Source organism: Cheilinus undulatus, linkage group 14 (genome assembly GCF_018320785.1).
Source record: "Cheilinus undulatus linkage group 14, ASM1832078v1, whole genome shotgun sequence".
Taxonomy (NCBI): Eukaryota; Metazoa; Chordata; class Actinopteri; order Labriformes; family Labridae; genus Cheilinus; species Cheilinus undulatus.
Window position 1 is genome coordinate 36189087 of NC_054878.1, and position 144179 is coordinate 36333265.

The 144179-nt window shown below is 39.8% G+C and overlaps 5 protein-coding genes across 9 annotated transcripts; 3 read left to right on the forward strand and 2 right to left on the reverse strand.

The window, feature by feature from the left end:
• The first annotated feature begins 241 nt into the window (after positions 1-241).
• On the forward strand, positions 242-14371 carry slc10a1 (solute carrier family 10 member 1). Of its 2 annotated transcripts, none has more exons than XM_041805202.1 (8): positions 242-277; positions 2941-3158; positions 4231-4317; positions 5417-5529; positions 7520-7724; positions 10663-10841; positions 10947-11146; positions 13683-14371. In XM_041805202.1, exons 2-8 carry the CDS (start codon positions 2949-2951, stop codon positions 13763-13765), a joined length of 1077 nt encoding a protein of 358 aa, XP_041661136.1. In that variant the 5' UTR covers positions 242-277; positions 2941-2948; the 3' UTR covers positions 13766-14371. The 2 variants fall into 2 exon arrangements, with proteins under 2 accessions (XP_041661136.1, XP_041661137.1); XM_041805203.1 differs by lacking the exon at positions 242-277 and adding an exon at positions 283-414.
• Positions 13912-22857, reverse strand: srsf5b (serine and arginine rich splicing factor 5b). The gene is made up of 8 exons (XM_041805204.1): positions 22727-22857; positions 22310-22463; positions 20930-21000; positions 20726-20839; positions 20459-20531; positions 19057-19130; positions 18824-18931; positions 13912-15455 (listed from the first exon to the last, which is right to left on the reverse strand). Exons 2-8 carry the CDS (start codon positions 22433-22435, stop codon positions 15134-15136), a joined length of 888 nt encoding a protein of 295 aa, XP_041661138.1. The 5' UTR covers positions 22436-22463; positions 22727-22857; the 3' UTR covers positions 13912-15133.
• Positions 22858-24248: 1391 nt separating this feature from the next.
• susd6 (sushi domain containing 6) lies at positions 24249-69826 on the reverse strand. The gene is made up of 7 exons (XM_041805349.1): positions 69582-69826; positions 61639-61809; positions 35110-35304; positions 32526-32720; positions 32255-32393; positions 30354-30832; positions 24249-26635 (listed from the first exon to the last, which is right to left on the reverse strand). The coding sequence occupies exons 2-7, from the start codon at positions 61766-61768 to the stop codon at positions 26610-26612; spliced, it is 1164 nt and encodes a 387-aa protein (XP_041661283.1). The 5' UTR covers positions 61769-61809; positions 69582-69826; the 3' UTR covers positions 24249-26609.
• Positions 69827-74480: 4654 nt separating this feature from the next.
• acot20 (acyl-CoA thioesterase 20) lies at positions 74481-80898 on the forward strand. Of its 4 annotated transcripts, none has more exons than XM_041806006.1 (4): positions 74481-74608; positions 76497-77029; positions 77109-77311; positions 79763-80898. In XM_041806006.1, exons 2-4 carry the CDS (start codon positions 76573-76575, stop codon positions 80351-80353), a joined length of 1251 nt encoding a protein of 416 aa, XP_041661940.1. In that variant the 5' UTR covers positions 74481-74608; positions 76497-76572; the 3' UTR covers positions 80354-80898. The 4 variants fall into 4 exon arrangements, with proteins under 4 accessions (XP_041661940.1, XP_041661939.1, XP_041661942.1 ...); XM_041806005.1 differs by having other exon boundaries at positions 74595-74980; XM_041806008.1 differs by lacking the exon at positions 74481-74608 and adding an exon at positions 75096-75184.
• Positions 80899-88247: 7349 nt separating this feature from the next.
• gpr176 (G protein-coupled receptor 176) lies at positions 88248-113553 on the forward strand. The gene is made up of 3 exons (XM_041806046.1): positions 88248-88482; positions 106210-106462; positions 111731-113553. The coding sequence occupies exons 1-3, from the start codon at positions 88248-88250 to the stop codon at positions 112965-112967; spliced, it is 1725 nt and encodes a 574-aa protein (XP_041661980.1). The 3' UTR covers positions 112968-113553.
• The last annotated feature ends 30626 nt before the right edge of the window (positions 113554-144179 follow it).

Consider the following 144179-nt stretch of genomic DNA (forward strand, 5'->3'; position numbering starts at 1 on the left):
GACATCCTCCAAAAAACTGAAAATAAAAAAACAGAAATTGAAAGATGCTTGGGTTCAGTTTGAATCATCAAGATTAATTCCTATTGTAAGGTGCAGATTACAGATTATGTGGCAGCTCATGTGCTGCACACCTTCAAGCCAGACCTGTGAGCACTAGATGGCAGCTGTGCTCAACCATCTGCCTGCATGTGTCTTATGAGTGACATGAAAAGAGAGTGCAGACACATGAGGAGAAGATTTACAGAAGAGGAGAGGAGAGGAACCTTCAGCCCAACAGGTAACACGACACATGAAATATAGCTGCAAACAAATCTGTCAGCTCTCTGCTTCAGGCTGATACAACTGTTGGTTTCTTGGGAGTCCAATCAGGGAAGCTTTGTCTTCTGACTTCTCCAAACTTACCTGCTAGAACAGGTGGGTAATTCTCACCTCAGAACCGTCAAAAGTTCAGCTGCTCTTGACTGACATGTTTGTAAAGCTTTTTAAATTTATTCTGTGTGTCTGTGTGTGTATGAGAGATCCTGTGAAGGTAATGTGTGTGCAGCATGAGCGTACCTGTAGGGAGGATGTGGTTGTTGAATCTGGAGATGGAGGTTAGAAGAGTGTGGAGGCACTAAGGAAAAGAGAAAATAGTGTTTTTTCCCTTTAAATGCAGATTTAGGAGACTTCCTGCTAATATGAGCATCTACAGTGTTGCTGAAAAGTCGACTATACCAACAAACTATTGGTACCAAACAGAAAAACTGAGTTCAGGAATGTTTCTGGCTTATACTTGAGTGGAAAAAGAAAAAATGCATTTATAAAGGCTTATATTATATTATATAGGATACAGCATGATGCACCTTGCATGTATAATAAATGTCTTTATCTAAACTGCTGTCCCACTTATGTCACTTTTATGGAAACATTCTGCAGGACAGCCTGGCCATGTTTATTTTATTTCCCTCCTGATTTTTTCTCCACTTTAATGTTGCAAACCTAACTTTTTTTTTTTTTTGCATTTTTGTCCTGCATTCCCTAGTAATTTAAAATATCTGCAATACTGTGAAAGCGCATGTACTCAGCATTAATGAGCTATATGCAAACATGTAATAAATGCTTAATTACACATTATAACAGCTGTAAAAGCAGATAATAACACTCATTAACATATTTGTAATAACTATTATACTTTCTGTGCAGTCATGCAAGGAGAAACTGTTTAATAAGGGTGTTATAGAGCATTTATTACATGGTTGTACACTGATTATTAATGCTAAATAGAAGCAAATTATAAAGCCAACTATGCTAGTGGCCTACAGTGTCTTGGGCACTACTTGTGCTACAGCATCTTTGCATCGCTCTACAATACTCGGCATAAACACTTGTCACCAGAGTGTAGAAGATATTAGAGGTGATAAACTGCTAAATCAGCTGAAGCAGAGGATGAGGGAATTTCAGATTTTCAGATATCAGCAGATGGATTAGAGGAATTTGTTCAGCACCTGCAGACATTATAGGCTTGCAAAGCACATGGATTGTCCAGATTCCTATCTTGCAAAGCTTCAGTCTCAAACTTTTTTTTTTCAGTCTGGGAATAAATGGACCAATCAGTGTCATTTAAGGAGATGAAAGCCGTCGCTACAGGCAGATTAATGTGAAATGGTAAACAGTGGCTGCAGGTGAAGCGGTTTGCATGGCTGTGGCTAAAGCTGCAGTTTATCAGAATTGGACAAAATAATTAAAATCTTTATTTATCTTGTTTCTCTTTTTCAGAAAAAAATAAATGTAGGAGATTTTATTTTTACCTTCAGAAGTTTCCACTGTCATCTGCACTCCTCCTCACCTGACCACTGTGATGTGTCTGTATCAGGCGTGGTCAGTCTGACAGACCTGACAGGTCTTAAAAGTTAACTTAAAACTTAACTTAAAACACAGGCTGCGAACAAACATATAGTGTGTTTTCTGGTGCTGTTGCGTAATTTAGTGATTGAGGATGTTGGAAATACCTCAAACAATGGTGTAAACATCTCATAAAGGTTTGCAATGCTTCAGACAATCACAAACAAGCCCCATGACTATGAAGATGAAGGACCACTGTGGTCATATAGCGTGCTCTATGAAGTCATATTGTTCAATGATTAAAGCAAAGCTTATCAGTATGGAAACACTGAATTCTTCTATGAATAAAGCAAGCTCATTTATTTGGACAGTTGAGGGTTAGAAAGTTTAAGATTAAGACTTCTGCATGCCAATATTTCCTCTAATTCTTCATTTTTTTACTTCTGAATTAACCAGCCTGTGGATTTGAGTTAAACAATAACACAGTGTCTCTATGGGGAAGAGATTTCTCTGCAAACTGTGGAGTCCAGTAGTAGTCTCAGGTTTTCTGAAAGAAGGGGGGCCACACTTAAATAATCTCGCTTTACTGTTTTAAATGTGGCTCAGATTTAAAGAACTGCAACACCGCTTTAATCAAAGCACACAGAAGACAGAGTTATGTTAAACTGTCTAATAGAAACAACTTTTATAGCATGCTGGGCATCAGAAACTCATTATGCAACATTATCTTCACTAGCTGGTATACGAGTGATCAAGCGCGCATGTGTTCATATGATTGAGTCACATGTGGCTGGGCCCCTACTGGGCTTTTCAGGGGCCTGGCTGTTATGGGCTTGGCCCTGAGGGCCTCCTGATGGGCAATGTTTGTCATCTCTTTGCACAGCAGTCAAATATCTGACTGGATCTGCTAACTACAAACCTCCTTTATTCCTCATGCACAGAAAGTGACACATTTCAGCCTGTAACTAAAAAAGTGTTGGGAAAATCTACCCTGGATGCATAACTCATTTCATGTGTTCTACAGAACTGAATCTGTGAAACCTGAGGAATCATTTCATCTTATTTGCACCACTTATTTAATTTGTAAATCTGCCTCTGTCTGTCTTTGTATCCTTGCAGCTCCCAACATGGAACCCACCATCGACTACACCGATCTGTTCTTGGATTATAATTTGTGGGGAAATGAAAGCTTCCTCTTCAACATGTCAGCTGGTAACAGCACTTTTGTTCCTGTCATGCCGCCGGCGATCAACAAAGCCATCAACCTGCTTTTGGTTGTCGTCCTAACCATCACAATGGTGTCAATGGGATGCACCATGGAGGTGGCCAAGATCAAGGTGACTTCAGGTGATATCTAAGAGTTTGGAAGACATGATCTGTGTTAATTTTACAGCCAACTGATTTCAGTTTTGAAATGAGAAATCTAAAATCGAGAAACAAAATGTTTTCCAATTACTGTTTGATAAAGAAAACATAAACATTTCTTGTAGCTCTTTCAGGCAGTTTGATATCATATTGAGAATAATGAAGAAGAAAACTGAAAATAAAAAACAAAAAACAAACCATTTTTTGATTTCTGATTGTAGTTTTCTCATTTTTCATTTTTTTGGTTTGTTTTTCAAAAAACAAACAAAAAACAAAAACCAAAATAATTTTAAAACAGTTCTATTTTCACTAAATTGTCTTTGTGCTTGGATCAAAAGAGGGATATTAAAGAATGAATCATTGGGGTCGTAACAATTGGTAACACTATTTAATTCAAACAAGAAAACAAAATTACAAAATTGAAAAAAAAAAATTTTAAAAAATGTGTTATGTGTTTTTTGGCTCATTCTTACATTTTTTCCACTTTCTGTCAAAAAAAAAAAAAAAAAAAAGAAAAGAAAAAAAAAGAAAAAATGAGAGTTTCTCCCAATTTTTGAGTCTGGTTTCAAACAGGAAATGGATCTCCCAGAAAACATACTGACCCCCATAATATTCTTTTCCTCCACATTTGTGTGTCCTGATTCAGGTGTGGAAAATAATGTCATGGCCCCAGTGTTCTGTTCTTTCATTTTTTAAATCCTTACATAAAAACAATAAAATGTAAAACAAACCGTTGTTTTTATTTTATCCTTTCCTTTTGGGAAACAAACACTGAAAAACAGAAAATGAAAACTGGAAAAGCATTTGCGTTTATTTCTTCTGTTTTAGTTGTCTTTTTTTTCATTAGATACTGAACAGCCTGGAAGCATCCAGGACTATTATTTTTCATGTTTTGTTTTCTGATCTTTAAATAGTAGTTGGGAAAACACTTGTTTCTTGATTTTGGTTTTCTCATTTCAAAAAAGAAATCTGTAAAATACACAGACCATTAATTAAGAATAAAAATAGTTCATATCATACTTAAATGTCTCTGTTTCTTCTCAGGATCACATATTGAACCCTAAGGGGGTTCTCATTGCAGCGACAGCCCAGTACGGGATCATGCCTCTGACAGCATTTAGCCTGGCCAAGGTCAGTATTACTGAACCTTTAAGTACTCTATAGATCATTAAGAAGAAGGATGAAATCCACTGAAGTCAGTTCAGTCTCCGTAGCTATACGTTAACAAGTGTTTGATCATTTTCAACCAATAGAATCAACATCCTAACACCAGGTTAAATTCGTACCAAGACAAGTGAACCTGGTGTCATTTTAGAGCTTAAGTTTGGTTGATTTTTAACTCAGTGATGTGAAGTGAGCAGGGGGCATGTGAGGATACCTGCCACTTAAAACAATGTTCCTGACTGAGTGTTTTAAACAAAGTCAGGGATTTTAAATGCAAATGCACAATGCAACAATACTGAAACATACTTTATGTTATGGATGTTCTTTTTTAAGAAGCGTTCTTCGTGGAAGGCTTTCACATTTTGGAGTGTTTCTGTGGGATTTTGTGCCCATTGATTCTGTAGAGCATTTACAAGGTCAGGTACTGATGTTGGACAAGAAGGCCTGACTCACAATCTCCATTCTAGTTCATCCCAAAAGTGCTCAGTGGGGTTGAGGTCAGGGCTCTGGGCAAGCCAGTCAAGTTCTTCCACTTAAACTCATAAAAATGTCTTTATAGTCCTTCTTTGTATACTGGGGTACAGTCACGTTGGAATAGAAAAGGGCCTTCTCCGAACTGTCGCCACAAAGTTGGAAGCATAGCATCGTCCAAAATATCTTGGTATGATGAAGCATTAAGATTGGCCTTCACTGGGGCCCAAACCCTGGAAAACAGCCCCATACTGTATCCCTCCTCCACCATACAGTTGGCAGAATGCAGTCAGGCAGGTAACATTCGCCCAACATCTGCCATATGACTGGCAAACAGAAAGGCGTGATTTGTCACTCCATTGCACACGTTTCCATAGCTCCACTGGCTCCAAAGCCTCTCCATCTGAGGTTTGGCTTTGGACTTGGTGACGTGAGGCTTGCTAGTACCTGCTTGGCAATGGAATCCCATTCCATGAAGCTCCCAATGCGCAGTTTTTGTGCTAAAACAGAAGAACATATTAGACACTTTATTTAGACATTGTTGTCACTAGAAGATGCTGGCTGTTCTCTGTACGATTAATGTTTGGTGTTTCAGGCATTCCAGCTGAGTGATATCCCAGCAGTGGTTGTTCTGATCTGTGGCTGCTGTCCTGGAGGAACCATGTCCAACATCCTGGCCCTCGCTCTGCATGGAGACATGAACCTCAGGTACAAAGACAGACACACTGATTGCTGATGGTATAGACAAGGTGACTAACTGGTTAAGAGTCAGGACCCACCAGCAAAAAAATATTCAATCATGCTAAATGTTTTTAATGAAAAATGGGGCATGAGTTATAGAAAAAGACAAAACAACACAACACAAGGAGATAGAGACATTTCCTTCAGAATAAAAGCACACCCTAAACTTCATGCCCCCTATTTTTTCCATGTACTCATCCATGACCCTCTGAAAATGGATTTGCATCCCACCAGTTGAGAGCCAAGGATATAGACTGTAAAATCTGAATTCTCAACTTTGCTCAGGTGTCGTTCCAAAAGTTTTAAAAAGATATATTCCAGGTAGGGATGATCTAAACATTCAAATCAGTCACATCTATATTTCCTGCAGTTGTCTTTTAGTTATTTACTAGTGTTTTTCTTTCTTTGTCATCCAAAATGCCACTGTCTGTGCATTTCATTCTCCTTTTTCGTTACCATATCTCTCCGCTTCCCGTTTAGTGTAAAAGTGAAAGATTTTCTTGACTCATACACTTACTATTCATTTTATTAGGTACACTCTCTAATGCCAAGACCTAATCAGCCAATCATGTGACCTCCAAACCAAAAACAACCATGGCAGTGACTTAAATCCCCTTCCTCCCCATTCTAATGCTCTTCTTGACCGTGCCTACATGCCTACATGAATAGTTTGCTGCCGTGCGAGTGGCTGATTAGATATTTGCATTCATGAGCAGGTGAACAGGTGTACCTAATAAAGTGATCATTAAGTTTAATGGTTATTCCACAATTTCTTTGAGTAATAGCATTAATGGATTCAAAATGACTTAAAAAATAAGGATCCAAGGCTTATGTAAGCCTGTAATTTAAAGGCTTATTTATTTTGCAATGTTTTTGCATTTTTAAAAGAACAGTCCACATTTTAAAATCCACAACTTCAGTTATCTGTGCACAACATCATATTTTGCAGGACTGATGTGAACTGTATGTTTAAAGCAAATTCATCAGCCTGAGCCCTCATGTCCTCACACTGCAGCAGCAGGTGAAGCAACGCCAATCAGAGCACGTCCTGATTGGACAGAGCCTTGATAAGCAGCGGCACATTTTTCTGTTAAGGTTGAACTATGTGCAGGATTTCACTCACGTGTCCATAAAACTACTACAAAGGGTTTCCTTTTTTACTACCTGGTCTTTCATCTCAGTTAATGTATTGTTCTGTAGGATCAGCTGTTTTGGTTTTAGTGTCACGTTGACGAGACATTCTTTTATTATCTGACGTCCTACAATCTTATCTGGCTTATGCCTTTATTGCACAGCTTTAAGAGGCTTTAACGGAGGCAATAATATAGAGAACATCAATGATGTAACAGACATCTTTACATAATGAAACATTCATCAGCTGGTTGAGCTTCGCACCACATGAATCAACCAAATATTTGTTGTGTTGATGATCTGATGCAGACATTTATGCATACAGTCAAAAATTTTACAAAACTTTTGTCACTGAATTCAAAGAAACATTTAAATGATTGGTCTGCTTTAAAGTACACATGGTACAGGATGATGTTGACTACATAACAGCTTGTTACACAGCTGATTATATAAAAAGCAATAAATGTAGTAAAGCATTTATAGAAAATATGAAATCAGCAAGTTTAACACCTCAACTGCACCCTCTGGAGGATATATTGAGTATTACATCTCACTGATTGGAGCAACATGCTGTCAAAGGAACACAAAAATACTGCAGTGACAGTACATTTCTCCTAACCTTAGACTCAATTATCCAAAAAGGATAATTATAAAAGACAAATGAAATGCTAAAAGGTTATGTTTCACCAAAATGAGGCATCCTCCTACTACTTTATTTTGGTAGTACTTTCCAACACTTTTACAGGAATATGGCCAACTTTACAGTGACTGAAATATCAAAAATCCAGTCAGAGTTATGTTTATAATTTCATGTCTTTGTCATCAGCATAGTGATGACATCCTGCTCCACCATGCTGGCTCTGGGGATGATGCCTCTGCTGCTCTACCTCTACTGTCAGGGCTTCGCTAACATACAAGACTTTGTGCCGTACGGGGACATCATGAAGTCTCTGGTCATGATCCTCGTTCCCTGTGGCATCGGGATCCTCCTCAACTACTACAGGCCACAGTACTCCAAGACCATCACGAGGGTTAGTGCAAGACCACGGGGGTCAGAGGGGATCTTTGTAGGTGAAAGGTTTGAAGAATGAATGAGTATGAACATTAATGATGTTTGAGGGAAATGATGAGAATAATTATTTTCAAAAATAATGCAAAGGGTAGCTGCTGCAGATGGTGGGGCACTGGCAGACAAAATATTATCATATGTTTATAGTGAAATAGTTCAGATTTTTTGTGTGTCATTACACCTACAAAACCTCTGCTATAAAACAGATAAGGAAAAATAATTATTTAACCATTTGTTTTGCAAAGATAAACAAGTGAGGATGTGAATATGGGGTTACAAAACTGAGAGGGCGACCCAGAAAACACTTTATCATGTTTTGTCCACTTGAAGGACGCCCAGGAGGGCAACTTATTCTGTTTATCTATGAGAAGGACAGTCCAAAGGGCACTTTATCATAGTTTGTGCACTTTATGGGCACCCAAGAGGGCACTTAAATAATAATAATAATAATAATAACAATAGTAATAATAATAATATCTTGAATTTATATAGCGCCTTTCAAGAAACCCAAGGACACTTTACAGGAACACACAGACATGGACAAACTATCTGAGGGGTAGGATGAGTGTAAGGGGTGGTTTACTTTATCATTGTTTGTCCACTGGAGGCATCCAGAGGCACTCTATGACACTTTTCACTAGAAGGGGATTTTAAAGGGCACTTTTTACATGCTATTTCCTCTGGGAGGACAGCCAGGAAGCTCCTTTATAATATTCATATACATCGAGGGACACCCTGGAGCACACTTTATCATGTTTATCTACTTGGGGGGGACACCCTGGAGCGCACTTTATCATGTTTTTTACACTTGAAGGACGCTCAGTAGGGCACTCTATCATATTTATCTACTGGAGGGACATCCCGGAGGGCACTTTACCATGGTTTGTCCTTTAGGAGGACAGGCAGGAGGATACTTTTTAATATTTATCTACATGGAGGGACACCTGGAGGGCACTTTATCATGTTTTGTCCACTTAAAGGACCCTAAGAATGGCTTTTTATCATATTTATTACTGGAGGGGCACCCTGGAGAGCACTCTATCATGTTTTGTCTGCTTGAAAGATACTCAGGAGGACACTTTGTTATGTTTATCTCCTGGAGGGCACTTAATCATGTTTTGTTCACTCAAAGGGCACTCAGGAGGGCACTCTATCATAGTTATCCACTGGAGGGACACCCTGGAGAACTTTTTTTTACCATGGTTTGTCCTTTGGGAGGACAGCCAGAAGGATACTTTATCATGTTTTGTCCACTTACAGAACACCCTGGGGAGCACTTTATCATGTTTTGCTTAAAGGACACTCAGGAGTGAGCTTTGTCATGTTTATCTCCTAGATGGACATCCTCGAGGGCACTTTGCCATTTTTAGTCCGTCCAAAGGGCATTTTACCATGTTATGTAGACTTGAAGCACACTTAGAAGGGGCACTTTATCGTGTTTTCTCTAAAAAAGGACACTTCATGTGGTGCTTTTCCACATTTTATCCACTTGAAGGACACTCAAGAGGGCACTTTGTCATATTTATTTAGTAAAAGGACAATCCAAAGGGCACTTTCCATATTTTGTCAACTTTAAGGACACCCAGTGGGACAACTTATCATGTTTTGTCCACTTGAAGGAAACCCAGAGCACCTTACCATGTTTTTCTTTACTAGATGGACACTCCATATTGCACTTTACCATGATAAGTCCACTTGAAGGAAACCCAGGAGTGCACCTTACCATGTTTTTCTTTACTAGATGGACACTCCATATTGCACTTTACCATGATAAGTCCACTTGAAGGAAACCCGGGAGTGCACCTTACCATGTTTTTCTTTACTAGATGGACACTCCATATTGCACTTTACCATGTTAAGTCCACTTGAAGGACACCCCCTGAGGACACTTTATCATATTTATTTGCTAAAAATGCAGTCCTAAGGGCACTTTTTGATGTTTTGTCCACTTTAATGTCACCCAATAGGGCAATCACCGTGTTTTGTCTGGGGGACCAGCTCCCCAGAGGCACTCTATCCCATTTGTCCACTACAAAGGGCATCTTGGCATCATGTTTTGTCTACTTGAAAGGCACCCAGAGCATTCTTTATCAGATTTTGTCCCTTTGAGGGGCACCTTAGGAGGCACTTCTTATGTTTTGACTGCTTAAAGGGCATTCTCAAGGGCACTACTATGATTTGTCTCCTGGGAGGGCACCTTGAAAGGCCATTTACTGTGTAATATTTATCAAAGAGGCATCCAGGGGGCACTTGTTTAAGGGTACCAGTGGAGGCAACAACCCCTCCTGAGTCCACCTGTGGAAAATGCTAACAAATGTTTGTTATATTCACTTTTAAACCAAATAGTCTACGTCTGCCTGAGTTGTTAGATTTTTTTCTGTTTCATTTTAAAGTAAATGATTTATTGGTTGGACAAAAACAAAGCATTTGCTGACATTTATTTGACCTTTCTTACAAATTTTGAATCTTTTTTTTTAACTTTTGACATTTAGAATGGTAAACTAGTGGTTTTGTTGTAAACAGCCAACTTCTCTGCTCTCTATCTGTAGACAGGGATTATCAAAAAGGTCACAAAAGTGCAATTTCATTATAAAGAAAAATGCAGAATGATTTATTTTTCATTTTGTTACTTCTAAGTATAACCAAATGTGAGACAAAATAATATTTTTTTGACCACTTATTGTCACATTTATACATGCATTTGATGCTCATTTGATCCTTTTCATCATGGCAGTAGTGTTTTTCCTAGATTAGCATGACGTCAGGCTTTGGAAACACAGACAACACTTACACATAAGGAAAAACATGCAACATGTCTAGACTTATTTTTTAAATTTAAATAGAAAACAAATAAAAATACCACATTTGTCCAACTTTGTTACTCCTGTCCTGTTTCTCAGACTGGGATCAGTATATTGTTGCTGGCTGTTGTGGTGGTCTGCACTCTGGTCACTATTGGGGTCGGGGGCTCCATCCTGAACGTGCTGGCTCCTCGCCTCATGGCTGTCGGCTCCCTCATGCCCCTCATTGGATACTCCTTTGGTTACATCATCTCCTCGCTCTTCAAACTCAAACATAAGTGAGTCAGATGCAGTTATAATGTGACATTTGAGCTGTGATGGTACATCCTAAACCAGGGTATGAAAGCCAGACCTTTATATGTGCAAATATTTACCATCCACAGAGAGAGGAGGACAGTTGCTATGGAAACGGGCTGTCAGAACATCCAGCTGTGCACCACCATATTGAAGCTGGCCTTTCCTCAGGAGCTGATTGGCACTCTGTTTCTGTTCCCCTTCGTCTACGGGGTCCTGCAGCTGATCGAAGCTGTCGTACTCATCGTGGTGTTCAGGACTCACCAGTACTTCACACGAGAAAAGAAAGGTAAGTTTCATACGAAGCTTTGAAGGAAAATGTGTGGATAGAAAAGGGTACAGGACATAAAGAAAGGTGAAACTCATACCAGGTAGTCTAAGGATTAGTGTCGGCATTAAAGAACATACAATATAAAAGAAGTTCATACCATGTTTTTAAAGGATTCCTGTGTCATGGAAATATAATACAGGGTTACCACTATTAGCAGACAAGCAAGTGGAGTTGTTCTACAGGTTACTGTAGTTCAGCAGTAATCAGAAATAATGCTGAAATAGAGCAATGCATGAATAACTCCTAAAACACAGAAATGAATAAGCTCATTAGTATTCAACGTTTAATTGTCTAGAAGTCCGAGGGATTTTGGGAAAAATAAATAGATAAACAAATAAAATATAAAATATTCTTTAAGCATTTCAGTATTACTCCAAATCAGGAGAAACTTTTGTTATGCTGTTTTTTGTTTTTCGTTTCTTCATTTTGGTCCCAAAAATGAAAAAAATTGACAAAATGTTATAAAAGGGGTCCAATTTTAGTTTTTTTTCAATTTCATTAATTTGTTCTCTTGTTTAATGAAATACTTGAGGAAAAGGAAATCATGTGACCCATTGGGAAAGGTGGACATTTCAAAATAAAAGCCCCCATGTCTCATAAGCTTATATAACCATCCACTGTGTTTTGCAGAATAATAATAGGCCTATTTGCTCTAAACAATGTTTTTTAACGCTGTCCTTGTCAGGACTCAGAATTTCGCTAAAACTTTAAAAATAAAATTGCATTACATTTCCGTTCAGGGTTTTGGTAAGCTCTGGTATACCAAAAGTTTAAAACCTGACCTGTAAAACCTAATTACAAATGTGTAATACAGCAAAGTAGCCAGTCTGCCAATGCAGCAAATGTAGCTCCGTTAGCTGCATAAGCTATGTAGATAAGGTGGCTAAAGCTAAGCTCACAAAGCAGCTGTGCTATTTTCTTAGCTACACTAGCTTTAGCTACATTTGCTATAGCTCCCATTGCTATAGCTAACTTAGCCACACTGGTTTAAGTAATAATGTTAATTATGTAGCTATGAAAAGCTAACAAAGCTAAAGAGAGCCACAGTTCATGTAACTGCTTCTAAATCAGGCTGATATATTGTTTAATCCTGGATTAGACCTCTGACCTTGCTCTGATATAAATAAAATAGTTTAAAACTAAAAATGTTATTTTTTTTTTGGTAATAACAAACTAAAACAACTTAAAAGTCCTCTTTCACAAATAATAACTGAAAAACATAATATTTAATATGGACTCCTTTGGCATTGATAACAGCTGGCGTTCTTGCTGGCCTTGTTTTAATGGATTTTCCCAGTCTCTTTTGTTATCAAGTTCCAGATAGTTTCCAGCTGTTCCCAAAGACTTGCTTTAGATAAAACTTTTGTGCGATCAATCTTTGACTCGAAGAAAATCCCAAATTTGTTCAATAGGATTCAAATCCAGACTTTAACTTGGCCTGTCTATCAGTTCCAGTACTCCAGCTTCCTTTTTCTTGGTCAGATAGTCTACACAGCTTTGAAATCTGCTTGGGGTCATCGTCTTGTTGGTACATGAACCCACGGCCAATCAGATTCAGTCCCCATATTATAAAGAAGTGGTTTCCAAGCATTTTTCCCTGGAGCCCCTCCTACTCTTTTCAAAGACAAGCTAAGCCCCCCAAGACCCTAACAAGAAATGTATATCCTCATGTTGTTGGTGTTTCATACTAAAAGACCACTGTAAAAACTGTCTAGTAGGTGCTTTACCACAATTTTACTTAATATTTGCCCATTTGATTTTGACAACCTCAGAGCAGACAGAGCCTCGTGCCCCCCCAAACGGATCTCCCCGTGTTTCACTGGCATCAAAGCCTTCTCCAGCTTTTCTGCTGACATAAACACGATAATGCTGACTGAAGACTTCAAGCTTGGACTGATCCATCCAGAGTGCCTTCATCAAGTCATCAGCTGGCCACATGGCAAATCTGAGGTGTTTCTAGATGTTTTCAGGCCTTAATAATGGCTTCTTAGCAGCTGTTCTCCCCTTTAAGCCTCATTCCATGGACTTCTGTCTGTTTATGGTGGTTCTGAGACTTTCTCTGATCTAGAAGCATTCATCTCTGTCTGGAGATCAGCAGTAGTCTTCCTTCTGCCTCTAGTTCTTAAATTCTTGAGGTGTCTGACATCTGCCTCAGTTAAGAGGAAAAAGACTGGGAACCACGGATTTAGACCACAAGTGGCTGTTTAAGGTGGGAAAGGGGTATGATATGACACACAGACGCTTTGTTGATTAATTAACCTTTTGTTATGTCCTTTTTTTTTGTCTCGTGTGAAACTTTCCTGGCCTGGCCAGGACTCTCTTGTAAAACAGGTTTTTGTATCTCACTGGGTAAATAAAAATAAAACCCTAACATTTAATCTATCTTCTTAATTGTAGTTCAGTCAAGTATTCTCCCACTGATAGTGACATTTGTATGTAAAAATAAATCATTATTGTCTTATATTTCATCCTGCAAACCTATTTGTATTTACAGAGAAGTACCAGTCAACACCGATGGAAGAAAAGCCAACACTGATGGAGGAAAAGCCTGAAAAATCCCCTGAGGGCACCGTGTGATGGACTGATGTCAGACTAAGCTTGATTTCTTTACCAGTTTAAACTGTTGCTGACCAAAGAAAGAGCCCTCTGTGCGAGAGCTCCTGCACTACTTGAAACTAACAAAATATCTAATAAGAAGGCACTGATGAAGGAGAAATTTATGATCGAGTTAAAATTGTTTTTTATTGTTTACGTCCGTTGTCTTCCTACACCATACAAACATCCATGTGTTTTTCACTGAAAATAAAATCCTTATGTACAAAAATGTCCTCCAAACTCTTGTCTACATGTTCATCTGAAGCACAGAAACATCACAGCACCAACAAGTTCTCCTGGAATTACAATTTACACTTATGTAAAACAAAAAGTCTGCAATGCTGTACACAAAACCCTTCAAACAAAAGAACAAGGCTAGAATAAACTGCATTTCAGAAGTGACACCATTAAAGTGTTGACCTTTACCCAAATAGTTTTTTACATCTCCTAACAAAGTAAAAATCCAACAGTCAGCTGCAAGAAAATGTAAGATTAGTGAAATTTACAGTGTTATTCTATAGCTGTTTGACCGCAGTACTAATGTGCATTATTGTACAGTGCCCTTTATACCGAAGCTGCCAATGCCAGTAATAATGGGTGTTTGAGCTTTATGCACAGTTAGATATTTTCAATAATTGTCTAAATAAAAGCACATGCAAGCATCCAAAGGTAAAGATATGATGTACACTAGTTGTGGCAGATCTAATCAATCAGAAAAATACAAAGAAAGATGCTAAAAGACATGGAAAATGTGAGCGATAGGGACAAGAATCTCAAGAGTTAAAGACAAATTTTCTATTAAGAGGCAAAAATAAGAAAAATTATCACATAAAGAGGTCAAGTAAGTGGTCATTATGAGCTTATAACAAGCATCCCACTGCTGCTGAAAAATGCAGATTACCTCCCCAGTTACAGTGAGACTGGTTCACCTGGGTGTTTCAGTGACTGAGGAAGTGATTGTGCAGAACTGAACCAATAACAGATTTAAATGAACAGACTCAAAGGAGAGGAGTCACAAGGTGTAAGCACATGTAAGGGTCAAAACTTAATGGAAAAATGAACAGACGTGTCAAACATGTCTTCTGTTTCAAAGTTCTTTACTTAAGAAATGCCCTAAAATACTTGAAAGTATATAATACCGATTGGCTCTACATGACTGTGTGGCTATATCAAAAATGTGAAAATCTTGATGATAGTTATTGTGGCGATCCACGGAGAGAAAAAAAAATCAAATCTTGATTAAAACTGATGACAGAAGAGGTGGTGGAGCTCTATTGTGCTAACTCCTCCAAACTGGTTCTATTTCTGAAAATGGTTCCTGCTGTGTATTCTCATTTAACCTGAAAAGTTTTAGCGTTGGCTGTCAGTGGATGGTGATCGAGAGCGGGAACGTGAGCGAGAGCGGGAACGTGAACGAGAGACTGAGGCCCTCTGAGCGGGCAGAGGGGAGGGTGGGGTGGCTGACTTGCTGGTCTTGGAGGACCGTTTTGCCGGCTCCTTTGATTTGGGGGTTGGGGAGGAGGCTCCTCCGGCAGGGGAGCGGCTGCGAGAGCGGGAACGATTGCTGGCCTTGGCGGGGCTGCGGGAGCGTCGAGGGGAGCGGGATGGAGAGCGACCACGAGATCGAGACCGGGAGCGAGAGGAGCTCTCCGAGCGGGAACGACTCCTTGACCTGTGAAAAGAGGAAGAAAAGAGAATTCATCAGGAATGAGCCCAACTGTCAACCTCCAAAGTATCAAGCATTAATTATGGCTGATGGCGTGGCAGTATGTGAATGTTATCATACAATCAAGTTCGAAAGTTCACACCATGGTGTAGTTGGGAACCTTTTTATAATTGACATTTCGAAATCGTGATCTAAAGCAGAATTGTCCCTCAATTTCCACTGCATGAACACATTAATAAGAAAGCACAGTGGTTGAACAGTGTCATTTGGAAGAGCTGAATGCTGCTTCATCTTTAAAGCTGAAGTGTGTTTTGTTCTGTTGCATCTATTATTTCCATAACACTGCTAAACAACAATCAGAGACACCACTATGACAGCACAGTGTAGCTCATTGTAAAGTATAAAAGGGTTGTAATTGCTGCACGTCTTTGTAGCGCTGGTGAGGAATCCCTGAGGAAGAGACTGAATATATTATTGATTCTGCTTTTAGTTTTTGAAATGTGTCTTCTTTGTTACTCTTCTTTCCATTATTCACAATGCCTTGCAGAAAAAAACAATGAACATCCTCTCAGCCAACCTATACTGTCAAAATAGAGGTTGTATAAATAATCAACCGAAACAACTACAGCACTGAAACACCACCATCATCAGGAGAGGGCTTTCTTCCTCTCTGATGGGACTTTAATGGTTCAGAAAGGACTGAAGTGCTCTTCTGAAAAGTGGTTCTGAAGCACAGTAATGATTAATCAATACAGTTTCACACATTTAAACATTACACATTTTCCAGCAGCAGAGCTCAGCAGACTAACAGATACATTATGAGTCTTATTATGTCCATTTTCTATTTAATCTGTAAAGTGTTGCAAAGAGTTCTGTACTGGGTGGACTATTGATTTATACGTTTTGAAGAAAAGCTGGAGTATCCAGTAAAGTGCAGTTAGTTTGCAGCTTTGTAGGACTTTTAGTAACATCTTATTTCATCATGCAGAGATTTCCCTCCTATTAGTTAACAGAATGCTAGTCCAGCTCTCAGTCTATGATGATAGTTGTGAAGTACTGACCCATGCCCACAAGTTGCACTGCCCACCTCCACTGGTCACTCTTTACTTTTCAGAGTCTTTCCTATCAAACCAGCCCTCTACAAGGTTTCTTTAACTTAACAGCATACCACGCTGTAAAGCAGGCCATACACTGCAACATAATCAATAATCATGATTGTCAGGTGAATAAAAGTCAACAAAGCCCTGTTTATCAGATGGTTCACAAGATTATCTTTCCAGATTATCCTGTGGTGTAGGGTGTGAAAAGAGTGATCGGAAGCGCAAAACCATTAATAGCAAACATGTTCAATATTTATGACAAGAAATCCTGTTGTGTGTGGTGGGCACTGAGAACAGCTGAGTAGACACAAGCATCGGATTGGAGCGATAGCCAGTCAGGAGGCAAGCTGACTGAAGGAGGAAAAAAAAAACAAAAACACAGCCGTGGCAATGATAGTTAAAGGAGAGCATATAGTCAGAGAGACATCATAAATGATGGGGAAACTTGTTGATTTGTGGCAAGAGAACAAGTTTTTTACAACATGTACCATGAAACATACCACAGACAAACTCAAAAGGGAGGGAGCTGGACTGAAGTGGCAACCGTAATCAACTTAGCATGTAGCTAACAGCTTACCACAGTAGCTTCTCTCTAAAGTCACGTTTGACAATGTAAGAGTTGGCATTTTTAAAGACAAGACCATGAACAGAATCTGTCAGTGTTTGGTGTGCTAAGTTTATCTCTTTGTTCAACACCATATAAACTACAAGAACAAAACAGCAAAATCAGTAATTACTTTTCATCATGTGTAGGGACTATAACAATGAAAAAATTGGCTGGGATTTTAAAAATCTTTATGTGAGGCAGACTTCAGTATGCCTATCTAAATCTAAAAAGTTTTGAAACAAGCCTTTCGTTAATACATAGAGAAGGTCCCACTCTAGGACTCTCAGAGTCTGTTTCATGTTTCGACAGTACCGCAGATGGCAACAAATAACAGGTATGCATTTTTTAAAAATATCCCTGGTTGCCTTAGTTACCAACAGAGGTAAACAATGCAGTCTAGAATCTCACAATTGGATGTCGCTATCTGAAACACTCTACCTTTCAGTAGGGGGTTACTGAGAGAAAAAAAGTTTAAAAATTGGGATGCTCAATGTTGGATTTTTTTTGGTATCTGATAGGCCTTTAAAAAAATAATAATAGATGATACCAATACGAACACTGTCTCTTTCTTGTATTAGAATAGATCTGTTATTGAAAGTAATTCTCCTAATTTATCAACAGGGTTACAGGGTGGGTCCTTGTGTCATTCTGACAAAAAGCTAAAAATGTTACTAGTTGTGGTTCAGACCTATAACCCTGTCCTTGGAACACACTTTAAAGTTTTACAAGAAAAACAATGAAAAAAATCAGCTGAGTTAAGTCCATTTATTCTACTTTAAACTCCACAAACTTAGGGCCTTATCTTGGTCCCTCCCCTCAGTTTTGTGCATTTACATCAGGTGAAGGGGTGTCCCAATTCTCTTTTGAATCGAGGGCTAAGGCCAAGGGCTATGGGCACACTTGAAACCAAGGGGTATGATGAATGTCCCACCATGCACTGCGTTCACTTGTGAAATGGCACAACGGACTACGGAGGAGGCGCTTACATGTAAATATTTTGGGCATTTGTAAATGATCATAGACAATACAACAGTTGTGCTTTCTCATATATTCAATCTTTAGCTAGTGGGGAATGGGGGTTTATGTATTTTCGGTATGTACACGTGTAAACGTGGGCTATTAACAGTATAAATATATGGAGAAGATCAACACATGAACGAGAAGGTCGAAGCTTTACTGTTAACTCTGATGAGGTATGTGAATATTGGCGATGGGTGATGATGATCAGCAATCAAGTGGCGTCTCGTTTCTTAAGGGAAGATTTTCACCAGTTCCCCTTACTACCCTGTTTTGAGGGACAAGGGGAAGATGAAGGAGGAGGTCTAAGGGGTAAAAATGGGATTGGGCCTTTTTCTTACATCCTTCTGATATAATAACTTTATTTTTTTTCTGACACTAACCACTGTCCTATGTTAGTGTGTAACTGTCTATGTAATCGCACAAGATCTACTTTAGAGGGAAAGTGGTGACGGCTGCACTTGCTTGTAGAGTGTGTAATACATTGGATTTAATGGTACGTGCATATTATAATGAGTGAAATTATTATATTGGTGAAAATTTAACTACCCATCAAATAGTAGCCACTTATTAATCATAGCATAAGCCAGCTGACTTGTCTAATATACAGTCTTTATTTTAACGAATGGAGGCTCCAGCAGATTACTCACCTTTTCTTTGCTGCCTCAATGAGCTTAATTTTCCTCCCATTGATTTCCTTTCCAGACAGTTTCTCAAGAGCATTTTTCAGATCACTGTAAGCAGCAAACTCAACGACCCTATAAAAATCAACAGGAGAGGATTTAAGTTACATCTTAGTTGGACTTCCTCAAATGATGAATCCACACATCTCACTGCATTATGGCCATTCGTGCATTAATGCTAACACAGATAATAGTCTTACCCTTCGTTGAGCTTGGGGCGATGTGCGTCTGCAAATGTCACCTCTCCAGCTTGTCTCATGAAATCTTTCAGGTCCTACACATATAAACATCAGTTATCTTATGGAGAGACTCAGGACACAAGCACAGGCTGAGACATTAACAGGACTGATTTACCCAAAAAGAGAGAGGGGTTAGATTGTCTGAGAGGACTACAAAGGCTACTGCAGATAAGAAGGATGAGTCCAAGATGCTCTGACTCTGTCTCATCAGCCTGTCAGTCCACAAGAAAATGTTCGATAAAAGACACAAAACCTAAGAAATGATTGCCAATTTAGGTATTCTCTGTTAATCTGTACCATGACAGGACAGGCTGAGTGTTTCTAACAGTTCTGAGATTCTTGGACCCACTTCTCATTACAACTACAGAGACATGAACACCAGCTGCATGAACTGAGCTGCAGTGGCGCCTCCTGGGCAGCGTTTGACACTGAGAGCCCCATGGCAACCTCCCTGGCAAGGAGAGCACAGGGCTCAGCGCCGGGACCGCCCCTGTCTCGGCACCCCGCCTCAGTAAAGAGAGTGAACAGGGTGGAAGAGAGGAAACTACTACCTGAGAGCGAAACCCTTTGGGACGGGCCCACCATAACAGCAGATTATATCCACGGGCACCTGGGAGGCATTCACACTCTCTCTCTCTCGCTCGCGATGTGCGGGAACACCAGAAGGGGGGAAGGGAGGGGGGATATCGATCGATCGAAGCCCCTCAAATTAACGAACCATCGATCAATACGCCATCACCATCGACTCTCGCTCTCTCCTCTGCTTTCTCTCTGCCAACTCTCTGTTTCCTCTCTCTCGCTCTCTGCCACACACCAGGCGCCCCCCTGCTTTCGACAGGGGGCGTTGCGAGCGAGCGTAGAAGCCGCCAGCGCCTCTACTGTGGAGCGAGCGCTCACAAGACCAGCAGGCATCAACTAGGAGTAGGACAGACTGGCTGACAGCACAGGCTCAACCCAGACAGAAGGACCCAGAAGGGGTTAACTCCACCATAAGCGAGTTCTTCCACATGACACAACAGTCAGGCTGGCAAATAAAGGGGTGAAGAATTGGTTAAAATTTGAAAAATCAACAAATTCAGTGTTTTGTTGTTATTGCGCTTGAGTCATTATTTAGCTGCATCAAATGCAGATTTAAAAGAGCTGTGCTTTTCAAATACAATTTGGGACTCATCACATTAAAATTATTTAGACTGTTAATACATATTAGCAATTTAGCAAATTTGAGTCTTGACTTTATTTCTTTTTAGCTGCATGGATATAATACAACTGCATGTGTAAATTGCTGGAGGAAGACTGCTGGATGTGATAACATTTGATGCTTCAGAGGCTTTCTGTGCATGAAATAACATGTAGCAACACTCACCTGCCAGCTAACACGAGAGGACAAGTTCTCTACAATCAGGCGGTTCTCAGTGCGCATTGGAGGAGGGTTACGACTGTGAAAAAAAAGGAACATGTTGGAAAAAATTAAGAGAAAGACATAAAGTAAAGGCCAAATCATATCAAGATCTTTGGTTGACTGTCAACCAAATAACTGTTTAAAGAACACACGTAATTACCTAGTGTGCTTGTTGATCTTTCATTCACATACATTTACTCCTACTTTAAATAAGTTATTCCCAAATTTTACCTCCGACTGTTCTGGGAGCCTCTGCCGTAGCGATCAGAGAAACGTCCTCCCCCACCGCCGCCTCCTCTGCCACGGCCACCACGCAGACGCACGCGAGCATGTTCAATGGTCACCCTTAAATTAAAGAAAGGGGGTTAAAAATTAAGACAAGAGGGAAAATGCACACAAATTCAGCTTAAACATTTCTGACACAAGATATCTTACCTTTCATTGCACAACTCTTTGCCATCGAGCTCATAAACTGCATCCTCAGCATCTCTGGGATCATCAAACTCCTACACAAACAGAATTAACAACAGTTTGATCTACACCGCTTAACATTTGTGCTTTTTACAACATCTGCTATGTATTCTTCTTGTATCTATAAAGAGTCCTGTACTAAATTCTGAGAAATATATTGCAGTCTGAATTTCTTTACCAAATTTAAGGATGCACAATATTATTGCCATGATATCAGTATAGGCAGATATCAGCTTAAAAAGTGAAACATTGGTATTGGCAGATATGCTCATCATCATCATCATCATCTTTATTAGCAGACACAGAAGTCCATAAAAAACCACAAATACATAAAAAAACAAGATTAAAAACAGTATTAAAAACAAACAAACAAAAAATAGAAACAATCAACAGACAAACAGCATACCTCCCTATTTATAAAAGACAGAGATATGAAAATGTACAACTGATCTTTTGGTAGGGGACCGGCATTTTTTTTTTTTTTTTTTTTGCTTATGCTGCTTCATTATTTTTATACATGTTTATATATTTTGTGTCTGTGTCTACTTACCCATCCACTCCAATGGTGACAGGTGATATTCATACATAGAATTAGTCTTATTATATCCTATATTTTTAGGGAATCAAATTTGGCATCTGGCATCAGATGGAAACTAGCTTTTAGGCTATCTCTAGCAGAAATGTTGATAAAAATGCACTGTCCCTGTATAGATAAACAAATAAATGGACTATTCAGATGAACGCACTGAGCACTTTTCAACATACTTGTCCACTAGGTCTAAATATGTGTCTACAAAGATGGCACAACTGCAACTAGATTGGCTGAGACAAAATTTCACACAGTTCCTGTCATTAATATATATTACTATAAAAGTGGGTCTGACAGTGACTTTGTGCTCCTAAAGGCCTAAATGCATATTAATAGCTAACTAATATTTACAAGACAATCCATGCAAACAGGGTGCACTGCAACAGCAAGGAGTCTTACTTACGTTAGGAGAGACAGATATAAACAGGCCGGCTCTTTATTGTAATTATAAGCAAGAATAAAAATAAAATGTAATGTAACACTACTGCACAACACAGTGTTCAAGGGGGTATAGGTTTTGAATACCTGCAGAAATGTGTCTATTAAGTAAATTATCTTTAATAATATTATGTTTTGGTGAACCCTAACTATAAATTTGGCACAGGGTCACACGCATTTCCGGGGTAATTTTTCCTACGCGGGTGTGACCACCACAACGACAGAATATAAGCCTTTTCTTGAAGGACCTTTATGTTCACTGAAGAAAGTACCGACCAAGTCTCTGCCTGCGGCCTAGATCTTTGTATTTTACTCACCACAAAGCCGAAGCCCCTCTTCAGGTCGATATCTCGGATGCGGCCGTACCCCTTGAAGAACCTCTCCACATCTTTCTCTCTAGCCGACGGGCTCAGGCGTCCGATGAAAATACGACATCCACTCATTTTTGTGATGTCAGCGACGCTGTTCAATCTGAAAACACAATTTAAAACGTGAACGACAACGTCCTAAATACTATAAACCCGCCACCACCCACTGAAAAAAAAACAAACGGTCATGCAACGGTCAAAATGCTACATTTTTAGAACAAGCTAGCCAGACAGCTACAAGGCCTAGCGTGCAAATACACCGAAGACTTGTTTCGAGCTAACGGACGTTAATATTGCAAACACGACGAACTACGTTTTATGCAAACGAAACCAGACCTGCTGGTTAATTCTTATCACGGTACACACCTTTTTACTGTAGTATTCGTGAGGAATATATCCTTGCCAGCTATCTACAGTGACCGCAAACTCCAAAATCAAACAAAATGGAGCCTCTGCTATTCAGGGAGGGGCGAGGAAGACGGGTCACGTCACGTTACGTATGACGGAGGGGACGTTTTCTTCTCGAGGTTGACGCCAGCTGGCGCTTTGACCGTTGCCGCTGATGCAATGGTTCGTTACTTGAAGATTGGCTTATTGTTCAAAATAGTTGCATATATGTCATCTTAACGACACGAAATAAACGTTTTAAGTTAAATCTCCGTCGCCACCATTACTCACATTATTCATAATCTTGAAAAAAAGTTTATCAGTTTAACGGTTTATTACAGGATGGTGGGTTTTTTTGGTGGTAAATTAAAACACACATTGGTTTAAATAAATATAAACCCATTTCTTTATTTAAATATATTTTACAGAGGCATTGACTACTATAGTAATGATTGCAAAGCACAAAATGTTTGTTTAAATGTTGAAATTTTTAATAGCACTATAAGGCCAAGTCGTCTTCTTCAAAAGACAATGCAGAATAAAGATAAATGAAAAAAAGAAGTGTAAAAGCACTCATTTTGAGCGAGTTTTACATCAAATTACACTTCCCTTCTCCATTCTTCCTTGAACTGGATGACGCCTCAAACGATCGGTAACGAAAAAACACGAAGTGTTCTTGTCGGGCTTCCGATCATGACGTCACTCCTCCACCGAGTACTGGCCTCTATATTTGCTGTTCATACTTCTACCTCTAGACGTCAATCTAACACAGTAAGAATGCAAAGAAAGGGCGAACAGGACAGACGATGAAGACTTGGACACATAAGAACATGAAATAAAAATGAAGTCCAAGTTCAACCAGAAATAACGATATTCTTAGAATTGCAATTATGTAAAACGTGCAAGGTAGTAATTTAAGACACTACAGCTTTATAGTTAATCTCCCCCAGGAAGGTTATACAAGTTTAAATAGCATAGCCGCACAGTTGTGGACACCTGTGAAGCAGTTATATAAAGGATGAACTGCAGCCTTGATTACACATACTTTAAACTTCAATTGGTCTGGCTGATGTTAAAGCTACCTATATAACAGTTATGGTGATCTTGTAGCTTAGAAGAGCATCATGAGGCACTACAACATGATGAATGCACTATCATAAACCTTAGTCTCACTACAAATAGCTTGAATTATTGTTGCACTGAATACTGGTTACACAGTGACAGGACCAAGGCGACTGTACTCATTCAAGCTGACATTAAAGAGGAACAGGATGTCCAGCTCCAAACACAGCTCAGATCTTTCCAGGAATTAATCCAAAGGAAAAATGAGTCACATTCTTTTGTCTAAAATAAATATTTACACCATAAATGTCATAATATTGAAGTAAAACTAATTTTATATCTGGAAAAGTGTATGTCATATTAGCTAGAAGAACATTTTTCCGTGATTTACGTGGGAGACACTGGTACCCGTGTAAATAATTAGACAAAATCTTCCACATTCAAAAGAAAGCTTTAATTAGAAAGTTATATACACACTGTAAAATTAAATTAAACTTTATACAAATATTAAATTACTATCTTTACACCCACTGCCATGTACAGAGGAAAAACCAAAGCTGAAAGCATTGAAACTAAGAATCAAGATGTGTACTTTTTTAACCAGTTATTTTTCTGGGAAGCAACACCGTACAACAGTGCTTCTGAACAAAATTTTTCTCTTCTTTTCAATCCCATATTTTAATGCCTTGTAGAAAAAAGAAGCAAAAGAAAAGTGAAATTATAGGTGCTTATAGGTTCATCATCCTCATCATCATCTTTGTCATCATCATCACAGTAGCTGGAGAGGGGAGGACAGAAAAGGACTGGACATTCATTTAGCTGTGTCCACAACAGAAGTAAACTCATTGATAAATACACAAAGACAGTTTTATGCATAGAATAGAAAAGAACAGAGTAAGGCCATTGGGAAAACAGAACATGTTGCAATACTGTAAAGCAACCAATGCAGAGGCTTCAGATTATACATCCACAAAGAAAAAATAAAGAAAATGTACAAGTCTAAGGCAACATTGTTTGCATTAATAATGCAGCCGTTGACATTAACACACAGCCACAAATGCCAAATAAAACTGGAAGCAGAATTTCAGATGGGTTGTTCCATTTTTCTTTTTTCTTTGAGCAGCAAAGCTTGAAGAGTAATTCTGGGGGTCCTCCAGAGTCATGCTGTTTCCACAGTGACCAGCTCAACCACTGAAACGTTTCAAGTGGCGATGGATGATTTCTAACAAAATAACACGATTCTCTTAAACCTGGACTTGGCGTCAGGAGGGTGAGTGTATGTAGCGGGGGTGGGGTGCTATATAACAAAACTTTTTTATTGTTTCACTGCAACCAGTTGCAGTCGTGTCAATAAAGCACAAAAGTGGAGAGTCTTCGGTACAGTGTGAAGGTGGGCGAGAGCCAGTTTCTCTGAAGGGACGTGTGTTTTCCAGCCATTCAGCAGAAATGATAAATATTCGAGCTGGAGAGGAGATAAATAATACACACACTGTGCAATGGACCAGTTGCCTGAAGTGACGCTGGTTTGTTCATGTGACTTATTCAGTGCTGGGAGGGACATTTTTCCTGTGGTGTAAGACGGGGACATTGTGAGGCCAGTCTCTGATCTGAAGACAGGCGAAATCGGAAAATGGCTCACACATAAAGATGCACACGCACGCACACACATGCACTCAGATTCAACTGAGCCAAACACCAAACAATAAATAGAGAGGGAGGGAAATGAAGCCACCTTAAATTTCAGTCACGTGCCCTATCACCATGTAGAAAGACAACCCTCTCCTCAGCTCGCACTCAGAATGTGACACTACGTCTCCCTGGGCTTATTCAGGTAGGATGAATTGCACAATCCTGGAACCGAAACACCAATCAATCCCACTCATGCGACAGAAGAAGCACCTTCCAGAGTCAAGGTGCAGCTGGCAACAGAAAAGAGAAAGGAACAGCTCTTTTTATAGTTGTGACACGGTGCTCTGTCAAACGCTGCATCCTGCTTTTAGCTCTTGTGAAGTGGTTCTCAATCCCGCTAATCCATATGCTTGACGCCACCCCGGAAACACAGACAGCAAGAGGGAAGGATATAGAGAGAGAGAGGGAGTCAGAGATGGAGGAGGCTTCATGCTTCATTCAGAGTGGGTCCACCGTGCTGTGACAGCAATAACTAAAAACAACATGCAGCATTCACGAAAAAGAAAAAAAGAAGGGAAAAAAAGAAAGAAAAACCCAGCCGCCACTCACAACTTTTCAAGTACAGCGGGAAGACGATTCGGATTCTGAGCGCTGCAGCTTCAGGAGTGAACATCACAAGTTATTTCATATTTCTTTTTTCCATATCCGCAGTAATCCCAGACAGAGTTGACGTGTCTTGGTTGCTATAGCCTTCTCCCATGAAGTGATGTAAATATTGAGAATTAGATTTGGGAGGAGGCAAGTATACGGTAGTACATAGCCTATGGTACACAACCTTGTCTCGGTGTGTGTTTTACTCATATACATAGGATCTACAGGATAATGTTGAGCTGGCACCATTTTGTCTGCAGTTTGAACCAGCAGCTGGGTCCAGTGGTGCTCCATCATTGCTTGTGATGCAGTGAATATTGGTTGTTGGTTTTGCTCTGCATGGGCAGCGATGGCAGAAGAGGCTGCATGGGAAGGGGAATGAGCATAGTTCTGGTCTTTTCTCTGCTGAAGGGAGTCAGAAGGGAAGTGGGTTGACAGCCACAGTCAGTCCTGGTCAGCAGTAAGACATGGGGAAATGGGGGGGCCTCTGCTGCTGATGCTGATAGCGGGCTGGCAGGCTTCATGCTTCCTTCAGCAGGGGAATATCTGCGGGGAGACAGAACAGACGGATTAGACCAGAGCTGAGGTTCAGGGGTCAGATAGCTAACCATCGCACAGTCATGCAACCATTACATCACTGAAAACATTTCAGTATGATTGGATTTATTTTTTTTAATCAGGAGAACTCATTGCTCCTGCCAGCTCTAAAATTCTGCCCCTGATGCCTACTGCCTTAATGCACAGGCTCTTAATTGGCTATTGGCTTTAGCATTCAAAAACAACAGGGAACATTTCCTACTATTTCATCTCATCTTGTAGGGTGAATTAAAACAGTATGGTGTTTATCAGCACAAAAATTACTCCCATCGTGCATTTTTTTGCCTTCACATGTCTTTGCCAACTGAGTAAAATGGTTGTAAACAACTCTGTGTCTTTTTTTTTAGCGCTACAAGGCTAAATTAGTAGATGCTCACTTATCGCTAAATATGTCAGCAAGTACAATTCAAGCTCCTGTCTGTAACTTTCAGTTTGTGTCTCATTTTCTGCTTTCGGAGGACACAGCAGTACATTTAACTGTGTCTTGTCAAAAAAATCTAAATCTGTAGTCTTTAAACAGTCAAATGTTTGTCTCACTGTGTGAATCTTTGCCTCAGAATGCAAACAAATGCTGTTTTTGCAGCTTAGTGTAAATCCCCTCATCTCTCTCTGCCTTACACTGCAGCACATTCGCAGACATTAAAAATCTAAATATATAGAAACAATATTGTCACTGATGATCTTGTTTGCGTTTGCAGCTCAGCATTATCTTAGTCTGTTTTATGAACTGCTAAAACTGAAACTGCTTATCTAGGTTATATCTACGAAAACATTCAAAGGGCTGATGTCTGTGTAGGTTCTCAATCATTCAGGTCATGGTTATTCAAATCTTGGTCCAAAGGGGTTGTTGAACATGTTTCACCTCTCCCCCAAAAGGCCTTTACTAATCTAAAAGTGGCTGGGACTAGAAATATATTTGTATGCTAATGGTCACCTGAGAGTCGTTGGCAGAGTTGAACAAGGGCTGCACATTAACTCACAATTTTATTGTCACCGCAGTATAAGTTTGGACAACAAACACAGGGCAAAGGTTAGCTACCCTTGGAGTAACTGTTGCAAATGCTTCATTAACTCTGTATTTAAGGCAAACATGCTGCAAATAGCTATGGCTGTGGAGAAATGGGAAATAGTATTGTGCATACATTGTTTTCTTATTAATGTGAGCCTAAATCAAAATAGATCTTAAGTCCAAAAATAATTCAAATGCAAACTGCTTGTAATCTTAAATCTAAAGACCACATCTATAAATAACTTCCTGTTTCTTTCATATTGCAACATATACAGTAAAATGAAAAGATACTGGCCAGTAACCTTCAACCTTAATACAAAGTTGAAAGTACAGTTTGCAGAACTGGGCACATAAGTGTCATCTAATGATTACATTCTAGATTTTGATGCTCGCTTCTGATGGTAACTTTGTCAATCAGTTATAAAACCTATATATACAGTGCTGAACAAATTTATTAGACCACCTGTCATATTTGTCTCAAAGACCATCCAGCATCTTGAAATGCCTTAATGCGGACTCTTTCATTTCATTTAATTCAGTGAGCTCTCAACGTTTTACCATTTTGAACTGGAATGAGGGATTTCAAACTGAATTTACCCAAATTTGGGCCGGCTCACTGGGCTTCTCTGAGAAGTCAGAAATTAATCAAGCATAACATTCAACCACTGAAACTCATTTTTCTGTTCAGGAATGCAAGTAAATAGCTATAATTTGACATATTAATCAAGAAATATTAATGTGCTTTACTATTTTGTTCATTTTTTTTGAAAATCAGTAAATTTGAAAATTCATGGATAACAATAATAATGATATTTTAACATTAAAAATATCATTTCGGTTAAAGAGCTTCTACATATTGGTGTATTAACCATTGCAGAAACATAAAAAATAATTTTGGTAATTACCGAAGCTGTTAATTTAGGGCAGCTGTGGCATAAACCTTACTTTGGTTAGGGTTAGGGTGGTCTAATAAATTTGTTAAGCAATGTATATATATATATCCCATGTGGGCTGGGCATATGATTGCATGTATGACAAAATAATAAAATAAAAACTTCAAACTTCAAACTAAATATATATATATATATATACACATATATATATACACACACACACACACACACACACACACACATATATATATATATAAAATTTCTAGAATATATATATGTTATTTGATTAATTTTCTGTGAACTATAAAAAGATGCAAGATGCAAAAATAGAAAGTCAGAGAACAGAACCCTGATTTAACAAGCATTTAACCTTAGCCCTCTTCAGTGTAAAATATCTTGCACTGTCTCTTACTGCTTTACTGTATCTTAAATACTGGAAGACGCTCACTGTGGTAAAAGCCTCACTTCAGGCAAATAGCATGAATTAATCTATTAACTTTACCTTACATTACTGCTGTAAAATGCCTCACCTCATATGCATATTTGCAGTAATTAATCAATTTACCTCACCAATTCATATTTCAATCGATTTATCATACTCAAATGGTGTAAATAATTATTCCATTCACTGTAGCTAAAATACTGTTAGAAGGCTCTCTGTGGTAAAATGCCTCACCTCAAATGCACACTTGGCATCTTATCTACCTCATGTAAATCTGCATATTTTTTCTGATCATGTCTAGTCAGCATTCTTGCAACTTTTGCACATCCTGCAACCATAATATCAATGCACACAGACTTGTATATACTAGAAAAATACCTAACAAGAGCGTGTGCAAATTTAGATCTTATTTTCAAATACTTTTTCCATTTTTTTTAAATGTTTATTTCCTGTACATTGAGAACAAAGCTAACCAGTCAATTTTTTTGTGACATGAACATACTTCTGAAAATCCAAGGAGGCCAAGTCCATGGAGGGGACCCTCCTTATGTATGAATAAAAGCCTTATTCATAGTAAAAAACTTTTAAATATATATTTAGGTGATTAAATACTAACTTAAAATGGTCTACTTATAAGTATTATGTTTCATCTTTACCAGGTTTGTTACACTTCATGCTACTGGGTGAAATATTACACACTGCATCTTTAAAGGTTTCATACTAACAATGATATATGCTCCTTATTTAAATATAAAAGTAAAGAAAATTGATTACAGCAACTACCCAATAGGAGCATAAAGATTTGTATCTCTAATACAAGAATGTTCAGTGTACTGCCATATAAGGTTATTATTACTAATACTACCAATAATGTTATCATTTTTGCTGGCACTGTAGCCATACAAAAAGAAATAATTTTAAGATGGATTTATGGTCAGAACAGCCATATATCAATATTATTCATTGTTGTTTCCTTGTATTTTGTGCCCACCTGCCTCTCTTATGCATCTCTTTCTATCCACTCACACCCAACACACTTTCAGCAAACGACTGTCAAACATGAGTCTGGTTCTGCTTCAGGTGTCTGCCTGGTAGAGAGAAGCTCTTCCTGCCACTGTAACTTTGCTCAGTGTTGCTCAGTGCTCAGCTTGTGGTTGATTAATTTTAGGTCTTCAAAAATAAAGAATACAGTCTACACCTGCAGTCTTTGCAAAATGTCTTGAGATAACAATGGCTCAAAGTTGGCTCTATACAAATACATATTGATAAACTGATTGTCATACAGACAGCAAATCTATGGAATACATTGATTTTTTCTCTCACCGTCAGAAAACTCGTCTGTAGAGGTGACAGAAAGCAGACTGTGCTGGTCGCTGCTCTCAGAGTCTCTACGAAGAGGTAGGGGGCCTGCACATGCACCCCCAGGGTGCTCTCTAGCCCATGATGATGAAGAAGAGGAGGAAGAGGAGGAGGGGGCCTGATGTACCAGCACCGTCTCAGCGTGACGGCGGGAGGAGTAGGATGATGAAGAGGACGTGGATGGGAGACAGAAGTCTAAGTCTCTGTGGTGGCGGTTTCTGCTGGGGCCTTGGCCTCCCATGGCTCCCTGAGGAAGACCCTCAGAGAGCACGATGGGGACTCGAGACTCTGGAGGGGCAGGAGGAGGTGGTGGTGAAGGAGGAGGACCTGAGGGGCCACAGGGTCCACCGCTTCCATATACGGCCTCTTCGTAGGAGGGAAGTGTCACCTGGACGCCCTCCACCATGATGGAGCTGGACTGGCCTGAGATTCCCTGCTCCCTCCTGGAGAGACACATGAGAGAAGAGTGAGACTTATTTGGACAAGGTGAATCAGGACTGCAGGTCCAGGTTTGTAGTCACTGTGCAGTCATGTGTGTGGCGTGCCGCAACATAACCTCTGAGAGGAAGTGATTAGCGTTCACTGTACCCTTAATAGCCAGCTGCACTAAGCCCTCAGACCCGCCACGCAATCAGCAAGAGTGCCAATGAGTATTAGATTAGATCATTGTATCTTTTTTATCTCAGAACCACAGCAAAGGCAGCGAGTCAATCCTCCTGTTTTACTTTTACTTTCATTTCTCAAGAATTGAAAAAAGCTAACTTGTTAAACTTTTGACGTATGTTTTTTCTCTTATGTGGACAGCTTGTTTATAAAACTTGTTTCAACAGAAACAGATCTGAGGTGTGTACAAGCTAAGAATTTATAGCAGATTCTGCGGTGTCACTTTGTGACAAACAGGGAGGTGGTTTTACGGCATGGAATATAAAGGGCAGTGTTCCTCCAAAGAATGCAGAACAAAAGCTTTCAAGAGTTTCTGCCAACCATAGTTTCTGTGAGAAACAAAAGGCTTATATAAAATTCCTTTTCAATGTTCACCCTGTTAAGTACAGCTAAGAACAAAAGAAAATGCAATCAGAACAGCAGAGAACTTGAATTGTATTCACATCTTTATGACAACAGCTAAGGGGAAATGTGGTTGCTCAGACTGTGACAGTATTCTGTGGCCTGTTTTATTTTCTATGTCATCTGGGGAAGTGACAACTTCCCTAGAAACAACTTCACAATGGAGCCTGTTAGGGCAAGTAATACAGGAGTTCAGGGGATCAGAGATATATCACAGGGAGAATTCCTACTCAGTTTTCCCCCAGTCTCGTTGAAAAGATATTTCAATTTAAACTATACAATTGTGTAGGCCAGAGCAGTCCTTTAAATGGTTGAGTTTCAGCACCGCAATGCAAGTCAAAGCTTTTCACTCTTCAAATATATAGCAGACATCATGAGTTTGTTTGTGCTAAAGTAGACAGTTGATCAAATTCTCTGCTCATAGTATCTCACAGCACTTCCTGCTCCTTTAGCTTAGCCTCTAGCTTACCTTTTTCCTTTTTACACTACAGCAAACCGCTGATTTATAGCAGAAATAACAGATGTCAAACTGCTCACCCCCTCCTGTCATTTGCATTATACAGACAACTTTGATTTGCATGCAGGAAAAAAAAGAAATGTTTATGCTACGAGAACTCTCTAAAGCAGGCAGTATAAGGTCTGTGATGTAAATAAACTCAACACTGCCTTTAATTTTCATAAACTGCAGGGCTGAAAACTGCTGGTAAAAGACAGAGAACAATTTTATGACTATTGCTGACACTGGTTAGTCATTATGTTACCAACTGACTGTGAGTTCACTCACTGTGTGTGTATCTTACCTGCTGTGGTGGAAGGACTTGAGTTTGGGCTGCACAAGAACAAACAGCACCACTAAAAGCAGGATGAGAGCCACAGAACTAGCTGTGGATGCCACGATAGACAGAGCTGGTATACCCAGCGGAGAGCTCGGCTCCTTGTCTGAGGGACACAAAGAAGAAAGCGAAGAGGACGTGAAAATGTGGTTCACAGACTGTGATTTCCATTTCCTGTCTGAAATCGTGTGTGCTCACAGAGATTTAGGTCAGAAAATTAAAAGTGAGCCGTAGTGACCTTGTGTAAGTCTGCAGCTTATCTGCATTGGGCCATCCCACTCTCCGTTCTGGCAGGTGAGGAACTTGTAGTCTCCCTTCAGAGCATAGCCCTCATCACAGAAGTACTCGATGACAGTGTTGTGGATGAGGCGATGGCAGGGAGATGGGTGACAGCGGTAGCCCCCGTTCTCTGGTTCAGTGGGAGGTGAACACACTGGGAAGAGGAAAAAGATTTTTCTTTAATTCGGCTGTTGTTGTGTTAAGAAAATGTGTAACTATTTCTGCTCAGGTTTGATTCCTAAGGTCCTATTTTGGATGCCACTTTATTTGTAGTTTCCAAAAATTTAAGGAAAGACATTTGTTGACACTCTTAATAATCACGAATAATCGTGGGAAATCATTTTATTTAGAAATTAACTGAAATAAAATGTCATAGAATTAAATAAATAGTAACAAAAAAGATGCGCCTGATGTCTGACAACATACTTTAGGACTGAGTTTAAATGCTTAAGATTGTTAAGACCAGTTCTTCTAGGTAATTTGCCCAAATGGTGCCAGCCCTGCCCCTTTTTTAGGTGAAAACATTCCATCTAAATGAATGGCCATAAATGGGACAGTTGGGATCTTAAGGGATTGAAACACTTAAAACACATAAACTGTACAGTTCTTAACACTTATTAACAGCTCAAATCCAGGGGGCAGTGAGTGAAACATAAAAATGATGAGTGCCTAGACTCTCTCTGTCAAACTGGACAAACAAGCCAGACTTGTGATCAGAGATCTCATGAAATGACATACTTTATGCATGTTTTTTTTACCATGATTAAATGAGTTGAATCTTAACTCTTAAAATGCCATAATATGTTAGTGAATTTGTAATGATTCTGTTAACAGGCAGGCAGACTGCAGCCCCTGCTGTAACAAAGCAATCGCTGGCCAGAGATAGAAAAAGTACAAGACTACTGCACTCAAGAGAAAGTAAAGTTACTCTGGTAAAACTTACAAAAGCAGGAGTAAAAGTACTGGTCTAAAAACTGAAAGCAATTAATTTAAAATTTACTCAAAATACTGAGTACTGAGTAGCTACTTTTGACACCTGAGGGGATCGTACTGTGGAATATGATTTTTCCTTAATTGCCAACAGCATCAATGAATCTCCAGCCAGGTTGTTTAGGTAACGTCAAAACTTTATAATAAAGTGAAATGCAACAGCTGTTTTTCATCATAATGTGGAATCATTCTCTCACTATATGCTACACACTACTCAGTTTTAAGCCCAGTTTGAGGCCAGATTTCCCAGACGAGTATGGGGGCAAATCCTGAGTTGAAGCTTGTTGCAAACGATTATTTGTCTGAATAATCTTTGAGTTTGTGGCATAAACACAATTATTTTACTACTCCAAATTACGTTGTGTCCTCTCAGACCTCGCACTGTAACAATCAAACGCATTTGATATTTGACAGAATACCTACAACAACCAATGAGAAAGGGCAGACCAGGTAGCGCCACCAGCCAAATGTTAAGTACATCACATTTCACCTTATAACACCTTCATTCCTGCCAGGATTTCATCTGGATTCTTTTTCTTATTTTATATATTTTTTTCATCCTTTTGTCCTGTAACACATGCAAGGACAGCCTGTTGAGAAGGGACAGCAAGCTGAGAATATTCATAACCATCCCAGTTTATTTTCATTTATGCGAGATTGGTGAAATCTTGTGTGAATAATCTTCACTGTGAGGTCATTGGCAGGTTGGCAGGTGTGTGGTCTCCAGTGGTCTGATGGTCTGGCTAAATTGTCTAGTGTATGTACTCGAAAGATTTAGCATCAATGGTTTGAATTTCTCTTTTTGTCTGTGGTGGCCTCCCATATTTTAAAATATTTAAAGATGTAGTTCGTGGTCAGCCTTAACTGAAAGTAAAATAACCAGTTTTAAAACTCACTCAGAAACTTCAAGTACACAAAAAAGCTACTCAATTACTGTAACTTGAGTAATGTAATAAGTTACTTTTCAAACCTTGGTAGAAATGTAACACCGGCCCCACATTTTATGACTTTACTCATCCACAGAGCTCTTCTTTAACATTCTTTTGTCATTTGATGATGAAAAACATAATCATGAATGATGCTTTCAAATTGTTTGAAGCAAAAAATGCAACACAATAGTGTCTGACTGTATTGCTATGACTGTTTTCTAATCTACCACTGGTCAGTCTCAGGGCTTGTTTTCACCCGATGGGGGCGTGGCCACTGTGGTAAGCGAGAAGTGATGTTGGACTTCTCTTATCAATGGGAAAATCCTGACTTTTGCTCTACTGATGCAGTCTGATATTAATCTAATGCAATGTTTCAGTTTTTATGTGGCTAGTTCACACATTTAAACACAGAAGTTTACAAAGTTGACTTTCTGAGGAAGTGAGAAAAAATGATTTATGATATAGCACTGACGTGACTATGAAATGTTTATGCAACGAATGGTGAGGAAAATGACTAATTTCAGTTGTAAAGAACAAAATATCCTCTAAATCATAATGCAACCAAAAAGGAGAAACATGTTTATTTGTTCTACATCCTTGTATGCTTTGTTGTGTGACACTCACCGCTGCTTCTGATGCAGCTTGGAGGTTGATGGGACCAGGCTCCAGAGCTGGTGCAAATGATGCTTGTGGGTCCATCTGCAGTGTAGCCTGGCTCGCAGCCGTAAGTCAGAAGGGTGCCGGGGGGAAAAGAGCCCCGGTTGGCTTCGGTCTGGTTCAGCAGGTCTCCGTGCTGCACGCCAGGTGGCCTCGCACAACCTGCAGACACAGAGACAAGTGAAGAGAATGAGAATTAGTTATTTGCCTTAAGGTTTTAGTGTCTGAGCAGGGTAAAAGAAAGATATAAAGCTTCTCCTCGGGCTGCAGCCTGAACTTATGATCCGTTTCTGCTTATGTAAGAAAGAAACAGCAGCCAAACTGGTTCTCTGAACCGTGTTTGAAAAATAAAAGGCATTAGGCTTACTTACATGATGAGAAATGTAAGTAAATATAGCTGCATTAGAAACTGCTTGTAGATGGATTATGTAGACTCTTAATTTCAATTTATGAAAGCATTTGCACGTGTTGCAGGCCCGCTGGGGAAACAAGAACAATCTGTCTCACATGCAGCCTGACCCTTTGTTCCATTACTATGCCAAATAAACAGAGTATTTACAACGAATAATGGCACTTTTTATGCCTCAATCACAGTACTGCACTGTGCTATTGTAATACTTTTCCCGTGACTGTTTAGTTTTATTATTACATTAATGTAGTGCTGCTGCAATATTGTGCTGTTCTATCATTACACTGACATAAACTGCCGGCTGGTTTCCTCTGCAGGCGGCTGCCGCTGGGTCAAACAACTTTTCACAGTGAGACTCTGTCAAGTTGACAGGTTGAGCTGATAATTAAAGCTCAGAGGTATTGTTACTTGAAACTAGGCTGCATTTTACACAGGCACTGGTGAAGCAGTGTATCAACATGACAAGTTAGTTTGATACAACCATGCTGAGCAGTACAGGGGATACCTGAGGTGTCTGCAGTGGATTAAAATAACTCAGGGAGCTTCATATAGATATTTTTTTCCATTATCTCCCGCTCGTTAATCTGTCTACATCCAGTGGTGGGTCCATCTGTCTCTTGGTTAGAAAGGATCTGAAGGGAGACTCATTTACTTGGCTCTAATGACAGACTTGGAAACCCTTAGCAGGCCAATAAGGACAGGGTGAAGCAGAAGACCTAATGTTAATTGTGCTTTGATCCACCTTTCCATGCTCGGTCCATAATGTTGCAGTGGCACTCCAGCTCCTTTGAGTTGGACTGTGCTTTATCACAGCAGGAGGATAAATTATCTAAAGTTGAGTGACACTCCCACAGCTCTGAAAACTGGGCACTAAAACTCACAGACGCTCATGTTTAAAAAAAACCCCACTCATTTGAACAGCAATCTGGCTCGTGTGGAGGATCTAAATCCAGCAGGTCTGACAGCACCTGTGTAAACGCAGACATGACAGCAGGAAGAGAGCTTTATTTTTACTGATCTCCAACATTAGCCCTTGGAAACCATTGATATAGACACGCCAACTTTATAAGTACTGATCTGGCTCATCTGTGAAGTGGTTATGCAAGAATTTCAGGCTTTGCTTCTGTGGAAATGTTTCTAACACAATCAACACTTAGCTAAAACCCATCTGGGCCATTAAATATAATTTAATCTGCCATAATAAGAAGAGGATTTTCAGTGTTTTATCTTTACATCTTATCGTTGATCATTATATGGAATTAAACAAAGTGCAGCGATTTTCTCTGTAACAAGACTCAGACATAAGTACATTTAAACGCCCCCATGAAACATTAATAATGCCATCATCAAAACTAATGACCACATGGCTCATTATTTAATCCTTGGTCTGAGTGTTTATAAAACATATTAGCCATGGTCTATTGCAGGGTCTTATCACTTGCTTGACACAAACAAACACTCCGACACTGCAAACAGCCACTTTGTCTCGCCTGTGTGTGTGTTTAGAGATTGAAAGGGAGACTATTTCCACAGCAGCGCCTCTAACATCCTCTAATCTCCGGGGAGAAACGTCGCTCTAAGCTGGCAGCACAAGATTAAATGCAAACGCACAAATGTGCAAGCGCCTACTCACCCAAACACACAGGAACAAAGTCAACACCCACAAACAAAGACACTCCCAGGACTAAGTCGAGTGATACCAAAGGGTGGGTTATTGAATCCAGCTGGGGACAGATCTGGAAAGTGTGCTTAAGAAGTGTGAACACTGCTGCTTATTGCTGCCGATGCTTCCTCACCTAATTGGTTTCACAACATCTGGCCAGAGGTAGGCTGCTGAAAATATGCCAGCTGGCACTTTGACAGAAATGTTGATTAATGTGTGTTGTCCTTATAAATAAACAAAATGACATGAAGATGAACTCTAGATATTGGTGTTTTTACACTTGCATAAAAGCCTAAAAACTTTCAGAAGTTTTTAAGTTAGGCTACATGTGTGAAAGCAAACAATTTTCACCTGGACTTTTGACCTTATTATTGCCCAAGGTTGCTCAATCTCTACCTAAGATTAATAGTGTTGCACTGTGAGGCGCGTACATGCAACTCACAAAGATTTCAGGGGGCAGTCTGACTGGAATTTCTTGAATTTTCAGGAATACATATGTAAAAATGGCTTGCCCTAATTATAGTTGGTGATATTAAAGCCTGTTTTTAGCCTAATCAAAGTCTACATTTCTTCATTGACCTTGATTCTAAAGCACAAAAGAACAAAGATTTTCATTCTTATTAAGCTGCAGATTATCTTCTGGATAAATCATTTTACCCTTTGGACACAAAATATCGAAAATCCCCAGAGCCCAAGGTGACGCCATCCTCTCAGTCCAAATCAGAAAAGAACTGAACTGACTGTGTTTTCAGAGAAAGTAAACAGTGTGCAAAAGGAGAAACTGGAGCACAAGTACACCTGAGATTTTTGTTTAAAAATCCCTAGAACAATCCCTCTAAGGGCTGCTGGGTTGCCAGACTAATCATTACAGCTTTATTTAACACTTGCATGATCTTTTCAGAAGAATTTAATAAGGAATCTTGATCCTCTATCATTAAATCTAAAAAAAATAAGCTTTGTAAGCACTGTTTTTAACATTGTATTAAAAGAATGCCAGCAATTAGTATGCACATGATTCAGTGTCTTAGCCATGAAGTGCTGAGAACTACATTTGAATACACCATTGATCAAAGATTCAGTTATGACAAACAGCCTGGCTTGATGTCCTCAACAGAGTCTGAAGGTTTGTGTACAACGATACAACATTAGCAAGATATGTGTTCTGACTAAAACACACGCCCTACTACATCTCACACATGCAGAAACACTATCTGCACACATGCATTTCTGAATGACATCTGACACCGTGACCTGAGCAGTTGTTTGGCAAGTTGCTTCAGGGCGAGTAAAGGCTCTCTGAGGAGGAGATGGTGCTAATGGAGGTGGTAAAGGTGATGAATTGACGACCACTGACTGGGAGGCAGCAGGGGACAAAAAAGGCCTTAGGGGGCAGTTTAGGAAAATAGCCTCAACAACCTAACAGTCACTGTGATGATCTTTTGTGGTGCAAAAAGCCATCAATACAACTTCAGAACACAGATGCTTTCAATTCTATAGGATTTTCTCAGAACATAGGCTTGTGCATGTTAAAAAAATGTATTCATATTAAATTTTAACATTATTTTAATGAGCTATAATGAGGTCCACATCAACTAGCTTAATAGACAGTAGTATTTCTACATCCTGTTTTTGCAATAAGGCCTCGCAAATACTTGAAAATTTCGGTTTCAACAATCTGTTCAAAGCCAATATCTACAGGGAGCTGATCAGAGTGCAAACGGTTTGTAAACTGCTGGATATAAATAACACTGGGTGGACATACAAAAAAGCAAGCTCAAATAAGAAGGAAATGCAATATCATATTGTTTTAAACAAAGAGTTCTGAAACAGCTAATGATGTTCTTTGGATACAATTAGACAGTCTGGCTCTGCTTGAAGCTTTAAACAAAGCCAGTGCTGTTAATGTTGGTAAATCTACAAGGAACAGCCTTGCATTAGCATAGGGTAAGTTGATAAAGCTTTACAAATGGTTACAGTGTGAGGCTTAACCTCGCCTGGGGTTAATTCTTAGCAGAGAGATCCGGTCACAGAGGTTATTGAAGTAAGGTCAGACTAAATGAAGAACAAGGCCAGTAAAAATCCGTTTTATACTCATGGTCCTTTCAGAAGTGCAGCACACTAAGATCTCATGCCCAGAAAGCCTTGCGGTGTCCATAGCTAACCAGCCATTACCATCATCTGAGGGGTCCAAACGTCTTTTCAGTAACTACTGCAGAAGGTAACGGAGCACATATACCAGCCTTAAAATTATTGATAGTTCTGCTGTATTTGCTAAGATATCAACGATAAGAAAAAAATGCCACTTCACATGTAGTAGCAATATGATATGACTTTCAAAAGCTTTCACTGGCAGAGAAAGGGGAAATCTTTTGTTATTGCCAACTATTCCAACTTTTTTCAGCATTAACTCAGTTTCTTATATTATTGAACATTATTTGTCACATACTGTGCCAACATATGTAAGAAACTGAAGATTTATGGGGTCCTTTACCGCTGGTTGGAGGAGAGAAGAAATAATGATAGTATTTAAGGGACTTGAACTTGAACTTTTACACTATTAAATGGAATTCTGCCTGTGTTAACATTTTACAACCCCAATTCCAAAAAAGTTGGGGCACTGTGTAAAACAGAATGCAATGACATGCAGATCTCATAAACCCATATTTTTTACAGCTGGAAACAATAGCAACACATCTCAAAAAAGTAGGGTCAGGGCAACAAAAGGCTAGAAAAGTAAATAGTGCTAAGGTCAATATTGGATGCTCTTGATTGTTGGGCACTCATGTGGCACTATATTGAAAACTGGCATGATTCTGTACTGGAAATCACTGCATGGACTCAGCAACACTTATAGAATCATCTTCTGTCAGCACAGTTTGCTGTACCATCCACAAATGCAAGTGAAAGTTGTATCATGCAAAGAGAAAGCCATATGTGAACATGATCCAGAAACGCCACCATCTTCTCTTGGTCAAAGCTAATTTAAAATGGGCTTAGGCAAATGAAAAACTGTTCTGTGGTAAGATGAATCAAAACTTAATTTTCCTGTGAACTAAAGAAGAGAGGTACTATGCAGCTTGTAATCAGCGCAGAGTCTAGAAGCCTGCATCTCTGATGGTATAGGGTTGCTTTTGTGCCTATGGTGTGGGCAGCTTACACATCTGGAAAAACACTATCAATGCTGAAAAGTAAAATAGAGATTTTAGAGCAACACTCCCACTCAGACAATGTCTCTTTTGGGGATGGCCTTGCATATTTCAGCAAGACAATACCAAATCAAATACTGCATCCATCACAACAGCATGGCTTCAGTAGAACGGGGCGCTGAACTGGCTAGAATCCAAAATGAGACAAGAATGGGACGACAATTCTTCCTCAAAACTCCAGCAACTGGTCTCCTCACTTCCCAGATGTTTGTTAAAAAAAAAGAGGAGGTTGATACACTATGGTAAACATGGCTCTGAGCTACTTTTTTTTAAATGTGTTGCTCCCATTACATTCATAATGAGCTAATATTTTTCATGAAATAGTAAAATGTCTTAGTTTCAACATCTGATATGTTGTTTATGTTCTATTGTGAATAAAATATGGGTTTGTGAGATTTAAAAATCACTGCATTCTGTTTCTATTTATGTTTTACACAGCGCCACAGCTTTTTTGGAATTGGGGTTTAATTGATAAAATTAGCAGCAGTCATTTGCAGGCCTTTATGCTCCTTTGGATTAAAATCACTATCTAACATGGAAGTGAGACATAGTCAAGATATGTTTAAGTATGCCCACATCTTGCTGAAACAAGAACTCCTCTGGGAATAGAACATCTCACACTCATGTCATCTTGAAAAGGAAATGAAGATTAAATAAATGAAGACAAAGAAATGTCATAAAGTGCCTGTCAAATTTAGGAGTAAAAAATGTTGCCTTAAAGTCAGCCTCCCCCTGGGATTACACTTGTCAAAAGAAGCCAGAGCCCACCATAAAAATAAAATAATATTTTAAACATCAAAAAAGTGAACTACTTTTCTACATTACCAGGAAAGATAAGGATGAGGTTAAAAAATAGCAAGCAGAGTTTCTGAATAAGAAAAAAGAAAAAACACACTGAAGGGAAAAGGTATTCATCATTAGATAAAGGAGCAGAGAGAGAGGAAGGGGGAGGGAGAGAGAAATGAAGAGAGCTCAGAAAAACATCAGTATTGCAGAGCGCTGTGGCCCTGAGCGATTACAAGCCAAAAAGAGACATGTCGTGGCAGGTCGTCCAATAGTTTTGTGTGCTAGGGAGAGGCTCTGTACGGCAACAATGGGACGAGGAGGCAGCCGACAGCCACAGTACATACCACAGTGTGGGCTGGGCTCGCACAACTCAAGAGACATTGTCAAAGGAAAGAACAAACACTGGTTCAGTATCCAGAGATGGGAGAGTGCTTCAGATATATAACCTTGCTGTCTTTCCCTTTTCCAGTGTCGCCCTCTCAGCCAAGCTTGAATATTGGCTTTGAAAACACACACAGAGGGGAAAAAACCTGATTTAAGCACGAGCAATGCCAGAGTGGATGTCAGCACGCCATGTTTTGTGCTTATGAGGAAGGGAATGAGTCACTGTTAAACACAAGCTGTTCTCCCACTGGTCTGATGTTAAGAGTTCGCTCAAGAGAACAGGGTTTTTGAGGTATGGCGAAAACAATAATGACTAAAGCAGAGTCACAAGTGAAAACTAGTGGAAAGAGGGGGTGAGAAAAACATACTTGTTTGAATTACTTAATTGTCTGGGACATGTAAGTTTCATGATGCATCACTGTTTGATTGCTGAGGATATGAACAGTGCTTAAGCTTTGTTATTTAACATAAGGAGTTAAAGTGGTCATATGAAAAGGTTAAACCATGAGAAATCTTCTGGGCACACGTCTGTAAGCTGATCAAAGAGCTTAATTGCTAAAAGGTCGGAGGAACACTTGGTGTAGTGGGAGGACTGGGCCAGGATGGAGCACCCATGAGGCTGATTGCTAATCCCAACATCCGTCGCCTTAAGGCTGTGCCGGAGGAGACTCGGGCCATGGGGGGCGTCAAAATCCCCTGCCTTGCTCTGAAGTGCCTGCCTGGCTGTGAATATCTCCCTTTCCCCATCTGTTACTGACGGTGCAGCTAAGAGGGGGGTGGATTGAGGATAACACTGGTGGTGGGGAGGGAAAAACAAGGGGTTTTAGCCGCCTTTGCCCAGGCAAATTAAAATTCTAATTATCCTCTATTACAAGCTGGGAGCGCTCTAAAGCAGATCAGATACTGATGACTTCTGCAGCCAGCTGTTTGGTCGCTCTACAGTGCAGAACAATAGGCTATAAAAGAGGGTGTGTTTTCCACTGTGAGTGTTTGTCTGCTCAACTGTGTCAAGGAGCGGGGGGAATTTATGTGGGTGAATGTATGCTAAGGGGGGTTGTGTGTTGGATTAAGCTAAAGACCAAGGGGATGATGATGCTCTCTTTGGCCTGGTAAATATGTTTTTGTTCCTCTGTTGGTCCCCTTCATATCCTGTTGTTGTTGTTGTGTTTGATGATGTTTCTGTCATTTTTGGGAAGACTGTGTTGTTTTTTTGCCACGCTCCCACATGCCCCCTGCTAATCCATTGTATTCTTTTTAGACAAGCTGTTGTTATTGAAGTCCTTCACAGAGCAAGATATCCTAAAGGGAGCTTTACTGGAAAGCCCTGGACCTTATTTCTGCTTTTAAGGACATTTTTTCTTAGGGATACAAAACATTAATTTTATTAATGGGATAATAAAATATGAACCAATAAAGATCACCAACAATAAATACTTCCTTATGACGCGACCATTTTCAAAACAGTAGGTGGGGTGGCAATATGTGACCCTCCATAACACACAGAGAAGAAGCAACAGTGTGCAGCTGCAACAATAACAGATTAAACATGAGGCCCTTCTCAAAGTCCAGGATCCTTCCTCTGTAAGAAGAATCCTTCTGAGTCTGAGTCGAGGCTAGAGTCCTTCCTGATTACGTGGTTCAAACGGTTGCGCCCATATACCCTGGGGTACTGACAAGAGTACTGCACAACTTTTACCCAGAGCCACCATATCATCATATAATCCTATTATGTATAATTTTAATAATTTAATCATATTCATCTTTTCATATAACATAAGCATATAATATAATCATATTCTAAGGCTCTGCTTTTACCCATCCAGCTTTGTTTTAATCCCAAAAAGTTATGATAACTTGTTGGCAGTAGAAACGGGACAATACTTGAATTTAAAAGTGTATTGAGGACCCTGCTTCTGTCTGATATTCTGCTTTTTCATTTTTGAAGAGAAGGAAAACTATGTGCACTGGATTGTGGGTTATTCCTGCAAACAGAGGATACACGTGCATTCTTGGAAACTCTTATGTGATGTAGTATCTTTCAAGAACTGACGTTCCAGGGTTACTAGTACAGGTATTTTTAGGTGCATCAGAGGAGAATAATATGATTGTGTCCATAAAACATACACTACAAAACTCCAGAAAGGAGGCAGGAAGTCCTTGAGTTTCAACACAACAGATCTTATAAGTCACATAAGAGTTGTCATTCCAATGATGAACTGTTAACTGAACTGTAACCACTAGCATTAGCACCAAACCGAAGACTAATGCTAGTAAAGTGCCAGTTCAACAAGCATTTGACTACGGCAGAAAGTTTGCAAGAAAGCCAAAAGGCAAATCTACTGAAGATAGAAGATAGTCTCAGTCTCTTGATCCGCTGCTACTTCTTAAACGTATTCATGCCTGCTCTGTTTGATGTGGTATCCACACATTCACAGTCTGATTGACTACATCAGTAACAGAAGTTCCAACATGGACAACACCATTAGCTTAGATTAAGGGTGTATTTTAATATGACTTATGTCAATGCATATTTTTAATTCTTGTGAAAGTTCTTACTTGTGCACTCAAACTAGTACAGCTGTCACCCAAACCTCTCCATTTATTAAGCATGACAACACCTTGTCATGTACCTTTGGATGTGTTCTTATCTCCAACTTATTCGCAACAGGCTTTTAGTTCCTTAAATTTCTTTTGAGGAATGCACACGACTTTCAATAGGGAAATATGTCTGATTCGATATATGTCAGCTGACTTCTTGTTCAGTTGACTTAAATATCAGAATAAACAGTTTGTCAGGAAATAAAAATTCAAATAATGGTAAAAGGGAAAAAGAAAGATCTTTGAAACCAGAGTTTGTGGGTTGTTAGTTTATGTTGTACTTTGTTTATAGAAATGTACTAATTAAAGAAAAAAAAAAAGAGAGAGAAAAGCTAAAACAGTTGGAAAATCAGAGCAGTTCCTTGTTTTTCTGCATAAACACCAGTGACATTAAGTTATAACTGATTATTCATATCTTTGCTCACTTAATAATAGCCCCTCTTACTCTCAGATGTGCATATAAAGCATCTTTTTAAAATCAACAAGAAAAAAGTTGTTGGTAAAAATATTGCACAGTTGAAGGCAGAGCTGAAGACAAAACACACTTGAGGAAATGGATAGCCAGGGAATGTTATACAACAAAAGTCCCCGGACAGGACACCCTGTATGTGAAATCCTAAACCCTGGGACACTGGACACCTCTGACAGAGCTTGTTCAGCATATAGCAAGCCTGATGAACCCTAGTGTGCTGCACCTCAGATACCAGCAAATTAATCTATTTTAAAAAAGCTTTTTTATGTTAAGTAGTTGACAGGGAATTAAAGCAGTACAGCTATCTCTTCATTATTCAGTAAAATTGCATTCAGAAACTTCTAAACTTCAAAACTTCTAGTCTTTAAAATCAAATATAAAGAAAGTGAAACTTTTTCAAACATCTTTCAGTAACCTTATCTATCAACTATGTTTTACAAACGTCATAGTGCAACTGCAAAATGTGATACTGTGTGTGTATGTGTAAAGAGTGAGCCTCCTGCTCTTACTTTCATCCTCTCACACGTTCACTGAAAGCTCATCTGTAATGTTAGTGTGAGACGATTCACACAGTATGAGGTGACACAACTCTGCACGCTGACCCGGGTGGGTGACAAGAGAGCGAAATATAGGACGCTTGATGTCGGGGCGAGCGATACTCCCGGGGTCATGTTTTAGTGTAAGCAGGTGAAAAGTCGTCATGCTGTAACACTGTCACACAGACACTATTTTTTGCCTCACTTCTGCTTTTATATTCTTGTGACAGCTGAGCAGTGAATGAAAGAGAACTGAAACTGATTTTTTAATTAAGGGAAAGGTTATGGGATGGAATATGTGGGAAGGCTTAAAAAGGCTTAAAAAGGTGGACTTGTATTACTGTGGGGCAGAGAGACAGCAGATCAAAGCTGAAACCTTAACTCATAAAACCCATTTTTCATTAAAAAGGAGAAAGAAAGCACTGTTGTCAGATCCACATGGCCTCTGGGGGGAGGTGGAAGGACCTAACTAAGGTGAAATAGAGGTAGGAGGGGGAGGAGGATGAAGAGGAGGAAGGAAAAGTGAGGGAGGTGCAGACGCATTTATACATAAGCCTGAGTACACACAGATAGAGGGTGACAGTTTACTCACTATACTAGTGTAGGTTGCAGTGTCTAAAGTAGTTTTGTTTTCTGAATGCTGAATGGTAAATCTGATTGGTGAGCATTTATTTTGTTACCATTCATTAAGGCTTTAACTGATTTAGAAGTGGTCAGTTGAATCAGATCTGGCTGTTCAAAACAACGTTCGACTTTTGTTCTTTATTTTGCATGTGAACACCACAACAAACTCTTGCATTGGCCTGCAGAGATTTCCATAACCATGGGCTTCTGGGAGGGATATAACTTTTTTCAGGCAACTACTTTTTCAGTATTTAAAGTTGCTTCAACAGTAAAAAACTATTCAACCAGATGAAGGGTTTTTCCATCTAGTAAGAGACCCCATAGCCACCTGAAAAGCGTATTAGATGTCTTTAATTCTGTGATCATGCTTTCTTTTGTATTATCTTGTCCATCTGATTGGAAAACCTGAGACAGTAAATAACTGCAGTGAAAAACCCTGAGAATTATTAACATCAAAGCGTCATTTGGAGACTATTTACGGCTTGGCACACCATACTGTACTCAATGCATTTACATACACAGTTAGGTCAGGCTATAGCTCTGTTAGGCCATTTAACTGGACAAGCATCCAGGGAGAATCCCTTTATTGGTAGAGGTAAGTCTGCCTCCACTATAATAGGTGGCCCCCTTTCTGCAGGTTGCTATCGACTGTCTTCCTGCTGATCTTGCAAACACATTAGGAAGCAATACACTGGTTGTATGTCGAATAATGTACTCATGGGCAAACTTAACAGCTTTTTGCTCTCGGGTTGCTTGATTAAGATTAAGATCATGATTATCAAACACAATTGCTCAATGATTTTACAACATGCATAATATGCATTTATTAAATGTAAATACGCTACACCGTGTCCTTAAAGCATACAAACATTCGACATTGTGTCCCATTGTGTGGCATCAGACGCTGCACTGTGTCCATTAAGTAGTTAATTCTCTGCCCTTTTTATTTCAGTTTTTCCTTTGTAAAAAAAAAAGTCATCTATAGCTTTACTTTGAATTCAGAGAAATGGAAGAGGTGCTTTGTACTGTAAATGCAAGAGCTAATCGCTGCCTAACCACATTATCTAGGTGTGTTGGTGGGACTTAGAGAAATTTAGCTGAGCACACTTTCATTCAGACTAAGACATTTAGATTTTTTTCAAAAGTCCAGTTTTAGTCAGACAAACACAGACATTCAACTTTTTCTTAACACATATGAACCTACTGAGTCATGCAGCTTAAAACCAAAAGTAATCTGGATTGTACTTGCTTCTAATAGTAAGCCTAGACAAGGGAACCCTACTACACACTCCTTAAAAGGCCAATCAGTGTCAATACTATACACTCCTGCCAAAATCAGCCATGTTATTCCCTCAATAAACAGGAAATTCAGCAGAAGACAAGACTCAACTGTGGGTTTTGAAAAGGAGAATTTCCGAAGAACTAAGTCGACCACTCATCATATCTTTTCCTGCAGCTGCAATACACACAAAGACTCATGCTGTACACACACTCGGGGTGAGGGAAGTATCCAAACAGACTGATACATGCTCAGTCTCCCCCAACCATTCCTCCCCTGCTGTTGAAATGCATTTAGCAAGCCACGTGTGCTGCCATTACACTCCATTGTCTGCTCTCAGTGAGGGAGGGGGCTCTGTGGCAGATTTAAGCAGCGTGCCTCAGAATAGGACAACAGACAACTTTGCATTTGAAGGGTTAAATATGCATGGGAGGCCTAAATGGGTGAGGGCAAGGGGGAGCCCCATTGTGTGACCCTCTCCCTAACCCCCTGATGCACACATGCACACACATCCACACACACTCTGGCCCAGTGTAACAGATGGATGGATGTTAGCGAAGGCGAACAGTGGGCTCCCCCTACTCTGCTATCACTGCTGAGGACAGCTGGAAGGCAGACATTCCTGCTCCTCAGCTTTCAGATGAAAACAAAAGAGTGTGTGGGACCCCTCCTACACACACGTGCATGTGTTCAGACGTACAAACACAACCCCCTCACTGAAAAACTGTCAATGCATCTGTGGGCTGATCATATTTCAGCAGCCTGGACTTGTAAGCCAGCAGAGGTATGGGAGCTGAGCTCGGGACATTTGTTGAAGGTGAAAGTCAGAGAGATAATCCCAACACTGCTTACCAGGGGCTCCCACACTGATATGTTGTGAAGTGAAGGCAGTTAAAGTCTGGTCAGAGCTGTAAAACTGCAGTAATACAAAGCCCTACCAAATGCTTGATACTCCTTTCTTAGCTTTAAACTGGCAGTTTGAGTTATTTGATGTCCAGGCTCACTGCTAAAGCACAGAACGTCCTGTACTTCAGACAACACAACAGCTTGGAGGAAATTAACTTTAGATGAAGCAGTCATGATAAAAAAAAATCAGGAAGACGTGTTCCAAAATTATCGTCTATTTCTGTCCCATGGGATACCCTATTATTTTGATGGATCCCTGCTAGAAAAGAAATATTAAAGGCTGAAATTCCCACAGTTACATCTTAAGTAATTCAACAAAGCAGTCGCTGTCAAGGCCCTAGTACATATTGCCACCCTAATGATGTCCAGCTGACCTTTGATGAAGCAACTGCTCTTGCAAGTGGGTGACCAAATGGCACCAAGTACATAACACACAAGCAGACTTCACACAAGCTGATGAGAGAGTGGAATGCCGTTTGTTCAATCAGTGAATCATACTGCATTGTATAGGACTTTTAATACACCCACATGGTACAGAAAACACTTCACACAGCTCAATCTCACAAGTGGGTTCAAATTATAAAAGACTATTTTTAGCACAGCCTGGGCTACTGCAGATTTATGTCATATGAATATATACTTTGCCAGAAGCAAGTATAGGTTGATGTTGAAACTACCATCAGTCTGCAAAAAGGATTTACCAAAAGTATCATGAAAGCCACTGCATGTTAAAAACTTTAAATATCTAATTTTTTCATCTGAAAAAGCTGGCTGCATCCTACAAAGTGGTATGAGCAATATAATGTAAAATGCTCAGGCCACTGATGGTCATAGGCAAGTACTTCACATCCAATTGAATGCGAATCAAAACTGCATTTAGCCAGCTAGACGAAGGTCATGAAAACAACAAGAAACAGTCAACCATACTCCATTTTCTGGATCGAGACAGTGCAAAATCATGTTCCTACAAGATGCTATCAGAGCTATCAGTTCATTGTTGTTTGCAATGGGCTGAAGAGCAGCATTAAGCAATCCATCATTTCTTTATTGTATCCCCAAAAACCTTTGCTGATCCTCTATGAAAAGTTCATTCCAAAAATAAGTAAACATCAGACAGCTATTCACTTGTGCATCATTATGCATTAGAAACAGTGGACTGTGTTTGGTGTGCAAGTTGTTAAATGTCTAAAGGGCTTGGAAGTGGATTATGCTGAAAAAAAAAAAAACAGACCACTCAACTCCCTGATATCTCTGTGGAACCAAACAAATGCATTAGTTGACTGTAAAAGGCCTTTAACAGATCTATGATGTGTAAAGCTTTTATTTAAGAGCATGTCTGTTCTACTGAAAAGGATAAAAGATAAGCAACACCCATAATGCATTTTGCAAAGAAAGTAAAAATTCCCAAAAGAAAAAATATTCAAATCCCAGGCATGAATCCATTAAGTCCGAACAAAAGGCAGGTACAGTATTTCAAGACAAGTAGGTTTAATCGCCAAGTCTGATGAGCTAAAATCCTTTATGATGGTCACAGCTGTAGTCACAGCTCAAACTGTTACGTGAGAATTTAAAAGTTAAATTCGGACAATAAAAGATGTAGTGCTGAGAAAGTGCTAAATATCAGGTAGACAGAAGCCACAAATACTAGATTATCATGGAAAGTCCAGGGACAGAGATATCAAAGAAACTGCTGTTATCACCATGAGAAAGATACAAAGTACTGTTTATACTGCTGGCTGGACCTCCAGCACAGCAGACAGCTTGTAGACGCAAACACAGATATGAAACTCTGTCATCATCTAACGCTTTGTTGGACCCGCTGCCAGCTCTCACAGTAAGGTAATATCACCTACATTCATCAGAATGTTGTTGCTGAGTGAGAATTAAGAAGAATACATTGAAAATGAGCATTATCATTTACACATACAAAGACAAATTCTGTAACTGAGAGCTAGTCACATCTGGACTGAAGTCACACTATTTTTGTAGTTATACAAATTCAAGTTTGTGCCCCAACCCAAGCCGACAACTACCGGTAATGAATCTGATGTTGAATTCATCCCACACATACAAACACAAGCTGTTACATATAACAAAGCAACCGATAAGTGTAAGAACAGATTGGGAATCAATTCTAGTTCTAATTATACAACATACAGTGTGCAGCTGTGTAGAAGCTAAGAGCTGTTCACATTTCATAATTTCTTTTTGATTATTTGAGCAATCTGGTTGTTCTGCAGAACAGGCCTGCATGTAAAGATGTCTTTTTGAGTCTGATTGCTTGTGCTATCCATTTGTTATTATTTCTAAATTGAATATAAATTCAAAAATCAATTTATAAGAGTAAAGAGTTGAATTTAAATACACATAATGATATGGTTAAGACGGAGAGAGATGCACGCCTCTCATAAATCCTGACACAATTATCCAAATGGATCCTCTATAGCTGCACAAAGACCTCTGCCGTTTGGCTGCTGTTTGCTACAGAGAGCTGTTTACCATCTATGATGTAATAAGGACAGAGGGCATTAGAATGGAGCTAAGCCAACTGGCCAGTGAACATCAACACTCCATCTAATGGACTGGTTACGCTCTGAGAGGTGGGACCAGACGGAGCTAAACAACAACAGGAAATAATCAGAAGCAGACAGGAAATATTCAATGTTAATTAGAACATCCTGCAGGCAAAATGAGAATGAAGGATGCCGCTTCAGTAAAATATAGCTGAGTCAAGAAACTAGGGACACAACGCTTTAAGCTGGATCCAGGCTTAAGAGTCAGCAACTATGCACTACACTTAAATCTCTTAAAGCTACAAATTTAACTCCTACCAGCTGAAAAGGTGTTGCTTGAATTGATTTCTTCTCTGACCTCACTTTAAAAGGAGATGGGCACAGATCTATTGGTAGAGGATAACCCCCCCCCATCACCACCACCCTGTCTTGTTTACAATCCCTCTAAAACATCCATGGAGGCAGAAAAGCCTGAAATAAATAAATAAGACAGCACTGATGGAGCCATTTCTTCTGAAATGCTCACAGCTAAGGAGAAACAGCTGTACACCTCCTCCACCCACCACAACAAGCACCACTCATACTGCAGGATAGCACATGTACAGCCCTGCCCTTCCCCTCAGCTCAATATATGCAAGTCACTCAGATCAAGTGGTTATTACTTTACTGCCTGAGAATGACTCAGTACGATTGGTCTGCATGCTTTGAGTAGGCTACATTATTCAGGTGAATATTAGAGTTCTGCATTAGATAAAGTTAGACTTGAACTGAAGTTACATGCTGAATCAGCTGATTAACAACTTCAGCTCTGTGCACTGCAGCATTGGCTAATAGCCACTTCATACCACAACTCAGACTAGTTGATGCATGACAACTGCTCTTCAACTGTGCTCTCAAGTCTCAATGCCCAGCAGGTGATAACCACATTTAATGCAGATATTTTGGTCTTAACGTGACCGTTCAACAAAACTTTTGAGGTAAAATGATGGTCACAAAGGCCGTTAAATTTCAGCTGTGAGTACTTAAGTAGCTGCTGACTGTAAGAATTTCTGTGGCTTGGTGCTGTAATTACTGTTTGAAGATAGCGCGCAAATGCAAACCAAATATTTACTGCTGCTGCTTCACATTTAGAGCCAAGACACCGCTACAAAACTGTATTGTGAAACCACTACAGGAAGAGTAGCCTTATTAGTCACCAATGTTAGCAAATATTTGCCATCTCCTTGTTCTACAAGCAAGATTTTGAGGTTTTTGTGTGTTTTTTTGTCAGTGGATAAGTTACAGTTTAACATTCTCCAATGACCTAAAAGGAAAATGTTAAAAGCCACAGAAAAGTGGCTACATGTATAAACCTCAAGACTTCAACTTGTCAGGAAGATTTCATCTTTTCCCCTTCCAAGAACCATTCATGCTGTACCCGCGTCATCAGCTCTGACACGGTTGCTCACAGTCTGTCATGGCATGGATGTCTCAACTATTGGCAAATTCAGCATCAGTGTGTAGGATGCTAAATGCCTTATGTGTAAGCTGCTGAACTTGTTAGAACAGGATGCTGCCGTTGACTAACGGTATAATGAAAAAAAAGAACATCCCACACTGTTTCAGTGGGCCTGAAAGCATACATCAAAGAGGAGCTGGGGGAAGACAAAACAGACAAAAGAAGGTTTGAGACAACAGAGGTGAAAAAGAAAGATTAGTAAGAATATATACTTTGGAGAGCTTTAAAAGATTTAGCTTGACAATGTGAGACCAACAAAAACACAGAGATGAGAAACAGAAATTTACAAAAAGTGAGCAAAAGCTAAGTACAAAAAGAGAAGGAATGAATTAAAGAGTAAAGGAAAAAACAGAAGCAAAAGGCAACAGAAGACAGGAGAGACTGGGGGATATATTTAGCAGCTCATTAGTCAGAGATGTCCTCTACTCAGCAGGCTGGTCCCTCAGATGAGGCCCTTTGGAAATCATTATGACTGCCTGCTGCTTCAGACAACCACACACATTTCACTGGAAAACAATTTGCCTCCTCTCTTCCCAGCCTTAATGTAGCTTCAAAATAATCCTCAAGTTCTGGAGAGACGCCCAAAAACAAAGCTTTGAACAATGCAGTTACACAATGTTTTTAATAATGTCGGCATAGTTGTTAACATTACATCTACAGCACTGGCATAAACCATAATCAGGAGGAATTTGTTGATGAAGAACCAGCTCCATGTTTCTTAACCTACTTTGCACATTATCATATTTGACATTTAGTGTGTCTGGTGCTGCAACTGCCACCACTCCTTGTTTTAGATATTCATTAACCTTTATAACATCACCCGTCAACCCTAGACCAGTAACTTCAAATGTTTGAAGAACTTTTATCCTTCCTGATACTGATCTAGATACCTTGATTTCAGCATTTGAAAATACAGATTATCCTCCCAAAGCCAGTATAATGAAGATGAATACATTCCCCCACGTCTCTTAAATCTCTTCTCTTTATGGGTAGGATATGATTGCTATTATTTTGTGCTGTCAAGCTCAGCACACTGAAGGAATCCTGGACTATAAAAAGAAGTGCTCTAAGAGAAAAGATGAGCTAATGTTGGCAGCAGCATGGCTCCCTGTCCATATTGCACACCTGTGACCACTAAACATAGCTTATAAATATCAAACAGCTTTACTCTGTGTCTTTTTTTCCACAAAAATACAGCCTAAAATGTGTGATGTGCAAAAAATAGAAAATTTGTGGATTGCCTTGAAAATATTACAGGTCATGAAAAATTCTGATTCGTTTTGACACTACTTTTTAAAATGAAACAAAATCTCTGTTTTTTAAATGTTAGTAAAGGTTGTTTGCAGTTACATGATCTCAGTGAAATGTGAGGACTGGGGGGCAAAAAGTAAAGAACACAAGGAATCGGTGGGAATAGAGGAAAGTTAGATTAATGCCCTGGGTGAATATGCACACAGCAGTTATCAGAAAATTTCTACATACACTGAGTATGATCCCCACACTTAACAAAAGTGGGGTTTATTCAGTTTTTTACCTGATGTCGCGTCCGTCAATATCACAAATAGTCAGTCCTGCAGACCTCCTAGGGTCTAGCGTCCTCTAGCCAGATGAAAGTAAACAAAAGCTTTGTACTGAGCTAAGAGACTAGCTAAGCCCCTTAAACATATTTAAATCCTCATTTTGTCACAAACACACTTTTAATTGAAATTGTGATATACCCCCAACCAATAAACCTTGTGAGGTGAGCCACCTGGTGATGAACTACAGTGCTACAAAAAAGCTCTTTTATGTTAGCCATGGTAGCTAGTTACAACCAGCTCTACTGAGCTGAGCCAAGCGATATGGATCATTAAAAGGACACCAATTTCCAGTCAAAATGAGCGAGGATAGAGGTTGGTGAGATGGGCCTCAGCTGAGTAAACTCAGGTAAGATCAGAGTTTACCGTGCCTAACCATGGCAAAACGGTGCTGAACCAAACCGGACCACTTTGTGGAAACTGCGCATAGATGAGCATTGTGTGTCAACACTCACCCAGGCTTTAGACAGAGGTGTTTTAAATTCCTGCCTGCTGCCATCTCTCTGTGACTTTTTAAAAAAGTTTTTTTTATTTTTGCCTGAATGCGCCGGCATCTGTAAAAGATCCATTGAAAAGAACCAAAGCTTTAATAGACGCACATCTCCAGTCATATATTTTTCATAAAAGCTGCTGTGAGCTGAAGAGAAAACGACCACTGTCACACAAGTGCAAGAGCAGCATTGCCAACATATCCCACCAACATTTTTGTGTAGTTCAGACTGTGTGCAGAAGCTGGCTTGCATTTTTGGGTGAAAAAAAAAAACAAGAAATTACTTAAGACTGGTTGACTTAAACTTCCCTTTTTTGCTATGAAATAGGCATCATAATTGTCTGATCTGTAAATCCAAATTTAATGTACTGGTATCATGCTGGTATATGTTACACTGTCATAATCATGCTGTATTTGTTTGCTATCATAACATGATAAATTACCCGAAATAAGTTCTTTAGTTTTGTTATGTTGTAAAAGCAATAACATCGCCAGCTTTATTGTGATGTATTCTACTGTTTAGTAGGAAGAAAAAATGTGTTTTTTCACATTGTAATGCATCATAAATATCTAGACATATGGAGAAATCTTGAAACACTGACACCTAAAGCTGTGAAAAAAAAACAAAGAACATCACATAAGAGCCAATCAAAGGAAACTCATTTTTTTAAGTGTTAACAGGAAAAGTGTGAATGCTGTGCAGCTAACAACAATTCAAGCCATCTATACAAAGTAATGGAACTGTCTGGTCAACTGTTTAAAGTGAATGAAGTGGTCTTGCATGGCTTGTCTGCACTGCAGTATCTGTTTCCATGGAGTGTTTTTTCTCTCTCTCTCTCTGGCGAAGCGTTTAAAGTTTCCCTTTGGGGCTTGATTGGGTGAAAGAGCTGTTAAATGACACAGGGTGAGAGCAGAGAGTGATGGCTCAAGTGATAAACACACAGGTAATGAAAGAGAAAGGGCTGATGGATTCGACCAGACTGCTGCTAATGGGCTTGGGTCTCACCTGGCTAATGGCTGGACCCTTAAAGAGAGAGAGGGAGAAGAACAGAGACATCATAGAACAGGGGTCGTGCTGTTCTTAATATACTCACTTACACATGCACACACAAATACACACAGTGAGTTAGCAATCCTAATTGCAGACTGGTGATCTAGCTGAGCTGCAGCTTGCTGTGGTTTAGCCCGTGGCTTCCAACACCCCCCTGAAAGCCCTCTTTGTTCTCACATTTCAGAAAGGAGCCAGTTGCCAACGTATTGCTTTACTCCTGCCCGCCTGCAAACCGTCCTGCTCAAAGGACTTCAGGGTACAATTCTGAACAGTTAATTGCACAGGGCCAATTGTGCCCCTAAGTAGTGTTAGGAAAGCTTATCTAGCAAACTTTCTGTGAAAGGAGAGCCACACGCTGTGGCTTTTTTCAAGGCACATATACTAATCATTTTGAGTGGCTATAGAAAGCAACAAGTTTTAAAGATTACGGCTGTTCAAAGAAAGAGAAGGGTAAGGCTCATTCAGATATTTTCCTCTGCGGTCAGAGTGATGACGCTGTGCTAGCCACTAGAGTCTACTCTGTTATTAAAGAGGAACAGGGAGTTGTCAAATCGTTTTCCTGGAGCAACTTGACTTTCGAGAAAAAATCCCTGTGTCCTTTGGGTTGGTTGTACACACTGATGCGAGACGTGCCAAAAACAAAGGGATCCTGTCAGTGCAATGCCTTCATCAGCTGAGGAAATATGTATTCAAGTAGAGCCAAGAATGTACAACAATCGATCGTCAAAACAAACACAGATCTCAAAGGAAATTAGAGAGGCAGCTTTCTGCGTGTTCTCTTGCTCTCTCTGCCTTTTTCACCTTTCTCTTCTCTTTACCCTGTGACTTCACTTTTCTTCCAGTCCCGCTGGAGAGCCATTTCCCGTTCTCACACATGAACATACATAAACGTCACCACCACACAGAGCACACAGCAGGATTGTTTGTGGGAGACTTCTGGTCCTCACTGGCACTTTCCTGTTCAGCTTTAACTCAACTTCTAAGTACAAAGGCTTTTTAAAGGACACCATTTATCTGTTTGAGTGGACCACAAGGATGGACCAAGACTTCTTGCCTTTATCTATACATCTAAAGCTGTTAGAGCTGAGAACATGGCATGCTATCGTGTCAACAGACCCTTTGATACTGTGAGTTTCCCATCTTACTCTTTCAGTTGTGAGTCACTGTCTAGGTCAACTTCCCGTGAAACAAACCACAAAAGCTTACTGTAAGAAATTGACACCATATTAGGAACTGAGCTCTATACAGCCCACAATGGTGGGATGTCAGATTGACTCAGAAAAGACATGAAACAAGCGATATTTACACCATGCCCTGAAAAAGATTTCAAACTGATTCTACTCATTCTTTGAATACAAAAACACAAGTAGCTGCTTTGTTGTTGTGTTTGTTTATTTGCACTCTGCTTAAATGCAGAGGTTGTTTTATTTAGCATGGTGCTACTTTTGGCAGAGTGTCCTGAATGGCAAACAGAAATGTAATCATACACTGTAATCACAAACACAAATTTGAGGAAGCCTTTTACATTAGCAAAGCAGATACCCTGCTGGTAATCTTGTTTACATGCAACAGCTGAATGACAGATAAAAAAGACATGACTTGGACTGTGATTGCTTCTATAAATAGCTTGTCCCCAAAAGGCTTTGTGGCTACCTCCTAAAGGAGAGTATTATTTAACAGGCAAATAAATTGTTCTGACCTTTTATCAAAGAACATGAAGCTTTTCCTTTTATGTTAATGAAACTAAGAGTTGGAGCAAAGAAGACCACAGCCTTTACCGTCTTACACCCTGTCTCTCAATCTTGCTTCTCAAAAGGCCAAATTTCCAAATAAAGTCATCTCCACAGGAATACCATTGGCCTGAACCTCAACTGAACAAAAAAAGGCTGACACAGCTCCGCTGAGTATTCTGGTCTCTTTGGTTTTCATCTTCTTCTCTAGTATGCAAATGCTTTATAGTATATTTTCTAGTATCCATTTCTATTCATACCACACACTGCTATGCGTATGAGTCTGAAATAAGCCTGTCAGCACTGATGAAATTTCATATTCATGAAAATTTCCAGAGCAATCTCCAGCCCTGGAACACATCAAGGGATTACCTATGTGAATTATGTATGGTGACAGAGAGAAGGGGAAGGCGGTGACAAGAACAGAAGCACTAATTATATATGAGATCCAAACCAGTATGTTAATATTTTTAATCATAGCTTTAATTGAATTGGTTGATGTTGTAAATGCTGCTCATGTGCTGTTGTTTTAGAACCATTATGAACATTGTAGCTCAATATTTTTTCCTACTGCAGTGAAGCATAAGCAATAAGCACTGAAGTTTCATTACATGAAAAATCTTAATTCTTTTAGTTTTTTCTGTTATGACGGAGCTTATAATTGTTATTATTTAATGCTACTTGCTTTTGTTTAATCCTATATTAAACTTTAAGCTGAAACATTTTAAATGAAACAGACTCACAAACTAGTATTGTAATTTATTCTTAATGTACTGGCCAAGAAGCCTGCACACCACCATACCCTTGAGTTATTCATATTTTTTGATGCAAAAGAGAAAATATGGAGTGTTGTACAATATTTAAAGAACCTTGAACTGTGAGTCAGCATGAACACTGCTATGAGGAAGCCATAATGCTGGAAACACAGCAATGACAACGCCCAGACATAACCTTTGTATTGTCGTCAGTTGAATCGATGCACCAGTTAGTATGTTTTATTACAGGCTTGGATATGATTGCCATCAAGTAACATGTCCTGTATCAACCCACTTAGGCCTGATGAAATGTTTGAGTTTATATTTCTTTAAGACTGGAGGAGACATCAGCACATTTTTGATGATCTTACTGTTTTAAGACACGTATCTAACAAACTGTAAATTTACCTCTTTAGCCTCCACTGGATGTCAAAGTTTTTAAAGTTGAGTATCAACATGTACAAAGGCTGGTGGTCTAGGTAAGGAGAGAAACACAGACCCATACTACATCAGTATAGTATTTTAGACGGCAATGAATTCGGCAGCTACCCAGATTATGGTTTGACTGTAGACTTGTTAACTTCAATGGATGAAGGACGTATTTGAGGAGAAGGATGTTAATGACTTGTATTGGGTTAACTAATTATATTAAAAATACACTGCCTGGCCAAAAAAAAAGTCGCCACCAAAAAAAGGTCACACACTTTAATATTTTGTTGGACCGCCTTTAGCTTTGATTATAGCACGCATTTGCTGTGGCATTGTTTCAATAAGCTTCTGCAATGGCACAAGATTTATTTCCATCCAGTGTTGCATTAATTTTAATATTGATGATGGGAGAGTCTGACCACTGCGCAAAGCCTTCTCCAGCACATCCCAAAGATTCTCAATGGGGTTAAGGTCTGGCCTCTGTGGTGGCCAATCTATGTGTGAAAATGATGTCTCATGCTCCCTGAACCACTCTTTCACAATTTGAGCCCGATGAATCCTGGCATTTTCATCTTGGAATATGCCTGTGCCATTAGGGAAGAAAAAAATCCATTGTTTAAGGAATGAGAAGTTACTCATTGCATCAGCTGGGGTTAAATAACTCGTTGCCAGCTGAAAGATAATTGCTCATGCAGTAATTATCCAATAGGAGGCTCGTACCTATTTGCTTAGTTAAATCCAGGTGGCGACTTTTTTTTTTTTTTTTTGGCCGGGCAGTGTATATCATTCAGGACCAGGGTGTCAAAAAACACATATGATTTGGGGCTGAATTATTTCTTTACTATGAGTTATTAACTATCACTTATGCTGTTATTTATGTTCAGCAGTGTGGTTGTTCTGGGATCCCCGTGCCCTTCCGAAAGCCTATGTGAAAAGCAGGAACAGCGTATGTTCCTGCTCTTCCTATGCTGACAAGAAAAGCCTAAGGGAGGGAGAGAAGCAGCACAACCCTGAGCAAAGCAGGCATCAGTAACAAAAGAATGACACAGATTAAGTCAGAAGCAGAATAAAGGAGGAGCTGGGGTGGAGGAGGGTTGCAAGAGCAGCTTGCAGAAAGAGCAGCAGAGCATAGCCAGGGAAGAGCAGTTTAAATAAGGCAGCATGAAAGTGATTGGCCAAAACCGTGCTTAGAGCAAATCAGCTGATCAGGGCTTACATGAGATCAGCTGATCTCAATTATGGCAGCGCCCAACTCTATGGCCTGCATGAACTCACGCTATATCCTGGATTAATGAACTTTAGGGCAACGGTTTAAAGCTAAAGTTAAGTGTTCAAATGTTTTTTTATGTCTCTTTGCTACAGGGGCTGAGAAATAAAGATTTTAATAGACATTGAAATTAGAGGTTGAACGGTTATTGGTAGCTGCATCATATTTGACGTTTACTTGCTACAATGAATGAATTAATCAAAAAGTGTGCTACTTTGGTTCCACAGAAAAGTGTGACTTCCCCTCTGGCTTTATTTTCACTCTCCACACAATGTCCAGGATGCAACACAATCTGATTGGCTAGATGTGACACGAGTACTAGCAAGTCAACACATAATATACTGCAATTCTTAACTACAAATATTGTTTATTAATCTCATGAACCACTAATAATTTGTACCGGCCCTGGAAAACCAATATCAGTTGACCCCTAGTTGAAATCCTGTGTATTTTTTCAGAAAATTCTCAAGGATTTGTAGGTTGTTTCCACAAAACAGAAGATGTTTTTGTGGTCTTAGGTCTAAAGGGGTTACAAACAAAAGATGCCAAGCCAATTTAAGTTTCATTTTGTTGTGTTGTCTTTGTCGATTGTTCCAGCAGAGAGCGAGAGTAAGGCTAGAAATATTCAGACCACACAGTTCATGACTTGCACTGTGTTTGAACAAGCCAGTTGAAAATAGTCCAAGTTCTAAAGTCTGGAGAACTATCTGTCCTTTTCTATCAGTCAGTCTTAAAGGCACAGATGCATCATGGGTAATGCACAGAAATTCTTAGGTACACATTTGGTGCAGAGAAAAGCATCTATGGTTCAATAATTGCTCATAAGAGGGTCAGTCTTTGATGCATTGAAATTAAGTGCATCCTTTATCTTTAAGGTAAATGTAAAACAGCCATGAATGGCATGGGTATTTGGAGCACTAAAACACATAGACACTGAAATACAGTACAAGCAGCACGTGGGCTGGGGATTTAAGGACACATATCCTTGGTATTTGGTAGGCAGTGTATGTGTGTGTGTGTGTGTGTTGGATGCAGAACGTGAGCATGATAGCAGCCCCTCTGGGCTCTACATGAATCATGTGTATTACATAAGACACACACACATAGAGAGCAAGAGAGAGGCAATACACTTGGGATCAGACAAACCCATCCACCCATCTCTCTCTCAAAAGATACTCCTTCTGCTATTTCTCCTACTTACACTCACATTCATTTATTTAAGACGTTTCAGAGAGGAAATCAATTACGCCTTGAAAACATCCAAGAGCTGAAACCACTCCTCACACACACATTTACTTATTCACACACACAGGCCGCCTCCTCTCTGTGGCAAGGACATCTGGCACATTTTCACAAGCTGGCTATGTGAGTGCAGTGTGTGTGTGGGTAGTGTGTGTGGGTAGGTAGTGTGTGTTTGTTTGGGGGGAAGGGACAGGAACATGGAGGGCTAATGTGAGAGGAAAGCTGGCACAAGTAAAGGGGTTCAGAGAGTACATGCCATCTAGAGTATGTTGTACTACTTTGAAGTTGAAGACAAAAACTCCATTTGTCCCGTTAAGCTGATAAATATACGATCTATGTTTACTGTTAATGGCGAGTATAAAATACTTTCAACAACATTCGTTCAAATAAATTTGAAATCCTGATATCTTGCATGTATAACAACAGTCAATAGGGCTCATTCACCAATATCTTCTTACCATGTGCGTCTCTGCTTCTTATATTAAGCAGTGGTTAGGTGGTACTCGGTTTCAAGTCCAGGATTCAGTTATTAAGGCAAAAAGCCCCAAATATAAATCTTTAATAAATGTTCTTAAGAAAAACTTAAAATTGATGAAGGTGAGGTGCTTGTAAGCTTCAAGCATGTGAGGCCCACTGCTCTCAGACAGAAATGCCAAACCTGATCTAAAGGTTACCATGAGATAGTAACCAAAGCTGGCTAACTGTGATAAAAGCACTCAGAGAACTGCAGATGTCATGTCTGATTAAAACCTTATGACAGCGATGTGACCGCAAACAACATCATCTCTCAATTTCACTCAGTAGTGGAGGAAAAACCGTTGTGACTCATTAGGGCAGTGAATGGATTCACAGAGTGGGCGGGATCAAGCTCTCAGCTGCTGCTCAGAGAGCAGCAACCTGACCGAGCCAAGGGTAAAGGAAGCCAATTTAATCTAAGTGACCTGCAAGACGAGGGGAAAATAACCTCAATCATTTCACGAGAGACGGCTGAAGATGGCGGTTCAGTCGATATGCATCCTCTGGGAGTAGAGACACAAAGGGAAACAATAAATAAATAAATGTGTAGGTGTATGCGTCTTACCTGATGCGTGACCATGAGGGAGCAGGGTGAAGAGGAGGAGGAGCGCAGAGGCAGCCAGCCTGTGGGCTAGAGGAGAAGAGGAAGAGGAGGACGGGGCTCTCGTCTGAAACGCTACCATTCCATCGCACATCTTTTCCTCCGGCGACCAGCGAGAGTCCTCTACGGCTTAACCTGTCCAGGCCACAGAGAGGGGAAGGGATAGAGAGAGGGGGAGGGAGGGAGAGTGAGGATTACTATCAACACTGAGCGAAGATTATGTAACCAAAAGCAACACAGAGAGACAGGAGGGAATAGAGGGAGAGAGCTATGAGGGCTGTAGGAGAGAGAGAGAGGGAAAGACCTTCTCTGCACGTCATTAAGTAACAGTTGGTTTACAGAAAATAACGTCATGAATAACTCTGTGCGTGTTTCCTCTTCTCTTCTTTAGGTCCTTGAAACAGTTCCTTTTAAACCACCAAACACAGACGGACAGGCTAAAATTTTCATTTCTACATTTTAAAAAAACACCGGGGACAGCAGCACACAGCAAGTTCCTCTGATCTTCCCTCCACCCTCACATTTGGCTCTGGCTCTAAGATTGAACTCAGTAAACCAGCCTTTACATTCTGCTGTAGATGATGTAACAAGGAAACAGATCCCTGCTGCTGATGAGGAAGCAGCATTTGGCTGAGTGAGGCTATAAATGTGAGAGTGTATTAGAGGGAGAGATATGCAGAGGAAAATAAAAAAAATGTAAAAGCATGTGCATCTTTTGCTACAATCCATATAGCCAGAAGTGGAGCTGCATTCACTGTGACTTCATAAAAACAACGGTTTTGGTGGAGTTTTTGGGTGTAGAGTCACCATTCAGATGGTGCATCCAAACCCAAGTAGTCATACTCATAAAATATAGCAGATACTGTACTCAGTATGAGTATGTAGTCAAGGCTGGAGCCATGTCAGCAGTTTAGTGATATTTTAACATTAATGAAGATGACAAAAGTTGCACAGACTACAAACCAGGCATTGATACACTGTTGAGAGGAGGGTTGAGGAACATCTATGAATATAAAACAAGCTTTTAAAACAATGCAAGAGCAGTTATAGTATCATAAAGTACTCATATTTGTACTCGTTATCAGTGAACACTCAAATGTAAGTAATGATACTCGTACTTGGTCTGGAAGAATGTGGTGTCAGTGCATGCCTCGGCCACTCTATGTTCATTTTGTCGGTTCGTGTCAGGTATCTTGAAGCTAACATATTCAGACCAAACGCTGCAATACTGCCTCCAATCAAGGGGGCAGTGTTGAGCAATGTAAACAACAGTTTAAGCCTGAGCAGCAAAACACAAGGAAGAAGAATCATTTGAAAAATGGCGCAATTTAATAGTTTTATAAAGAAATACTGCTGAATAATGAGTGACTTGTTAGTCATTACAACACTTACATGATGTTAGCTCACCTGGGCACAGAAACAGACAAAAAGAGTCGATACGACTGATATATCGGCTGTAAATAGCAAGCAGAAAGTTTCATCTGCCAATATTGAAATTTAACATTTTCAGCTAATATCTGCCAATACTAATATGCTGATAATATTGTGCATTCTTAGTATGACAGAACAAAGCATCATGGTTATTTATTAACTAAAGCCTATACCCTTCATCTACAACTACAGTAAAATAAGAGACACTGAGAGGTGAAATCACCAACTATAGCATGACATGGACTGATTTAATGGTACTCTATTACATATTGGATTAAATAACGTGAAAAACAAAGGCATGAGAAGAAGAAAAAGTCATTGTACAAACTGAAGGATGTAATCAATCACAGAGAATCCACTGTTGACACCAAACAGAACTCTCCTTTCCTCCTCAAAATCCAAATTATCTCACCTTTCCAAAAGATCACCATGACAACCATAATTTCTGGAAGACTTTACACCTACTAGGAGGTAGGTGTATGATTGAAGTTAAAACTTAGGCTGACATCTGAACTCTCTCAGCTGGTGCAACACCTCAAATGTTAGTTGAGCATTTTTTTGAGCTCAAACACACCTGGAGCAGCCTTGTGTTGAGTTATTAGGGCAGCATTGCACATCAGTTTAATATCTATATGTTTGTGCATTAATGTCGAATGAAAAAAACTTGTCAGAGCTTGTCAAGAGTAGTCATTAGAGACTAAAATAGTGAGGGTGCAGAACTTGACAGTTGAGTGATAAACAGATGCCACACCTACACTGGCTCAGCTGTCACACTTCTCTGCCATATGTTGCAGATTGTTATAAGATCTAGAACTTGATGGATTAATTAAAAGATCCCCATCTAGTGTGAGTTAGAAATAGCTCTTATTCTTTAACCACTCATACAGCCAAGATAATACTGTGTGAGCTAATGATAGATGCTACAAATCTTTTCAAGCTAGTATCAGCCTGGTAAGCTTCTGCTTTAGTCAGTGCACATTTTATAGCTGCAAAATCCTTGTTGCTCAATTGGGCTGACTTTGTATCATTCAAGGGTCTCTGTTACAAGTTTCTGCAAAATACCAAAGAGGGAAAATGCCAAATCAAAGACTGCATTCCTAAGACAGCTGCACAACAAAAGTCAATGAAGAGAGAACATTTAGAGTTATTGTGAGACACCTTGCAACCTCATTAAGAGTAAAAATGCAGTCATATGCACAAACACAAACAATAACACTCACACAAATCTCTCTCCATGTTACCAACTTAATTCGCCTCCTAGAAACATTTGCTGGCTTACTGGGGGATACAATGAGAATTCACTATCATTAAATGAGATGCAGGTGCATACAGTATTGGGTATGTTACTGCAGAGAGGTTGGGATGAAGTAGCAGTGGTTGCATTTTTGTCAGGAACTAGCTTGCTGGCAGGCAGCATATCCTCAAGAGAGGGCGAGGGGCCCATTACAGTTACAGAAGGCTGCTGAGCTAATGGCTACAGTAATGGCATGGCTGCACTTAGAGAGCCGCCAATTTGATTGCAGATCTGCTGTGTAGCCACTGGCAATGCCTCAGACAACCTGGAAGTTTCGTAATGAGGGAAAAGACGGTAAACATACGCACAGACATTGTGTACATAATCTGTAGAGCTGGCACAATCAGTGGCATGGTAAATCAAAAGAAGTTTTCACAGATCATTACCTGTTTAAGTCCAAAACAAGACATAAAAAGGGTAGAAATGTATATGTCTAGAAAAAGTATCACTTTCTATCATTAAGGAAGCTAAAACCAGTGAATGATTGGTATTTTTGTCTGAGAATTACTTTAAGACACACTGTGAGAATATTTTTTTTTTCTATGGCTGCAATTTATTAAATAACTGTAGCTCCAATTTGATGTTACCACTGACAGACTGAATGAAAATAATCTTTAGTTGATGCATAAATAACCCATCTCAAAAAAAAATAAAGCTGCCAAATGCAGGTACTTTAAAATGTCTGTGTGGTTTTATATGCAAACACTAAATCTTAATGTATTCCCTGGTGGTGCATTTGATATCCAAAACGTGTATAATTTATAGCCACAAAATTTCCAGCACACACAGAGTCACAGCAGGGCCCCACACAGCTTGCCACTTTTCTGATGCCCACAGATATATGGTGGAAAATCATACCTGCATGCAGCACAGACAAGTGGGAAAGAGTGACGTAAGCTAGTTTTGGCAGAACAGTTTGAGTACTGCATTGAGCCAAAGGGCAGACAGTCAAAAACACATGCAGGGGATCAGTGCCAGCCATCTGATCCATAGACGCTTTCTCATTTGTCTTTGTTGGGATCAGAGCACTACAGTTAAAGCCCAGTTTACAGATGGTCCTCAGGTTAAGATGTTTTTCCCCCCCAAAGAACATCTTAGGAATAACAAAGTGAAACAAAAGTCAAAGATAGGACAAAAACTAACACGTGTTCTATTCAAAGGCACTTGTTGGGATGTAAATAACCACTTGGGATGGCATTTATAATGCAGAGTTGACCTCCTGAGAGAGCTGAGGGCAGAGTATTGACCAGCCAGAATGTCTGGAAAGTGAAAACTTAGGCAGAATTAGCTTAATTGCTTTCACACCAGAATGTCTGACAAAGGAGAAAGTCATTAACTTTGTGCAAAGCTATCCCACAAATATACAGCACTCCATTTAGAACGAACAAGAGCATACAAGGAACAGATCTTTTACATGCAGCTAATGTTCATACATTAAATTGATTCATAACAGAGTGGGCAGTTTGACAGCAAATAAAGGAGAAATGCGTAAATTTAAAGGGCAATTTTCTTACTCCAAATCATGTTTTCCTGTCAGACATTGCCAAGGAAATTGAGCTTCACATATCACACAAGACTTTGCTGCTATTTTAGACTAAAAAAGACAGGATTTCTGTTCCCTGGGACAAAATGTGAAATCAAACCACATTAAGAAACATAGCAATATGCATCATAGTGACATAGTGTAGCCAAAATAACAGTTAAATGCCTGACATACAGTATATTTACAGTGAAATGGTGCATCTAAAAAAACCCTAATACTTTAAGCAACTATTAAAGTAGCCTACACAAACAGATGTTGCAAGAAGAGCAAACAGTCTGGCACCACACAAATGAACAGGACCACTTCCTTGTTTCATGATAAGTAAAGCTCTGTGTTGCCGGGACTGCTTTTAATAATTAAACAGTGTCAGTCTCAGAAAAGATACACTGCCTTATAACATTTATATGAAGAATTAATGTCAACGGTGTGTGGCACAGGGCTTAATTAGACACCAAAACTAATGTGATCACTTTGTTCCAGCTCAGCATAAAAACAGCATTTTATACGGCAATGGCAGAGACAGGGAAGACAAGCCGTCTGGCAAAAATGGAGGCTTACAACTGTGTTAAAATGGAGAACTTTTGCAGTGCAAAGTCCCAAATCTGTAGCTTATGGTCAGATTAACTTTCTAATAGAGGCGCTCTTATAGGAAGGTAAATCTGCTATAGCAAGACTAAAACAATGCTGCTCTGAAGTTATATGATTTAAAAGGCTGTGTGTTATGCAAGATCATAATAATAACAAATTCAATTTCTCTCAATGGCAACAAGTCTTTGCTATGACTGATGTTACACTTAACCTTGTGCATAACAAAAAGCAGTTGCTGTAATGTATAACTGGAACGAGAGCACCAATAACATCTACAGTCACTCGAATATTGAAATGATGTAACCGACTGAAACATAAGTGTGAGGCATTGATGTCCTAAACAAAAACTACAGCTCCTGTGTGGTGAGAGCTTACTTGGCTTTAGAGAAAGTGTCTTTGAATTTTACCAGTTGGTGGACAAACAACCCAAATTAAGCACCATAAAAAGAACTAGAAGAACTAAGAATTTATGGTTTGCTGTAGCGCTGCTAAAATTAGCAGTGCTACTTGTCAAGTGTGCTGGCCAATGTTTCAGCCCACTGCATAAGAAAGTGCAAAACTTTGTTTAGTCTTCCACCTAGGGAAAAACTGTGCAATTCTCCACTTCAGACGCCATTGAAACTGCAATCCAGCCAGCAGGCTGCTGCTGCAGTTTTTCAGCTGCCCGGGCCCCTGGAATGTAAAGGGAGCCAAGGAGAGCAGCAGTGCAGGCATGTGTCCGGGAACAGAGAGCACTCAGTGTGCCAAAGAAACAGCCGGGAGGAGATTTCCACCCGATAGGCCCCAGCGCTACTGCGGCTGGCGGAGCCCGCCTGGACCTGCGGAGGGAACCCAGAGATGGGGCTCTGCGTGGCAGCACAGAAAGGAGCCTTTGTTACGCAGTATTATGTAGTGTTAAGCCCCACAGCATCCGGGCATCCCTCTGTGCTGCCGCAAGGAAGAAGGCAGAAAGAGTGAGAGGAGAATAAGACAAAAAGAAAGATGACAACGAGAGAGAGAGAGAGAGAACACAAGAAAAGAGAGAAAATTTTGAGACATGCTGTCATGTTCTGTTGACAGTGAAAGGTAGAGAAAGCTGACAATGGGATTCAAGCCAAATTCAGTGTTCTTATCTGTCTTCACAAGATGTTTTCTCTGAGCTGTGTTGTCAAACAGAAAAAGCATTTGAATGCTGGACTGGGAGTTATAAAAATCACACTTTGGCTGCACAATGGATTTTAAATTGAGAACCATTAAAGCTGCCCATTGTCTATCTGCTAGTTCCTCTGTGAAAGCTGGAGTGTGCACAATGTGAAAAACAAAACAAGTCCAGCCAAACAATGGAGGTTGAATTAGTGATTCTGACACTTTAAAAATTAACTCCAAACAGTTGTGAAAAGGAAAACTCTCAGAATGCAGCCCTCAAAAACATGGAACAAACACTATGCATGTAAACACCGGGTATTGTTCAATGCTAAAAAACACTGAACTGAAATCTCACAGGAATGATAAGAGCTTAAAAAACACTACACAACAGTCAGGGCAGGCACAATAATAACACACTGAATTATTACTCTGGCTCAATCCCCATTAAAATTCACATTGGCTTGGTTTTGGGGGACTAAGTGGTGCAATAAGAGAACACAAAGAACATAATTGGTCTGTTTTTAGGCACTGTTCAGCAACGTAGCCCATTGGGGTCCCCTTCAGTGGGTTTTTCTATTTCAATAAAGAGAAAAAACACCTCTGGGGTGACCAATGTGGATAAAATCTGCATTTTGGGCAATTTAATTGTATATAAAAACAGTTAAATTGTCAAACTTAACCATGAATGGACAAAGAAGTATAGTGTACTTGTTTGTTACCATCAAGGTTAAGCATCACATTAATACAGAAATCAAATGGAAACCACTGCTATCGTGCAGATATAGCTTTCAGTGTTGACAGTTGCAAACCAGACAGATCACAAATGTATATCCTCTAACAAAGTTCGATTCTGTCCTCCAAAATAACACGTGACGCACCATGACTTGATGTAAACATTAGGCAGCCTTACATTGGACACAGCATACCAAGACAGTCTCTCAGACAGCACATTAGCCCTGAATACACTGCCGTTCCTGCCTCCATATGTCTCTTTTTCACGTTATGATACTAGACAACCGCACACATTTGGAGTCCCTTGCCCTTTGCCATGCTAAGTCACCTTTCCAACCCTTCCCAGCAAACAGGAAACGACTCCAACTTTTATTGCAACATTAGCGAGGGAGTGGAAATTACAGTGTTGAGGGATAGCTGCGCATTGAGATCATAGAAACCTCAGTAATACGTCTGTAATAGTGCGACTCTATCAAACGTTGTCATCTGCCTTCGTAGCAGCTCTAAAGCGGAGTCACACGCTTGGACACGTGCAACTGTACTGCGAGCTCTTTAAACAAAGACTGTGGTGGGCTGCCAGTAACACACACACTAACACAGTGGGACAGAAACAAAGACAAAACCCTCACTCTTATAAACTAACAGCTTCACACTGGTATTAGACATCACTTTCATTTGATTGACAACATTTATCGCTGTTTTAAATGAGAGCCACTCCTATGATATTGTAACTGCTGGTCACATTATGAACAAATCCAAGAATACAGTAATGCTACAGCTGTTAACAGTTTAAGACATAAATAACTAGCTGCCCAAGCCGGTTTTCTGTTATTTAATTATTCAAACACCTCGCCATTCAAGGGAATGATATCTGAAAAGAACTTATAAATACTGTAGACCTGTCAGAAATATTTAGTAATGGTGACGTTAACTAATGTTAACGTTCGTCAACCGTCACGGCTAGCTTAATTAAGAAAACACTTCGTTAGACGACATAACACAAAAGTGACAACTCGCTTTCCGTATTAGTAGATTAATAAAAGTTAACCTGGCGTTTATAACAACGTTTGCTGTCTTTCTACCCGTATTAACAGAAAAATTGAGGGAGGGGAAAGAGAACGGCAGAGCCAGAGATCTCGTAGTGGCCTATCTGTGCTTAGCTTGCGAAAAAAAAACACAACAGCCAAGACTCACCAACGTAAAGGTTACCAGCGAGCCCTCCTCTCAACGTTTCACATTCGAGGCATTAACGGCCGTACAACATAGAGACACCCAACCCAGAATGACGGGAAATGGTAGAAAAATATATATTCTCTGTCGTCTAGCTCCGTCAGAGCTGCTCTGTTGTTTCCTTGTCCTGGGTCTGCTCGCTCGCAGGCTCTTTATTCTAGGTGTGCGGAAACACTCGCTGTGAGAACTCTACCAGCAGCTGCCTCGTTCTCGCGCGGTCTCCATGGCTACCTCGTTGGAAGGGCGGATCCTAATCTGTCAAGGCAACCGCAAGACTTGCCTTCAAAATAAGAGCACAGAAGTTGGTGTGGAGACAAAAGAGACAAAGAAAAAAATTAAATAGGAGAACATTAAATGCTGCTGATTATTGACTACAATTTGATCTATTATTTTTTTTTATGAGCCATTATAAATACATTTTTTGCAGACGCGTGAAATCTTATGAAAATACTCGTGAGAATGGGCTGCTTAGTGGCGGAGATGCTACACAATAATCAAATAAAACAGGGCATACAATTGTTTAATTTGAACAAAACTACTTGAAGAGAGCAATTAAATCATTTTCTTTGAAATTACTTTATTTCTGAGTTAAATGACCTCTACTATTGTGACTGGGTCAAGGCTGTTATCCTTTAATATAAATCAAAAAAGGACAAATCAGTTTTACTGCCTGGCTCACTTACACATACAGTGAATGTGACCTGATGTTTTGGTGCAAAATGATTCAAAATAGTAAGAGGCTATTAAAAACAAAAAATAGTGGCAGTGATATATAATGGAGTGATGATATATGTTGATTCTTTTTAAATTAATATTTGGATGATATGCCATACATACGTATTATTTCGCTTCCATTTATTTTTTGTCAGACTCTCAATAGCCCCCATTTTAGAGATATCTATTGAAATATTGTGTGAATTATGATGTCTAAAATGAAATAAATTCCTGTTTTTATAAATCTGTTGTATTTAATATTAATATTCAGACATTATTGACAAAAAACAAAGACAATGGCATCCCAGCAGCTTTAGTTTAACCATTTGAGAGGTTTGGGCATAACTTTATCTCTTCTATCTCTGACAGTTAACATAGAGTCTTGTTTTGCTTCTCTGCAATGGCGTTCCATTATCCTCTGTAAAGGATTTCCTTTGTTGCTGCTGCAGCTGGAGAGACTACATTATCACACTCATGCATATGCATCAGATCTACACATGGTTGAGAAGTTATTCAACCCAAGGGGAATGAATAAATTGACACAATATCAGAACATGTGTATGGGACTTTGTCATTATTTAGCACTACACTGTATGTATACAATGCTATTTCAGGTAGACTGACAAAAAGTGTGGGTGGAAATGTCACTTTCTTTTACTCAGAGCGGAAAGAAAGTGAGATATCTCTCTAACCAAACCACAGATCATGCTGCATAGCAAAGCCTTGCAAAAACACAATGCATCACTGTGAAGAAACATCAAAGGAGGCAGTTCATAAAGTATCTGCAAACATCTCTTAATGCTGGAGACCGGAAAGCATTTTATCAATCATGTCGACCACATGTATGGAGAAGTTGTTCTAAAGCAAATGAATTATTGATTTTCTGCTCACATGAAAAATACAGGGCAGCCATGGCATCCAAATAAAGGTTTACACAGGGAAATGCAGACTATAGGATATAAAAGAACAGGCTTTACTTTAATATGAGGGGTAAAGATGTTGATAGGCAAGGCTGCATGATGATATCTTTGTTGTTAAAAGCATGTTATTAATAGAAAACTGTTTTTATCAGTGTTTTCCTTCTGCTAGAATATGTCGTCTATTGTCTTTCAGATGGGCGTCTAAATAATGACTCTCTGTTGTTATGATGTTACTGCTTGGCACAAAGCTCCACTTCAATGAATCATTCCTTGCTTTTAGTAGGGAGAAATCTCAGGCCCCAGCAACAATGCCTGAACAGTTCATTTCATTGGCAAACCCTTACTACAAAATTTCCAAGGTTATTGATTCCACATGGATGCCATGAAATCCACTTTAACTTTCACATTCGCCAGTTCCAGTAAAGTTTTGCCCCATGCCTGACCTCCTCTAACACCCCCTTCCTGTCTTAATTTCCCATGTGTTGTATAAACAATTCCTCTTACTCCCCCTCTTCTTGTGAAGAAGTCTTCCCGACAAGAGAGTTCTTGAAATCCTGGCACGGGCCAACCCATGATTAATAGGATAAAAGTCCTGCTGGAGCCCTTGACATGTCATTGAGTCCTATAAAGAACCTCTCAAAGGACAGAAGAGACATACTCTGGAGAAAAACAAGAAGCAGCTGAGCCAAGTGTCCTTCCATTTTGCTCATTAATATGAAAATGTATGCAGCAAGGTGGTCCAGCATCTAATCAAATGATCTATTTTATTGGGGGTACATGTGGTGTAAATGAGATTCCCATCATGTTCTGTTCTTATCTTACTGCATTCATGTCAATAACACAAGGACATAGTCCAGATCAATGTGTTGAAAAATCAAAATAAAATGCTACTCATGTGCCTAAAGAGCATCGCAGCCTTTTCTAGTTTGTTACCTCTGGTCCACTGCTGACATCTAGTGGCTGCTTCCTCCTGCTGTGAACAAAATAGATTTCTCAGTCCATTACATCTGTTGTTTGTGGGGTATCATTAATTGAAACAGTTTCTACTTGATTCATTTTTATATTTGAAGGTTAGTGCCCCCTTTTAACCCATACAAGCAGTTAGATATACTATTAGACATGGGCCTATGACGGTGATAAAAAAAGCTACCAAATCAAGTCTAATTTTGTTTAGTCTGTATAGCACAGTTCACACACAGGGCAACCAAATGTGCTTCATTCAGTCATTATTTTTTTGTATTATACCAATCATAGTAAATGTTATCTTAAGTCTAAGCAGGTCTAGACTGTACTCTTTATTAACTTATTGACAAAGCCCTGACGTTATTAATCAGGGGTGCAGGATATTCAGCACATTGGTATTGGCAGATCGTAGCTTCAATAAAGATAGTTATCAGTAAGTGCATATGAAAATTTCTGCCTATATTTGCAGACTATATATGAGCCATGCATATCTTCATGAATGTACTAATGAACCGCAATGCTTCAGCTTATATGGCAAAGCATTAAGTTGGTAGAGCTCCAAGCAGAACCATGTGCAGTACTGTGCAGAATTTTCTGGCATGTTTGGGCCAAAATTTGAGGCTGAAGTAAGGTGTACATGTAGCAAGTAAGCCTGCCTGAGGGCCCCTTGGGGCAGGAAAAGGACTGACACTACCAGTTTGTTTTTTAAAGTTACTTTAAAAGAAATTAATGATACCAAGCCATTAGTCCATAAGAATCCTGATATTTTTTTTTAATTAGCACCTGACTGGTTCAGTACAATAGACCACATTAAGCCAACCAAATCAGCAGTTGGCCTCCTGTGTCCATGTTCATAATGTCAGTGTTGTTTTCAAATAATATCCCCACTCTCAAGGTGGCAAATATCAGAGAGAAAATATGAAAACTTTAAGCTGTTATCAGCTTGCAGATACACTCTAAATGGCCTTTTCCTTGTAGTATTGCTGTGCTATGCATAATATAGATGCACAGTGTGGTAGTGTGCTATGAGTGCTATATAATATACCTTGCATGAACCTGTGCGCAAAGTTACCTTTTCTTGGCGAAACATGATGAGTAAGGTGGGCCCCACAGAAAGATCCGCCACTGATTGTGCATCCCCTGCATCAGTGACCATCAAGTGGAGGCCCAGGGGCCACATCAGGCTCTCAACGGCTTCCCATCCGGCCCCCAGAGGATTATTAAATTCTGAAAATTTGATAGGGCAAAAATATAGTTTAAATTATTTTCTTGAAGTTTAAATAAAACCTTTAACCTAGTGGCTTATCAGGCAAAAAGCACACAAGTACTCCTGTCTTTTGGCATGATAAACACCAATCAATTTTCTACATACACCTCTTTAAGAGTGCAGTCTTCTCTTAGAATCTTTACAGAAGATCTGTTTCCTTCACATGTTTTGGGCCAGTTACCACACAGCATATTAGCATCAAACTTAATGATAGACATAAGAGAGGTCCAGAAATATGTAGCTAAAATATCTTAACTGTTCTTCTGGCTGCAGTAAAGGTGATAGGGACTGATCTCACTTTTTAAAGGCTTAAAAATTTCCATTAATTTTGGAGAATATTTTTACAAGGATATGTAAATTAGACGAAAATATTTATATTATTTCTGTTTATTTCAATATCTGGCCTTCACAGCATCAGTCAGGAAGGAAAGCTGGCCCTTGTGAAAATGGAATTGATGACGCTTGCCCTACAACAATCCACCATAAGCACAGCATTAAGCAACAATTAATAAAGTTACAGTGGAAAGGAAAAACAGTCTTTCACCAGTGCTGAAGTCCTCAAACAGAACTATACTCATGTTGAACAGCCATCTGCCTAAGTGATAATAGATTTAAACAGTAAGTCACGATGACAGACTCATTCAGAAACAAGTCCTGAGTAAACTGAATTGTTTGACACTGACTTATTGTTGGTTAAGGGTTAAGAGACTCAAAAAATAATACTAATTCGATTTATAATAACTTCAAACAAGGGAATGCAGCTAACGCCTTAAACCATGTGGATGTCACTTGTTCTTCAACTCAGGCCCCTAACGAGCCACTAAAAGTAGGGACAGTATTATTCCACAGGGGTCATTTCCTGCTTCCCTTCACAAAAAGCTGCCATAAATATAGATTTTCAGTTCAAGTCTCAATATAAATCACACAAATACCAATGCGTTCGGCGTAACACAAGGCACACTTATGAGGAAATGAACACAACAGATGTCGAAACTAAAACAGACTCCCCCCATATTCTAGACAAGTGGTTGCGCCCAACAAGGAAGTTTCAAAACGATGGTTGTGTTATTGTCATGGTTGTCTCACCTTTAAAATACGGCTATGAATCGTCGCTCGTAGTTGTCCAGGTATTCCCTTTGTCACTTTCCAACTGGGTGGTATTAATTGTACGATATTCTGTCAGCTATGAGTTAAATTGTTTTTTTAGATAGTTGTATTTTTTTAAAGCAGAGGCGGTTAAAAGACAAACATCGAACACGCTAATTCACACAAAGTCGTTCTCACTGGCAAGCTCGTTTGATAACCTCTCTCCTTAAGGACTTTAATAATAAAGATTTATGGGCATCTTTAATACGGTTGCCAAATGTTCACCGTTGGTCTACTTCTGTTTGGAGATTATGAAGCTGCGTGGCCGACCTTTCACCCAGTTAGTCAGACATTGCTGTGTCCCTAAATGCCCTCCTCTTCATCAGCTGCAGACCTCCACAGCATTTCTAAACGTAAGCTCAAGATAATAACAGAGCTCAGCGCCTTAAACATGTTCATTTTGTATTTTGCATTGTTGATTTTATGTATAAAATGTCCAACATATTGAACGAGGTAAGCTGCTATGAGGCCACCTTGTAACTGGGTGAATTTTGGTATTCAGCTATCGACAAGAAAGGGCTTGCAAGACCTCGCGGGGGTTCATTTTGCATCACAAGGTTTGCCCTGAGAAATTCTATATGCACGTTTTACTTCTCATGTATGGAAGCCCTAAAGGGACATGCCATCCATACATTTTGTTTTAATCAAATTTACCATGCTAGCAAGTCAGTTTTGGTTGTTTTAGGATCTCAACCTATCTACCTCCTCACAGAGGTCATGGTTTGGTTCATACCTCAGTTTTGGGGTAAGTAATGACTGTTTCAGTATGTTACATCATGTGCTGTTTAAAACTACCGTCTGTAGTATACACAACATTGAACAAAGAAAAGAGCAAATTAAAAAGCAACAGAAATTAATAGCACTTCTAAATTTGAGATTATGAGTTAGTTGCAACAGAAAAAGCCAGACTTATTGATTTATAAAGAGTGCATCAGGCCAGGGGTTATTCGAGAGGGGTGTAGCTGCAGAGAGAGCAAACATCTCTTACAGACCGTTCATCAAAGATGCTGCATATCTCAAAAAGGAAGTGCCATATTTTGTCTGTACAATGTTTTTCCAGGTTTGGATTAAAAAAAAACACATCTTTGTTTATAAACATGAATAGCCACTTTGCAAACATTACAGACCAAGCAGCATTTCATTAAGCAGAGAAAAAATTCAGAGGTCTAATCCAAGATGGCTGCCTAGCTACCCACATACTCAGTGGGGTCCATCTTGAGGCCTGAACATTTTGAATATAGCCCCAAATGTAAAACAACTACCAGTCTGTTTACTTCCTCTCTCCACTCTCAACTCTGCTTGACCAACCTTAACTTTGGAAAACAGACACTTGGTGTTTTTAAATTTGAAAAAAGGTGATTTTATTTCAAAAACAGAATTGGCTAAGATGAATTTGGAAATATAGGATATCTTGCATTAGGAGGCTGTGTGTGCTTTCCTTTTTTCCATTTAGATGTATTTGTCATGTGACTGCATGCACCGAATGGTGACATCTGAACTTTGACGGTTGGGATGAATAAATACTGTTGCAACTCTATGAGATTGCATTGCAGGATTTCCTGTGGTAATGAGGTTTTTTTTTTTTTTTTGAGTTAAAGAAAAAAAAACAACAAACAGAAATGTACTTTAATCACAGGATGACACAGTAAAATAAAATACATGGATGCATGTTCACTGAGAGCTTCCATGTATTGAACCGTGAGACTCAGGTTGTCATGCCAGATTGTTAAATTTTTTTTAAGTTTTGGTACTGTTTTTTCAGATCAATAAAATAACAGACAGTATTGTTGGAAACATTTTGTCAACACCTTATTTTTGCTCTTTTTGTTAAAACTCTGACATTGATTGAATTCTCTTTTGCCACAACAGATTTCATGGCATAGCAGCTTGAGTGAAACAAGGACGTGGTTCTGATGTATCAGTGTTCCCATCCTGAAAAGCTAAAATGGCTTCCTCGCAGATCCGCCTGAAAATCCTCCCCAGCGTTCGCTGCTTCTTTGATAAACTAGTACACGTCAAAGTTGAAGGACTCGCTCCTCATAAACCAGTTGAATTGAGATCCAAACTGGTGGATGACAGAGGGGTAACTTTTAAGGCTTCAGCACTGTACAAAGCAGATGAAACTGGCCTGGTGGATGTTTCCCGTGCACCTTCACTGGGAGGGAGTTACACTGGAGTAGAGCCCATGGGGTTGTTTTGGTCCCTGGCACCAGAGACTCCACACAATAAACTCCTGAAGAAGAACGTGCTCACCCCGACACAGGTACAGATAGAAGCACTGAGCAGGGACACAGGTGAGATTTTAGCGTCTGAAACCAATGAGAGAGAATACATGACAGAAGGGATGAAAAGGATACCTGTGGAAGAGGGAAAAATACGAGGAGTGCTCTTCATACCACCAGGTAATCTACATCCAAGAGTCGGCATACAAACTGAGGAGAGGTCGCCATTTTTATCAACATCTCTCTTTTTGTCCCACAGGAAAGGGTCCATTTCCAGGAATAGTAGATTTGTACACATATGGTGGAGGTCTTTCTGAGCCCAGAGCGAGCATTCTGGCAAGCAGAGGCTACGCTGTTCTTGCACTGGCCTATTTAGGCTACAAGGATCTACCAAAAAAAGTTGACAAGTTGGATCTGGAGTACTTTGAAGAAGCTGTGACTATTCTAAGAAGACAACCAGAGGTTAGTGTTTAATATTAAGAAAGGATGTTTAATACTATTCTCCTCCTCCTTTACTTCTGTAAATACTGGAATAACTGGATTATTAATTTCTGATATAATGGTTAGAAGGCAAGTACAGCTTTAGGCCCAGATTTTTTTCTGTCATTGTTGCCATCTACTGGTCACTATCTGTATCTGTGATAATGTTTAGTTGTAGACATTCACTGCAAATATGCAGTGTCTATCAGGATAGTTGTAGATTAGAAAAAAATAAGTAGATTAATTCATCTGTTGAAGGGTGGGTATTTCTGCAGGTGTTTGAACACTGAAGGTCCAACCTCTCTTAAATCCTGCTTCTTATTCTGATAATTCATCACATGATAATGACAGGGCAGCATGATATCATGGGCATCATAGGCTATCAGTAGATAATAGCTTAAAAGGTAGGGATGCATTGTATTGTTTTTTTTTCCTGATATTTGATATTTACAAATTCATTTAGTCTGATACTTATATCAATACTGACATATAAATATAGTTCAGACCTAAAACTAAAGTCTGTTTAACCAAACTTTAAAGTTTAAGGAATAAGGCTGAACAAAGAGGGACTTCAGCTGAGACAGGTCTGTTGGTCCTTCCTAAAACTCCACAAAACGTATTCATTCATATGACCTGTATTTACAGCCAGTATGTTGGTTATTAATATTTTGACAAATGTTCATACACTCCCCTCCAAAAGTAATGGAAGAGTGAGGCCGTTTCCTTTATTTCTGCTGTAGACTGAAAACATTTGGGTTTGACATCAAAAGATGATCATGAGACAAGAGATCAACATTTCAGCTTTTATGTCCAGGTATTTACATCTGGATCTGATACACAACTTAGAAGATAGCACCTTTACTTTGAATCCGCCCATTTTTCATGGGGCTGACAGGTGTGCATGTTGTCTGCTAAAGAAAAATGCAAACATTTGTTGATGTCAGTAGGTCACAGGCTTGATACAGTTATTGCAAGCAAAGGCAACTAAATATACAATACGATATTATAACTATACTTATGCCACAATCTGATATTATTGCAATTTTAAACATTTTGCAATACACAGAGTATTGCGATACCATATATTGCATTCTAAACCATTTTTTCAACTGTCTAGCCGATTTCACATTAGCCTTGCCTTTATTTTTATCGTATCACCGCAGTCTTTTACTTTCATGTGGCACTCCTTGCAATCCCCATGTGTCATGTCCATGTTGTTCGTGCCTCTTCTCCCTGGTGCTGCCATATTGGTTGTACTAACTTTCTCCTGCTGTATGACCACCTCTGCCGACCTCACTGGACAGAGGGCGCAACAGCACCATCAACTGGACAGAAAAGCAACTGATGCTATTTATCTAGTATCATAGATTTAAGTTCATACTAGCAGTTAATTTGAAAAAAATTGATACTTGGCAGGAGATATGATACAATCTATCGCTATACAAAATATTGCGATACTACGCTGTATCGATTCTTTCCATCACACCTAAGTCCCGTTCTCTTTAATCTGTTTTAAGTCTTATCTGTTCCAGTACTTTTGCTCACCCAAAAATGTGGTGTTCCATTACAAATAATGCTATCTTCTAAGTTGTGTATCAGATCCAGTTGTAAATACCTGAAGATAAACGCTGACATGTTGATCTCTTGTCTCAAATTCATCTTTTCAGTCAACATCAAAAATAAAGAACCTTGCCTCACTGTTCCAATACTTTTAAAGGGGAGTGTATGTGTTGATATTGATGATTAACTTTCTAAGCCAATATCTGCTGATACTTATATGTGGATAATATTGTGCATCCCTGTCAAAATGTTAAGTATTGGCATCGGCAGATAAGAAAATGTCTGCTATGTACAGCCGATAATTTAAACAAGTTCATACTGTCTTCACAAACTATCATTTTTCCTGTTTTCTTATTGACAGTAGAGTATAGTTTTGTATTACCGTGACATGTTTGGACCCATGAGTCCCATGATGTTGCTGTGACTATCAGCTGATCTCATGCAGGTGTGGTTGTCCTATAAAATCAAGTCAAGGCAAACACATCCTCTGCTGTCTGGCAGCTTCTTGAGGACAACATCAAACGTGTGGGGCAACATAAGCCCGTCCTTCCTGGTTCATTGTCCCATGGGCCCGTTTCCAAACCATGTTCCCTTCTCACATTCCTTCTGGTGTTCCTTCTTGCATGTGCTAAAAGGTCTTCCTGTTTCTCCTATTTTGTCTTGTCATGCAGGGTATCTCATAGATTACATCACATTTATCAACTCTGTTGACAGAATCAACAGAGATAAAAAAGATTTATAAAAAGTTAGACTTCAGTTTGTGAGGTTTCCTCTTGAGCTGAGACGCAGTTGTTTTGTTTGCATTATTTGTATATAGTACTAGATATTGTATGAGCAGAACTAAGATTTTTAGCAAAGTGCTTTTTCTTGCAGGTCAAAGGGCCTGGAATTGGCATCATATCGATCTCTCACAGTGGCGGTATTGCTTTGGCAATGTCATCCTTCCTCTCTGGGATCTCTGCGACAGTCTGTATCAATGCCTGTAACGCCAACACAGTAATTCCTGTACACTACAAAGGCCTTGTTATACCTCCACTTCCTCCTGTCATTGAAAATGTTAAATTCTTAGACTCTGGGGCTTTGAGTATACGTGATGCCACACCGGATCCTTTGTTGGAGGAGAACAGAGCCTCTTTGTTCCCAATCGAACGTGCCAACTGCCAGTTCCTGTTTGCCGTTTCTGAAGACGACCACAACTGGACCAGTGGGTTTTTTGCCAACCAAGCAGTGGAAACGCTGAGGAAGCACGGGAAAAAGTCTTACGAGCTGGTGACTTACCCAAAAGCTGGTCACTTTTTGGAAGTCCCACACATGCCGTATTGTGCGTCAACGTTTCATGGCGCAGTAGGAATGCCCGTGGTGTTTGGTGGGGAGCCAAAAGCCCACTCGGAGGCTCAGCTGGACCTGTGGGAGCGAGTCCAGGAGTTCTTCAAGAGCCACTTAGTCGACAAGAGCACTTGTTAGCAAGCAGTGCGGCATCAAGCGTATCAAGCATCCTAGAACTGCCATCAGCTCTGCTTGACCCTGCCTTCAGTTTCTAATGAATTACATCACCTTTAATGATATCTAATGTATTCTCATCTTAAATCGACACAGGATGCCTCTATTAACTTTCATGTGTGCTTTGGATTGCGGAACACTGCAGCATTTGCAGAGATTTAGTACCTTTTCAGTAGTAGATTGATTCTATCAATGACTCTTCTGTTCAAATGAAAAGTAACACTAAGGCAAGGCAGTGGGCCGACGTGAACAACACCAGAACCTTGAAAGTGATGATCTGAATTAAATGCAGCCATTATTACTGTGAGGAAAACAAGATATCTTTCACAGCCTGCCAAAATAAAATCTCTCTGAATGACTCATTTATTTTAGTTGTAGGAATCGGTTAGATCAGCTAAAATTGTATTTTTTTGTTCGAGTTTTACCATATTCAGTTTTCTAATGAACTAAGTTTTCAATTCATCTGATTGTTTAAAGAAATGCATGAATATATAATAAAGGTAGTGAAACTGGAAGTTTAAACTGTTAATTCCACCCTCCACCACACACATACATACATGCCTGTACATGCATTCACTCTGTCATCGTATGGATGTTAAAACTCTATATCTCGTCTTAACTTACAGGTTTATACGGCTAACCTGACCGGCTAGACAGACTCTTCCACATATCCATGGTATGGGGCTTATTTCCTATCCATCTGGGCAACACTCTATACACAGTTTTGGGGAGGGACAGAGCCATTCATAAAAATCTTGGATGGTAACTGGAAGAACGCTGTGTTACATTCTGTCAAGTAGAAGGCATGCTCTTTCACGATGGAATACAATGCCGTGAAAAAGTACTGCTCCGTTAAATCATGTATCAATCAGTTATTAGAAAGTTGAGTTCAATTTCACCAGCCACACCCAAGCCTGGTTACTGCCAGCTGAATCAAGAAATCTCTGAAATATAACCTGACAAAGTGAAGTAGGCTAATAAATCTCAAAAGCAACACATCGTGCCACCATCTAAAGAAATTCAAGAACAGATGAGACAAAGTCATTAACATCTGTCAGAAAAGGTCACAAAGCCATTCTTAATGCTTTGGGACACCAGCAAACTACGTTTAGAGCCATTAGTCACAAATGGAGAAAACTTGGAACAGTGGGGAACCTTCCCGGATTGGCCAGCCTTCCAAAATGACTTCAAGTGTGCATCAACGACTCATCTAGGAGGTCACAAAAAAACCCAGAACATTTGAAGACTTGCAGGTCTCATTTGACTCAGTCAAGGCCAGTGTTCATGATGATGGGAAATGATTTACCTGTAGAGAAGCACTGACAAAATTCCAAAGTTACAAGTTGTGCCAACTGTTCAAATTGCACAAGAGAAAATAGATTTTTTTTTTTTTACTTTTATCCCCTTGGAGATATACTTCAAACTTTTTTCCTTCACAAAAAAAATCAAACATTACTGGATCTATAAAAAGGCTGTGAAGCTGTTTTATCTAGACAAGTGGTTCTCAACTGGTTCAGTCCTGGGTGCTACAAACACCCCCTTAGAGACAAATCAGAGATTGAATTTCAGAAAATGTTCAATGGCCTCATTTTATTAAACGGAAATGACAATGATTTATGAAGTTTGGACCTTAGATGGAACAAACTGTGACTGAACAAAGCAAAAGGGCACAACACAGTGTTGTGTAGAACTTTTAGGCATGTTTGGGCCAAAAATTGAAGCTAAAATAAGGCATTGATATGGCAAGTAAGGAAGGGAATGACATAAACCCTGTTGTTCTCTGGATGTCCTTGCATATTACCAGTACATGTGAAAATAATCTGTTGAAAAGAAAAAACAAAGTTCACACATTTAGAGCGGAGTAAGGGGAGGATGTGAAGAGTTGGCACGGCTTAGGCTACCATCTGGCTGATGGTAAGGTTGCTCGAGCTGTGCTGTGGATGTCCGAAGGCCCCAAACTGACCACAGTCTTAGGATGTATCACCAGGAGTGACAAGACCTGGACAAAAGAGATGCAGAGCTACAGGTGTATCAACATGTTGAGCCTAAATTTCTTCACACACTAGGTCCGTTATTTTCGGATGCGTTTGTTGTCGTATCCGTAATCCGAAAAAAAAAAAAAAAAATCCGAAAATAACGGACGTAGTGTATGAAGACTGTACATGTGTATAAAATGGGTCATTACAGAAGAGGGCTTATATACATTTTATTGTACTCCTTTTTCTCATGATAACTTGTAAATTTGGGCTTTTTTTTCTCGAGATTTTGAGAAATTAACATATTATAAAAGGAGAGCAAGCTTTGTTTTCCCAAGAAAAGGAGATAAACAACTCAAGAACTTAGGAAAAGAACACATGCTCTGGTTATCTTGGCACACATTTCTGACCCTCTGAAAACTGCTCTGTGACCCAAATTTGGGTCTAAATGCAGTAATTATAAAGCCCTGTCTTACACCAGCCAGTAAGATGCAGTTCAACAGTAGTGACATGCTTTACTATAGAATACATTATTTTACATTGAAACTTAAATGTCACCCTCTAGTGGCTGCTCATGCTCTTGGCTTTTTCTGACATTTTTGCAGCGATAGTTCTTTCACAATATAATGAGAAACAGAGTAAGAAAGACTTTCATGATGAAATAATTTGAAACAAAAGAAAATTAGTCTTTAAAGTAACTTTAATCTTACTGTTGTTAGTTTCTCCCCGTGTCAGAGTTAAGAACTTTGTATTTCAATGTCATTTTTTTTTTTAAGGAATGTGAGTTTGCTTTGATGATGAAATCTTTTCTCGTTGGGATTTTACAAACATTGCATGGTTAAAAGAAGAGAGTTTGGCAAAGAAGATGAAATCTCTTCAACACATCGATCCTTATAAAAACATGATAGAGGTGGGATGTCATCCTCTCTGCCTCTTAATGTGCTCTATGTTAAAACAAATACTTATAGAGATAACAGAACAGGGATGGTAATTGACCCCTGAAATTAATACTGACTAAGCTGTGTTTGTTTCTCTTTTTCTATTGAACTGTTAACATTGCTACACTGTAAAAATTAACAAGGTGATTCAACTTAAAAACTTAAGTTTAATTGCTGCCTTAAATCGTTAGGATGAGTACCATAGCCATTAGGCCAGGGCCATGCTAAAGGAACCCCAAGATATATACTTTAGAGCAGGGGTGTCAAACTCAATCACAGCAGGGGCCGGATTCTGGATTCAGGACTAACCTGAGGGCCTAACAGGGTCACCTATATGACCAGAAACTGTCAACCTCATTTCATCAGTAATAAAATATGAAAACAAAAATTTGCACTGATGAAAAATGATTTCGACATTTAAAAAGTTAAAAAGATAAGTTTAAAGGCTCACAATCTGAGAAAAGTAAATTTATTAGTTCAAAAAGCTCACAACATGAAATTGAAATTGAAAAATAATGTACTTAAAGGCAAATATATTAGAAAGAAAGTCAAAATCATGAGTTTAAAGCGTCAAAATATGAAATAAAATTTATAATCATGAAATTAAAAGTCAAAATATGATTCAAAATTTTAAATTGTGAGTCTGAAAGGTCAAACTGGGATTATGAAATGAAATTATGGAGTTGAAAATATGAGGTAAAATACAAAATAGTTGGTTAAAAAGGTCAAAATACCACTTAAAAATTAGAAATATGAACCTTACAGCTCAAAATATTATATGAGAAGTCCAAATTATGGGTTGAAATGCTCAAAGTATGAAATTAAAAGTCAAAATCCTAAGGTTGAGTCCTAATTGAGAAATGCTAAATTAAAAATGTGAAATTTAAACACAAATTTATTTCTTTTCCCACATTTCTGACTTATCTAAATATTTTTACTCTTTACTTTTTCAGATTTTGTGACTTAACAAGGATATTTTAAATCATCAAGGATAAATTTACATTTTTATACATGAGGAAATCTGCAGACCTCATGCTGATGGGCCAGTTGTGACAGAAATATGAGATCATCTTGTGGACCGGTTTTACCAGATTTGGTCCCAGGGTCCTGAGTTTGACACCTGTGCTTTAGATGATTAAGGCTTGAATAACCTAATTCCAAAAACGCTGGGGCACTGGGTGAAAATGTTAATAGAAACAGAATGCAGTGAATTTCAGATCTTATAACCCCATATTCTAATCACAATTTAACACAACTATCAGATGCTGAAACTGAGACATTTTCATATTTCATGAAAAATATTAGCTCATTTTAATTTGATGGCAGCAATACATCTTAAAAAGTAGGGAACAGCACAAAACGCTGGAAAAGTAAGTAGTAGTAATGAAAATAGCTGGAAGAGCATGCTGTATTTAATGAAGGTAACTAGTAACAGGTCAGCATCATTAGTGGACATAAAAGGAACGTTTTCAAGAGACGGTTTCTCAGACATAAAGATGGGCAGCAAAAAGCTGCTGTTTCGTGGTCAGATTTATTAAAAAGTTGAAATATTTTTTGGAAACCCCAAATGCAGTGTCCTGCAGATTAAAGAAGAGAAGGATCTTCCAACGTCCAGAGTTTTTTGGGAAATTGGGTTATAGAATAGAATAGCATCATATTTGAGCCCCTTGGTAGACCGGTGTCCTTGACAGCAAGGTCCAAACCCCTTTAAAAGGCTAAAAAAATGTCCCCATATCAAGCACAATCTACTACTACTGTAGTATAGTACTATTGTAGAAAACAATCTACATTCAGGTAGATCCCTACAGACTCATTAAAACAATGACCAGGTGGATTACTCTGTCAGTGTGGTAGAATGACATGAAAAGACTAAGAAAAAATGCTGTTGGCCTCACTGCCCCTCTAAATTCATAAAGACATCACAAGTAACTGCATTCGCCAAAGACATTTCAAATTTTCAAACTTGTAAAAATGATCATTAAACCTGTACGAAGTCTCTCCTGAGAGAAATGAGATGAGGCTATGATTTCTCTGTTTGTTTTGTGCTTCTAAAATTTGGTATAATACGTTGAAATCTTCACAGAACAGCTCAAACATTATTGTAGAGCAAAAAAGGCACGTCTGCTTCAGGCTTCCACACAAACACAACTGAAAGAAGACTACATTTGCCCTGACAGGTGGTGAAAAAACAAGGAATCCATCCAATTTTAGAAGCTGGAAACAGCATAATAGAATTTTTAATGAAAAACAGACAAAGATGAATCAACTTACCAGCCTAATTGTGCAGCTGTAAAAGTAAATGATAGAACATTGTTTTGTTGCGCTGAGGTATGTCCTCTCCTATTTTGGTATTTCCTTCAAACCTAAGAGGAATGTAACAGGCTGCTGTGAGAAACAGACTGAGGGCAACAACAGCAGGGCTATCTATGAGGGTGAACTCCATTTACACAAACGTTAGCCTAACCCCTTAAAAAAACATCTTTTGGGCCAACATCTCAGTATGACAGTTTGCCTCAGTATTAAATAAATCAGACCCATTTAAAGCTCCTGTGAGGGACTTTTAGTTCCTGCTGTTTTGGTGCCACCCATAGATAAATGGGACTTCCCTCTTTGATGATTTCATCTGTACAGTGCTGATGAAAAGCTCTCATCTGCTTGGATGTTCTACCATTCATTTACTTTTATAATTCATGGCCAACATCATTTGGCTTTTTTGTCCAATTTTTTTTTTTTTACAAAATCTTTTTCATGTCAAGGTGAAAACAGATTTCTACAAAGTAATGTCAGTTAAATAAAAATATGTAATGTCAAGTAAGTTATGTAAGTCAAGTCATACTTTATTTATCCCTGAAGGGAAATTCACACTTTACTCTTTATTGTTATACATGCTACACACACGCATAGGCTGAATTACATGCAAATACACATGCACAAACTGGATCCCCATGGACATGCACTAATGGAGAGATGTCAGAGTGATGGTCTTGCTGCTCTCGTTGAAGTGCTGCCGTGAGCTGTTGGGGGTTCAGTGCCTTGCTCAAGGGCACTTCGACAGTGTTCAGGAAGTGACCTGGCACCTCTCCATCTACCAGGCCAAAGTCCAGATATGGTCTGACCTAGACTTGAACCAGCAACCCTCCCATTCCTAGCCCAAGTCCTTCCAGACTTAGCTACTTCTTCTGTAGCTTTCACTGTATGCTTCGTGCCATTGTCTTACTGGAAAATGTATCTTCTCCTAATCCGTGGTCTTCTTGCAGACTGAATAAGATTGCCCCCCAGGATTTTTCTGTATTTTGCCGCATTCATTTTTACCCTCTACTTTTACAAGCCTTCCAGGGCCGGCGGCTAAGAAGCAGCATGATGCTGCCACCGTGCGTTGGTGTGTTTGGTGTCTTGTCTGATGGCCAAAAAGCACCATTTTGGTCTCATCAGACCAAAGAATTTTCTTCCACTTGTTCATAGAGTCTCCCACAAGCTTTTTGACGAACTCTAGTTGAGAATTAATGAGTTTTCCTCAACTCTGGTTTTCCCTTTGCCACTCTCCCATGAAGCTTTGACTCGTGACAAACCAGGGCAACAGTTGTATGCAGAGTCTCTCTCATCTCAGCTGCTGAAGCTTGTACCTCCATCAGACTAGTCATAGGTGTCTTGCTGGCCTCTCTCACTAGTCTCCTTCTTGCACGGTCACTCAGTTTGTGAGGACGGCCTGATCTAGGCAGATTTGCACATGTGCCATATTGCCATGTTTGATTTAACTGAACTCAAGGCAATGTTCAAAGCCTCGGGAATTATTTTGTATCCATCCCCTGACTTAAACTTTTCAATAATATTTTCTCGGAGTTGCTTGGAGTGTTCTCTTGTCTTCATGGTGTAATGGCAGCCAGGAATACGGATTAACCAGGGACTGGACCTTCTGGACACAGGTGGCTGGACTTCTGTTGAATGAAAATGTATGCAATCACTTATTTTACCTTACATATTTTTTTATTTAATCAACATTAAAGAGGGTTTTTTTTGTATTTTTTTGGTCAAAAAAGCCAGATTGCATTAACAGTGACTGATAAAACCAACAAAAGTCTAAAATATCCAAGGGGGTAAATACACCTACTCCTTTGCCTTAAATCTTTAACATGAAAAATGTATAGAAATCATCTACGTTGTGGTTGGTGGTCTTGGTTGCCTTTGTGGAGACATCACTATAAATTTTAGTCCATTTCATAACCAGTTCAAAAGTCCCCTCGTGAGCTTTAAATTGCCCCACTGGATGTAAACCAGCACCAGTGATCAGGCTGGGATTTCTCCTCCTTCCTCTTCCTCCCCTTGTTTGTCATTCATAAGATTCTCGGTGCTGTAAGAAGAGGAGGGGCTCTCCTCTCCTCTCTCCAGTCTTGCACCTCACGCTGTGAGCTCTCGCTCTGCGGGCTCCCTCAGCACTCAAGTCTACCAATAAACAGCCTGTGACAGCGCGGGCAGCAGCCTGACAGACACAGACGAGGGCTGACCGTGCTGCTGAACGGAGCTGCACGCTTTTCACCCCGGAATGGACACTTGGCAGCCCGGTGTGGTTTTAGGTGCACTCGATGTCAGAGAGCAGCATCCACCCAGCCAACCAGGCGCTGATCCCAGATGCTTTGGCTGTTCTCTCCCATGCATCTGCAATGATGGAGCATGCAGCACAGGATTAATACCAGTCCGCTTTGATGTATGATTAATAGGACACATCATGTTTTTTTCTTCATTTACAGACACATTTCCCGTCAGAGGACCTTCTCGTTGCTGGCAGCTGCTCTCCTTCCCTTTCCTACCTGTGCGTCCTCGTTGACATAACCGCGTTTTGTACATTTTTCCTTAATCTTCACAACAAGCACAGCAGTTGAGACATGCCTCTTCAACGCTGGCTGCTGCCAACCCTCCTGAAATAAAAGACCTACAGGAGGAACCGACATGGATGCTGGGAGCCGGGCTGTGACGGTCGGAGACGCTGGAGGTAATTATACGGCAGCTCACCTCAGGCTGGAGCTCGTGAACGCCACGAGCCCTCCGAGCCGGTGGGACAGCAGCACGAGCCCGCCGGCGGAGGGGACCGGGCTGGACGAACAGGAGAGGCTGATCCGCGAGCAGGCTTATCGGGACTTCACCACAACCATCCAGGTCCTCATCCTCATCAGCTCACTACTGGGTGAGTGGAATCACACTTATAAAACGTGCATGTTCTTGGTAGGAAAACACAGAAATAACCCAGCAGACGTTTGTTTTCTGTATGACAATACTGCTGTCCTGTTTTTTTATGAGCCTCAACAGTTTGATTTTAAAATCTGGGTCAAGGGAACCTTCCCTGTGGGAAACCCTCTGCCTAAATAATAAAAAAAAACGAGGAAAGTCAACGAGTCTTCAAAAAAAATACCATAAATATCAGCAAGACTTTGAATGGATAAGAAGCTGAACACTCTAACAAACAGGCCATGATTTTCGAATACTTGAATAGTCATTGATTTTGTCAGCATTATTAGTTTTAAGTGGTTCAACTTTTGGAACAGCACTGTGCTACTCAATGTTGCTTCTCTCTCACTTACCAAATTAAGAAGTAGCAGGACTTACCTTAAATCCAGGTAGTAAAGCCGACTGGTATAAAAGCCACAGCCTGTTCTTTAGAATCCCCTGTGGGGAAAAGCTTTAAACCGTACTCTTGCGTACTATTAGGTGCATTTTCGAGTTTCGTTGGCAGGGCCGCGTGTCCAATGTTAACGTACTGGGTGGGCGAGGATGGGAGGGGTTGGCTGCCGGTGCAAGTGCGGCAGCTGCCCTTTTGCGTACCCCTGACTCACTTTCTCATCCAGCTCACAGTGTACCTGGGCACAGTGAGGCCTGAGCAGTAGGCCTCACTCCTGGAGCTCCCTTGGTATCAAGGGTTATCACTCAAAGAAAGATGGCGGCGAATGCGGGGGAGAAATCAAGCTACAAATGTAAATTTCTTTGTTAATAGAGATCTAAAAAATATGAAAACCACTCCATTATCTTAGTTTGATGTTATTTTATGGATTATTTGCCTTTTTTTAGCGTAACATTTACTTTTATTTTTACGATTGTAAGCCGGTAACTGTGTCGTCGCGGACAAGCCTACGAGTTACAACTGGTGTTTCGCGTTAGCTAATGGCCGTGCTATACGGTGACTTTAAGCTGAATATGTCCGTGGCTTTGGGGTTTCTACATGTTATTTGGCTGAATATTAACACGTTCTCTTTCTTCGTCTTCCTCTGAATCGACAGACTACTTAGTGTTGGCACACCACTACAGTCAGAAAACGTAACTGCTATTAAGGGGTGTCCCATTTCTAAGTCACGAGATGGCCCTTACACTTGGTTTTGAGGGGCGAGTTAAGACTGAGGGTTGAGCTTGAGGGTAAGATTGAGGGGAGAATTGGGATTCAGCCTTAGGTTGATGTGGCAAAGTGCCAAACTAGCATATGCTCCAAAACCTGACCTGACCTCAGCGATTACTTCCATTTCATTCAGTTAATAATGATAATAATAATAATAACTTTATTTGTATAGCACCTTTTAAAAACAGAGGTTTACAAAGTGCGTTGAAAATAGACAGCATTACAATTAAGACAAGGCATCAAAACACAAGGGAAGAACATAATAGGAAGGACAAAACCACAACAACAGAAGATCCCATGAAAACCTAACCCCAGTATCATAATCATCCTGGTTGACACATTACAAAGCCCAGGACCATGTCAAACAAAAAGACACCATAACACCTAGGTATGCATATTCCAGAATAAAAGTAGTGACCAAGGATAGACAAATAGAAACAAATAAAAATAAATAAAAACCCAGAATAACCTAGACCAGTCCAGGCAACGCAGGAACCCAACTACATAAAAGAGACCTAAGGACCAGAGATGTGAGAGCACCTAAAATATAGAAAGAGATAGAAAGGACTAAAACTCAGAGAAGTAAGAATAAAATAAAACAAATTAAAATATATAAAGATTTATTGATAATAAAACACAAATTAGAAAGCTAGGAACTGTAGAAAGTCATTCATGAATTAATACAAATCTTAATAATGATGATAATGAGGTAAAGTGAACACAACAGGAAAAAGAGGCAAAAATGAGTAGAGGGAGGGTTAAATGCTCTAAAATCAAATAAGAGAAGTGAAGATGAACAGTAGCAGTTAGAATCAAACCAGGCATAAAATACAGAGCAAAGAGGAGCAGACACCAAAGTTATAACGTAAAATGTCTGGAAGAAGAAGATAATTTAAGAAAGAACACTGACAGGAAGAGGGAAGATACAGTAAAAGACAGAGGAAACAGAAAACGACATCACATAAAAGCAAGTCTGTAAAAATGAGTTTTAAGAAGTGATTTAAAAGATGTCACTGATTCTGCATGCCTTATTTCCTCGGGCAGGTCATCCCAAAGCCGAGGTGCCCTGACAGAGAAGGCCCTGTCACCTTTAGTCTTAGTTAAATCCACAATGTGCTGTTTCTGTATTTTTTCGCCGTATTAAGCTTGCACGTCTACTTGCTACAGAAAGGTGGTTGAGCTCTCGGCCTTTTGTGTTTGTTGTAAGAGACTCGCAGCCTGCAAATGGCTCGGCCCTCCTCCACCAGAGTCTGGATGTCCTCACTGAGGAAGTTTTAGTCATACCAGCACCCAACACTACAGTAACAGTAATACAGTATACTGTTTTCTTTACATGCCTGATACTGGTGAAATGAGAAAAAAAAAGCAGTTAAAAAGTGGCACCAAACCCCACCAGATTGGTCTATCGCTCCATTCACAGAGACTAATTCAGGAGTAGACGCAAACGGTTTTTGTCGTATCAGCATTTCATCCACATAGAAACAGCGTTTTGGGAGGCTGTAAACCCTACTATGAAACCGGGTCCTAGAGTGAACAAATCTGTATACACCTAATGTGTACATTACTCTAATAAGGACAGTGAGTACTTGATTACTCGAGTACTTGACCACTTAAACCCATCCCCATACCATATGGTATTATTTTGCATTTGTATTGTATCATATCCATCCTCACATCCAAAGTGTTCAATTGTTTATCAGTTTATTGCTAGTATTCCCAGTCCTACTCTGCACATCCTTCAAATTTTCACAATAATAAACTCCACTTCCATCTGCTATTTTGAACAATCAGGTAGTCAGCAAATCATCAGCTTTTTGATGTTTATTTAATTTTACTCATAGCATCTTGTCTGTGATTTATTTCTAGTAAGTGCACATAAAAGAAGCAAACATAGACTGAAGCTAAACTTCTATGGTTTATTTTTGCTTTCTCCCATTAGATTGAATATTTTAGGGTTGTTGGCACAGGTACACACTGGCACATATTTCCTGATAAATGTGACAGGTGTAAGCTTTGTGTTTTTATTATGATACTGCCAAATACTACTGGCAGTAAACACAACAATTCAAGCTCCTTTAAAGCCAAATGTGTTTTGGCTCTGAGACAGATATTCCCATGTGTGTCAGTAAGAGCTCATACTGCTGCTACTAATGATGAAGTGATGAAGGAGCCGTGTGAATTGTTGTTCATCTGCTCACACAGTCGTCGTTTGGGATTACCTTCATCGTCCAGCAGCTAGAAACATAATCCTTCTACCTAGAACTGCTTTCGGTATATGATAGTGTTATTTTCCACAAATGTAGCTGTTTCATTCAGCATCATTCTCAGCACAAAATATCCATGAAAGTTTATGTGCTGTCGGACTCAAAGAGAGGCTGGACTGTGTAGCTCACAGAAACAGTTCACTAAGGTGAAATAGGTCAGAATAAACCCACTGAATACGTGTTTGACTCGCAGCGCCTCCTGCTGTGCGTGCCAATATGGTAGAGCCAAGCAACAGGAATGGCTAAATTAAAGGGCTTTCAAAAGCATGGTTCAACCGTCTTACTTTTACTGATTTTCTCTAAGGCTTGGAGAACACATAGCCTTATTTTGCCCTTAAAGTGACCTGACTGAAAAATACTGTGAATGAACAATAAGTGGATATAATTTAAAAGTTCTGATCTGTTTGATAAGTCTTAAGGTCATAAATGCCATGGATACCGTAGCAGCACTTATATACAGTAAAATATAATTAGGCCTGTTAATAATAACGTGTTAACGCTCATGATTAATCCAGAAAGCTTAACGTGTTAAAAAAATAACACAATTTAATAATATGACTAAGTTTGACCACAACTTCCTCCCATAGTCCTCCTGCATGGATGTTTACATCCCTGGGGTGAAAAGGTTAAAGGTGGGTCAAACGCAGCCAGCAGTGATGAGTGAGGAGACAGACCCAGGTCTGCTTCACGGCAAATTTCGATTTAAAAAGCTGCCTAGAAGTCTGGATAAAACGAAAGTTGTGTGTACACACTGCAGTGATGAACTGTCTACCTAAGCACAACAAGTTTGAAGACCATCTTTGGGCAAAATGCATATTTGCTAATGTTAGCAAAGATGCTAACAACAACAGGGGATCAAGCCATGATAGCTAATGTTGCTGATGTTAGCAAAGATGCTAACAACAACATGGGAACAAGCAATGATAGCTAATGTTGCTGTTGTTAGCAAAGATGCTAACAACAACACAGGATCAAGTAATGATAGATAATGTTGCTAATGTTAGCAAAGATGCTAACAACAACACGGGATCAAGCAATGATGCATATTTGCTAATATTAGCAAAGATGCTAACAACAACATGGGATCAAGCAATGATAGCTAATGTTGCTAATGTTAGCAAAGATGCTAACAGCAACAGAGGATCAAGTCATGATAGCTAATGTTGCTAATGTTAGCAAAGCTGCTAAAAACAGCACAGGATCAAGCCATAACGTCAAGCTACACGGGCGCAGTCCAGCAGACCTGGATTTGTCCCTAAAATGACAACATCTAAGCTAACTAATGCAATCGCTAATGGGTCGCCAGAGACTGCAGACCCTCGACATCGCTGACGACAAAGGGCTTCAAGACATCATCTGGGTCGCCTCTGATGACCTGTACCACAGAACACCTACGAGAACTACTGTCACAAGAATCCGTGAACTGTATGACAGCTAAAAAGCAACTAAAGTGGAGTGTCTGATGTTAGGTCATGTGATCCAGTGTTAAAGCTTTGTTTGGACTGCTGTTGAAAGGAATCCAAGGCTGCATTGTATGTAGAGGATAAGAAAGGTCTCTGTTCAAAGATGTTTTTTCCAGCTTGACATAGTGGGTTTCCTTAACACCTCTCAGCGATCTTCTCTTGCCAGTATCCTAACGTCGTTGTCCTCAGAGGAATGGCCAGATGAAATGACTCTCCTATAATGGGCCATTTGTGTAAGGGCTGTTTTGTATCCCCATTGTAAGAGTCCTGCATTCCTCAGTTCACTGGGTGTTTTGTCCTTAGGGTGTACAGCCTCTACCTCAGTGTTCTCAAGTGTACTGAAACGTTGTGTTTTTGGAATATCATCTAGACTTTTCAGATACTCCAGACAAGTAGGAAATAAAAATGCAGTGATGTTTGCTGTTCTCCTCTTCTCTGGTAGTACTCCAATGATGGAAGACTTGATGAAGGCCCAATTAGAGTACTCACATAGGGCTTTTCTGAAATATTAGTGTTCCTTCTTGTTTCCTTCCATTTTTGTAGGTATTCGAGAAGGCCAAGCTGTCCTCTTTTAAGTCCTCAAGGGTGAATTTGCCACATTCATTTACAGCATTGATGTGAGTGGTGAAAGCTTCCACTTTGCTCGATGGAATCTAAAGCAATGATTGGGGTGGCTCCAGTGTGGTCTCTGTGGTCAACAGAGGCTATATCTTCTGTAGCCCAAGTCTCTCTAGCTCTGAAAGAAGCCTTTTGGAGGAGAGGCGAAATGTCTTGAAGAACCTCAGTCAAGTCCAGCTCAGTCAATGCTTTGGATAACCATGATCTGGATGAACGAAAACCTACACAGAATAAAATGAGAAAATATTGGAAATAACAGATTGTTAGACAGTTCTTTTTCAAAATAATGCCTCTTGTGCTTTTTTTATTTGTTTACTAGAAGGTCCAGTCCCTGTTGTGTGTTGATTCTATCTAATGTTAAAAAAACCTTTAAGGATGTGCCTGCATAATGAGCCAATTAGAATTACACTATGTGGTGAAAATTTATAAATTAATTTTTTTTTTTTTTTTATTTTGAAAATCTGAATTTCAGAATTTAAAATTTTATTGTTGTTAAAAATGACAATATAGCAGAAGGCAATTCAGATGATGGTATCTTAAATACACACCCAACCATAACTGAAATAATGTATTTTATTACTAAAGGTTAACTTTAGTTATTTTAGCAGTATCTAGTGGACATTAAAAAAAAAATCTTACCAGACCACAGCTATAAAAATCAGATCTCAACAGTGGTGTTGGATAAGGTAAGTTAATCCTATCTTGTTTTTATCTGGATGAAAATTTTTGTTAGGATAAGCAGAACTGAAATAAAATAAATCAGAATTATCCTGATCCTAATAGATGGCTGGAATTAGGCTGGATTACAGGATCACAAAGCACATCACCTTAATGTTTTAGGTATTTATTTCATGTAATTTGTGCTTGAATTGCTCCATCTAAACAGCGACATAGTAAATGAGGTAGATATAAGGGCTGTTAAAAAAACATAAAGGTTCTCTTTCCTTTGAAAAACAAAATAAAATAGCTGTATATGAAAATGATATTTTTGTCTTTTTAGGCAGCTGTCACAGTCTGTCTGTTTGTGTGAATTTGGCGCCCTCTATTAACAAAGAATGAAGTATTTAGTCCCAGTAATCCAGATATGATTATGTTTAGAAGTTTGTGTTGGGTCAGGTTTTCCTATTCAGTTTTCTTAGGGGCAAAAAAGGGAGAAATTGGGGTAAAGCTGGCATAGTGGTTGGGCCATGCCTCCTGTATTCAAGGCCGGTCTGTGGCTCTTTCCCAGCATGCCATCTCCCTTTCTCATCCCTTTTTCCTGCTCCATCGACTGTCCTATCACTCTCTTATGTTAGGTTCACACCAGACGCATGTAAAATCATTCAAGCGAGTTCATTACATATGAAATATATGTAAAGGAGAGAGTAGACATGAACTTGCAGCAAATGTGCAGCATGAATCGCTCAAATTGGGAGAATAATTTGAGACACTTCATTTGCATATTTGCGAGAGTTGAAAAAATGTAACTCAAGTGTGTGAAATACATCCCTGGAGGATCCCTTAACAACCAGCCTAGAGGGGTGAAGTTCCATTCAACCGGGAAATGGAGGAGAAACTTGTGGTATCAGTCTGTGGCTACTGGAAGCTATACAACAAAATGGCCTGTTCTACTAGCACAGGAATAAGAAGGAGCTTGTTTAGAGCAGTGGTTCCCAAAGTGGGGGGTGGGACCCCCAGGGGGGTTGCGAGACAGTGAAGGTGGGTCAAGGGATGCTTTCCAAAAAAATTTTAAAAATTATAACCATACATTTTATATATTATTGTAAAGAAAATACAGTTAAAAAGAGTTCAATTTAAAATAAAAATGTAGTTATCAAGTGATATTCATGCTTCAATGTAAGTAAAACAACCTAAAATGCAAGTTTTATACATGATACTTTGTGCAACATTGTGCACTTTATCCCCCTGAAGGGAAAGTGGGGTCCCTGATCTCTGACGGCATTATTTTGGGGGTCATGGGCTGAAAAGTCTAGGAAGCCCTGGCTTAGAGGAAAGGGAGTGAGGAGGGAAGATTGCCTGGTAAGTTCTGAAAACTTTTGTCTGTCACTTTGTCACCGCAAATACAAAGCAGCAATCCTCTCAATGAAGTCAAGCTATGTAGTCAAGAAGGAAGCCCCTCCTCTCTAGCGTCTTGTGGGCACTCGCATACACGGGATTCGACGCGATAGTGGAGTGAGTTATTTGCACTAATTTAAAAAAAAAAAAATTAAGCAAGTAATTTCCTATATTTGTATGTTCAGATTCGTGCAAATAGGCGATCATTCAGGTTTGGTGTGGATACAACATAATAAAGGCAAAAAAGCCCCGTAAATATAATCTTAAAAACTAAAAATAAAAATGGGACAAAGTAAGTTGGATTTGGACATGGTGATTTTGCAAAATCCAGGCCATTCTTATTCATGCATGTTGACCCATTTAAGCTGGGAGTAAAGCTAAAAAGGTGAATCATCAGCATCACTGACTGTTTGCTTATTGATTATTGAGGCAGGAATAATTTCTGTGAATACACTGAAGATGAGACGCATCAACACCCAAATCAATGAGCCTCAGTGCATGGCTGAGAGAATACGTTTCATTCCCCCTTGGCAACAAAAAAAGAGTCAAAGTAATTTTCACAGTGTGCAACTCTTGACCTGACTATGAATACTTAAATAACCAAGAGATTCAAATAATGAATAATAAATGTGATGAGGCTCCATGGGGCTGTCTTTGAGGTCTAGATTCTCATTAACATGTCATCAGGACACGGGCAACGCATTGTATGACATCAGAAAGGTTTGGATGAAAACAAGTAGTTTTTTTTGATATTCAGAAAGCTCTTTAGACCACAAATACACAATATTTCCGTGTTTTTTTTGGTCAATAATGGGATGTGAGTTAATTTCTGTCCAGCTCCAAATGGAAAACTGATTGTCAAATTCCTACATTTTACTTGTTGAAAAGTCTCATCCTGGAAACAACCAGTAATTGGTCAGTGCGGCTCTGACCTGGGTGGCTGCTGACCTTGTTAATACGTGCACTGTAGATTGTTTTCCCCTCATTTTACCCCATGCACTGTGCAAATTTAATACAGCTTATTGTAGAGCATAAGCTCTGCCTAAAATAGAGCTTGTGTTCAACCTAGACTGAAGCATAGCTGGTGCGACTCACTGATATCTATGAACACAGTATCACTATTTCCAGATAAAGCATGGACAGGTGAATTTAAATCAGAATAATGTACTCTAGTGGGCTAATATTACCAAATGATGTCTTTGAGGAACCAGAGCATGTGGCCCATACTGTACCATTCATGAAAAGGTGTTTCATTCAAACTTAAGTAATTATAACACCACAGAGAAGCGACAAAGAAGGTGTTAAACGTGCTAGAATGTTTCACAGTTTGAATTTTAGCAGCACACACTGCTATGTTTAGACACCTGGATGAGTCTCTACACTGACAATGACTCCTTCTTAACACCTATTCCTTTCCTGTGTGCAGCAAACAAAGCTTTTTCTGTTTCGGCGTTTTTCTTTTCACGTTGCCACCTTCAGTTGGCATTTGTTAAGTGGAAAGAGGAATTACGTTTAAGGTCTGCTCTTTCTCCTCATTGGCTGATGTAAGTCCGGTTGTTAAGGTGATTCTCAAGTGCCGGTTGAGTATTAGAGACACAAAGGAACAAAGAGATTTTATAGGCAAAACAAGCTGTGCATACGAGAGAATAGAAATCCCAGCACTGTCTGCAGGATGACATTTACAAGGACTTACTTCAGATTAACAATTAAGCTCAGCTACATGGGGCAATTTGTTAACATGGGCATGAACTGTCATGCAAAATAGCCATTAAAAATGTTCTTAAAGGCCAGTTATAATCTTTTTTATGTAAAACATATAGACTTTTGTGGCATTTATCATTAAAAAAAGAAAATGCAGAGACTACTATGATCATCAAGAAAAAAACAGTAAGACAAACAGGTAGGAATCTTAAATTTAGATGAGTCTGATTAAAAAACAATGGAAGTGAAGAAAGAATCTGTGTAATACAATCAAACTACACTAAATGGACAAATATATTTGGTCGCCTGACCTTAACAGATATAAGATAAGATAAGATAAGATAAGACAGTGTGTATGGTACTGATGTGCAAGAGGGACTAAAAATTACAGAAACATTACACATCTGAAAAATAACAAGTTTATCTTGCAGTTTGAGATTGAAGAAAAATAAACACTTGGGAAGGTGGCTGTGTGATGACACTGAATTCAAGTGCATGCACTTCAATATGGAGTCCCCGCCCACCCTCTTTTGAAGCTGTAATAGCCTCTACTCTGCTTTAGAAACCCATTCCATGAAACTCTTGCAGCACAGTTTTTATGCTTGGATATTTGCCAGTGGAAGTTCAGAACTCTGCGGAGCGCTGGTGACCATGCGCTGTAGCAGTCGTTGACCTTGCTTTGCAAGTTTACGTGTTCTTCCGCTTCGTGGCTGAGTTGCTGTTGTTCCTAAATGCTTGCATTTTCCAGTAATATCACTTTCAGCTGACTGTGAAATATCCAGCAGAGATGAAATTTCAAGAACCGCCTTATTGCAATGGACATCCATCAGTTTGGGGTGAGAATCACAAGTGGCCCCACAATATATTATCACCATACTTATGTCACGATTCAATATTATTGCGATTTTAAACATTTTGCAATACACAGTGTTGTGATACCATATATTGCGTTATATTGCAATCTATACCATTTTTTCAACTGTTTAGCTGATTTAACGTTAGCCTTGCTTTCATTTGTATTGTATTAACACAGTATGTTTTCATGCAGCACTCCTTGCAAACCCCATGTGTCATGTCCATGTTGTTCGTGCCCTGCTTTCATTCCTAATGTCCTTTCCCTGGTGCTACCATATTGATTATACTACTGTAACTTTCTCCTGCTGTATTACCATCACCTCTGCCGACCAGGACAAAGGGACAGAGGACGCAACAGCACCATCAAGTGGACAGAAAAGCAACTGATGCTATTTATCCAATATCATAGACTTCAGTTCATATTAGCAATTAATTAAAAAAGAATTGATAATTGGCAGAAGATATGATACGATATATCGGCACACAAAATATCATGATACTATGCTATACTGTTTTTTTGTCTTCCGCCCCTACCGTCAGTGTCACATTTTAAGTCCTCTCAGTCTCAGCCTGTGTAGCTGGGTTCCTGTGTTGCCTGGGTTCCTATTGTTCCTATTATTTCCTATTGTTTGTATCCTTATGATGACAATGTCTTGTCTGCATTCTGATGATGTCTACGGTGTCTTAGTTGTGTCGTATCCTATGATGTCTGCACTCTCATTGATGCCTTGTGTCTTAGTTTGCATGGTATCTCATGACGTCCGGGTTCTTCATGTCTTTTGATGTTATTGAATTATTATCTTGATCATATTTTTGGTTAGATTCTTTTAAGTGTTTTGGATCCTGTGTCATTTGCTCTGTCTTTTTTGTCTTTTGTTTGGTTTTTGTTGCTTTTTCTTCTGTTTGCTTCTGCACACATCTAGCACTTTGTAAACCCATGTTTTTAAAATTGCTTTGCAAATAAAGTTATCATTATTATAATTATTGAAGTCACTTTAGAACCATCCAAATGCAAATGTTTGCAAATGGAGACTGCATGGCTAGCTGTTTGATTTTCTACGTATGTGGCGAACAGGTCTGATTGAAACACCTGAATTCAGTAATGAACGGAGGCTGTATGTTTACAGGTTGTTGGTCCAGCCAGGTGTCTGTCTGGGCTATTACTGCGAACACAATATCACAGGATTGCTTTGAGAGTTTTCTTCCGACTTTGCTCGGAAGTCAAATCTGTTTCACGAATGAACTGATAAGATTATAGAGGTCAAAGGTCGAGGTCACTGAGCTTCCTTTCAGTGTGAACATGATATCTCAGTAATACTTTGAAGGATTTTCTTCAGCCTTCTCTGACTCAAGGATAGACTAAACACATTTTAGCGGTGCAAGGCCAAGATGAAAAACCACCCCAGTCCCTCTTCTTGACCTTATACTGTATTTTGTCTGCCTGGCAGTTGAGAACCTCACAGATGCATCTGAATACAGGGCAGTAAGTCTAGCTTCTGCCTTCTTTTGGAAGATAACTTCTCCTTTACACTGTCAAAGTCAATCAAATCAATTCAAAATGTCTCAGATAGTTATATCACCTTTAGTCCTGTATGTTTTTCTCTCGAGGTGAAAACTGTTTTAAATTGTTTGTGCAACAGAACATATTTTTAGAAAATGAAATACTGTCCTCCAGCTGTGATCCCGTATGTATATATATCACCTGGGCTTCAAACACTATGAAGGTGTGACATCACACCACTGCAGCTGTACCAAAGATAAACTCTCACAGCTCCTGATGAGAGCTCTCTTTGTGCTAAATATTACCTCCAGGGATTAGTAAAGGCCAACAAAGATGAGGGATTTAAACATAGGTGGAAAAGAGTTTGGTGATTTTTAACTCAAAAGAGAAACATGCACACTGTAACAGTCTGTAGAGCAGGCAGGAAGGTAGAACCAAAGTGTAGCTCACAGTGCCTACAGGCAGTGTAAGGGTCTGTCTCTACACACTTATACTTCTTGCTCATGTACAGGGTCGACTTCAGTCAGTCCAAAACCTGACAGTGTACCAGCCGGTACAAGCGCTGGACCGGTGTAGTGCTGTGCTCGACACTCTGTTTGTAAAAACACACATAAAAAAAACCTTGCAATAAAATCTTAAGAAATATAAAACAGAGAAACACATAAAAATGCACCGTCTTGGAAGGTGCTTGGACACCCGTTCTGCCAGTCACATTCATGATGGGCCAATCAGAGCAACAAGACAAAATGAGTTAGAGAACATGCGCTAACCTGAGCTAAACAAGCTAGTAGTGTTTGATCAGCAGAGTTTGTCGGTGGCTAAAATTCATGCCAAGGCCTTTTGGGAGAGGTGCAAAAACATGTTCTCTGCAAGGGGGAGCTTTGTTTCTTTGCTCTCATTTTAAGAAAGAAATGTGGTAAAGATCTGATTAAACTGCTACTTTTCTACAGCTGCATCCAAGCGAACTGCTCCACCAGCAGCCACTGTAAGTACTGACTCACGCTACCACCCCCCCACCCCATTGCAGAACAGTGTAAACATCGTTTCTGCCATGAAAAGCTGTCAGTGCTGTTCTTCGCTCTTTATTTCATAAAGAAATGTGGTCCAGTTCTGATGAAAGTGCTGCTACACCATAGCTGCATCCAAGCTAACTGCTATAGCCATTGCCACGTAACTAAACCCTGCCTGCAGCTACTGCCTCGTTCTCCTAAAATGCTGACTGGTCCAAACTGTTTTTGATTTGGCACAAATGTTGCAGACTGGAGCTTTGCAAGATGGATTTTGCCTGATGACAGACATGGAGTCTAGCCAATTCATCTGCTCTGTGAGGTTAAAAAGAATAAAGCAGGCCACACACTTCACGATAATTGTGCCGGCTAACCCCCCCCCTGCACCAAAGTCAGCAAAGACCTGATTATCGGATTGTTCTTAAGATTACCTAGCCTGATTATCCTGTAGTGAGTGGTGTGTTACTAGTTGATTTTACTAAGAAAATACTGTCCAAAATATATAAAATCATTACCTATTCAGATGAAACGGCATCATTACCATCACAAAAATGGGAACAGGCCCTGGCCATCACTCCCAATGCCATATTCTGGAACCAAATTCTGCATGAGTAACAATAAAATTTGATGAATACAATACAAGATTATTCACAGAGTTCACTTCACAGGTCACAGGATGTTTAAAATGGGTTTAGCACAATCTGGGACTGTACACCTGTACAACACTTTTGGGCTGAAATCACCAAATCACTCACCAATCCCTCCGTCCCCCTGACTGTGCCTCATAAAAGATCTATCAATAGTCAACCGAAGTCTGGAAAAGGGAAATCAGTGTTCTTGGCGCTAACTACCGCCAGGAAAACAATCCTCATGAACTGGAAATCAAACCACACCATAACCATCACACACTGGAAAAACTTTCTGCTCCAGCACATCTCACTAGAAAAACTCTCACCAAACAGAACTCAAAACCTCAAGATTCAATAAACTCATCATAGCACTCCATCAGTTATTCATTTTGGTCCTCTTTGTTCAATATCAGCCTAATGGTATGAAAAAAATGAATGGAAAAAAAAGTCTCAGCATGTAGCTTACAGCTAACCACAGTAGCTTCTACGCTCTAAAGTTTGACCATGACTGGTAGTCAGTGAATAGAATCTGTAAGTGTATGGCGTGATTCTTTGTCACCATGTGTGGGACACTGGTAAAACAGCCGGTCAGTGACTCTGCCACTGGTTGTTGTGGGTAGTCAGCGTGAGGCAGTCTGACCTAGAATCATAAAAAGTAAAATGGGGCAGTAAAATAAAATAAAATGGGGCAGTTAAATAATCATTTTGACACACACCTGAGAATTATTTAGAAAAATAGTTGTTTGTCATGAGCCTTGAACTAGGACATGTCCCACTCTCATGCAGTTTTGGGGGAGATCTTGCCTGAACTCAGGCTTAGTCATCCACAGGGTTCCTGCAGATTCTTGAAAAGTCTTAAAAGGTCATGAACAGTTTGTTTTATTCAAGCCCATAAAAATTCTTATATTTTAGATTGCACTTTGACTAAGATGTGTCTTTATCCAATCTGCATTTTCTAACCAACCTTGTACTTTTTTATTGTTCTTTTCTGTTTATGCTTGTCAGGGTCACTAATTGCAGTGTTAATTTTGACATCATTTTTTAATTTTAGTCTAGTTTTAGTCTTTAGATTAAATGTCTGTTACTTTTAGTCACATTGTAGTTGTTTCTACCCTTTATAATTTTAGTCTAGTTTTAGTTGACGAAAACTCAAAAACATTTCAGTCTAGTTTTAGTCATCTTGATGAAAACTAAACTTAGTTTTACTCATCAAAGATATATTTGTAGTCTAGTTTTTCTTATGGAAAAAAATGTGGATGAACATTTTTTTGTCAGAGTTTTAGTCAACGAAAGCTGAATTATTGTATGACTCACAGTGATTAAATAAGCCTTGTGTTGTTGTGAAACACTAGTCCAGTTCTTTAACATCTGGGCTAATGAGTAAAGCCCGCCTTTATGTTGAAAGGTCTTCCCTGGCAGGTGTTATTTTCCTTTGTAAAAGTGAAGCTGATTAGAATCAGCTCATCATAAACTGCTCAAACGTGTGATGATAAATATCAATATATGGTACACTGTTAGAATGGAGGCATCAAATGTGCAGGAAATTACCAAATTTGGGCGTTTGACTAAAAAACTAATTTGGCCTATACCATTTGACATTTCAAAAACAGTTCAGTAATGATGAAAATCTAGTCCTGGTCCTAGTGTAAAGAGAAATCTCTCATGCCTTGTTTATATTTTACAGTTTGCTATGAAAAAAGTGGAATAATTTTTTCTCAATTCAGGTCTTAGAAGAGGTCCAAAAAAGTATTTTTTAGTGTGTAGAAAGTCTGCATCCAGTGCCAGCCTTAAATCCTTAAATTCCGACTAACCTTAAACTTCTTTGAGCTAGCTCGATGCTGATTAAACTGATTAGATTGGCTTGTTTTACTTGGCTCACTGCAGCTTTAATTCTTAGCCTACTACTTGATTGAATGAAAGTTAGTTGGAGGCAGCGTTTCCAATATGGTGACTGCCATTGCTGGGCTTCAAAACTTCTCTACAGAACCAAATAGGTGAGGTCGCTGAGTCTAAGTCCATGTTTAATACACTTATTACCGTGTAATGATGCTGAAATGGAGCTGCATCAAAAATGATTGTGATCTTTTTGTACAGCAACAACAAAGGAGTTATTTTTCTTTCATGCTGAGAGGGGTTATGGTATTTTTTCATCTTTTCTCTTCACACTCTCCCTATTTTTCTCCCTCTCATTTTTAAAGATGTTGCCTGTTGCCTGAACTTCTTATTGCCTCATCACTATGAAAAGAAGCCAGACTATTCTACAACAGAACCTAAAAATGTAGGACTCAGGATGTTAATTTGCTGTGGACATAGGGTTTTATGCACCGCCTCATTGTACACAATGACTATTTGTACTGATTTCATTAATCCATGTGAGTCTGCCTCTCAGGATGCAGAGGCTGAGCATTAATTAGTGCTATATTAGGATTTCCCTGAAATGCTCCCCCTGTGAGGTACTGAAATCCTGCAGTTAGAAGCAGTAAACAACAGCATTTTCCCCTAAAAACAGCCTCTTCTAAATCCACATAGAACCTCACAGGACAAATTTAAAAACCTAATCCACAGTATTTGACTCTTATATGCTTACAGCTAAAGTGCAGATTCTTCAGGAATTAATTCATTCATTAATTCCTTTCCCTCTTGCATCAGCCGCTGGTGACACACTGTGACCTGCTTCTGAACATTTCCAGACATCACAAACAAATAACCTTAAAAAACCCTTTTCCTCGGCAGAGAACATCTTACTCTGTTTGCAACAAAGAGAGCGCGGCTAACACCATGTGAGTAATTACATCTTTAGAGGCTGCTATCACACATGTCACTGTGTGACCTGACGTCAGTCTGCACGCCACAGGGAGTCCAAAAATCACCTTTTAAACCCTCATTAGCAAGCGGCGCTTTCTCAGAATTATGGAGCAGTGCTAACATAAAAATGCCACAGTGTTCCCGCTCACACCTGGAGTGACGTCTCACTCTTTTTAGGGTTTAGTCATGTCTTAGAGCTGCAGGATTTGCTCTTTTGAAGGATTGATGCCCCCCCTTTTGCAGCTACAACAGCCTCCACTCTTCTTGGAAGGCTTTCCACAAAATTTGGAGTGTTTCTATGGGAATGTGTGCCCATTCATTCTGTAGAGCATTTATGAGGTCAGGCACTGATGTTAGATGAGAAGGGCTGGCTTACAATCTCTGTTTCAGTTGAAGATGCTCAATAGAGTTGAGGTCAGAGCTCTTTGTGGGCAAGTCAAGTTCTTCCACTTAAACTCACCACCATGTCTTTATCGTCCTTGCTTTGTGCACTGGGGCACAGTCATGTTTGAAAGGAACAGGGCCTTCTCTAAACTGTTGCCACAAAGGTGGAAGCATAGCATTGCCCAAAATGTCTTGGTATGCTGAAGCATTAAGATTCTCCTTCACTGGAGATAAGGAGCCCAGCCCAAACCCTGAAAACAGCCCCATCTATCATCCCTCCTCCACCAAACTTCAAAGTGTGCACAGTGCAGTCAGACAGGTAACGTTCTCCTGCTGTCTGCTAATCCCAGACTCGGCCATCTGACTGCCAAACAGAGAAGCATGATTTGTCACGCCACAGAATACATTTCCACTTCTCCACATTCCAGTGTTGGTGTGCTTTACACCACTCCGTCCAATGCTGCCATTGAACTTGGTGATGTAAAGCTTGCATTAAGCTGCTCGACCATGGAAACCCATTCCATGAAGCTCCCGCCGCACAGTTTTACTGCTTACATTAACGCTAGTGGTGGGAATCACTAGTGGCCCCACAATACGATATTATTACGATTTTAAACATTTTGCAATACAGTGAGTGTTGTGATACCATATATTACGATCAATACCTTTTTTTTCAACTGTTTAGCTGATTTAGCATTAGTCTTGCCCTCATGTTTTTTGTATTTCCACAGTATTTTATTTTCATGTAGCAGTTCTTGCAAACCTCATGTGTCATGTCCATCTCATTCGTGCCCTGCTTATATTCCTGATGTCCTTCTCTGCTGCCATGTTTGTTGAACAAACTTTCTCCTGCTCTATGACCGTCACCTCTGTTGAGCTCACTGGACAATTGTCCGAACAACGATGAGACCAAAATGGAGCTTTTCGGCCATCACATAAGATGCTATGTTTTGTGAACATCAAACACACCATCCCGATTGTGAAGCACAGTGGTGGCAGCATCATGCTGTGGGGATGCTTCTTGGCAGCCAGTCCCGGAGAGTTTGTAAAGGTAGGGTAAAATAAATAGGAAAACCTTGAGGACAGTCTTACTCAGTGTGCAGTCAGTGGAAGGGTAAAACATGGTGGTGAATACTTTTCATAGGCACTGTGTATATTGAAGTTCCCAAAGGTTGTATCAGCATTATTTTTGGAGTATTTTCCTTTTGCTATGTAATATTTCTATTTCGCTTCTCTTTCCCACAGGAAACACCACAGTGTTGTGGTGCACCTGCTGCACCAACGTCTTCAAATCTGTCACCAACCGATTCATTAAGAACCTGGCGTGCTCGGGTATCTGTGCCGGCCTGGTGTGTGTCCCCTTTGATGTTGCACTGGGAGCAAACCCCCGCTGCTGTTGGTGGCTTCAAACTCTGATGTTCTGCAAGACCATCAAGTTCCTCCACAAACTCTTCTGCTCGGTCACCGTGCTCAGCTTCAGTGCCATCGCACTGGACAGGTCAGTAAGAAGACATTACAGTCTGTTTGTCTCTCTGTTTATTCCTCTTTAATGGCAAAGCAGGATGTTTTTCTTGACACTGTTGGCAAATCCATGCCTATTACAAATAATGTTCAAGATGCAGTGCAGTCATTTACCTTGTTTACCTGATTCTGAGGTCATGAGAAGTGCTCTGTTGGTGCTGTTTAAATTGACTGCTTTAGTACTCACAAATTTAAAGACAAGTTAAAGTAGAAAACTCATTTTTGTCATAAAGTATGCGGCTTGCAGATGAATTTAAATCCACCTCTTAACAACAACAAAAAGCACTTTGTCTCTGAGTAGTAGGAGAGCGAGGTTTCGTTTTTCGCTCATCAGGCTTTGAAAGATGAGTTTGACAAAGGCTCATGGCTACCTCCCACTCACCTCACGGGATTTGAAAGTAAAACAAGAGAGAAGTGGATGTTTCAAATCGCTCCTCTGCTCAGTGTATGAATACAAGTCATTTTCTTTTTGAAAAAATGAGACTTTGAGGCTGAAAGATACACACTGAAGAAGAAGAATCAAGAGAGGTGCCAAACTTGATAAGATTTTTTTAGGAGGAAGAAGCTTTTTTGCTGTCTCCTTGTACACCCTGTGGTGAGGACGAGAGCAGTTTAGGGGGTGGGGGGTGCGATCGATAGAGCGTGTGTACTCCAGGCTGAGTGGCCTCCCTGCAGCGCAAGCTGGAACTCAAAACAGTCTGACTGATGAGTGTAGCTGCTGCCCACATAGGATCTCTCTTTGTTAAATACACTAACACAGTTTTTAAAGTACTATTTATCCAGTTCATCTTTAAGTGAAACTTTATTAGGAAAGCTCAAGTGATACAAAGAAAATACAACTACTAAGAGCAATGGTTGCATACACTATGAAAGCTAGTCCACACACTGGTGTTTTTTTTTTTTTTTTAAACAGAGGTTTCCTTCAATAATAATCCAGTCCACACACGCTATGTTCTCAAAAATATCTTATCCACATGAAAAGGCAAAACTAGGACTATCACTGCTTTTAAGCACTAAATGTTTAAATAAGGAAAACTTTCTTTTCTGTAAATTTTAGGGTGTAGGTTTCAGGAGTAGCCTATGGGTTCAGTTTGCTACAAGTTGTAGATTGGTGATTTCCTCAAACTGAACCAGGAAAACAAAAATGAAAACTTTACTTAGGGTGAAAACCACACAGCAACAGGAGAGACTTAATATGAGTTTAACAATAATTTATTTTACAAATTGAATTAAGAATTGTGTGAAGTCCTTGACGAATGAACTCCACCGTGATGATTTCATGTATTTGAAGGGGTAGTGAAGCAAATGGCAGGAATAGGATACCCCCCTGTGGAGTCTAGACACTGGTGGTGGTGTTGAGAGATGAAGGATCAGATGAGGAGCAGACTTCTGAGAAGCTGCCCAGGAACCAATGAGGTGGCATGGAGGAGGAGACTGAGGTAGGAGACCCGTGAGGATCTGAACTAGACGCTGATTCGCTGAATGGAGGTTGCTGGGGTGGAGGAGGATTATAACGTCTGCACAGAACAGCCGGCTGACTGTGACCGTGAAAATCTGACAGGTGCATGAGGATTGGTCAAACAAGGTTGTGGCAGAATTTGATTAGCTGAGTACTTAGGAGAGTGAACGCCTATAAGCAGCTGGTCGTCAGAGCAGAAAGAGAAAGAATGGGAAAGGGAGATGTGTGAATGAGTGGTGACTTAAGAATGAGCAGAAACAGTCTTCCTGCTTGAACTTTCGCTGAGCTTCATCTCATAATGTGCTAAAATAAGAGAGTGCTGATTTTGGGGCTGTAGTAAAACCATTCCTATTTTTGGAGCAGTTTGAACCCAACAGAGAAAATTAAATAAAAGTTAATTGTGACAAAGAAAGAGTGTTTTAATGTTGGCTAAATATCAGTGTTTCATCTCACACACTGGATCAGTTAAGTATTTAAATCTCTGCCATGCAAATTTTTTTTACATACAGTATGTCCCTCTTGCTGCTGAAGCTTGTTCATGTCGTAAAGACATTGTGTTAATGGTTTATTTATTTATTTATTCATTTTTTATTTTACTCTGGTGTAGACATCTGGAAATTAAGAGAAATTATAGCACAGATTTAGTTTAGCTTTCTTTTGTTACCTTAAAAAAAATAACTTTATTGAAATCTTAGTCCCAAGGTGCACATCAGTGCAGAGCCTCCTCTTTCTGGTGTTTGAATATCCTGCATTTCCTCAACTGTTTCACATATTAAAAGTGATATCATGGCAAAAAGTGCACAGGAAGATTTCAGAGTTTTATGGAGATGGCTAAAATAACTGTTCAAGGCCTTCCTTGAGTAATATGTATTTCACACAGGGCTTCATAATATCCATGCAATCTCACTGAGCACAATCAAACTATGCTTTATCTGAATTTCATGTATTCATCGGGGTTATTGCAGTCAGATACAGAATATCTGCGGCCTGGTCTCTGCCTGGGTTTCACTGCTACAAAGATTATTTTGCATCCATAGCAACTAATACAGTCAATGCTATCAAACCAATGAATTATTTATTCTCAAGGAGGCTAATCGAGGCTGTGGATATACAAGCCTGCTGCCACTGCAGGCTCACTGCAAACACACTCGTACGGTAACGTGCTGATGAAGAGACAATCCAGGGAAATAAGCAAGTCCTTCACACCGTGTGTTTTGCTTGTTATTAAAGGAAAACAATAGGATGAGAGATAATCTGCATAGTATTATGTGTGATACGAGGAGATATGCGCTGATAGCACCCACTCTGTTTCAACTTCTTCAAGGTAACACAGCATGCATAAACGGAGAGAAAATCATTCCATCCCAGTCCAGTAAAATAATGAGTAAAAAATATGCCTGCTCACTTTCTCATTACTCCTATCTTTAACCACTTTGAGTATTTTCTGTTGGATTTTTGAGGTTTTTGCAGCATTTTGCAAGAAACAAGTCACAATACCATTAAAGATACTGCAACTTTGATATTGATAAAACCCATTATACATTATTGAAAATATCTGAACATCTGTTTTGTTGTGTCAGTACAAACCTCCTTTTTGGTAAGAAAGTTTCAGCTTTAAAGGGATACTTCAACATTTTGGCAAATTCACCCATTACTATAATTCCTATAGTCTTAGGAATAGGTCCATTTCCTTTAGTTGTCAGTGCAAGCTGTTTCTAGATCTGGGGGGACCGATATACCAGCTGCACTGCTAACGCTATGTAAGCAGATGGTATTTTTTGCTTTCCCTCATCAAACGCATCAAATACAGAATCCAACAACTCCGAAACGCTCTCGTGGACAAGTTGTGACCTGTACATTCACCACGCTATGAAATAATCATAGAACATTACGAGACGGAGATGTTTTAAAGTTAAATGCAAAGCCGGAACTACACTCCAGACATGGCTGCTGCACTGTGTCACTCCACCCAGTGGTTTACTCAAGAAATAGTTCCGAGTATTTGCTTCATGTGTCGTAATGTTACATAATTATATATTATTATTTCATAGTGTGGTGAATGTGCAGGTCACAACTTGTCCACGAGAGTGTTTTGGAGTTGTAGGATTGTGTATTGTGTAAAGCAAAAAATACCATCTGCTTACATAGCGTTAGCTCTGCAGCTGGTATATCGGTCCCCCCAGATCTAGAAACAGCTTGCACTGACAACTAATGGAAACAACCCTATTACTAAGACTATTGGAATTATGGCAATGGGCGAATTTGCCAAAATGTTGAAGTATCCCTTTAAATAAAGGATTAAAATGAATGTGTAAATGAACACAATACTTCATCATCTGCTCTTGCTGGGATTACCTCTGGTGCATCTACTCTGTATCTTAATCTGAATCATTTAAGAGTGTTTACATAGTCTACAATTTAGAAACACTCACCAGATAGTTAAACTGCACTTTAATGTCAACCTATGGTTGTTGCTCGATCAGCTGACCACTGCCATGTCTCAGTATATGCACCATGAAGAATACATTTATTGACTAAAGTGTGTCTGACTCTGCTGCTCTAGGTGGCAACATGCTATGGTTAAATGTATGTGTTCCTGGCTGAAGCGTGTTTTTTTTTTTTTTTTTTTTTAACCTTTTGAACCCTGAGCCTATTTTTCTGTTTTTAGGTTTCTGCTCGAAAATTGCATACCCATAATAAAATGGGTATATTTCTGCAACCACAAGGTCTATTTGAATAATTTTGGTGTCACAGTAAAGGTAACACTTGTGAGATTAGTTGAGATGTGTTAATATGAGTATATGTGATACTGGTGAAGAGTAAATGAAGATGGTAGACAGCAAAAATTTTATAAATTTAGGTTTGCCTGAAAAAAAGAAGCATTTTCAGGATGAATATCCCTTTGAAAATGATGCAGCTGCAGCTCTAAACCTTTATCAGACCATTTGTTAGTTAGTTTGTTTGTTAGTTTGTTAGCAACATAACTCAAAAAGTTATGGATGGATTTTGATGAAATTTTCAGGAAATGTCAGAAATGGCATTGGGAAGAGCTGATTAGATTGTTGGAGTGATCCGGATCACCTTCCAGGAATTTTTTTAAAAGGATTCTTTACTATTCTTTACTAATGGCGGAGGTCTGCGCTGTCCGAGTGCTTTTCTAGTTTCACACTGTTTGCCAATGCCTCTCAAAGTCCCCCAATTGAACCTCAAGGTTCACAAGTTTAAGTCAGTCAGATTTCACAAATCCAGCATATTTACTAAATCACTGATAAAAACAAAACAAAAAAAAAAAACAGGGAAATTGATTGAGGATTCAAATATGACAGCAATTCAATTGCAGAAACTACTTGAGAAAAATAAAGCTGTAAACAGACACAAAAAAATTAAATCAGTCAAATAAAAAAGGCTTTAGTAATCCTTTTCAATCCTGGATTAGTGTTTTTTTTCCATTTGCTCCTCATGAGGTTTCCATCAGTTTAAAAGCTTTTGTTTCATAAATCAGAAATGAATTTTGAAGCCATATTGTACCTGTTAATAAAGGCTTTTTTACTCTACCAAGGATATTTTGCACTCCTCACCAGGACTTGTTAAGAATGAAATTTGAGAACCTCTGCACTAAACTATCACTGTGTGTGGATCCAGCCTGTGGGCCACCATGATTCTGTAATTAATTCCTCTGAAAGGATTTCAGGCTTCATGACTTTTTTCTTTTACTTGTGCTTTTCCCACCCTGGCATGTTGAATGTCTTTGTCCTGTGGTAATGTCTTGATTCTGATTGATTGTAGGTACTACTCTGTGCTGTACCCCCTGGAGAGGAAAATCTCAGACACAAGATCTCGAGATCTCGTCATCTATATCTGGGCTCATGCAGCAGTGGTTAGCCTTCCTGTGTTCGCTGTAAGCAACGTGACGGATGTGTACGTCACTTCGTCCTGCTCAGATGACCAGGCCCACTCTCTGGGCCACATGGTGTACGTGCTGATCTACAATGTTACCACAGTGATCCTTCCTCTGGCCCTGGTCTTCCTCTTCATGCTGCTGATCCGCAGAGCGCTCAGTGCGAGCCAGAAGAAGAAGGTGATCATCGCGGCGCTGCGGACTCCTCAGAACAGCATCTCTATCCCGTACGTGTCGCAGAGGGAGGCTGAGCTGCATGCCACTCTGCTGGCTGTAGTGTTGGCATTCTCAGCCTGCAGCGCCCCCTATGGAGCCCTGGTGGTGTATCGTACTATTTTGGCAGACTCAAAAGAGCTCCCCGTGTCTCTGTTTCTGACAGCCCTCTGGCTGCCCAAAGTCTCCCTCCTTACCAACCCACTTTTGTTTCTGACTGTGAACCGCTCAGCTCGCCACAGCTGTCTGGACCTGCTGGCCAGGATCCACAGACGCTACAGCCGTCGGAACGTGGTCAGCACAGGCGGTTTGGCCTCTTTGGGGGTGGAGGGTGGGATCGGGGAGCCGGTGGGACTTGAAACTGCAGGGCGATCTGGGAGTCAGCTCCTGGAGATGTTTAACATTGGCCAGCAGCAGATTTTTAAACCTTCTGAGGAAGAAGAAGAGGAGGAAGAAGTAGAACGTGACACCCCTTCTCAAGTATCAGGAGGCTGCTCTGTGCCAAAAGACGACCAGAAAGCTGGTCCCAGACTGGGTAGTCTCAGAGGGGAGGTGATCGCCAAAAAGGAGCCTCTGCAGGCAACAGGAGGAGGGCTGGTCATCACAAAAGACTGCCCTCCTTCAGTCTCGGCACCTCGTGGATCTCCAGTCCACACGTGTGCTTACACTTCATCCTCTCAGGTAGCCCCAGCTACGCCCACAGAGGTCGAGGACTCCACACAGTTTGGTTTCGGACCCTTCGAGCTGCCCCCTCAGTGGTTACCAGAGACGAGGAACAGCAAGAAGAGGCTGCTGCCTCCTCTTGGGAACACGCCTGAGGAGCTGATTCAGACCAAACTGCCTAAAGCAAGGCCTGAACGGAGGATCAGCAGGAACAACAAAGTCAGCACCATCCCTGCTGTGGATCCGTGAGCTATTCCTGCAGGTTACTGATCTGCAACACTGGGCACAACCCATTTGCAGGGCGGGCCTATTGAGCTGGAGGATATTGATGTGCAAAGCTGTTGGAGGAGATAGATTTTGGTTTATTTAAACTGTTTGACCTTTTTTAAAATCTTCTCAGTTGCAGCCGAATTCAGGTTATCCTATTTTTTGCACAAAATCTGGCCTTTTCTGCTTTTCTATTGGAATCATATTATTCTAATACTAAAGCATTTACAATGATGTGACAAAACTGTCCACCCACTCCAGTTTGGAGGGATCCACCTCCATGATCTAGGACTGAGACAAAAGTGTCATGATTAATGAAGAGGATAAATTTGTCAATTTCCACTCCTGACTGGAGATGGCATCAGTAATTAAACGAACACACTGTGCAAATCTAATCATCCTGAAAGATGCACTGATACGATTCAATAGTGAATAATGAACCTAACAACAAAACCCTTTTGTATGCCGGTAATGCTAAGATTGCACTCTGTAAATGGACACATCTCAGTGTTGAATCATTCCATTTCCCCTGTGTGGGGCTGTTTTGTTGTAAAGTTTTACTAAAATGTTTGGGATTTAATCGTCTTTTTCTTAAGTGTTACTTTTTAATATATTCACAGTCCTTCTAATGTGATGGATGCTATCATTTGTACGTTTGTTGTAACTGGATTTTAGGGGGGGGGATTCCAGATGTACAGTATGCCAACATGTGTTCTGTAAATGTGTCATTTTCAGAGTTAAACTATATGTTTAGTCTTGTTTCTGGACAACAATATTCACTGGAAATCTGAGGAGTAATATCTGTGTTTTTTTTGCTGAAACTACAAAGAGATGTCATCCTGCTAGGGATATTTTTATCCCTCTGTGATCAATTTGATTGATTTTTCTCAGGTTTCCTGAAAATCAATTGTTCATTCAAATGATTGTAAAGAAAAAATAAATAAAGAAAAAAAATAATTTTGTCTCACAAGAATCTGTGTGAAATGGTTTTAGATTTTTAATCTGTTGGACTGTGAGATTGTCAGCTCTCCATCTCCTCTGTGATGCATAATTCAAAGGTAGCAGCATCATCCTGAGGCTCAGGCTGAGGTAAACAGAGCCGGGCTGCACTTCAAATATTTGTTAAGCCATAACTCCCATAGGGGTTACCCACAATGCCTTGCTATGTCTACAAAGAGCCTGAATCTACGGCGTGTCCTGTCCCATGCTGTTATCAGACAGGATTGTGCGGTCACGCCTGAGTGGAGATAGAATCCACTGCAGCTAATTACGAGCAGGAAAGAGATGAGTTTATTTTTACACGTCTGCCTTAGAAAAGACTCACTTAGGATGAATACAGTAGCTGCAGCAGTAGAAATACAACTGTGAACTACAAACGAACTGTTGGCTATTCAAATCAAACATTTTCTGTGTTGCAGTCAGCTTGTATTTTCCACCTGAATTGATCAAACAAGGTTTTACTCCTGCAGCCATTAAAACCATGAAAAGAGTGCAGCAGAAGTGAGTGTTTGAATCCATGAGCACTGATCTGCACAAGAAAGAAGGGTTTGAAAATTAGTCCGAATTTAGATACTAAAGAGTAAAAAGCATTTCTAATTTTAGCATGACCTGACCACTGTCTCTCTGCTAATAGCAGCTTTATTGTTTCCCACAGAATGGTCATCCTGCCCAGCTTCATTCTGTACCATGTTTCTGTTCTTCTGATAACATTAAACAGGAGTACATTGTGTAAAGACTAAATTTCTGCAACACTGTCATCACCAATTAAAACTACTGCTTTGTGTTGTAGTGCATGCAAAAGGCAAAATGGACACTGCAGTTAGCATAGCAGAGAGATGTGTGATAGACAACAGCTCAGTCTGAACCAGTCATCTTATGTTCCAATCCAGCTAACAAGCCAAGTCAGTATGATTAATGTGAAGCACAGGAATGTGTTAAAAAGCGTGTTCTCTCCTCTCCAAGTTTGATTTCTGTAATAACAGAAACTTATAGCGAGTGTGCTCACTATAAAGAGTGTCCCTTTCGGCCTACCTCTGGCTTTAACAAAAGCTGTGGCCTGCAACAACAGAGTTCACCCAGTGATTTTTATTATAATGGTGTAAATATTAGTCTAAATTGTGTTTAAACTGATGACTCACTTGTTTTAAATTCATAATGATTCAAAGAAGCAGGCTGTGGTGTTAAATATGGTTGAAGAAGCGGCTGTAAACACGGTTGCTCCTTACACTCACTGGCATCTCTACTAAAGCAAAGTCAAAGCAATGACACACACGCCATAACATATTTAGGCCCTGTCCACACAGAGAGAAATTCAGGAGTATACGAAAAAGTTTTTTGTCGTATCGGTGTTTCATCCACATGGAAACGACGTTTTGGGTGACTGTAAACGATACTTTTTGAAAACAGGTCCCAGAGTGCGCAAATCCGTAAATGACTACCGTTTCGTCTCCGTGTGGACGGCCAACCACATCTTTCTTGAAATGATTACGTCACATAGTGTAGCTCTCTTACAACGTCTGTATGAGTCCGGCCAAAACAACAGTGGCAGATGACAGGGTTGTGTTCGTGCTGCAGAAGCTACTGAGCTTGTTATGGCTTTTACAGCGAAATCTCATGCTCCTTTACCACCACCACAAAACGCACACGCCAGATGTTCTTAAATCCAATGCAGAGAACAACCAGAAGGGCAACTAGAAGAAAGTTTGTACTAGTTTTCTGTGATCTTCTCTTTCTTCAAATGCATTTCCGTGGCAGCAATACAGCGCCACGTACAGGCCTGGCACATGCACTAAAGTGTTTTCAGTAGTTTCACTGGTTTCATGTACGTGGATATTTCCTGAAATGATCCCGCCTTTACGGAAAACTTTTTAAAAATGAAATGGTGATATACCATTTTCATCTCCATGTAGACGGGGTCTTAGTCATCATCCTGGAGTGCTGGAGTACAGGATAACATCAGCAGCAAGAAGCTGATGGAACAGTTGAAACAGCAGCATAAAACACTTAATTTTTAACAACCAGAGAATTTATAGGACAGATGTACTTGTGGATGTCTCTTTAGCATGCACAGATGGTGTTTATTAAAAAGAAAAAGAAAACCATCTTGAGTGGCTTTAAATATACATAGGTGGCCCAGCTAAGTGTGCTTTGGTTTCAAAACATGACTGTATTTCTTTTTTCTCCTGAAATACTTTAATACTTATGGTACAATTCAACGCAAAAATATCAGATTTTTTATTATTCAAAGGATCAGTTCCCAACCTGGGGTCCAGGACCCCCAACGGGTGGCATCAAAGATCTCAGGCAGGGGTGCAGTGCTCTGAGGCTGCACAAATGACTTAAAACCATGATAAAAAATGTAATAATTGGTTGGTGTTTTGGTAAGAAAAACATGCATTGGCCTTTTTTAGGGTTTTATCAGTGACACAATAAAAATCAGTGCTGATTTTTTTTTTAAAGGTTTATTTTTGGGCATTTTTGTACCTTTATTTGATAGAATAGGACAGTGGATAGAGTCAGAGACAGGGACGAGAGCAGGGGAGAGACATGCGGTAAAGGGCCTCACGCCGGATTCAAACCCAGGCCGTCTGCGTACCTGGGGTGCGCCTCAACCACTTGGCCACCTGCGCCCCAATCAGTGCTGATTTTTGACAGAAATATGTCACTGGTTTTTTTCTTGTGGGGCTTGGAGTGGCTCATCTAAGTTACACGTGTGGGTGCGTCTGAGGAAAATGGTTGGGGAACACTAATTTAAAGTACATGGTATAGAAGAAATACCAATGCATTAAAAATTCTGACAACCTTAACAAAAAAAACATTCTTTCAAATTCAGAGGAGCTGAGATATTTTTCATGGTTAGAGTATCAAAAAAATCCTAACGTGTTTCGTTTCCAAACCCTAAGTCATAAAGGTTAAAACTAGAATTGAATGAAAAATGACCTTATCAGTCATCTGAAGTTGATCTTAACATAATTTCTTTATGGTAATAAATTCCTGTAATGTTTTCTCCGATAACTTTCAGTGGAAGTGATGGTTTTGCTAATTTCAAGGATTTTGCTGCTGAGAAGGAAAAGAAAGTCTAGACATTTTTAAACAGATGAGAGGCTTACTGCCTACACAAAAGCTCTAATGTATTCTGGCTGCAGCATTAACACTGGAGTTTGAACATCCAGCAGCATGTTAACAAAGAGCCAGAGCTGCTGAAGCACCATCTTTTGTTACTAGTTATCATTAAAGGCCTTTTCTGAGTGGATCACATGAATAGCAGAATAAACCATGGCTGACATTATTCCCAAATTAATGCAGCTGTGATCCAGACTGTTAGAGTAAGTAAAAGTTTAATCTTCTTTAGCGAGTGTGTAAGAGGGAGCACATGAGGAGCTTTGGAGACACAGAAGCAGGAGAACAAAGTCTCTGTTTGTTATCAGCTTTGGGTTCATGTAATCTCAGCAGGAATTGTCGTCAGTGGTTTTATTGTTGTCGTCACTGGCATCGTCAGTGTTGGGGTTTTCCTCGCTTGGTCAAGATTACCACAGTGATCCGCTTTTAAATGGTATTGTTTTTCTGATGTAGTCGGAGTCAGAGGGAAAATCAATGCAAACATGATTAAAAACTCACAAGCAGGCTATTATGTGACTACGTTTTTCCAATCTTTTAGTGACATTATTCACAAACAAGCTTGGCATTAACATTATTGGGCTTTTATTTTTACAATTTTGGATTAGGGACACTTTTGAATGAGAAAATAATTTTGGGCAAGTCGAGATTAAAGTCAAAATGATGAGGAAAAAAGACAAAATTTTGAGAATAAAGTCACGATTGTTTTTAAACTATTCAGTTTTGCTTTTGAGCTACTTAATCTAAAGAGTCACTAAACACTCAGATCACCTATGAAGGTCTACAGGCATTTAGTTCTGCAGTTGATGCGTAGGGTCTACATCTTGATGCCTCCAAATTATTCAAAGTCGACATTTTGTGTTGTAAAAATATTACAGAACAAATAGAACAGTAACCATTCAGTTCAGTACTGTCAGCAAAGCGTGGAAGTTTGTGAGTGAAAGCAGCCTAATAAAAGAAAAAACTGCATGTTATTCCTCAATCTAATTACCCCTTTAAATGAACTTAAAAATACACACGATGTGCTTTACCAACAACAAAAAAAATGTTTTCAACCTCATCATCTTATTTTCTATACTGAAATAACTTCACAGCACAGTGGCAAGGCAGTGAAAATACAGCATTTTTGGAACAAGCTTCCTCTTTATAAATCTTTATCATGACCTCACCTTTAACAGGACTCCTGGGATGTGACTGAAGTCACACAAAGCTCTTTCAACAGTGATCGTAGTCTTCAACAACCAATCAGCTTCTGAGTCTTTCTGATGGGAAAAATCACTCACAAAACGTTGGATGTAGGCTAGCTGGATACAGGAAGCAGCGTAAAGGCTGCCTCTCTGGTTAAAGTCAGCCTCAGATAGTGCACAAACACAGATCTTATTGATCGTCTATTAATCGTCTTATTTCTATGGCAGCCAATACCCAACACTTAAAAAAGAAAACATGAGACAGATAAAAAGTCAAAATGATCAGATAATAAGTAATTACTGTAAGATATAAAGCCAAATTAAAGAGAGTAAGTCATAAAAATGACACATGAAAAGGTTGAAAATATGGGATAAAATAATCATGAGAAAGAAGGTCATAATATTGATATTTAAGAGGAGTAATTATTGTATGAAAGTTGTAATAATGAGATAGAATGTTGAATGAGGGTGGGTCCTAATTATGAGGTAAAAAGGTCCTAAAATTGACATATTTTAAAGAAAAAAGCCAAAATTATGAGAAAGTAAGTCTTAATTATGAGTTAAAATGAAATTATGAGAAAGGAGGTCATAATTTTGGGTCAGATTTATGAAATTTGCTGTCATACTTTTGACTATTTTATCTCAAACTGGACTTTTTTATCTCATTACTTCCACTTTTCCACAGTCCCTGGGTTTTCAGGGGGCAGTCAAATCTGTGGGTCGGCCTGTTTATAAAACTGAACAAAATGTTGTACCTGTGGCTTGCAGGAGCTGCTTGGTTCATACATAAACAAAGCATTAATGATGATTTAACAGATATTTGACTGAGCCATTATCATTATCACCAAGGCCACTGACTGGACTTAACCATTAGATAGACTCAGCGTTAAAGAATGTCCTCAGTGTGACTTGTATCAGTTGTAATTATTGAAAGTACTGGCTGATTTAATTGGCATATGGTTTCTAGGCAACAGATGGATTCCCTCTGACTTCAAACAGAGTTAGAAAAAGAGGGAAGCGGAGGACATCAGGAAGATGCTGTGTGGTGTTAATGTAGGACAGTGAAAGAAGCAGGCTGTGACAAATAACAGAAGAGGCTTTTCAATCCACATCAAGAGCATCACAGAGGTAATGTAAAGTAGAAAGACCCATCGGACCCATCCCTATTTGACATAGGCATTCCAGAAAATCACTGAACAAAAAGAAACCATACAGACATCAATAATTATTAAACTGCGGGGATGCAAACCCCAGTCTCCTGAGTGACAGTCTTCTATATAACCGCTGAGCTAGTGGACTGATGTAGGTGTAGTTTATATACAAAGAGAAGACGACACCTGAAGTGGCTGGAAAACTCGACAAAACACGTGTGTGTACGAAACAATACAACATCTACTACTGCACTGACAAATAAACCTGTTTAATAATAGTTAGATTTAACAAAGATTCAGTCAAATTAATGCAAAAACGACAGTCTGCTGGTTTCATTAAATTTCCCAGACGTGAGCTGAACAACAACTTCCAGAGAATCTGGAGTGACTGAGCCGTCACTCAAAAACTCGCTGGCCAGTAGGGATACGCCCCAGAAAAGCCCGCCCACACGTGACATTTGTGTCAGAACTGAGAGCAAAAAACTCAAGAAACGCAAACAAAGGATCAGGCAGCGCAAAAGCAAAACCGAGAAGCGAGAGCAAAAGTCTGATCACAGAGAGAGAAAAACAGGAACTGTGAACAAAAAGGTAGATGTTCAGAATTCAAAGACTAAGAATTTGGTTGCTATTTCAGATTTGCTCTCTTGATGTAAACATTTTTTTTGCTTGGATCACATTTTTTTGTTCTCAAATGCTAATTTTTGTTTGATACTGAAAAAGTTTTGTTTGAATCTTTTTGACACAAGTCTCATTCCATCTCAAGGCTTCTGTATGCTTTAAGACCACCGCCTTTGTACTGAGAAACTGTGATGATCCAGATCATGCTGGGTGAGATGATGTTGGCCTGGAGATCTGCCTTTGTAAAGATTCATCAACTATGGATCCTTGTTCAGCCTAGTCCTCATTAGTTTCATTAGTTTCTCTGTTTGGGAGTGTCATCGAGAGGACGCATTTGACAGAGTCACTGTGGTTTCCAACCACCTTTTTTTTCTTTCTTTTTGTTGGTGAATTTTCAATTTGCGCTCAACAAACCTGACTGACATACTTTCTTTTTTGCCTTATTCCTAAAAGTTTGATTTCATTTTGTGATACGTTGGGATCAGGTAAGATGAATCAGTAGAAAATGAATTAAAAAGGAATAATACTGAAACTGAGCTGAAATGTTGCCCACTTGTAGAGAAACGTTCAGCTCTACCGAGTCAACAGTTGGTCCTGTGTGTGTGTGGAGGTGTGAAAATGTGTGACAGGTGTGATCATTGTAGGTGTCAGGTTATCTCGACTCCTCTACTCGACCACATCTGTGAACATGCCTGACATCCATGCAGCTGTTTTCCAAACACTTTGTCACATTAAAACATAATTTTAATTTGGCTGGGCGCTCGGTTTTCAACATGTTGATGCAAAATCTAAAACGTGAAAAATAATAATCTAGGTCTATGTTTTTTTTTAATTATGTAGATCTATCTATGATCTCAGATCTCATGTGACACCTTTGCTTGTTACCCTCACACCTTGCTCTGGCTCTTCTCTTTAATCAGGTTTGTGTTTTCATGCAGACAAAAGCTGGTTGTGATGATCCCTCCAGGCTCCTGTAGAGATGATGCTATAGAATGATCTAGACCCCTCTTCTACCCTGAGGTGTAGATTATCACTTGATTACATCCAATCAAAGGTAAATATCATGTTTTCAGATTTATATCACCATTTATACCAATGCTGCTGTGAAAGGTTACTGATTAGAAACACTTTTGGCTGGTTTCACCTTTAGTATTTTATCATGCCTTTGAAGATATTTGTTTGTAGAAGAATTTTACTGTAAAACAAAGTTTTTAAAATATATTTAATTTCCATGAGTGCAGACAATCATCTCTTTTCATGCTTAACTATGATGCAATTGAAACTTATCCTCATGGAGTTTGAAATATTTCAGGGCTGAGTAAGGGGTTGATGTGGTAAATAAGCATGACCTTGGGTACTGTCCCTGGTCGTGCTGTGCATGTGCAAGGACCTGAAAACTGCTGGCAGAATCCTTAGCACATGCCTAAAACTCATGCACATGACTGTATGTGTGGTCATTTTTGTGTAACCTTTGTGTCTTTAAACAAACCCCCATGAGCTGAGCTTCACTTATCATCAATAATACGACACAGTTAACACCTAAAGTTGGCACCACAGTAACAGCATCTCACTGCTCTTACAGCATACCAAAGCACACTCACTAATTCATGGGATTTTATCATGCTACACTTTGTGCTTTTTGTTCCTTTTTTGTCAAACATCTGAGTTCAGATCTCCTATTTCACCACCAAGTATCACAGAAATAGCAAACAGTATTCACAAACATGTTTTACCTGAGCGAAATGTTATTCAAACAGAACTGTATCCTCCCTTTTTTGTTGCTTTTGAAGAACCCCCTCGACTCTTTGTAAAGTGGTGAATCAGAGCGGGAAGAACGAGGAGGATGAGAGAGAGAGAGAGAAAGAGACAGAAAGTGAAGAGGAACAATTACCTGTGCTGGTAAATGGCGACCAGCAAATATCCCCATGGCAACATCTCCCCCAATCCTCAGAAAAAGCTTGATGATGATGAAAGAAGGTATACAGAGTGTGTACTGTAGGATTACACAGGACCGATACATGCTGGATTCTTCTACAATTTTCTCTACCTCCCCGTCAGCACAGAATGCCTCAGTACATCACAGTTTTACTGTGAATAAAAATTCTGCCTATCTGTAGTATTTAACCATAAAATCACAGCTGTTGAATCAGTGGCAACAGCCATACCAGACTCAAGCAAAGTCCACTTGAAGAGGTGGTCTTGATCTCATGTGCACTCAGGATACTCTGTGGGTTATGTTAATGCAACAGCTTGAAGCTTCCCTGTCAGAGATGGTTAAGCAGCAGAACATCATCCTCTTTGTTCGCCTGCAGCGTCTCCTGCTCTCTGGGGTGAAGAGATTCAAAGGATGATAATAGAAAGGAGTTGAGGTGTGCTTCAGGTGATGGATCCATCAATTACTTAGAGGAAGGAATCAATAATCAATACTGTCAGCAGCAGGCTAATGTCAGCAGATTCTGACCTTTGGTGTACATCTATTAACATCTGCACTGCAGGTCCTGGAGATGATTTGAAAACCAATCTTTTTAAAAAAAATGGCTGCAGTCATACATCTGTACAGTCAGGCAGTGTTGGAATACGCATAAACCCCATGAACAAGAATGGACATCCATTCAACATGGAGAAGGAAAGTAGTTACATCACTGCAGATCTCTGAAAAGAGCTGCACTCCAAACAAGCTGAACTCTGGAGATCACATCAGCTGATGGGGCAGGTAATACTCGTAGCATCTACACAGCCAAACTGGTGTATGAGGCATCCTAGACCACCTCTGTGTGCAGTCTGAGCTAAAAGATGTCAAACATCTTCAGTGCACACTGAGTTACATCCACACAAAGCATTAGGAATTACCACTTGGTATCCAAATGCTCAAATCAGACCTAAATCTCTGTTAATTATTTGATTTGCAAATAGATTTGCAACAGTAATACCTCCATACCCATGCTCACACTGATCTCATATTGTAATTTCAGCCAGGATCACTTCAGTTATGAGTAGTTTTCTTTATTAGCAAGTATTAATATATTTAGCGTTGCCCGTCCACGAGCCTTCATGGAAAGCATCAAGAAGGAACAGCACACGTTTCTGCCCATCCTGTGCCTACAAGGACAAATTGAAGCAGGGAGAGAAAGCAGCAAAAACCCAGAGCAGAGCAGGAATCAGTGACAACAGAATGACAAGTCAGAAGCAGAATAAAGGAGCAGCTGGGGTGGAGGAGGGTTTCAAAAGGTGGTTTACAGACAGAGCAGCAAAGATAAAAGGAGAGTGGATTTTTTGGACTAACAACACCTGTAGACTCCTAGAAAGAACTCAAAACGAATTTCTATACTGCTTTGTGTAAGCTCATCTTGTGAAAGAAGCAACTTTATTCCTCCACAGGTTAGAAACAACAACAGTGTCATTGGCTACAGCGCCAGTCTAGTCGGCTGCAGCCATGCCGAAGGACAAGAACAGGCAGCTGCCATCTGGATTTTGGGCAAATGCCAGAAGGGCCACCCAGCAATGGTGGTTTGGGCCAATCAGAGTGGCTCATCATTCCACTAATTAAATAAAAGACAAAAGTTACAATGATAATACCTTTCTTAAGAATTTGAAAACAATGTTGATAAGGCAAAAACCTTTGAGAGCATATCTATAAGTTTTAACACTTCTAAATCTACCCACCATCCTGTCTGAATCCTGTCTTTAATAAATAAATACATTTTTGAAAAAGACCCCAGAAAAGGTTGAAGACAAGCTAACTGTGCTACCATTATTCTGCATATTAGCCCATATATCACACACTTCCTTTGAACATATTCAAATATTTTCAGCGTCTAATTTTCTACCCACTTGATGACATTTTGTCCTGAACTTGTTTTTAATTTCTCATTCTGCTCAGAGCTTTTCCTCACACATTTAACACACCCCGCACTGATGGAGTGTGACATTTTCTAAATGTGTCTGCTTGAGCAGAACCATTAGGGGACATGGTTGGGAGTTTGTTATTTAATTTGCTTGACCTTTATTTAAAGGTCTTTCTTCTTACAAAGTATAAGAACACAGGTTTATTCTACCTGCGTGGAGACTGAGGAACAGGGAAACAGGATGTAGTGATGAGATGAATAATGGATGTTCATTTTACGGTGCAATAACACAATGCTCTGTGCTAAAAATCAAAGTTTTTCTTCAAGGCAGGGACTGACAGCTTTAAAACACTCATACCATTGAAGCACAATTGAATGGCTTAATAAAAGAAGGATATTGAGGTAGTTTTTCACACAGCTGAGGGCAGAAACAAATCCAGGCACTTATATTTTGTCAATAGGGGGCAGTAGTGTACCATAGAAAACACTCCTTTTTTTCTGGCATTAGTGCACAGCAGCTTTGAGGAACATAAACTCAACACTGTCAGTAGACATGAGGAATCAAGCATCATGTTTGGTTTTATTTTAACATAAATGGAAATAAATACATGCCACTTGATTACACAGTAATCCACCAGTTCACTCTTCTAATATGCCTACAGGTTCTAAATAATACTGTAATTTTTGGGGCTTTTAAGGGTACAAACCTTGACTAAATACAATCTCTTCTGATGCTGTTTAACCCTCTGAGGTCTAAGGTTATTTCCTTGATTTTTACATTATTTTTAAATTCACCTTTTTAAGGAACTTTCAATTAACACAATACTCAAGTGTTTTATATCAAGATTTTCGGGACAATCTCAGTTTTATGTGTGTCGGCACCTATTTTTGTCCAAGAGGATTGTGTAAAGAGTTATTTTAGCCCAAATGCTGCGTTTTGAAATCCATGGATTTGATAAATGATCTGGTTTTCTAAAGAAAGAACTTCCTATAGAACAGGTGATGATTGTTGTCCGATCTGTCAGGTGTTAAAGGATGTAATCTAGGTGAGATAAAAGTGGTGATATTCAGGGTCATGCTGCTGCAATGATGGACGTCTCTCTATGATGTCTCCCGCCTCCTCCCCGAGGCCGTACTTTTCTCCATTCCTGACAATTAAACACACACTGGAGAACAGCTTTCACACACGACACGCTCACGTTTTCATATTTTTATGACAGCCACCTTAAAAGCGTCAGTGTTTAGGAGGATTTGAGGTGAACTCACGTGTGGTATGTGAGCCCACAGATCTTTTTAAACAGTCAGTTGATCACGGACAAACAGCAGCTTCCAGCAGATTGATGGATAGCTTGAGTTCAGCCTCTCTCTCTCTCTGGGTCAGCAGCATGTTCAACATCAAGTCAAGCAAACAAAATGAAGTTTAGCTGTCACGCTGGTATGGCAGCGTCGTATTTCAAGAGGCTTGAAGCCAGATTTTGGAGAAAAAAAAGTGAAAACTGTGATACCCAATTGGTAAAGTAAGCCCCCTAAGTAGGTCAGAGATGCTGCAGCTGATGGTGTTTAATTATTTATAAGTAAGACTAAAGCCCATGAATCAGCATGCTTGTGAGTGAGGCAGTAGTGACTCAAGACATTTTACAAGATGTTTTTGATTTATTATACATCAGGAGATAAGGAAATGCACATACACAGGCCTGGAAAACGGTGTAATGACAACAAAGAGCAAAATCTGCGCTCTAAACATGTCAGAGTGAATCTCAGTAGAAAGCAGAGAAACATTATAGAGCAGAAAAGATGAGGAAACAGCCTGTTTTCAATCATTTGTGTACAGTTTCTTTAAGTGCATGCAAAAAAACGTCTTGGTGAGACTTTTTTCCAGACTTCCATCCATCCATCCATTTTCTGTACCCCTTATTCCATTCCGGGTTGGGGGTGGGGGGTGAAGCCTATCCCAGCTGTCATTGGGCGACTGGTTGCCAGTCAATCACAGGGCTGACATACAGAGACAGACATACAGAGACAGACAACCAGGCACACTCACGTTCACACCTATGGCCAATTTAGAGTCACCAATTCACCTAATGAGCATGTTTTTGGTGGTGGGAGTACCCGGAGAGAACCCACCATGCACGGGGAGAACATGCAAGCTCCACACAGAAAGGCCCTGACATGAGGAAGCGGACCAGCAACCTCAACAGCACTAACCACTGCACCGCCGTGCCGTTTTTTCCAGACTTGGTGAGCGCTGTTATACCATTGCATTTTCTTAGTGCCCTTATGCACCAAATCCTCCTCTCCACACTCTCTGCACTTGGTATCTCAGGGTCTGCCCTCCAGTGGTTCATGTCCTACCTCACAGGGAGATCTTTTAGAGTATCATGGAGGGGAGGAGTCCAAACTATATGGCATATCAACAGGTGTGCCCCAAGGGTCAGTGTTTGGTCCTCACCTCACTTGGTGCAGTCACTGCTTGCATGGCTTCTCTTATCACTGCTGTGCAGGTGATACCAGCTTTCCACCTTTCCACCAGCTGACATGACTGTCTCAGCTTGGATCTTGCCCCTAAAGGGATGAAGGAACGTCACCTTCAGCTCAACCTATCAAAGACTGAGCTTATTGTCATTCCAGCCAGTCCCACTGTACAATCACGGATTAATATCTAGCTTGGAGCAAATAAAACTTAGGTCCACTAACCCATAATTTCCACATACACTGGCTGTGTCATGCTCCGCAGGACCAGAGTTTTGCTCCGACCGAAGGAGACACTGGAAACTTGTCGAGGGCGGTGTGCTATGCAGCGCAGCCTGATCAGCTTGAGACGGAGAGGGCAGAGATCACAGGATAACTGCGAGTTCACACATGAATAGCATGTCAGTAATGGGTTATTTTGCCTTTTTGAGGCTGAACTGTCATTTGCTTTGACAGACGCCATGATTTTTTGCGTCTGCCATGGGTGAGTACATGTGAAGCTAAAGGTTAATGTGTGCCACAAAGGAGCTATGCAGAATTCTGTGGTTTTCCACCTCAAAGGTTATCTCTTCCTCGTCATTGGCGCTGTTGTAGCTCTGTGACTCACTGACCTCCTGATGACCTTTTGCTTGTGCTGCAGGATGAGACATGATGTTACATAATGATGATTTACAATCATGTATTGTGTTGTATTTTGAAGTTGACAGGCCACTTTAGATGTTTTTCTGGCTGTCTGGATCTATCTGCTCTATGTGGATTGATGTGATTTGGCAGGGGCTGGCGTCGAAACTAGACCTGCTCTGTATCTCCAACAAAGCAGAGTGGTGTGGCGCTTCTGGGACATGCCAGAACCAGACCGGAGTGCAAGCAGTGGAACTGCTCCGATTGACTAGAGAGTGGGTTACTTGTTCTGCAGTTTTGGATGTGGAAATTGGAGGTAAGTCTGCCAAGAGTCTGGGCGTCATGATTGATGACCAGCTAACCTTTAAGGCTCATGTGGCCTCCATAGTCTCTCTGATTTACCCTGTATATCATGAGGAGTATCAGACCCTACCTGACAGAACATGCAGCACAGCTCCTGGTTCAGGCTCTTGTAATATCGCGCATTGACTGTTGCAGCTGATCACTGGCAGGCCTCCCTGCATGCACAGTTAAACCACTGCAGATGATCCAGGATGCAGCAGCACATCTGGTCTTCAACCAAACCAAGACGACACATGTCACTCCACTGTTCATTTTTTTACACTGGCTTCGAGATGCAACTTACATCAAATTCAAAACACTAATCATTACTTACAAAGCACGAGAAGTGCTCCTGTTCACCTGGAATCCCTCATCCAGGTTTACACTCCTCCCCAGTGTGAAAGATGCCTAGTACTTCCATCACATCAGGACCCTAAGCTTGACTCTTCTCCTATGCTGTCCTCTAACGGTGGAATCAATTCCAACTCCATTCAATCTGCAGAGTACCTTTCTACTTTCAAGATAAAGTTAAAGACCCAGCTCTGTAGAAACCATTATGCACTTAGCTAGAATATTCTCCACTTTTGTCCCCAGTGGTAGAATGTCCACCAAATTCAGCTGGCTCGCACTGTCCCACTCTACTTTTGAAAGTAGTTCTTTGTGAAGAACCCAGCAGTCGGTAATTTGGTGCAGTATTTGTTAAAGACAATGTAAATGATGATGATGATGGGAGGTCTCACATTAATGGTTTGTTGTTTCATTGCTGATGTTTGTAGGTTAAAAAAGCATCTACACACCTTGTGCATAGTCTCTAGGACTGCATGGCAGCACCTGTGTCCGACTGGACTTGAAGCACTTCTTCTTGTGGCACTTCCTGATGTTTTCTTCCGTCTACATCTTCGATGGTGTTGTACTTACTCTCTAACCTTGCAGAGCATATGGATTTGCCCCTGTGTTTCTCACTGGCGACTCCATCTTGTAAAGCTCCCATCTGAATAGATTGGGCCCTGTAAGAAAGTGACAGGACCAATCAGGAGTAAGAGGCAGTACTTTAGGATGCGGCGGATTTGTGATGTAAGCAAGCTGTGACAAGAGGCCGGTGCAATTATGGCAGAAGAGATTAACGTGGATGCTGCCACAGCGTCAGTTTTATTAGAACTTGACGACATTTCATTAAAAGAAGAACAAAGAGCAGCATCGAGTTTTTTTTTTTTGTACTGACATGTCTACAGTTGCAAAGGTTCACTTTATTTGGTTCTCTATGGAGTTTACTCCTTGGGAGCGCCGCACACCTACGACATCAGGTGTTTCATTGCTCTGATTGGCCCATAAAGATCTGACAGGCAGAACGTTCATCCAATCAGTCTCCAAGTTTTTTTTTCAAAGGCTCTGCCCTTTTCCAAACACCGTCTATAGGAGGTTTTCCAGATGGATATGTGAAACAAATCCATCTGCCATGTCAGGTTACATACTCTCAGATGCACATTGACAAGAGTGTCTGATAAATGACATTTCAACAAGGAGCTCTGAAGAAATAAAGATTTAAAAAACCACCCCTTTGATAGATAACATGCTGTTGAAAATACACAAAAACTACGCCAAAACCATGCTGTCTAAAACATGTAGAGCAGAGAAGTCCAACACAAAAATGTGTCTAATGTTGTTCTTTATCCACTGTTTTTGTGCAGCAGCTCATAAAACACTCATTTTCTTCCCTTCCTGTTAGAGTTCCCCTTTATTCAGCGATTGATATCAATACAATCCAAGTCCAGTGGGCCTGGATTTGCTCTCACAGAACCCTTTGTTAATTTTACAGATTTGTTGATGGGCCCTGGTTCAAAAATGTCGATAATAACGCTGCTGAAAGGAATTCATCATCAGAATTTAATTTGGATTTGTGAGCTTTGTTTCAGTCAGACAACAGTACTATCAAGTTCCTACTGATGTCTCGGGCCTTTTCACAGTTGAAGGTTCATTTTAAACTGCTTTGTATTTATATACATGTGATAAGCATCGTCCAAAGCTCTAAAATAGTCAGAATAGAGTCTTAATTCACCCATATCAGTGGCTACGGTTTGATTGGTGTTTTGGCTCCATCTGCTGGATAGACACTTGTAATGCAGACTCATAGATGCACTTACCTTTAAAGCTGAGCAGCAGTCTTAGGTATTAAAAATCAGAACATCTGACTAAAATGGTTTGGGGCCAAATATGATGAAAAACAACCCATCTTGCAGTGGCTGAGAAGTGGATAAAATTTAAGAAAATATGGCCTTTAACACTGATATACCGACTTAGGAGACACAGCTGCTGATTTATGTTAGGTTGCCTTAGCTTGATGAAAGATTTACAGCCGTCTCTTTTTGAAAAAAAAAGGAAATGTTGTTATTCTGGACCACAGAGCAGAGTGGACGTCTGCAGCGAGCACGAGGCCGAGTTTCACCCTGGTGCCAGAAACACCTCCTGGGTGCCAAGTGGACGTGTTTTTTTATGGAGGGAGTCCCAAAAAGAAGCAGAAGGGAAGAACTCTGGCAAGAATCTTGTGTAGAGGAAGAAAACTCAACCTAAAAATCCGCTTTTATATTGACCTTGAAATTGCCTGATCTGACCCTTTCTGCTTCTTTTTAACAAGGATTTGCATGGGTTTGCAAAAGAGTAGTCTTTCCACTAAAAAGTGCACGCCATGAGGTGCATTTACTAAATAGCAAACCAGCATTATTGTTTCATGGATGACTTTCACATAATGAGGGGGAAAAGCTGTTTAAAATTGGTGATGCTGCACTGTAAGTCACTGGGATCGCTTGCAACGTGTTGTCAGAAGGTATCGCCACTTTTAAACAGCTTTTCTCTCTCCTTTTGTTAAATTCATCCGTGAAATGAAAATAGTGCTTTAGTAAATGCACTTTATGGAATGTTTTTATTGAAGAGACCCCTTGATTGAAAGAAGAAAGTAAGCAACAGTTGGAGGGTGCTGAGAAGCCTTTCACTGGATGGCTTGGACAGATTGGTGGGCTTGTACTGTCACTGGGAAAGGGTTTCTCTTTCTTTTCCTGGTTCTCTCCGTCCTTTCCTCCGGTCCGTATCTCTTGTTCCTCTGACCTTTTATAATTGAAGGGCAGATTTTCAGGTTTACCAGCATTTCTCTGCTGCCCACAGTATCTCAGACTGGTTTCTTCTTCTTATTTCCACCCACTCCCCTTTCTCTGCCTCACACTTTACTGTGCCTCATATAAAAAGCTGCACAATGCCTCTCAGAGGCTCATTCCATTTGGTGAGTGTTTGTGCTACCAAGGTGCAATTTTACCAGCTGGTAATGAAAACAAAGAGGGAGTGAACCCTGAGGTTGTGGTGGTTGTTGGCTGTAGACAACACAGGACGTTTGGTTGAAGCTGCATGTTGGATCAAAGTTTCCACAATTATCCAAAGAGAATTTGATATAGGCATTGTACATGTGCATAAAATCAGATGATTAAAGTTACACTCTTTTTTATCCTTTGAAAAACACTGAGCACTTAGGAATAGCACGGCTTTGCATGTTTTTAGGAGTGACAACGACCAAAAAGACTGCGTTTGATCCACAGAGCATGTGCAAAGGGGGAATCCACACTAACTGCACATAAAATACATGCAAACTATTTATCTAAGCAAACAGTGCCCTGTCCTATTAACATTTGTGTAAATGAGGAGTAGGAGGAGGAATATTCAAAATTCAGAACAAAGTTGCTCCACTCATATGCCAGTCAGCCTCTTTACAAATAGCAGCTGATCTACAAAGGCCAGCGCTAACTGATACAGGCAGTAAAAGTGGTGCAATTTAACACCAAATGAAACCAGGTATTAAACTGGCACTATTCTCTCTCCCTGTTTCTCCTCTTTCCACCTCAGACAGTTTAACTGTGTATTATAAGTTCAACTTTTATCAACAACAATGCACAGTGGAACCAGTACGACCCAGGCAAGAGCCACTTCAGAATAAACCATGTTTAAAAGTGACATCAGTCAATTATATAATATTCTGCACCTGATCTCTTCCAATCAGAAAGAAATATTTTTTTGTAAAAAAAAAACAAACAAAAAAAAAAACCCTGTGAACTAAAGCATTTGAGCTGTGGTGAATATTAAATATAATTTTATATTCTACAGTGCTAGATGAAATAGCATGCTGTAATATCAGACACCTTTAAACAAATCAGATCGATAAAAAAAATTTATGGTTTACGTAGAGAAAGTGCATCTTTACGTGATAGAACTTATTGTCCATTTACTGCAGCTATTTATCAGTAAATTCTTCATTCTCCCTTGAAAATAGAAAAAAAGGTAAGCAGGGTGCATGCACTACTTACTTGGGACATTGCATGCTTGGGACCTAGGGACCTAAAATTTTGGGATGTTTTAGCACAGATTTGTGGATTAGTTGCAAAAGAGGAGCCATTAGCAGGTGCAAATCTCACGTTAAACTCAACGCTATTGGTGCAGTGCAAAGAATACTTAGTGGATCTACCCTGGAGGGCACACTAACACTAGTTATTCAGGACTTGTACCATGCTAAAGCACATCTGACCCCTCTCCAGTCCCCTTTTAGGCCTGCACTCACACTACATAGCATCCATGCCTAAGCACGTATAAAGTAATGCACTTATTATGGACCTAAATCACATTACATGCATTAATGCTGACAACCCTTGTCTTTACAAATGCTTTACTGCAGGTGAAGTTTGTTATTATAAAGTATTACACTATTTGTGCTCCTAACTTGCCTATTTCCAGCTCATCCTTCATGCAACAGTAAATAAAAGCAGCTAGCGTTACGTTAGCTACCAGACAAGATATTTCAGAAAATCCCGGTATTTCAGTTCGTGCCTTTCAGAAGTCACCTGATCCTCAAACAGGTGTCCTCTGTGGACATTTTACTCATCAGTGAAAACAAACTAAGGTTAAATCTGGATTTGATGAGTCAATAATTTTGCTGCCATGGTGTCAACAAGCAGTTGGATGTTGGGTTTCAGTCAGTAGAACCTTGTTGAGGCTGTGTGGTTACGGAAAAATAACTCACATAGCAGATTTGATGTGTCAGGACAGATCATGTAAAAATGTCTGCTGGATGGAGGATGAACGGCTCCTAACTGTTTCCATTGATTGTTTATATTTATGAGTTTGGCTTCACTGGGCTCACGTGAGGAAACTTTATATTTTTAGCCAAGTGAAGGTAACCTCAGAGAGAGGAGCTGGTGGATTATTATAGTCTGTTTTCCTCAGTTAAAGCTTTGTATCATCACCAAGCTAACTTGTGCCCGGGCACAGATGAGGGAACAGGGGTGGAAACAAACAGAGGGCTTCCCATGTGAAAGTGGTTCCCTCGCCTTCAGACTAATTAGCGAGGAATGGTTCGGGCTGGAAAAGCTGAGCTCAGGCAGGCAGGGATGGAGCAGAGGCAACAACACAGAGGCTATTGACCTGTCAGTTAGCAGGGTTACCTTCTGATCTAAAGCAGTGGGACTCAGAGGCCGACAGTACAGAGGAGGTGAGACTTCAGCCAGTAAGCCTCAACAGAACCTGGAGAACCTCACATGGGAACAATAAAAGCTGTGGTGGAGTTAACAGCTTCTCTGAGATATCAAAGAGGTCAAAGTAGGGGTAAATGTACCATAGGGGATGTCCCACCAAACCCTGCAAAAGTGAGACCACGGTCCGCAGACTTGAGGTGATGCAAGGCAGCACAAAGAGTGATTTTGTGTCACATAGAGGCTCACAGTGCCCTCCATATGCACCAGGCAGGCTCTCAGTCAGATTATGTTTCAGGAAAAATACCTTCATGTGTAGAAGTGCTTCAATATGTTTCTTCAAGGTCAGAGAGTTTTTATGTATAACCTTCAGAAACAGGGTAAGGGGATACTTTTGGGTGCTGCCACATCAGTGACTGAGTCACAAACATGGTCCTGGGTCTTCACGGTCCCTGACAGAGGGCCAACATGCCCAGGGTGCTTGTGAAGTGCCAGCTGCTTGTTCCAACACTAGGCAACTTCAGCAGTTTGTTGGCTAGTAAATGATTTTCTGACTCAATGAATCGGTCCAATCTTACATAACTTTGGTCAAATACACAAGGATGGAAACCAACATGCATTCTCAAATTCCCATGATATTGAGGTAAAGCTTTTATGATGCATTTCTTTTTTTATGACATAATCAGTTACCTTTGAAAGCTTTATATACAACAAACTCAGAATTATTAAGGCATAAAATACTCTTTTTAAATATATTGCTGAGTAAAAAATATAAAAAAGAATTCAGTCAACTTCCAACATAGGCCGGCCACACACTACAGGATTTTAAGCTCGATTTGAGGCTAAATTTACATCCCCCGATGATCGTGGGGGCGTATTCTGACTGGAGCCTCGTTGCAAACAATTATTTGCCTGAATAGTCTGCATGTGTGCGGTGTCAACACGATCATTTGACTGTTGGAATCGTTTAATAGTCTCCCAGATCCCGAATCGTAAATATCTAACATGTCTGATATTTACGGAGCCCCAGACATGACATGGTCCAAAAAAAATATAGCTGTAACGTGCGCACGAAATACTAATCCATGGCCACAAAATACTAACTCGTAGTCACAAAATACTAAATTGTGGCCACAAAATACTAATGCATGGCCACAAAATACCAATTTGTGGCCACGAAATAAGTATAACATGCGCACGAAATACTAATTAATAATATTAGTATCATTCCTGGACAGCTGGGTAAGCAAATCGAGCGCACCTTCTCTAAGGTCTAAGGTAGAGGCAGTAGAGGGGCTAAAGCTACACGATGGACAGGGATAGTATGATTAAATTTTATTTTAGGCTGGGAATGAGCTACAAAGACATTCTGAAAAGCCTGGCATTGCAAGCGACCACTACTACTGAGAGCCATCTAAACAGAATACTGAGAGTCAGGTTGCTCTACCGGCGGAGGTCAACTTGGATGCCGGGATAGGAAGGTGCACTCGATTTGCTTACCCAGCTGTCCAGGAATGATATTAATATTATTAATTAGTATTTCCTTCAAATGTTATACCTACTTCGTGGCTACAAATTAGTATTTCTTATGCACATTATACTTATTTCTTGGCCACAATTTAGTATTTCGTGGCCAAGAATTAGTATTTTGTGTACACATTATGCCTATATTGTGGTCACAAATACATTTTTTTTGACCATGTCATGACTGGTGCTCCGTAGATATTCTCTTGGAAGGCTTTCCACAAGATTTTGAGGTGTTTCTGTGGGAACTTGTGCCCATTCATTTTGAAGAGCATTTATGAGGTCGGGGCCTTAGCAATCGTTGACCCTGCCTGGTCTTTGGCTTTGTGACTGAGTTGCTGTTGTTCCTAAACGCTTCCAGTTTCTAATAATATCACTTAAAGTTGATGGTGGAATATCCACCAGGGATAAAATTTCATGAACCATCTTATTGCAAAGGTGGCATCCATCACAGTACCACGTTTGAAGTCACTGAGCTCTTCAGAACGACCCATTTTGTATTACAAATGTTTGCAAATGGAGACTGCATGGCTAGGTGCTTGATTTAATGGCAACAAGTCTGATTGAAACACCTGGATTCAATAATTAACAGGTGTGGCCAAATGCTTAAGTCCATATAGTGTACCGGTGACGGACCACAAATGACATAGATTGCACAGGACTCATATTCAATAAGCTCTGCATAGAAATAATTTTAGTAAGGAGATCCAATGGACTTTCAAATTTAAAGACACAAAGAGATAGGAAGGAGGAGGGTAAGGTCACCCTAAGTTCCAAATATGTTCAAAAAATGTTAAAAGGCAGCACATCTCATATTCCAGGTAAAGGAGGATGAAACACTGACTGTACACCAGTTTATCTGGCTCACAATAATTACAAACATGAAAAAGGTTTGTGTTTCAGCTCAAGGCCTCCTCTCTAAAGAACACCTTGTACCAGCACTTACAAGCCAACTGATCTTACCTGCATTAACGCAGACACAAAGCCCAACAGCACATCATCTTCAGTGTCAGAATAAAAGCAAAACATGCCAAAGGAAAAACTAAAGAGAATGGATGCAGTTTGGACTGCAGAGGATAAATGAATAAAGGGAGTATGTCCAGACAGCATTGTTTTTGGTCAGAAAATCTGTTCTGTAATATAAAATGAAAACAGCATGTGTTAAAGCCCAAGCATTAACTGCATATGAATGTGCTTTACCTTTAACATTTGATCTGACACCAGATTTAATGGACTTTCTCCACCTGTCAGCACAGTGCAATCATTTCAGAAGCAGATTTAATGATCAAAGAGCAGAGACACACCTGGTGATTAAGAAAGCATCCATATACTCTGAATCAACATGTCAGTAGAAGCCATCTTCTTTAGCAGAGGTTAACAGGCACTGACCCTTCATGAATAACTCATCTCTCCTCTGCTCAGAGAGCTGCAGCTGTTTCTGAAGAAGTGGAGACTGAAGACTGAACCGATAGGAGAGAGAGAAGACTTTCTGGATCTCCATAGACAACACTGAGCCTACTGAAAATAGAGGGTTGTACGATGTAAAGATTATAAAGCACTACAGTGCATTCAGAAAGCATTCAGACCTTGTTGGCTTTTTCAATTTTGTTGTGTTGCAACCTAATTCTGCACAGTTTAGAATCATGTTTTCATTAATCTACACTCAGTACCCCATAATGACAAAGTGAATACATAATTTTGGACATTTTTACTGATTTAGTTAAAAGAAAAAACTGAAGCATCACATTGACATAAGTGTTCAGACTCTTGGCAACAACTCTGGACATTTAGCTCAGGTTTCTCCCATTTCTCTTGATCATTGCTGAGATGTTTCTACACCTTGATTGGAGTCCACCTGCACTAAATTAAACTGACTGGACGTGATTTGGAAAGGCACACACCTCTCTATAGAAGGCCTCACAAGTGACGATGCACATCAGTGGAAAAACCAAGCAATGAGGTCAAACTTCCTCCAGAGTTTAGAGACAGGATTGTTGCAAAGGCTACAAAAATGTCTGCTGCACCGAAGGTTCCCAAGAGCACAGTGGCCTCTATAATTCTCAAATGGAAGAAGTTTGGCACAACCAGGACTCCTGGCTGGTCGCCCAGCCAAACTGAGCAAACAGGGACTGAGTTCCAGAGATCCTGTTTGGAGATGAGACAAAGTTCCAGAAGGACAACCATCACTGCAGCCCTCCATCAATCTGGGCTTTATGGCAGAGTGGCTAGATGGAAGTCTCTCCTCAGTGCAAAACAAATGAAAGCCTTGATGGTTGCAAAAAAGCCCCTAAAGGACTCTCAGACTATGAGGAACAAGATTCTCTGGTCTGATCAAACCAAGATTAAACTGTTTTCTAAATGTAGAAAAGACAAAGACAAAGCTAAGGTAACACAGGCGTGGCTTAGGGGAAACCTGAAAATGGCTGTCCACTAACGATCCCCACCCAATCTCACTGAGCTTGAGAAGATTTGCAAGGAGGAATGGCAGATATTTCCCTAATCCAGATGTGCAAAGGTTGTTGCTTCACACTCTAAAAGGCTAACTGCTGAAGGTGCCTCATCTAATACTGAGTCTGAATACTTATGTCAATGTGATAGTATGTAAAAGACTGCACTGTAGCAAGGCTTTTAAAAACATTTGGTTCTTCAACATCCTCTCAAAGGTACACTTTAAGAAACTTGAATAATGTGATAAAAGAACGCCTTGTTAACCTTGTATGGCTCCTGTTGTTACAAAGTCAATCTGATATATTTAATTAGGAGTATTTATTTAGAGAATTGTTGATGAACAAAGACAGAAGCTCATTGTTCATGTCAAAATATTCAGTGTGACGCATAATTCCAGGTGATTCCAGGTTTGGGTTCCATTTAAAACAAAATAAATCTAATAAAGCAATAAAAGCAAACTGGGTTGAAGTTTTCCATCCCTCTCTTCATGTGACAAGCCTTCAAAAGTGAAAACATCTCACAGATTGTCCCTTTTTTTTTTTATAGCTTTTCCATTTCATTTTCAGGTATGTCTGTCTGTTAATTTTGTGATTTTAATGCGTCACTCACATTCTTGTGTGGATCGGTAAAGGTCAGTGGATTTCTCGTTGATGTGTTTTTCCACGGCACGTGCAGGACGTCCAGGAAACGTCTGGCTGCAGCTGGAGTAACAACACACTGCGGCTCGAAACCTCTCCTCTCTGCAGGAGCCGGTGCGGGGCCATGATCTGTTTTCAAATGTGCCGAGACCTTCTCCACAGGTACACGCTGCAGAGGTTTATGTGAGCGGCTGTCAGTGCTGCCCTCCCTGCAAAAACACAGCTATAGGAGGGAAGTAAGCGGGAGCTGTCTTTAAAGTGTGATGATCTGTAGGAAATGAAAACATTCTCTATGAATGAGTGGCTGTCTGCACAGTTAACCCATCTAAATTCAACTTTTCTGTTATTTTTCAGGCTGGATTCTGTCTCCTTTGACTTCCACCACATCGATATGAAGGCTGCTTACATTCAAGGGCACTTTAGGAATAAAAACACAATTCAGCAAAGCTTTCCCAGATCATCAGAAAAAATGCAAACCTATGTTATCTAACCACATATTTCTCTTTCTTTAATCATGCTTAACAAATAATTCTAAATGCAGCAGCCTCTTTATTCAGATTTGATAAGATCAGGGGTCTGACATTTTCACATTGACTATTCAAAGCATGTAATTACAGCCAGGAAGCAACTGTGGTGATTCTTTAAAAGACAGATTTGACATTTTGCATTAGAAAAGAAATGCCCAAAGGTTTCCTGTGTTAAAGTCTGTTATTGTGTTGACCGACCAATCCAACCCCAAGTTTCTTTCTCCTTTTAGTAGCCCCAGTTCCCAGGACTGACTACAACAGAGCTTACTTCCTGCTAAACCAGAAGTTCACAGTTACAAATAGTTAAGAAACAAGGCACTTTAGCTATCAGTCTCAAAACTAAACTAATATTAAATACCAGACATGAAATACATGGCTTACACCTAACAAAATACTCTCTGTTGCACAAAAAATGGCAGGTAAATAATGCTAAACACAGCTAACATACTAAAAAACGCCTACATTAGCTTTCCATGCTAGCACTAGTTAGCATCCCTTACTTACTTACTTCACACATGTAGATGAACTTAATATAAATGTAAATGTGGCTTGTGCACTTACCACTCACCTTTAAACACAGCAGACAGACAGTCTTGTATTAGCATCAATGTCAACTGTTGCTATGGTGAGCTTACTTCCTGTTTAATCAAGAGAGCAGGGTTGCCATGTCTGGGGGACAAAACTGGCCTAGTGGCCGATAAAAACTAGCCCAAAACCAAGTCAAGATTCAAAATAAGCCAGTAAAACCTCTTCCACGTCACATATATTGCTTATGTGTGCGCAGGCGTGCTGCTTCTGTGTGTGGCGTGTATATCCGTGTGCCAGCGTGGCACAGGAAATGCTTGGTTGTGTGCCGTGTTCTATGTTCTCCTGCTTCTCTGCTGGTTGATTTACTTGTATCTGAGGGTAAATAAAGTATTTTATTCTGCTTTTAATATTAAATACACATATACAAGACATCCAAAATGGATCAACTGAACTCAAAAATCTCCTGCAGCAGTACGTACAAAGTAGCCCAATGCTGCGGGAAAACTGCAGACCTGGCAACCCCAAGAGAGCAGCGTCAGTTAATAACATAATAGTACATTTACTGGCTCATACTAGCCAAAAGGAATATTGTCTTGCAGGAATCTCCAGAGAGCTACGGCACACAAGTTACATAATTTGCCAGTACAACTTTTGGGCGCTTTTTTAAAAATTCAACTTGAATCATAAACAAAGTCTGGCAGTTATCTCCATGAAATAACCCGGTGCTAACAGAACAAGCTAAAAAAAAAAAAAAAAAAAAACAGGCCAGGAGATCTAATCTGGGATTAAACTGTTTATAGACCTGTTTAAGAAGTAGTTATGTGAACGCTAGCTCACTTTAGCTTTGTTAACTTAAGCTTTAACATAGCTATGCATAGAAGTGAATCCAGTTTCGAAATAAGCCAATGTAGCTACGTTAGCTTTAACTAATGCTACAAAGCTAAAGCAAGCCAGCATTAACATAACTACTTCAGAAACAGGTCTGGCTTGAGGACACATAGCATAATAGGATGGAGCTAACATAGCCTTGTTTGTTTTAGCTACTTTAGTTATGTAGCTATGTCACCTATTTATCTTACATAGCAAATGTAGCTTAGATTTAGCTACATAGTTTACATAGCTAACTAACCTTGATAGCTTTATCTTTGGCTATGTTTCTTACATAACTACCTCATCTATGTAGCTAATGAAGCTTTGTTAGCTTTAGCCTTAGCTACGTTAGCTATGTTAAAGTGTATTCATTAAGGACAAGTTGTTTTCTGAAAGTTTACTGTAAGCAGGCTTAATACCATTTTGTAATCGATTTTTGCAGGTCAGGTTTTTGACTTTTAGCTTTGGTGTCCTACCCTCACCTTAACTCTAGCAGGGAGATTGGGCCAATTTGATAATGTCTAGTTTAAAGTTATATCTCAAAAGGATATCACTCTCAAATTTGATGCAACTTAACTAGCACTTTGTTGTTATGCCTTTTTTTCAGGTCCATTTCTTGTCTCATTATTTCCCCCCATTTTTCCAGCAGACCTCTAGCTGAGACAGTCCCTCTTTGAGATCGCTGCAGCTGACCAAAGATGTTTTCAGGATGAGTTTGACCTCAGCAGTCCGTCAGGGAGCATCATCATTAAGACTCTTTTCATGTCTGAGAGCAACCTGGTAGCAGACAGGCGTTATTTGGCAGCTTGGAGAGAGACCTCAGGCTAGCATTCATCAGCTGATGATTAGTGACATGCACCCTGAGAGGTGAGAGACATGAACAGTTGTGTCCAGGAGACTTCATCAGTGACCTTTGACATCTATAGGAGGAGACATTTTCAGGCCTTTTATGACACCTGATGTAGACTGAATGGGATGTTGCATGTAGGGAGGAGTAGGCCTTCTTAGTGTTCTTTTTGCTTTCTTGTGTGATTTTAAATTTGATTTTGTATTTTTATTCATTTACTGACACTGATAAAAAGGCTTGTTATGATTTTAAATAGCTCAGAAGATTTTAATGTTAACAAAAATATAATTAAAGGAGGGGTAAGTGGGCGTGTTGGAGATGGAAACCTCCTTAAATTAAAGTTATTCCCGTGGGCCTGCATGCCAAGGCTAAGGTGTCTCTGACAAAAAAAAAAAAAAAAAAAAAAAAACACAAGCAGAAAAGACATCAGTAAGTTTAACATAATTGAAAGTTAAAATGTTTTGAAAAGAGGTGGAACCTCCTTCCTCAGTATCAATATGAAAGTCCTGCACTTCATCAGCCAGCAAGCAGCTTTCACATAAAGCATGATCACAGGAGTACCCTAAAGCCTAAAGCAGACTTTGAGATAGAAATAAAAGCAACAAAGAAAACGAAAAAATGGCGTGTCCCATTTCCCTTGTAAGTTAGATGTCAGAGCTTGGAATGGCATCACAGATTTTTATTTACTTTCAAGTTTTGACTTCGGGGGCGTCCCAAATGACGTATCCGACTGACATCTCAGAATGATCTACTTATGAGATCAAATAAAATGTATCAAAAGGCTTACTGTTAAATATTTAGTGGATTAAACACCCATAAAAAAATACCAGGTCTGACGAAGTAAAGTGGGTAGAGTCGGAAGGAAACAACCACATAAGGAGCAGGGTTCCAGAAACAAACTGCGTCCCAATCCAGGTGCTGCAACCTTTGGGGTGTGCTTTTCAAGACTGATTATGTTACAACAGTGCATCAGAGACAATCCTCTCTCTTTCTTTCTTTCTTTCTTTCTTTTCTCCTAAACATCCATCAAAAGAATACAAGGTCCAACAAAGGGATAAAGTACATAGAGTCAGAAGGAAAAATTCTCATAGGGGGCAGGCTTCGAGAAACAAACTGGCACAGAAACAGGAGATGACTCAAGCTGTGTCCCAATTCAGAGGCTGCATCCTTCAGAGTGTGTTTTTCAAGACTGATGATACAACAGTGCATCAGAGGCCATCCTCTTTCTTTCTGTCTTTCTTTATGGGCCTTTTTATACCTTTATTTGTGGAGAAGGACTACTACTTGGCAATGTGCACCCCAGAGGCTGTCCCAATTGGATTATTCCTTCAAATATGGCTGCTAAATGTTTCCTAGTTACCCCTAACAAAAGATCCAGTGTGTGCATCCTTCATGACCCAACATGTCCCAGGATATATTGTGCACCTTTTTAGACAAGCTGTCGGTCACTCAAGCAATTTATATGTCAGACCATGCCGTTTAAACTCGGGGCACTGCTACCCCTGAATTGGGACACAGCGAGAACTGATACACTCAGGTTAATTTGGGCAGAAAAGATGAGTAAAGAGTAAAAAAAGACAAAAGTAAATGTACACAAGCAGTGATTGGTAGGGAATGACAAAAATAAATCAAATTCATAATTAAACAATAATAAAACATGATAGCTATGACTACATGTGTTTTTCTCAAATTTATCTTTGCATTCCAGCACAATAATCACTGACATGAAACGTAATATCAGATTTCTTGAAGCAGTCCAGGAGAGCGGCCCCAGGCCATTATCGATATTTCAGATGTCTTTTCCAATAAGCGCTTTATTTTGAAGGGACTGTTAGAGGGGTTAACGACGAGGTTTCATGGTCATACACAGCCGACAGAATGAGGCGGAGGGGACATGTAAATTATGATGCTGTAAACCAGTGAAACCACATTTGTTTCTCCAGAGCCACCACTCGTTTGTAATCCAATCCTATTGCTTGGGTCAAGGTCTTTGGGATATTACATCGGCTCCTGCAACCTTTGGAAAATAAGGAACTGTTTAAGACTTTTTATGCATCCTTGAGGAAATGGTCATGAAAAACTACCCTTGGAGCATTTCTGAAATGATTGGTGCCTTCAATCAAACTCCAGGGGTCTCAAGTTTCTTCAGTGTAAGACCACATTTCCCATAAACCCTCCCCTCTCTACATCAACAAATAATAATCCCCGTCATCAGATGGTTGAAAGCTCAGTCTGTGTCAGCGTGAGCCTGTGTTTTGTGCCAACACCCTCTTGTAAAGTGCCACATCAAGCCAGGGGGTAAAACATCTTTGTGGAAAGACAGTGAGACGGCGGACTGCTGGCTGGTTTTGGGTGGTGGCTGCTACATCTACGCTTCTATTTTGGCTGTGCCCAGATGGGAACCTCTCTGCCAAGGAATATGTTATGGATAGAGAAGTGAAAAAGAGATATAATGATGGGTAGAGGTAGAAAAGGCTGGCTTTTGTTAGCTGTGGTCTCCAGCTTGTGTTGTCATTATGGTGGCATTGACCACAATAGGACACAGAGTTGAATCTTGACCACATCTAATACACAAACGACTTAAGGCCCTCATCTTAACAACTGCAGGCCTGGAAGAAAGGTTATTTATCTTTCTACTCATCAACTTTTATTTCATTGAAGTCTTACTTGGCTAACTTTGACTGTCCTCCAATTTCCCAGCTCAAAAAGCATTTTTGAAATGAAGTAGCAAAAAAATGCTGCAAGAAAAACATAAGGGCTCCTCTAGACAAACCAAATAAGACCAAACTACCACACACATAAGCTGTGTCTCAATTCAGGGATCGCATTCTTTGAAGTGCCCACCCTACATAACCTGTAAGTTATAGTTTTAACTGAAATGAGTCTGATAAATAGCTGACTTCTTAGGATACCAGAATTCAGATTTTTTTTTCCAAAACAATACTAATACAAATCTAATGAAATTGATGTGTGTTTAATTCTATGCTATCAGAAAAAAAATTACCTCCTTGTCCTCCTTTTTTTTTTTGGAATAAAATAAAATTCTAAAAAAGATCATCTTAGGTTGCAAGGCCCCTTTTGCTGTTTAACATTACCATTGGGTGTACTACTTGATTGCTACCACCTCATTGGGATTGGCATGAAATGGATTTTGAGAAATGTTAGGCCATGAAGGGTATACCTGATGGATCCTTTGTTGGCCAGGAAAAGAAGAGTGCATTTGATGAAGCCTTCAACTTGGGAAAAACCTTTGACATGCTTCAACGCTGTGGTATAATCAGTCTACAAATGTGCCCTCTGAAGAATGCAATTCCTGAAATGGGACATAGCTGTAGTGCATGAAAAGCCCTGAAGAGAATATTCAGGGTTTGCTTCAAAGGCACTACTTGATTGATAGAGGGATGCAGCACTTGATAGGTTTTAGAATATATTTTCGATGTACTGGTCTGTTGTTGGGGGTCTTCAGTCAGTAAGAACAGAGAGAGGTGTGGTGGACTCATTTTCCTTGTAAATTTCCACCAAAAGTTTGGAATTTCATGGACATTTTTCTTTCCAAAGCCTACACAAATTTTCTAAAATTCTTATGCATGTTTAAGACAGTCCAATAAGATTTATAAGAATCTCTTGTGCATCCCTGAAGATTTTCATGTAAATTTCAAAACACCCCCCAAATAATTCCCTTTCGAGTCAAGTTACAAAAAATTACAAATACCTTTTTTCTCACTATGATTTTTACCGGATTCGATGAAAATCACTGAAAAAATTTCCCCAAATTCCCCTTGAAAATAATAATTAAAAAAACCAAATAAATAAAATAAAGTAAAAAATAAAAATGTAAACCCGTATTCCACAAGACTCCCACTGAAATCAAATACAGTTGAATAATCTCAAAGCAAACTATCTCCACATTTCAAGAAAATGACTTGAAAATTTCTAATAGCAGAAATTTGTACTACTCTGAA

What these genes read in the sequence shown, in the direction of transcription:
- slc10a1 (XM_041805202.1), top strand. Translation starts at nt 2,949, where the DNA reads ATGGAACCCACCATCGACTACACCGATCTGTTCTTGGATTATAATTTG. An exon ending in CATGGAGACATGAACCTCAG is followed by an intron (nt 5,530 to 7,519) that starts GTACAAAGACAG and finishes CTTTGTCATCAG; the next exon opens with CATAGTGATGACATCCTGCT. An exon ending in CTTCACACGAGAAAAGAAAG is followed by an intron (nt 11,147 to 13,682) that starts GTAAGTTTCATA and finishes TTGTATTTACAG; the next exon opens with AGAAGTACCAGTCAACACCG.
- srsf5b (XM_041805204.1), bottom strand. Translation starts at nt 22,435, where the DNA reads ATGAGTGGATGTCGTATTTTCATCGGACGCCTGAGCCCGTCGGCTAGA. An exon ending in CCTCTCGTGTTAGCTGGCAG is followed by an intron (nt 19,131 to 20,458) that starts GTGAGTGTTGCT and finishes TTATATGTGTAG; the next exon opens with GACCTGAAAGATTTCATGAG. An exon ending in CGCCCCAAGCTCAACGAAGG is followed by an intron (nt 18,932 to 19,056) that starts GTAAGACTATTA and finishes TGATTTTTATAG; the next exon opens with GGTCGTTGAGTTTGCTGCTT.
- susd6 (XM_041805349.1), bottom strand. Translation starts at nt 61,768, where the DNA reads ATGTGCGATGGAATGGTAGCGTTTCAGACGAGAGCCCCGTCCTCCTCT. An exon ending in AAGCTGCATCAGAAGCAGCG is followed by an intron (nt 32,721 to 35,109) that starts GTGAGTGTCACA and finishes TCCTCTTCCCAG; the next exon opens with TGTGTTCACCTCCCACTGAA. An exon ending in AAGCTGCAGACTTACACAAG is followed by an intron (nt 32,394 to 32,525) that starts GTCACTACGGCT and finishes TGTGTCCCTCAG; the next exon opens with ACAAGGAGCCGAGCTCTCCG.
- acot20 (XM_041806006.1), top strand. Translation starts at nt 76,573, where the DNA reads ATGGCTTCCTCGCAGATCCGCCTGAAAATCCTCCCCAGCGTTCGCTGC. An exon ending in AGTGCTCTTCATACCACCAG is followed by an intron (nt 77,030 to 77,108) that starts GTAATCTACATC and finishes TTTGTCCCACAG; the next exon opens with GAAAGGGTCCATTTCCAGGA. An exon ending in TTCTAAGAAGACAACCAGAG is followed by an intron (nt 77,312 to 79,762) that starts GTTAGTGTTTAA and finishes TTTTTCTTGCAG; the next exon opens with GTCAAAGGGCCTGGAATTGG.
- gpr176 (XM_041806046.1), top strand. Translation starts at nt 88,248, where the DNA reads ATGGATGCTGGGAGCCGGGCTGTGACGGTCGGAGACGCTGGAGGTAAT. An exon ending in CCTCATCAGCTCACTACTGG is followed by an intron (nt 88,483 to 106,209) that starts GTGAGTGGAATC and finishes TCTTTCCCACAG; the next exon opens with GAAACACCACAGTGTTGTGG. An exon ending in AGTGCCATCGCACTGGACAG is followed by an intron (nt 106,463 to 111,730) that starts GTCAGTAAGAAG and finishes GATTGATTGTAG; the next exon opens with GTACTACTCTGTGCTGTACC.